General features: G+C 43.9%; 5 protein-coding genes across 18 annotated transcripts in view; 3 read left to right on the top strand and 2 right to left on the bottom strand.

Moving 5' to 3' along the window:
• PHC3 (polyhomeotic homolog 3) overlaps positions 1–34629 on the bottom strand; it is a 38714-nt gene extending 4085 nt beyond the window's left edge. For 3 of the 11 annotated variants that reach the window (XR_012763676.1, XR_012763677.1, XM_075418340.1), the window contains exons 1-14: positions 33899–34629; positions 28270–28417; positions 27333–27491; positions 25825–25902; positions 24078–24236; positions 21709–21807; positions 19410–19650; positions 15040–15917; positions 13431–13581; positions 12091–12344; positions 8694–8850; positions 5321–5435; positions 3081–3231; positions 2758–2989 (exon numbers count right to left, since the gene is read on the bottom strand). Coding sequence is in view for 9 of the 11 variants with exons in the window: in XM_075418340.1 (XP_075274455.1) it covers positions 2758–2989; positions 3081–3231; positions 5321–5435; positions 8694–8850; positions 12091–12344; positions 13431–13581; positions 15040–15917; positions 19410–19650; positions 21709–21807; positions 24078–24236; positions 25825–25902; positions 27333–27491; positions 28270–28417; positions 33899–33912 (2836 nt within the window). In the remaining 2 variants the exon portion in view is untranslated. Of the gene's footprint in view, positions 1–2757; positions 3013–3080; positions 3232–5320; positions 5436–8693; positions 8851–12090; positions 12345–13430; positions 13582–15039; positions 15918–19409; positions 19651–21708; positions 21808–24077; positions 24237–25824; positions 25903–27332; positions 27492–28269; positions 28418–31780; positions 32157–32271; positions 32544–33898 lie in introns of those variants that run through there. The other 8 variants (XM_075418342.1, XM_075418343.1, XM_075418341.1 and 5 more) reach the window with 8 other exon arrangements.
• A 183-nt stretch (positions 34630–34812) lies between these two features.
• PRKCI (protein kinase C iota) lies at positions 34813–64080 on the top strand. Of its 3 annotated transcripts, XM_075418338.1 has the most exons (18): positions 34813–35026; positions 42136–42257; positions 46794–46883; positions 48253–48303; positions 49482–49567; positions 50875–51015; positions 51859–51913; positions 52653–52711; positions 53159–53335; positions 54315–54412; positions 55407–55493; positions 56106–56241; positions 57259–57346; positions 58509–58634; positions 58737–58816; positions 59838–59927; positions 60226–60341; positions 61475–64080. In XM_075418338.1, exons 1-18 carry the CDS (start codon positions 34911–34913, stop codon positions 61560–61562), a joined length of 1806 nt encoding a protein of 601 aa, XP_075274453.1. In that variant the 5' UTR covers positions 34813–34910; the 3' UTR covers positions 61563–64080. The 3 variants fall into 3 exon arrangements, with proteins under 3 accessions (XP_075274453.1, XP_009938318.1, XP_075274454.1); XM_075418339.1 differs by lacking the exons at positions 34813–35026; positions 42136–42257 and adding an exon at positions 43568–43623; XM_009940016.2 differs by lacking the exons at positions 34813–35026; positions 42136–42257; positions 49482–49567 and adding an exon at positions 43562–43623.
• Positions 64081–70335: 6255 nt separating this feature from the next.
• On the top strand, positions 70336–89142 carry SKIL (SKI like proto-oncogene). The gene is made up of 7 exons (XM_075418337.1): positions 70336–70440; positions 70874–72804; positions 77602–77699; positions 79118–79356; positions 79564–79805; positions 80908–81132; positions 84014–89142. The coding sequence occupies exons 2-7, from the start codon at positions 71698–71700 to the stop codon at positions 84173–84175; spliced, it is 2073 nt and encodes a 690-aa protein (XP_075274452.1). The 5' UTR covers positions 70336–70440; positions 70874–71697; the 3' UTR covers positions 84176–89142.
• Positions 89143–92921: 3779 nt separating this feature from the next.
• CLDN11 (claudin 11) lies at positions 92922–103985 on the top strand. The gene is made up of 3 exons (XM_009940019.2): positions 92922–93487; positions 96274–96438; positions 102819–103985. Exons 1-3 carry the CDS (start codon positions 93262–93264, stop codon positions 103049–103051), a joined length of 624 nt encoding a protein of 207 aa, XP_009938321.1. The 5' UTR covers positions 92922–93261; the 3' UTR covers positions 103052–103985.
• A 2955-nt stretch (positions 103986–106940) lies between these two features.
• On the bottom strand, positions 106941–139643 carry SLC7A14 (solute carrier family 7 member 14). Of its 2 annotated transcripts, none has more exons than XM_075418334.1 (8): positions 139560–139643; positions 125151–125550; positions 118702–118938; positions 117718–117935; positions 115631–115777; positions 115038–115246; positions 113597–114474; positions 106941–111105 (listed from the first exon to the last, which is right to left on the bottom strand). In XM_075418334.1, the coding sequence occupies exons 2-8, from the start codon at positions 125452–125454 to the stop codon at positions 110783–110785; spliced, it is 2316 nt and encodes a 771-aa protein (XP_075274449.1). In that variant the 5' UTR covers positions 125455–125550; positions 139560–139643; the 3' UTR covers positions 106941–110782. The 2 variants fall into 2 exon arrangements, with proteins under 2 accessions (XP_075274449.1, XP_075274450.1); XM_075418335.1 differs by lacking the exon at positions 139560–139643 and adding an exon at positions 138841–138859.
• Between the last annotated feature and the right edge of the window lie 1766 nt (positions 139644–141409).

Below are 141409 nucleotides of genomic sequence, written 5' to 3'. Positions count from 1 at the left end.
ACAGTATTTCTATAGCCACTAAGGCCACTAAAATGTTTGAGTGCTTGCATGTATTCCGTAACATTTACATCTAATACTTCTGGTACAGTGATGCACTAGTGCAGCCCAGCTACAAACTGTACCACAATCAGTAAGAGAACGTTCTTCAGGAGCCCAGAGTTGTCAGAGAGCTCCTGGAACCGTGCTACCCATTCCAGCTACCAAGAGAAGATAATGGTGCCAGTAACGTGAAGAAAAATCCTAAGACAACTGACCATTCTCAGGACGATTTAACAGCTCTATCATCATCATTAAGGGTCTTATTTATGTGTTGACAGCAGACAAAAATGTCTGCAAGTCAAGTACTAAGTATGTATTTCTGTGAAAGGTATCACTGTATGTCTGACTTGAGACCTGAACACGGTGATTCAGACCACAGCATTTACAAAGAACCTGAGAGATCAAGAGAAGTTTTTACATTTAGGAACAAATATTGTCCTACTGAAATAGATAACTGGTTGTTGTTGCAGGCTTTCCTCTTTAAGCAGCACATGAAACATTTCCATGCGACTTCTCCTAAAATACCTTTTATCAAAGTCATTTTGGAAAAGTACAGGATGAAAGTTGAATGTACTTGAGTTCCCTCATCCAAGCACATCTGGGTTAAGTACTTTTGCAATTGGTGGCTGTGCAATAACTTCACTAAAAATAGGATGGGAAGTGGGTGAAAGACCATTAATCTTGCAATTGAAGAAAGAAAGAAGGAACAACTCTGCTGGGGCTTGAACTGTTCTGTTTCCTCCCCCAGAAGAAATAAGTAACAGTAGAAGTGTCCTACAATCTTCATTTCTCCAAAAGACTCCAGAGGAGTTCAGGAAAAGCCTGACAAGGACACTTCACTCTGCAGTTACATCTCAGCTACAGACTCTATGCAGAAAGCTGTAAATTAAAACAGATGTTCCTCATGTTTATGAAAAGCTGACACATCACCATCTCCTACAACATGGGAGATGGTCTGCATGGACTACACCAAGCATCTATTGCAAAATAGCATAATGAAAGTAAATTATATTACTTCTTGTATTATTCAACTCTGACAGTGTATGGAAAAATATTTTTGTAAGAGTGGCTTGAGAATACATTGCAAAATTGCCAAAAAATATGAATGTAGCTATGTAACAATAAAAATTCTGGCAGGTTGTAAATATAATTTTAAATACCTATTGAACTTTTTTTTTTTTTAATTTGAGAAACTAGGATTTAGTATGATGGGAATGAATAACTATAATAAATTTTCATTAAATGCATAAAAATACAAAGGTTTTTTTTTAAAATCAAATGTTACCTTGCTTGTAGAATACAAAAAACCCCAGATCTAGCAGCTGGTGAAATATTCCACAAGTCATGGTTTCAAAATAGAAACCACCTTTTAAAAAAAATATTTTTATTTTCATACTTGCAAATGAATTGCGTTCACATGGTACTTTAAGTTTTCTAGGACAGAAACTATCGTTTATTCCTTTGCAGAACATAGGATCAGGAAGTTTTTGAATTAACTACAGCCTCAAATCTATAAAAATATTAACTCAAAAGAACAGTGATATAGTCCTATTCCAGTAACACAGCTAAAGTGCAGAAACATGAATGACCATGTTTTAAATCTAAGGAGCTTTGCTTGCTTTTACAGACATCACTGCAGGTTCCCAGAAGCAGATAATGTAACTTAATTGGAATTTATAAACCGTCTGAAGAAAGGTACTTCCAGGATGACTTTTGCTGATCTAAGACATCCTTTTCTCAATTCTTTGCCTGACCTTCTTTATGAAAAAATAACTGTCAAAACCCATGGGTATGACTTAGCAACGAAGATATATTCCTTACAGGTTATCAGCCTAATGGGATACACAGAAAATTGGTTTAGCATTTCTAAAGTAGGAAACTAGGAACAAACTTAACCTGGATTTCAATGTTTTGACATGAGTTACATGGGCAAGCAACAAAAATTCTTTTACGATTCTTGTATGACTGCTGTTATGGAGACCTGCCTTGTTACCTGGAAGGATTACAGTATCTGCTGAGATAGAATAGCATCCTTGGGAAAGAGGGGGGAGTGAAACTTCAAAGCTTATGATAGTTAAGGAATGATAAATAAATCTCAAATAACTTGAAGACGATATAAAGATCACTGTGAATATTGAGCTAAAGAAAAGGTTTATAAACACAGAGAAACAAGATCATTGTTTGTGGGGAACAGACTTTGTGTCTACCAGTATGCAGAGTCTACATGCAGAAGTTGTCTCCATTCCAGTTACTGAGCAAAGCTATGCAAAACAAAGTTTAGCTTTATAGAAGAAACTCGCTTATTCTTTTTTAATGACTTACATCAGGACAGGTCTTTCAAATTGTTCAGTTGCGTAAAATCGCTTCTACTGTATAAGCAGCAAGTAAGGAGGGAAGAGAAGAAAAAAGTAAAAGGGAGGAAGTGGGTCTGATCTCTCTACTGACCTCTTGAGAGAAGTCAGACTGAAGGGAAGAACAGCTCTAATCTCCATCAGCTGGGATGCAAAAGCAGAAGTGGGACTAGTTCTATCAACGTGCGATTTGTGCTGAAGGAACAAGCAAGACGAAACAAATCACATTCCAGTTTCTACCACCAACCAACAAGTACACCAGTGCTGTAACCACACCACCTCCTCATCACACCAATGCTAAAAAGCAAGGAGCTTTACTGTTGTTAAAAAAAAAAAAAAAAAAAAAGGAAGAAGTTATTGCACATACCAGGCAAAGAATGTATGAAGGCCCAGACTTCATCAACAGTCCATACTGATGGGTCAGCTTGCACTACCGGCAACAAGTCAATGCTCTCTGGCATCTTCCTAATTCTTAGTTCCCTAAGTTCACGCTCTCTCTCTCTTTCACTCTGTCTTCGCAGTCGGGTGGTCATGGCAGCTGGAACAGCATCTTCATGAGAAGCCACATCTTCTTCTGCAGATGGATAAGTAATTGGAAGCTGGAAAATGTAGTACAAATACACTACAGTATTATATTTTATTTGCAATTCCCAAAACAATGCCATAGGTTTAAGCAAATATTCCACAGACCTGTCTAAGAAAATGATCTCGTGACGCCCCATCAGGGCCACTCGGTCGACGCCCGCGTCGCCCAAGACTTTGGCTATCTGATTTCCGATTCCAGCGACTGGTCTTGTCTGATGTAAACAGCCCAAATTTCTTAGTGCAACTAAGACTGTGCCTAAAGAAGTAAGATATATTCAATAATGCACTAGTAGATTTTAGGACTGCATTCACTCCAGTAACAATAAAATCACATTGTTGTCTACAGAAATGCTGCCCAATCAAAGACATTACCAGGTGTCACAAATCTAAGAGAAGGGTATCTCAAAGGCCATTTGCTCAAACCCCTTGTCTTGATGCAAGATCAAATACATCTCAATCACAGAATCACAGAATGTTCGGGGCTGGAAGGGACCTCTGTGGGTCACCCAGTCCAAACCCCTGCCGAAGCAGGGTCACCTACAGCAAGCTGCACAGGACCGCGTCCAGGCGGGTCTTGAATATCTCCAGAGAAGGAGACTCCACAGCCTCCCTGGGCAGCCTGGGCCAGGACTCCGTCACCCTCAGAGGGAAGAAGTTCTTCCTCATGTTCAGACAGAACTTCCTGTGCCTCAGTTTGTGCCCAATGCCCCTTGTCCTGTCACTGGGCACCACTGAAAAGAGTCTGGCCCCATCCTCCTGACACCCACCCTGCAGATATTTAGAAGCATTTATAAGGTCCCCTCGCAGCCTTCTCTTCTTCAGGCTGAACAAGCCCACCTCCCTCAGCCTCTCCTTGTAGGAGAGATGCTCCAGTCTCCTCCTCATCCTTGTAGCCCTCCGCTGGACTCTCTCCAGTAGCTCCTCATCTTTCTTGAACTGGGGAGCCCAGAACTGGACACAGCACTCCAGATGGGGCCTCACTAGGGCAGTGTAGAGGGGGAGGAGAACCTCCCTCGACCTACTGGCCACACTCTTCCTAATGCACCCCAGGATCCCACTGGCCTTCTTGGCAGCCAGGGCACACTGCTGGCTCATGGTCAACCTGTCACCCACCAGGACACCCAGGTCCCTCTCCGCAGAGCTGCTCTCCAGCAGGTCCGCCCCAAGCCTGACCCCTGGAAGATGTCAGTCTTTCCCATTCTTAAAAATTTGCCATGACAGAAATACTTTTGCATTTTATCACATAGTCCAATCCTGCTTCTCTACAATGTCCACTAAAAGACTGAAGTCACATTATATCTTTTGCTTCCATTTTCTCGATCTAGCTGACGCCCAGTCAAAGGAGGATGGAGGCAAAAGGGCCCAATCTCCTCTTAAGATTATTTTGCCAGTAATGTCCCAACAAGTACCATATCAAACATATACACTCCCACTACTTAAAATGGGAATGTCTCACACTGGGGATGAAAAAGGCAGCAGACATAAGAGAAAGGTGGCCTCCAGGCACACTGATGTAAAAAAAGAACTAAGTGGTGATTAGAAATGGGAAATCATTCCTCATTTCTAAAACAGCCAGGATTAAATATCAATGTTTCAGCTGTAATGATGGAAGATTTTACATTCAGATGTTGACCATAAATTCTTCCTTTCTTAACCAAAATAAAGGCAGCATACTAACCCCAAAGATAAACAGAAACCAGCCCTCTTCCTCTGCCAGCCACGTATAACCAAATGGCATGACTTACTATTTGTAAGAAAGGAGAAGCTTTAGATAAGAGTTTTTTATGTTTATGAATATTTCTATTTTACTCTATGCAAATAAAGAATTTTTACACTGTAACTAAAAACATTTAAGAATGTTTTTTGTCTAAGAAGAATTTCATTTATGCCAAGATAAATTCAGTGTGGTTTTTTTCCCTAGCATCACACAAGCTTGTAAAAAAAAACCCCATCTAGGCCAGCATTCTTTCTCTGACCATTGCCCAGCATCAAGTGGAAGACAATAGGAATATGAGAAATAAATAACCATTTGTGGCCCATAAACCTCTCTCTGCACCGGTTTCCAAACACTTAGCAACCCGTAATGGATTTCTCTTCCCATCACCTTCCCATAAGCCCAACAGCATTCACGGCACCCTCTGGAAAGCGGTCCACAATTTTACTGTAATTGCCTTTGTCTATCTTCTTGAAACATATTATAATCTACTGTAGTCCTTTGTACCCATACACTCTGCAAATTCAGGTAGAAGGCAGTCATGGTTTACTGTTTATTTTTCAACACTGGATACCATTTGCACGCTATTCCATTAACCAGATATTGATAAGCAATAAGTAAACATGAGTACCTTTTGGCACAGGATGTGGAGCAGAATCTTTTTGACCGTAGAAACTTATTAGGATATCCCATTTTCCCACAAAATTCACACTTCAGAAGATCACTTTCAATTTCATCCAGTCCCTCTAAAGAAAGGAGTAAGGCATAAATAAGTCAGTTTCAATGACACAAAATTATGTTCACATTTCTCATCTCAAGCAGGCAGGTAGAAGATTTTCAAATATCTAACAGATTTAATGAAATACTTTGATTAACAGAAAATTACGCAAAGCTAAGCAAGTCACAGATTTCACTCTGTACAGACAAGATATTGAGCAAACTGAACCTTACTGAACCTTCAGTTAAGTTATTCAACGAACTTAATCTTCTTTCTTGTTAAACTTCAAGTCATACATGAGCAAGTATGCCCTCAAACATAGCGAATAATTAAAAAAAAGTGTTACCGTCTTCATAAATTGCTTGAAGAGTTCATTAAGAGAATCATGCATTCCATGGCCTAAATTTAAGCTCTCTTGTAATGACATAATGCATTAACCTTTTGAAATACTTTCTTTGAATAACCAATTGCTGCAACTAAACGAGTTTGTGAAAGCAAGTAAAACATTGAGTCTTATCTATGAAAAAGATAAGCTGCATATAAGAAAGGGATTATAGCATCTACCAATTGTACAATCTACTGTTACAGAATATTTTCCTATTATTGGTGAGTTGAGGAGGCACTTTTCCTGCTTCTCGTGAAGAACGTGAACATCAGCTGAGAGAAGAATCAGCAAAAGTAGAAAAGCCCAAAAGAAGGCAGTACAAGGCAGCATACATGTCACATGCCAAATGTCTATGGTCTCTTCTGCTGCAACTGTATTTCATGGGTAGAGCATGGTTTGTACATAGTTATATGTACATATATGTACATTAAGAATAATGCCACCACATCCGCAAACCAACTTGACCACCTTATCCCCATGCACCATCTGTGAGATACATCATAAGGAGCGAAGGAGTGAAAGTGGCACAAACTGAAACGTAACATTTTGTGGCCATTCCGGTTAAGTAGAAGAACTGCATGCCACATGGCTGCAATCATGGACAAAATACATTGCTCAAAAACTCAAGAGGACTAAACAAATATACATTTCTCCCACATTTCTAATTCACCCGAGTCACTGAAATCTGAGAAACAACATACTGTTAATACTGAAAAGTTCTTAGGGAATGCTATTGAAAAGAAAACTGAATGAAGATCTACTGTAACAAATTCAGGGCAAAATAACTATTGCAAACAGAGCTTCGAATATTCTAGAAGATACATCAGACAAAGTTTTTGTTTGAAATATATTGGGTGAAACAAGGTATTAAAAAAAAAAGCTGTACTCTTCCATCAAGGAAGAAAGTTTCTTTTATAGCAATTTACTAAGCACAGTCATGAGCTAAGAGATTTACAAGTCTCATTTTGTGTTTAGAAAAGTAGTGTAACTCCACTGAGCTGTAAAATAACCAAAAAAATGTCAAACAAGTCACACAATTTACCAGATGACTTTTTTAAAGCATCTTGTGCTTGATGCTTTCATGTCAATGGACCTCCCTCTCAAAGAACTGGTTAAATAGAAGCCCTCACTTGCAGACGATACCAAAGATATAACAGCAATTTTAAATTAAATGAAACAAAAGTTTAGAAACTTCCAGTCACACTGCAATCCTCCATGAATATGCCAGATGCTCACCTTCTAAAATTTAGTCTGCCATGCCTATGTGAACGTTTGTGAAGAATAAGATATGGGCCTTAAATTATTTTGCAGTAGAATATGGCATAATATGTTTTGAAAAAAAGGACTCTGTAAAAATTGTGTCTTCATTTTTCTATGTAGATAACTTAATTACAACGTTATCAAAAGAAAGTTACAGTTGCAAAGCAAAGCACTTCAAATATCTGCCACTGCCTAAACTAGGCTATGACTGCAAAACAAAGAAGGGCTCTGGACTATACTGAGATACACTAGCAAATGCAATCAACCGTAATTCAGGAAATCCTGTTTTGTGTTTAATTTTCAGGCACTGTTTCCACAGTTTCTGACTTCTTTGCACAGATTTTATAGCATGTACGAGGACTGCAAATCAATATTTCCCTTCAGTGATGTGCTAAACCAGCTTCTACCAAAAATCAGTGCTACAACTAAAAATAAACCTCTTTTAAGCAGAGATACATATTGTCTGAGTGGTAAATTGGCCTTAAGCAAAAATTTCAACCATGTTTATTTGACTTTACTACCAACAACTTGAATTCAGAATGCTTTCTAAAGCAAGCTTTTTACCTTGTCTGCAATCCTTGACCTGGGTCTGATTCAATACTCTTGTAAGCAGTAATGGACGTAAATCATTGCTGTAAAAAATAATGCATCAGAATCTAACAATCTAAAAGATTGACTTTTGAGCTCATTTGTTTGCCGAGATACACAATGGATGCAGTCAACTTCCCTACTGCACTTCGGTATCATTCACCAAGGCAGAAGAAACCACAGTAGCTAACTGACCGCCATTGGTGTTGCTGTATCGAAAGTCCCTGTGAGAAAAGATCAGGAGGGTGGACGGTTTTAAGTAAGTGACATTTTACAATATCTGCAGCGCATAGTTGCAGCACAGCTATGGTGACACTTGCTACTGCTCAGGACATGTTGTCCTGACTTCTTCCAGCCACTTTCTCGATGCAGACCTGTGGCAGTAGCAGGCACTGTATTTGTCCCTTCTTACCCCATTCACTACAGTTTTGATATGACAGCAGGAAAAGAACTAGTTTAAAAGAATGAAACTAAGAGTTGCATTAAGACAAATTTAAACAGATAACCAAAACCAGCTCCTGTGCAACTGCTCAAGTTGTGGAAGAGAAAATCCAGAGGTGGCTGAAAAATTCTGGACTTTCAAATCTTGGATGAATTTATACAAAAATATGAGTTACAGAATAACTTGGCTTTTCTGGGCCATGTCATGGTTTAATTTCCATTTCATAACGCTCATGAGGCTGCCTACATTTGGGCTTGAACAGTAATGGTGGCGTAACACACCTAAAACAGTTGATTGCTGAGTTATAAAAAATCCGTGATGATGATTATGTCAGATACAGCATGGGGAACTCTACTGCTGTTTTTAGCTCATGAGTTGTGCTGGAGACCACTGCATTCTAAGCAGGACAAGTGCCTAGTTTCTTGACATTTCTGTGCACTTACAGCAACTGCTACTACAATGTGTAGCTAGTGAAAAACATTTGAAAATAGTTTCTGTTAGAGATAGTGTAAAGACTGGAGAAAGATTCCAGAAGAACAGACGGGATGGGATTCTGTAATACATACAGAACTGAAGGGAAAAAAATGGATATTGAAACAAGAACTACAAACCTTCTGCAATCATATCCTCTATCTCTGTGTCCGATGAGTTGTCTGCATGTTTTGTATTCTGCAAGTCTGATTCAACACACACAACACTCATGATCTGACCCTCCACTAGCAATCTTTTCTCTGCAGGCTGTTCTACCAGCAAAGATGAACGACTTACCTATTGCAATAAAAGCAAAGGAACAGTGATTAACCAAACAATGAATAACTGAAAACAGTATTTGTGACTTAGCAGTTGTAACAGACTAGAACGACAGTTTCTACTCCATATGAATGAGTTATTACTATATAATGCCAAACCTCTAAATACCATTTCTCAAACAAATACAAGGACTCACTCCTGCTCTGCAGAGTTTGCAATTACATTTAACAAAGGAAGAAACACATTATAACTAGAGAAATGAAGGAATGGGAAAACAAGAGACACATTAAATTAGTTAATAAGGCAGGCTCACAGGTTTTAAATTGTCTATTTGTGGACCTAAAATTTTCAACAGTAATTCTTACCAGACACAGTACTAAACACACCGAGCTCAGTAAAGTGCTTGCCAATGCTTTAAACAACAAAATTTTAACATTTTACAATTTCAACACAGACTCCTCTCAGAGGTTTACATTAAGGTATCACTTAAAATGAGGTATCTAGGTGACAGACAAATGTAAAACAAAGATATTACATATGGCCCCAGGAGGTTCCTACAGAGCATCGATGATAACTTTCTGATGCAAGTGGTGGAGGAACCAACAAGGAAAGGCGCGCTGCTGGACCTCGTGTTAACAAACAAGGAGGGACTGGTGGAGGATGTGAAGGTCGGAGGTAGACTCGGCTGCAGTGACCATGAAATGGTCGAGTTCAGGATCCTGCGTGGAGGAAGCAGGGCGATAAGCAGGATCAAAACCCTGGACCTCAGGAGGGCTGACTTTGCCCTCTTCAAGGACCTACTGGGAGGAATCCCGTGGGCCAGGGCTCTCGAAGGCAGGGGGGTCCATGAGTGCTGGTCGCTTTTTAAACAACACTTCTTCCATGCACAGGAGCAATGCATCCCCCTGAGAAAGAAATTTAGCAAAGGAGGCAGGAGACCTGCATGGTTAAACAAGGAGCTTCTAGCGGAGATCAGGCAGAAGAGAAAGGTCCATGGCATGTGGAAAGAGGGACAGGCCACTTGGGAAGAGTACAGAAACGTGGTGAGAGCATGCAGGGATGCGACGAGGAAGGCCAAGGCTCACCTGGAATTGAAGCTGGCAAGGGATGTCAAAAACAACAAGAAGGGCTTCTTCAACTACATCAGCAGCAAAAGGAAGGCTAGGGACAACGTGGGGCCGCTGCTGAATGAGGCGGGTGTCCTGGTGACGGAGGATGCGGAGAAGGCAGAGCTAACGAATGCCTTCTTTGCTTCAGTCTTCAGTGCTAAGACTGGCCCTCAGGAATCCCAGGCCCCGGAGGTAAGAGAAGAAGCCTACAAAGAGGACGACTTTCCCTTGGTCGAGGAGGACTGTGTGAGGGATCGCTTAAGCGATCTGGATGTCCACAAATCCATGGGCCCCGATGGAATGCACCCACGAGTGCTGAGGGAGCTGGCGGATGTCATTGCTGAGCCACTCTCCATCATCTTTGAGAGGTCCTGGAGGACAGGAGAGGTGCCCGAGGACTGGAGAAAGGCCAATGTCACTCCAATCTTCAAAAAGGGCAAGAAGGAGGACCCAGGGAACTACAGGCCGGTCAGCCTCACCTCCATCCCGGGAAAGGTGATGGAGCAGCTTATCCTGGAGGCCATCATCAAGCAAGTGGAAGAAAAGAAGGTTATCAGGAGTAGTCAGCATGGATTCACCAAGGGGAAATCATGCCTGACCAATCTGATAGCTTTCTACGATGACATGACTGGCTGGGTAGACGAAGGGAGAGCTGTGGATGTTGTCTACCTTGACTTCAGCAAGGCTTTCGACACAGTCTCCCATGATATCCTCCTGGGGAAGCTGAGGAAGTGTGGGCTGGATGAGTGGTCGGTGAAGTGGATAGAGAACTGGCTGAATGGCAGAACTCAGAGGGTTGTCATCAGCGGCGCTGAGTCTAGTTGGAGGCTGGTGACAAGTGGTGTCCCTCAGGGGTCAGTACTGGGCCCAGTCTTGTTTAACTTCTTCATCAACGACCTGGATGAAGAGTTAGAATGTACCCTCAGCAAGTTTGCTGACGACACCAAACTGGGAGGTGTGGTAGATACACCGGAAGGCTGTGCTGCCATTCAGCGTGACCTGGATAGGCTGGAAAGCTGGGCAGAGAGGAACCTGATGAGGTTCAACAAAGCCAAATGCAGGGTCCTGCACCTGGGGAGGAACAACCTCATGCACCAGTACAGGCTTGGGGTGGACCTGCTGGAGAGCAGCTCTGCGGAGAGGGACCTGGGTGTCCTGGTGGATGACAGGTTAACTATGAGCCAGCAGTGTGCCCTGGCTGCCAAGAAGGCCAATGGGATCCTGGGGTGCATCAAGAAGAGTGTGGCCAGCAGGACAAGGGAGGTTCTCCTGCCCCTCTACACTGCCCTGGTGAGGCCTCATCTGGAGTGCTGTGTCCAGTTCTGGTCTCCCCAGTTCAAGAAAGATGAAGAGCTACTGGAGAGAGTCCAGCGGAGGGCTACAAGGATGAGGAGGGGACTGGAGCATCTCCACTACGAGCAGAGGTTGAGGGAACTGGGCTTGTTCAGCCTGAAGAAGAGAAGGCTGCGAGGGGACCTTATAAATGCCTACAAATATCTGAAGGGTGGGTGTCAGGAGGATGGGGCCAAGCTCTTTTCAGTGGTGCCCAGTGACAGGACAAGGGGTAATGGGCACAAACTGAGGCACAGGAAGTTCCGTCTGAACATGAGGAGGAACTTCTTCCCTCTGAGGGTGACGGAGCACTGGAACAGGCTGCCCAGGGAGGTTGTGGAGTCTCCTTCTCTGGAGATATTCAAGACCCGCCTGGACAAGGTCCTGTGCAGCCTGCTGTAGGTGACCCTGCTTCGGCGGGGGGGTTGGACTAGATGACCCACAGAGGTCCCTTCCAACCCCTACTATTCTGTGATTCTGTGATTCTATGGTAGCCTAAAACCACTCTCCGTATTTATCTCCAGATATAGCCTATGTGCTCAGCTGTCTCTGTTTTCATTTAGTACCTTGTCATTCAGTGATACTGGCAGGCCAAACAGTAGCATAAATTCTGATTATATACGTAAGAATGCAAACAGTATGCAAGTATACTGAATGCTGTAAGAAACAGGTTACCAATCAGTGGAAAAAACATCAGAACCAACGTCTGAAAAATTATTCACATCTAAATAGCTTCTAGCCACAAATAACTTCATCCTTAAAAACAGTTTGTTTCAAAAATTAGTAGTAAAAAATTCATAGCAACTTTTACACTTACAGGGAACGGCTCTAACCCCTCCTGAATCACGAAGCCTTCAATAACATGGGTCAGGATCTGTGGTTTAACAATGGCCTGCGGAGGTTTATTTTCTAGGCTAGGAATGCTATGGGGCATTAATGTGCTGTTGCTCCTTGTTGTTGCTGCTGGAAGCAAAAGAGGGGGTGGTGGAATAGAGGCATGCGAAGGATCAGACGGCGATTTAATTACTGAGGCACTGACTGATGATGTCACTGAAGGTAGTCCCCCATGTTCTGAAAAAAATAACAAAGTATGTTATGTTTTTATCACTTATGTACAACCATTGGCTCAGAATTCTAGAAATAAGAGGGGATAAACACACCTAGCTCTGCACCCATCATCCTGAAACACAGGCTTTTCTCTGCGGCTGACAGACTTTACCTTCAAAATAAGATGTTTTTCCTTGACAAACTATTACACAAACAAACAGTTCTCATGTGAACATTTTCCTTTACTCAGTACCTACTAACTATAAGCATAGTTGGCCATTAATTACCTACACAGATCATAAATCCATAAGTGAAAAGCAGAAACCAGTACTTTCAAACGTTGGATTCTCAAGACTGAGCAGCTGACATATTTCTAAGGATTGAATTTATTTTCAGGGGTGCTTTCAGCCTCGGTAACCTGCAGGGTCACAAGTCCATTCAACATGAAGCCATTAAGCACCGCTCCGCACCTAGTTATATGTATAGCATATACATATATATGCACACACTATACTACAGAGAAAGAGAGCATGTATTTCTATATTTAGCACTTCAGAGAATTTACATTGGTTCGCAGGACAACAATTGGTACAGGCATGTATACCTTACAATTCACTGAAGAAGAAAAATTTTCTTGGTAACTTTTGCATTAGAACAGCTCCTCACTGTGGCACATAAAAAAAATGGTGCCAAAAAGAATCATACGGAGTAGTCAACCATTCCGACAGCAACTCCTGATTGCTGACCCTGGTTCTGCAAAATCAATCTTCACACCAGATCAGTCAGCATATTTTGCCCATATCACACAGCTGTCACTTAAAGATTAACACTTCTGTTAAGATTTCAGTATAGAAGTATATGCTAAAGAACTCAAATAAGCATTTTCTGTGCTATATGTTATCCAAATACATATACAAACTACACCTTTGGGACCGAATCATTCATTCTATCACATGGATTTCTAACATATTTCACAGTTTCTTTTACTTGAAAAATGATACCACTGAATTATCAAAAAAGACCAAAATCATGGATTTTTAATTTAAAGCTTCAATAACTGGTAGGAGTTTCTAATCAGAACAGCTACCTTAGCTTGACATTTGTTCTCACCTGACAAAGGATCTTCTGAATTAAGTGCCTCTCCATTCCCCAAGGTTATGGCTGGTGGAGACAAAGTGGGCGGCGTAGGTGTTCTAGCCATATGGACACAATCTGATTCCTCGGGCATCTCTTCTTCACATACATTCTCCACTTGGTAAATCTGCATTCAACAAACTATTGCTTTAGAGAGATTTCCATTCTAGCTTAATACCTTAAAAGAGTTGCATAAATACAGTTTTTAAAATTAATTACCAGTTAAAATACATTCATCTCCTAATAAAACACTAGTTTCCAAACTGCATACAAAACAATGAACTCTGGAGACACCACAATGTCTATGAGAGCAAAATGAAAGTATTTTGTTACAAATAGTAAAATATAGAGGCACAGTTCTATCAACCAGACCAGAGAATTTGATTCTTTCAACGTCTTACCTTTATAGTTCACTGTATTTTTATTTACACACACATTTGTAGCTATTCAAACATTTCTGTGAAGTGCAAGCTTTATAACATAATACAAGTCTGCAATTTGTTCTCTATCTTATAAATCAGTGTAATCAAACCGAGTATTTCAGAAGAGTACAACAAGACTATCAAGCATTAGTGGTTATAAGAGATTATAAAGTATTTTCCTCAAAACTATTAAATTTACGTGAGTTAACTGTCAGCCAGTTAAGCAGATTAGGAATTAAAACACCACTTCGTCAAAAGCAATACTCTTTTGCACAATTTCTACATGAAATATCAGGGTTGAGATTATCACTACTATTTTAATGTAAATTAAACAGCACGCCTTCTTCCTTAACCTGTTGGTAGCATGAAAAAAAGCTTACAAGACCTGTTGATTCTTTTGCTCCCGTCTATCTCATTAGTATGTTACCGCTAAAGCCTAGCAATTCCATCGTAAATGTCAGCATTATTCGCACATCATTTTATTTCACTGATATTTCACTGTACATTATTTTTGTGCAGTCTGAGTGAAGCCGAAACCTTCAATTACAAACTGCAGACATCTGAGTCTAATGTTGGACTAAATTAAATTTCAGTGATGAGGAAGACCAGGACAACATAAAAAAATCCCCTATTCTTTTATAAAGCAGATCTTTTCAATGTTAGTACAAAATTAATTATCCAGAACTCTATCTTAACAATCTGCTATACACCTTCACACCTAGCATAGAGATCATTCTCCTACGTAAAATTTTGATTGCCTGTATTATATTTGCATTAATTTAAAGAGGTAAAAGCTTACAGTCCATATGGTATATTCACCAGTATTTTGACATAAGCATTGACATATTTTCTAGCTTTTTTAGATATGCTGCAATTTCATTAGGAGATAAGGTTTTAGATCAAAAAGCTGCACTTTTATGATTCCTGTTTGATATTCTTGTCTGACGGTCCATTACAAAAAGCTCCCCCCCCCCCCCCAAAAAAAAAAAATCAGAGGAAAATGTCTATCGTTTTCTTCAAACTCACTTCTGTAATCAATAGGTTTCTTCTGGTCCTCTGTCTAGCACCTGGTTCAGCTCCCTCTGAAGTCAATGGGTCAGGTTTACAGCTCTTTGTAGAGAAGCCAAAGATGAAGAATAATGGACTGCAACATTACCACTTACCACTGGAGTTTCAATTGGTACCGATGGCTGCACTTGAAGATTTACTGCAACAGTCTGTGGTGGTGGAAGAGTTTGAAATGGCAGCTGGACCAAAGCTTCTGCAGCAGGAAGCTCTTCCTCAGAAACCAAAGTGTTTTGAACCAAAACCTGGCCCTGGGACAGAATTTCAGGCTGCACTTGTAAAGACTGCACAGACTGCAGCGGCAGTTGTTGAATCTGCGTTGAAGATGTTGACAGCTGAGGAGGAGCTGCAAGAGGGATAGCTGTGGACTGCAAGGCTGAATATTGCTGGTGTGGTGTCGAGGACACAATCTGTTGGCCTGGGGAAACTAAGCTGGGCTGATCTACTGACCCTATATGTACAGCGGGGGAAGATGGCAGTGGAAGATGCGACGGAAGATTAAGTGGCTGTGCAATTGGTCGAACTGGATTGGTAGGAGTTTGCTGAGGGGCATTCTGCTCTGGCTGAAGAGCTGTTGGCACAAGAGAGTTTGCCTGTGACTGAATAAGTGCTTGAGGGTGAATAATTATTGTGGGTGATTGACTAGGGGAGTGGGAAGGTGGAGGGGATACCACTACTGACTGCTGAGCTGACTGGGATGGAGTAGGAGATAGTGTTAGAGGTGGAGGATGGATGTGAATAGGTGAGCAATGAGACTGGACACTGCTAGGACCGGGAGGAAGACCATGGCTTGGGAGAGGCAGACAGTGCTGTGACGGAGGGGGTTCCTGACCCGGAGGAGTCTGAAGTGCAATCGGCTGGACTTGCTGCTGCTGTTGCAGTATCAGCTGATGATGGGAAATCTTTGCAGGTGGTGAATGAAGTGGGATCTGCTGATGTTTTACTAGAGAATGAGGTTGCAATGGAGAATATGAAGCTGGGAGGGAGGGAAAAAAGTGATAATTAGTATTTATTTCTTTAAGTCCAGAGAACATTATAAAAATATTAAAAGAAATGAAGTTTTTACTTTAAAGTAAGACCAGCACAACTTTTTCAGCCCTTCAGATCCGCATTTAGAAATATCTTCTTTGACAGCATATAGCACACAAGCACAATTTATTAGGGGAATATATTAAATTCCACAGCAAAATACAGCAATGAATAAAGGAACCCACCTATGCTTTTTACACATATACACACATATACATGTACTTTCTACATAAAAATATCTAAACTTATCTTTTTGGTGCTACTTCTAAGACTACTGTTGATCCAGCCTTCACATATCTAAGAATTTCATGCAACTTTAAATGAATTTAACCTTTGCTTCAAAACAGACTGGAATGGAAGATAATCTTGTCACAATCAACAGGATTTGTTGACAACTGCTAATTTAAAGTTTAGGTAATACAATTTTAAGACACTAAACACAATTTAAAGAGTGCAGTATGAATTAAAACCTTTCATAGTATTTGCCTGAACTTAAACACACAAACTGAAAGGTATGAATCTAAAAATAGCACAGCTCCCAGAGGTATCACCTGTAAGTGAACCAATGACTCACTAGTAATTCCTTACGGCACACACACGTATATATTTTCCTCCACATGCAAACTTCTTGCTTTGTCTCTTCCACATGAGAAAAAACTAATTTATGTTGTCTCTTCACAGAATCACAGAATCACAGAATAGTAGGGGTTGGAAGGGACCTCTGTGGGTCATCTAGTCCAACCCTCCTGCCGAAGCAGGGTCACCTACAGCAAGCTGCACAGGACCTTGTCCAGGCGGGTCTTGAATATCTCCAGAGAAGGAGACTCCACAGCCCCTCTGGGCAGCCTGTGCCAGGGCTCCATCACCCTCAGAGGGAAGAAGTTCTTCCTCATCTTCAGACGGAACTTCCTGTGCCTCAGTTTGTGCCCATTGCCCCTTGTCCTGTCACTGGGCACCACTGAAAAGAGCTTGGCCCCATCCTCCTGACACACACCCTGCAGATATTTGTAAGCATTTATAAGGTCCCCTCGCAGCCTTCTCTTCTTCAGGCTGAACAAGCCCAGTTCCCTCAGCCTCTCCTTGTAGGAGAGATGCTCCAGTCCCCTCATCATCCTCGTAGCCCTCCGCTGGACTCTCTCCAGTAGCTCTTCATCTTTCTTGAACTGGGGAGACCAGAACTGGACACAGTACTCCAGATGAGGCCTCACTAGGGCAGTGTAGAGGGGAAGGAGAACCTCCCTCGTCCTGCTGGCCACACTCTTCTTGATGCACCCCAGGATACCATTGGCTTTCTTGGCAGCCAGGGCACACTGCTGGCTCATAGTTAACCTGTCATCCACCAGGACGCCCAGGTCCCTCTCCACACAGCTTCTCTCCAGCAGGTCCACCCCAAGCCTGTACTGGTGCATGAGGTTGTTCCTCCCCAGGTGCAGGACCCTGCATTTGGCTTTGTTGAACCTCATCAGGTTCCTCTCTGCCCAGCTTTCCAGCCTATCCAGGTCACGCTGAATGGCAGCACAGCCTTCCGGTGTGTCTACCACACCTCCCAGTTTGGTGTCGTCAGCAAACTTGCTGAGGGTACATTCTAACTCTTCATCCAGGTCGTTGATGAAGAAGTTAAACAAGACTGGGCCCAGTACTGACCCCTGGGGGACACCACTTGTTACCAGCCTCCAGCTAGACTCAGCGCCGCTGATGACAACCCTCTGAGTTCTGCCATTCAGCCAGTTCTCTATCCACTTCACCGACCACTCATCCAGCCCACACTTCCTCAGCTTCCCCAGGAGGATATCATGGGAGACTGTGTCGAAAGCCTTGCTGAAGTCAAGGTAGACAACATCCACAGCTCTCCCTTCGTCTACCCAGCCAGTCATGTCATCGTAGAAAGCTATTAGATTGGTCAGGCATGATTTCCCCTTGGTGAATCCATGTTGACTACTCCTGATAACCTTCTTTTCTTCCACTTGCTTCATGATGGCCTCCAGGATAAGCTGCTCCATCACCTTTCCCGGGATGGAGGTGAGGCTGACCGGCCTGTAGTTCCCTGGGTCCTCCTTCTTGCCCTTTTTGAAGATTGGAGTGACATTGGCCTTTCTCCAGTCCTCGGGCACCTCTCCTGTCCTCCAGGACCTCTCAAAGATGATGGAGAGTGGCTCAGCAATGACATCCGCCAGCTCCCTCAGCACTCGTGGGTGCATTCCATCGGGGCCCATGGATTTGTGGACATCCAGATCGCTTAAGCGATCCCTCACACAGTCCTCCTCGACCAAGGGAAAGTCGTCCTCTTTGTAGGCTTCTTCTCTTACCTCCGGGGCCTGGGATTCCTGAGGGCCAGTCTTAGCACTGAAGACTGAAGCAAAGAAGGCATTCATTAGCTCTGCCTTCTCCGCATCCTCCGTCACCAGGACACCCGCCCCATTCAGCAGCGGCCCCACATTGTCCCTAGCCTTCCTTTTGCTGCTGATGTAGTTGAAGAAGCCCTTCTTGTTGTTTTTGACATCCCTTGCCAGCTTCAATTCCAGGTGAGCCTTGGCCTTCCTCGTCGCATCCCTGCATGCTCTGACCACATTCCTGTACTCTTCCCAAGTGGCCTGCCCCTCTTTCCACATTCCATGGACCTTTCTCCTCTGCCTGATCTCCGCTAGAAGCTCCTTGTTTAACCATGCAGGTCTCCTGCCTCCTTTGCTAGATTTATTATTTATTCTGCTAGTGAAGATGGATTTCTCCCTTACAGAAGTGAGTTCTAAGAGCATTAGGGCTCAGTACCTCAAGAATGTCTGCCTCACAACCTTACTCCTTCTCTAAAAGCTGCCATTAAGCCAAGCTAAATTCCACAGAATTCAGACCAATTGCCTAGACTACTCCTTCCTCTTTTGAAATAGGAAGCTAAAATGCAAATACAATACATGCAATGTAAATGCCAATCTAACCAACTGCATGCTTATTTTATCTCTTAATATAAAATACTAAGATTCTGGGGCGCTATTACCTATGATTTTATAGAAGTACTTGATATAACAACATTCTGATGACACAGACCAGACAGCTGAAAAAAAATAAAGAGATCTTGATGAGAGCAAGAGGCTTGAGGGGGTTTCAGCCCATGTATTGCTTCCCAGAGATTGGGGATGACACATCCTGACAATGAGCATACAGGCAGACCAGTACTGAAAATCATGTTTGTACTGTGATTCAGCTGTGTGTTGCAATTGCTGTATTGTGCTCGTACTGTGACTTAAAAACACTGCAGTACCACTCTGCCAAAAATCCTGTGTAACTTCCAATACCAACAAATAAGTAAAGTTACTATAAAACATTAAACTCTCTTCAGGTAGAACATCTCAAAGAACCCGGTCAGAGAGCATTGGACTGACAGAACTGCAACTTAAAAATTAACTTTAATAAAAATAGCTTTCCTATAGCTCCATTTTCATCCTACCTGGTGTTATTAAGTGATGTATGCTGGATGTCCGTGTGACTGGTGTACTCCGACACTCTGGAGTTGGGCTCTCTCCTTTTCTATTGCTTTCTGAGGGATCCGGTTGGCTGCCCTTGGAAGTGGTTACAGGTTTATTAGGGCACAGAGACAATGACTGAGTTTGACTGCTGCTCTTTGGTGGGCCATTCTGTGAACTTGACAATACACCCAACTTCTGACTGCGCAATGTCAAGTTCTGAACCTGGAAAATAAGCAAAATGTGAAAAAACCCAAAGCATATAAACATCAATGACAAAAATCCAGCCAAAAATAATGTTACATAATGCTTCTCATCCCACTTGATCAAAATATGTAAGAAGTTAAAAGTTTGCATACCAAAGTATCTTTTAAGCCACAAAATTTAGAGAAGAACAGGGATTTTGAATTACTTCACTGATAATGAAAATACAGGAAAGTCTTTTTTCTTATCGAACTTTTAAAAGAAACAAAAATTGTTCATTACATCAATTTAAATTCAAACTTGCATTTTCTCTCTTTTATTGTGCCTTCAAAGTAAATGACAAAGCATCTTGAGCAAATGCAAGGTTTTTTATACAGATGTTGCAGAAGCGCAGTGGTCTGTAAGTTTGTTAACATAAGCCAGAGCCTTGGGCAGTCAACAGGACCAGAATCTGCTATATGTTACCCATGTCTTAACATCCCTGCGCCCTTTATTTCTACAGCAATATTAATGCACCTTTTTATCATGGCACTTCCAATGTCACATGAAACAAAAGGATTGCCTTCTGAAATTCAAATCAGTCAGTGATTATTTGCACTAATGTCTGTTACACCATAGCCAGATTCTGTGCATAACGATCCTAGCTTTCCAACCCTACACGCTGAGCTAGAATTTTATTTTCAAGGATAGAAGCTACCATTGTAGCACTAATTTGCACCATACTTTACACAAAAAAGAGGACTAATTATTATCACCATCCACTACTGTGATTACACAATCCCTTCCTCATTGCACAGTTAGTACTTGTGTAATACACAGCTAGCTGACATTTTACTTCTCACTGTTCAGTGTTACCACAGGATGTGGTAACACTGAACTTCAACTCCTGTTCTGAAGACAACAGTATTGGCATGCATGAGGCATTTACTGCAGTCCTGTCTCTGTGAGTACAAACTAACCTTCAGCACACTTTAGCAGATACAGTAACTAACCCGAGATGTCCAGGTCATACGTGAGGGTGACACATATGAAAAGAAAAGAGTAGGAAAGCAGTTCACCTGACAGGCCATGTCAGGTGTGCCACTGAGACACTGCTAGTCACTGATGAACTTCCGAGTTTCCCTGCCATTTCTACATGGAAGACAATACTGTGAGATCACTACACTAACTGCACAAACATCTTGGCTAAGTTTAACATACACACCTACGTACATAATCAAATGCATTTTCTTCTTATTACCTGGCATTGCCCACTTGTTCAGGTTTGCTTATATTGTAAACAAACACATTTCTCTAAATCCTGAAACCCCAAGGACATATTTATCACAAGGTAAGAAAAATAAAGTGTACCAGTGTTCAAGCTTTTCTATTGCCTCACTGACTACAGGTGACAGCAGATCTTTGCAGTGTCACGGCTGCTATAGAAACTACAGGACAACCAAGGATAACAACATCTGGCAATAGGGCAGTACTGAACATTGAGAGGGAAGAGGAATGGCTTGAGTTTGAGAGGGTCACCACAGCAGCTTATCTGATTGAATAATGCTTTATGGTGTGGTACCAATATTTAATTGGCATAATTTACCTGGATTTTTAAAAGATTTCTAAACAAGGTCCACTTACCAAAGGCTTTTAAAGAAACTGCTAAGATAGAAGAGCAGATGTTTCATGAGAGTATAAACTCATTAGATAAATGTTCGCTTTTCACAGCAGAAGACTGCGACAAATACGTGCTGTAGATATTTGTGCTGTGCCGTATGTTTTTCCAGATGATATAAAAGTATGTTGAGCACTGAAAAGGTGATACAAGTTCAGCTGCTAACATTAAGTTATTCGAAGTAATAAAGACGAGAGCTAACTATGAAGACCTGAAATGTCATATCCAGGGTCCCAATTTTACATATAACATGATCACCTCTAAATGTGTGATGACAGTAAACAAAAGACACTGAAGTTGTACAGAATCAGTACCCATCAGTAGTTTTTATAAGCAAGTAAAACTTCAGCACCGTGTTTCCTTACTTCTTAGTTCTGGCCCATTCTACTGAACATATCTTTAATAAATTTACAGAAGCTCACCTGAGTAGCTGCAGACTGACAGGAAGATGAGGAAGATGATGAGACAACAGGAATGTCAGACTGGACAGCCGCCACAGTGGTTGCAGGAGTAAAAATAAGCTGTTAAGCAAGAAAAAAAAATCTTTTACAGACTAAAACTTTGAAAATACATTGAAAAAATGCAGTATTTTAAAAGAGCGATACAGAAGCTACATGTAGTGATGTACAGCTTTTTTTTTTACTTTCAGATGAACTTACTCAAAGAACAATTTGTCCTAATAGTTTAAGTAAATAAATTTAGAAGACAATAATGTAAAATAAATACAATAATGTAAAATATTTGTTCTACATATTCAGAAAAATCATATATACACACACATATCATCTTTCATACAAGCCTTTTAAAGAGGACTTTCCCTTCAGTATTAAAAACTTGTGAAACAAAGGCAAAAGAAGTCAAGAGAGCAGCCCAATATCTACAGTACTACAGAACAAGAACTTAAAAGATCTTCCAGTCTGTCAAAATGTTATGTAACCAGCAGAGTTGCTATATTAACTTTAACTATGCTAATTGTTTCATAGTGAGAACAGGTGTCACACAACCAACCTGAAATTACTAACTTCCAGCATACCTAACTGTCATTAATTTCTTTATAGGCAATACAGCAAAGACAAGCTTTACGGAAGGCTTTGAAGAGAGACCATTATTTAGCCTTCCATATTTTTAAAGATACCTCAACTGCAAGGAGCAGCTAAGAAGAAAACATGAAGGTATTTATCTGGAATTGAATCAAGCTGGTGATGAAGCTGTTATGAGCTAGCCAGAAGTAACAGTTGACCCTTTTACAGAAAATGAAAGGCCTGGTTATGAAGAAAAATACAAACACAGACAGGTATGACACCTTCAAACTGCTGAAGTTAGCAAAATGATCTTGCAATACCATTCTAAATGGAAACTAACAGGGTAAGTTTCTCTCTTGAAATGGGTGTAAAGCAGTTACTCATATAAGCATGGGATTTGACACTGAGAGCCTGGATGAAAAATTAGTGTAAATGAATAGGAAAACTGTATCAATAATCCATATCATTGACAAGAGATTGCTATTACAAAACCCAGCAACCTCATCCTCATACTGCTTCAGCTGCTATGTTGTTAACACATACTGAAAGGCACTGACACGAAATGAATTCGTAATCCCTGTTCTGTTAAATATTGCTAGGTGCATTCAGCATCCAGCTTTTCTTACAAACCAGAGACTCAAGAAATCCTCTCATCGCCAAATTGATAAACAGGTATTTGATCTTTAGATCCTTATCTTCAAGTTATACCACTTTTTTCAATAAACATATAAAATAAAAATAGCCAAAGAAAAAAAGCAACACAGCACAACAGCATTGCTATGCATGCCTAAGAAAAATCTCAGAAAAAGAACAAAGGAGCACTTTTCCCAAACATACTTCACAGGTGCAATTCCTGCTAGAACTCATGACTGCATCTAATTTTATATACATTGCAGTCACGGACCTCTGGCTCTGAATCTCAGTGTAGCTTAACAGTGACTCTTCCTGTTCCATATAGTTGAACATAACACTCTAGAAAGCTCTGCCCATTAACTCACACAAGTCATAACAGTGTCTTTGGCCTTTACCAGGTACTGACTGGTACCTGAGCACTCATGCACAACTCCAGTAATTTCTATAAAATCCCACACAGACTGTAAGGTTCAATATATATGAAACTCACTAGAGAAAGTATTAAATTAAATAAAAAAATTTAAAAAAATAAACCACTAAACAGATTTTTTTAGAGTTGCACATGAGGAAATGGAAATGCCATATTGACAGGAAACTGCAAGAATCTAATGAGTTTCATATGAATCCAAAGAGAATGAAAGCCATATCTCTAACTCGAATTCTAGAGACAATTATGCAAAGAACAAGCTTAGTTAAATACAAGAAAATTTTAACAAAAAGTTGCAACTCTGAGTATTACCAGTGCACTGGAAGACAGTCTACCTTGAATATAGACAGACTCCAGCATGCCCTTCTACATAGCCAGAAGAGACAGGTGCTCTTTCTCTATCTTTTCCACGTTTGATCAATTTAATAATTGTAGTACGACCAGGCTAAAAACATTTGAGCAAGCTTCACCAGAGAACTAAGCTACAGCAATCCTTTTACTTCTGATGTCTACAGTGTTTCAAAAGATACACATGCACAAATTGGTGACTAAGTTCTCAATGCTATCTGAAAGTAAAGAAAAATACTTGTAAATAATTTATAGCAACAAAATCAAAACTGAAACAGTTCAGATTTGGGGAGAAAGCACAAAGGGGTAGGACACAACGGAAGGACCAAAACCAAGCTTAAGAACTGCAATCAAAACTTACCATTTGAGCTCGTAGATACATTTGAGCCTGGCTTGCACTCAGGGATGGTGAGGTGCTCCCCAGCAACATAGTCTGTTGGGTAATACTGCTGCTGGTGGTGTTGGAGGTCTGTGAACGGCTTATTATCTGTGCAGGTGTAGGAGAGGTGGAGAGGTTAATCTAAGGAAACAAAAATATTGCTTCTGTCATGGAAATTCATTCATCCTAGGGTCTAAAGCCAGAAAGCCTTTGACAAAAATGGCAAGGGCAGATGAAATCTCTGAACTGTAAAGATATCAAAAATACGTTGAGCCAATCATCACAAAACTGGATTCTGGCAAGATTGTATATTTTCATTCTTAAACTGCAAGCAATCATCTAGCAGTAAATACTGATAAGCAGCTACAAGCATAAACAACGATATTACGAAGTCTGAAGAATATACCTCAGAAATACACACTTACAGAACACATAGCATAAGCTTGAAATATTTTAAGAAAAATACCTGAGTTTTAATATTTAAGCATATATAAATGTTTGTATTATCTGACTGGACTGATACCTTCTGTTATGCTTGTTATGCAACCTGATCAGGACACTTCTTTGTGCTGCCATATACGGCCTTTGATTCCTCATTCTACATATGGACATTTAAATATGACCAGAGACAAAAACTTTCTACAATTTCATATTAAATCCTCCTCAACAATTGCTCTTTAGCATCTTCTCAAACAAAAGCTGTTGTGGTTTTGGTCTGGTTTTCTTTTTTTTTTCCCTAACCAGTCTAACAGAGTTAAGTGCCCAGCTCTTTCTCATCACTTACTCAAAAAATTTCCTTGAAAAATCCCAGCCCAATTATTCTGTTTAACGTCAGACATCTTTAAGGACTTCCCCTCCTAAATTTAATGAATGAATGATTTTACTTCTAACAACTGTAAGCCAAAGCAATGCTAAGAGAGCTTAAAAAATATAGTTAAATCACTGAAGCTATGCACTGAAGTCATGAACAGCTTGAGGGCATGATTAATAAGCAGGACGTCTGTAGGACTAACAAAGTCCTACTCAAGACAACTGTAGAGCTGTACATTAAAGACTGTGCAAATTACATATCTGAAGATGCCGCTTAAAGAAATACAGCATGAACCGAACACAGAGCTGCTAACAACTGAAACCTGAGCACATGCCTAGAATATGGATAAAGTAATTGAAAGTGCATAAAAGATGCATGATAAAAGATGATAATCAATAAATGAATGAATGCTATAAACACTTATTCAGTTTCATATATATATATGTGACCACTGACTTGGATTCTTTCGATTCGGTGCTCTTTAATCGCTGATACACAAGAGTTATGACTTTTACCTACAACAGTGCCCTGAATAAAGAAACGAATGTGAAAAATCCCATCAGAAATCATGTGAGAGATGAAAGCTCAGGGAGTGACTCCTGCAGCGGTCGGAGCAGTCACTAGCGCTTGTGGAGTGAGGAGCTGCCCCTCAGAGCACCAAGAGCGGGCTGGGACCAGGGAAGCCTCCAACGCTGGTCAGCAACACCAGCGGCTGGTAGCATGCACCAAGATCACTGACAGATGCTGGAAGCGCAGCCGACGCTTACTACAGAGTGGTCGTACTTTTATTTGCTGTTTCTGTAATACTAATTTTAACCACACAAATTTAAATACTAAAATCTTTTCTGTTTTTCCAAGTAGTTATATAATAACCAAGAGGGGTTGAGAACGGATGGAGGGCTTTGTTCAGTTACGTACCGAGGTCTGCGACATGCTTGACTGCTGAGTGACACTCCCAGTGGGGGAAGTACATTGCCTCCCACCTGACAGGCTTGCCTAAATAGCAAGAATACGTGTCAAATATTGAAATCAAAAAGGGTTTAAGTGATGTTCATATTATTGCATACACCATCAGAAATATCCCTCTCTACCATTACCTTTTCTCTGAGTTAACGGTAGAAATGCTTTATTCGGTGGAATTAGTTTTCAGCAAAGTGCACTCTGCACTACAGAATGCAATCCACAAGGTGCCAAATGCCTTGAGTTCCTACCCAATTTCAGGCACTCAGATTCCTGCGGATCAAGACTTGAACAAAAACTACTGGAGACAAAGTCTATCAAACTGTTAATGATGGAGCTAACTGATCAGCTCACTACCTATGGTGCTCAGAAGTTAAAATGTGATATCATTAAAAACTGTCATTATTAAAACTCACATCCTAATTTTTATGATGATTAGAATGCTCCAAAACTAAAACAAACTTTATAAATGCTGTAAAGAACACCCTCACATTCTAGAACAATAATTTACGTATGCACATCTAGTGTCTGTAACAGTATGCTATTCCAGCCCTTCAGATGAACACAGCGATAGATTTCTGTACTAACAGACTCCATGCCAAAACTTCTTAGCCTTCCCCAATTTGACTTTCTTTGCTCTGTCTCGGTAACTATATGTACACACAAATCCATCACAAGAAAATGACAAATCAATGTATTACCACGATCTAACGGAAAAGGTACAGAAAAAAAAGCCAGGAGCACAGAAGAGTCAGTCCCAGTTCTGACAACAAACAGCTATATCCCTGAAGTCTTTAACTCTGTTTTAGCATTTCCATACATAAAATCATTAACAACCACCTACTTCTGCAAAACAGTGTTCTCAATCCAAGGTCAACTGAGGTCAAAGGAAATCTTTCCACTGCTTGAGTTTTCAAAACTGGTCACCTCCACTGTTCATTAATGTTAAAAGCTGTGCTTCAAAAATGAAACGTCATTTACTTCCTACATTTCCACACTCAGAGTTAAAATTGAATTTTGCCAATATTTCTAATGCAGCCAGAGGTGTGGCAAAACACACTAAGATACCAGATGTTCATCAGTTTTATTTGATTTCACTAAGATACATTGCTATTCATTGCTTTCCCCATCAACTTTTAGATAAAATCATGGGATGAAGATTGAAGGAGTCTATTTTTAACATTTATTTTATTACTGTTTAATGATTTACATGATGCATTATAATGTATGCAATAAAGCATGGAATGGTTGCCTACTGGAGCACCTATAACACTGGACAAAATCCTCCAAATACTTTGGAGGAAGATACAATTCAAAATAACAAAGTCATTAAAATATAACAGTGAAATATTTGGAGGCATTAAGCTCAGGCACTTAAGCTGTTATTATGTTTGACAATGCTCTAGAATTGTAGTCCTACCCTAGAAAGTAGTACACCATTCTTTGTCAGCAATCTTCGCTCTCACCTGTGGTACAGTTGCCAGACTCTGAAACTGGGTACTGCTTAAGTGCTGCTGCTGCAAAGCAGCAGTCTGCAGCATTAGATGCTGCTGTTGGGCTGCATACATCTGCTGGAGGTACTGAGCAGCTGAGCTAGGAGGACGATGCAAGGCCTGCTGAATAACCTGTGGTGAATCAGTAGGTAAATAATTACAATTACAAAGTACACGCCATGCTGACATGATGCTGAAGTTTACCTTTACAAGGAAATAAAACCAAATAAATTCCTTTCACACCAATTATGTAATACCGAACTTGCTCCATCACTGCTCCAAACCAAGTCACAGAATACAGTCAACATAAATACATCCACGTTTTCAAGGAAAGCCTGACAGTCGGCTGACAATACAGCATAATTCATAACACAACATCCAAGCCTCTTATGTTCTTGTCAACAAGTCCTACTTAACGTTCCGCTTTTTGAAAGATCAGCATAGCCATGTGAGAGACTCAGTTACCAAACCCAACAGAATGGACCATAAAGGGTTCAAGGAGATCTAATTTAAAGAACAGCAAGAGGGGGCTGGATCCAAAGCAGCAGTTACACACACAGATACCTCTGGATCCCTGAAGTCAATGTTGGTTAAATAAACAGCTTTATTTTGCATTATTTGTAAAGTCATGTGTTAATAATCCATATCACTAGGGAATGGCCCAAACCCAAACTTTCTAGAACAGCGTTTCCCCCTGTGTTATCCGGGACACAAGCCTGTACCCTGCGCTGTTCTTAAATGGTCTAATATCCTTTCATAAACAGTATCTTCTGAAAACCAGTAAGTCAGATATTGACAAAGATGACAGCTATTAGGAACGGCAAGTTAATCCTGTGTAAAGTACCGCACAATGCCTACATTTGAGAGCAGTGGTGTACAGGACAGGAAAGAATACCTCACAGCCCCATACCTGGACGGCATGCCTGTCAGAGCCGCTGTAGACAGATATCTGCGGCAGCTGTGTCCGGGAAGTGGAGGTGGTAGTGATAGTAGTTGTGGATGCAGAACATGTTGTTGTGTTTGGTTCATTCTCCATAGCTGTGCAGTGTTTGTCCAGCCTGGCAGAATTGAAATAAAAGTGGTTCACAAACAGAAGGCCAGTACACACTAATTTTAAAGGCAAAAAACTCTAAGCTTCACTGAGAGAGAATAACAGACAATTTTCAAATGGATAAATTGGCAGGATTTGCTATTACTTGGTGGGATTTGTTGAGAGATGTGGTTATAATCTTCTAACGTCTACCAAGAGTAGCAATAGGTGACCAGTTTCGGAACACATGCAAGACTTCCAGCAAGCTACACAGGAGTACCCCCACACGCCTCTTCCCCACAGCATAGCACTGAAACTGCTGGCTGACCATTCTGTACATTCAGCAAAGCACATTCTTGACAAAAATCACCGGTGGCGTGCTCTATTTGGAAAATGATGGAAAGGATGTAGACAAAAATGCTTTTACTTTTTACAGCAATACCTCCCAAAATACAGCAACAGTCAATGAAGAAACTACCTATTAAGCATCCCTGATGATTCCTCCTGAGGCTTTTGAGACTTCCCTCTGTTGCAGAGTACAATCTCTCTCCCAAAATATAATCTTTAAAATTGAAATGAAGCACGTATCTCAATATGTGAGGGGTGTTTGCTTTAGTTCCTTTTTCAATATTAGTATTACGATTAACAGGAAATGGCATAGTTGCTGTTTATTACTTTTAAAAGGTTGTTTAAAAAAAACAGGTGGGGAGAAGATGTGTTTCCTTCTTACAATAAGGCAGGGTCAGAAGAAGAGAGAGCTGCGATGTACTAGAAAAAAAACAAAACAGCATTGCCAAGTGCTTAACAAGCCACGCACTGGATGCCGCATCAAACAGGAACATAATTAGGAGTTTCAACTCACACAGCTGAAAGCAGAATGCAGTGCTGCCAGGCTGCTGCCGTCACCTCCCAAAACACAGCTACTTCGCGAGTAGAGGACTGCACGTGATGCCGTGGCTCCCGTGTACATAGAATAGCTAAACTCTTAATAGATCCCTCTCACCTAAGGACCTCAGGCCTATCATTGTATTGTGTACCTGCGTATGTTTTGCCATCAAAGGAAATCCACGGCAATAAAGCACGCTTTAAAAGCGGAGATCCCCACTATTAGAAATGAAGAAAAAAATATGGCTTTGTTGCTAAAAATTCGGATCTGTTGTGCATTATTGATGCCATTTGTATACCTATATTAGAGTACAAGTTAATATACATGGTTAACCGCTTCAAGCGCAGTAAAACCAGCATCACTCCTAAAACCACTTTACGTTAATTTCACATAATGCTAATGAAAAGTACCTTGAAAAGAAGTCCTGTCTCCTCCAGAGGACATTAAAAGCACATCAAAATATTTACACCTACAACCTGTCTAGCTGGTTTTAGCAAAGAGGTATGCAACCAGTTATATTAGCCTAAGAAAACAACACTGGATTTTTTATTTCCTTCATTCTCAGCCACGTTTTAGATGTATTATCAGCAAGATGTGCAACGCATCCCACTCTACTAGCTGTTCCATCAGAAATTCACCCCATGAGAGCTGTCAATCCTTTAGCTGAAAGTGTCTCATTTTCAAAAACAATTTTGCCATTGCTGAGCCATTCCCACAATGGATGTAAAATAAAACTGGGAAAGAGCTCCTAAACTTTCCTGATGCCGAGGAGCATCTCCAGCCCTCCTCTAACACCTCGCTTCGAGCAGGTAGGAGATGCTTCCCTGTTGCCCCTCAGACCTAGCGGCACACACCCACCGTGCAGCACAGCACCCATGCGCAGACACTGCGTGCCCGCCTTCGGCTGAAGGAACAGCAAAGTGTTTTAGCAGTTGACGCTTCTTAGAAACCTCTCCTCTCTTTAAGCAAAAAGTGGAATGTTTAAGGGAGAAGAGGAAATATGTGAAAAGTGGTTGTTTTCAGCAAGGAAACCAAGAATCCACTACAATTCAGCAGATGGATATTTTACGACAGAAAGCATAAAAACCATTACAGGCTTAAAACCAGGCTGCCTTTACAGTGTTGCTTTCATTTACTTTACAGTGCTGTATATGCAGAGAGCATTTCTAGTTATAAAAAAAAAAATCTAAGGTACAATTGAAAATAATCTGAAATTCCTCACTGAGTACTCAACAATATCAAAAAGGCAAAACTCCTAACTTTTATTAGTAAGATTATTTTTGTTAAATGTATGACAAAGACCTTAAAATGAAGTTGCCTCTGAGCAACTTTAACTCAAACAAACCTCTGGAAGACGAAGTAAGTTTTAGGAAATGCACTGAACGCTGACTTTAAACAACCACTACGTGTTTAAGTAACCCCAAAATACAAAGCACAACAGAAAACTACATTGAAACCAGTATTTATTCGAATAGTAACAGCATTAGACATCACATAATTTCAAATTACACTGTGCACACGGTAATAGAAGTTTTGTTCTCTTTATAATAATTGGTCAAAGCAAGTATTTAAAGAAAAGTAAAAAAAATACCTGCTACTCCATGCCACTAATGTTAAACTACCTTCAAAGGGCACATGCACATCGGTGCTGATGTTTTCGAAAGTCTGACTTTTGGTAAACATCGCGGTAATAGCAAACACTGTTGACGGTCTACAACTGTAACTGGTATTTGAAAACAGGTGGGGTTCTTTTTTAACATATAGGGTTTACTCTTAGTCCTTCTATTCATGACCTCCCTTTACAATTCCAAGGGTACAAATCGCAGAAAACAAATGAAAATTCCCTCCAAGTCTAATCCCGACTGGCATTTTTGACTGAGGGCTCTGAAATAAACCCTCCCTCTAGCTACAGCTCTCTACAACCCCTCTTTGCTCTAGCTACAGCACAGGCCAACCTTGCCCAAACCTTGGGGTTTTACGTTCTTGTTAGAAAAAATAAATAAATAAAATAAATTTAAAATTATGCTCTGTGGAGATACAGCCCCCGCCGCGCGGTGCAACCTGCTCTCCCGCCGGCACGGAGCGGCCCAGCCCGGGGGCTGCTGGGGCCCGGGGCCGCCGGCGCGCTGAGGGAGCCCCGGGGCTGCCCCGCAGGCAGCGGCAAGGACCCTAGGCGGCCGCCACTCCCCGCCGCAGGCCGAGCCCGCCGGGCTGACCGGCCCCCTCAGCCCCCGCTCCGGGCCGCGGCCTCGCCCAGTCCCGCCCGTCGCCACCGGCCCAGCGCCGCCGCCCTGCCCCGCTCCCCTCAGGCGCCCGCCGCCGCCGGGGAGGCAGAAGAGGCGGGCGGGATGGGAGACACCCGCTCCCCGCGCGGGGCCGGGCCGGGCCGCCGCCGGGGCGCTGTCAGGGCGCGGGTCCCCGCCTACGCGCCCCGCCCCGCCGCGGCCTGGCCGGGGCCTGCCGCTGCCGCTCCCCCTCCTCCGCGCGTCCCGCCGGGAGACTCGCCTCGGACGAGCCGCTCACTCCGCTTCCGCCATCTTCTCACCTCCCTCGCGGGGAGGTGCCGCGCAGGCGCGCTGGGCGCCGCCGGCGCCGGCCACGTGACGGCGCCCGCCGCCATCTTGTCGCCGGAGCGTGGCGTCGTCTGTGAGGCGTGGCGGGTCGGCGCGGGCTATCGGCGGCGCCAGCAGCTTCCCGCATTGCGGCGAGGTGCCCACTGGCTTCACATTAATGCGGGAAGGTTGTGGCCGGGAGCAGCTGGGGTGAAGGGCCTGGCCTCCCTCAGGGCTCGCAGTGGCGTGTGGTGCTGAGTGCGGCGGCAGGGACAGTCACAGTACTTTTCCTGTGAGAGTAGTAGAGTCGAGCTATATGTTTCTAGGACCTGTGACAAATAACCTTTACTTATTTTGTGCCGTAGCTACAGTAGGGGAACAAAGGAGGTGATACGTGCTGTTTTGAGAGTGCTTTGGGGAGGTTAAGATCAGGAAAATACCTACCTGTAGTGCTTTTCTACATGTCTGCTCAAGGACCTCAGCAGCTCTAGCCGGCGGGAACACAGGTGGTAAGCTTCTAACTTCTCTGAGGGACGTGAAGCAGAAGAGTTTTCTAGCCCAGTTGGTTTAGTTCTCAGTTTCTTCCTATGAAATGTTGGCTCTGAGGCTTTTCTTGCTACAGGGAACACCACCTCTCCCTCTGAATTGACCATAATTGATCAGGGTTGAATTAAGTCATTAATTCCTGGCTGAAATTAGCAGCTGCTGCATGTTACCTGGCACAGAGGAGCAAAGCCATGCTTAATAAAGACAGGTAGCCACTATACCACAGAGGCCTAATTCAAGTTTTATATGGGACATATTGCACCCTCTCCATGAAATGTCTTCCTGTGATGAAATACTTTCTGTGTCTTAGAATTACATAATGTTATTACAGAGCTTCCAGCTGTAATAGTATTTTCAAAGTTACTTGTATTCCCAATGGTACAGAAAGGAAGCATGTTGGTGCAGTGAGCGTTGGGAGGAAAAATGCTATTTAGACAGGAGTGCTGGCTCATGACAGTTTAAATATATGACAGAGAACCAGTTGTGTGAGTGAGAATGAAATTGGTTAAAAATTTGATAACTGAACAATAGGAACAAATAGTAAAATGTAGCTCAGCAATACTTACTGCAGTCAGGCTGCGCTTTCCTCAGACAGGTAATTGGACATGAAGGGGGGGGGGAATGCCAGTTGTGTAGCAGCTAGCTGGGATAGGCAAGTAATTTGTAAAGAAAAGAATCTCGGCAAGTGTGTTACGAAACACAAACACCTTCCAAGGCATTACAGATAAGCTGTTGAAGGGTGAAGCAGTCACACTGCCCATAGGTGGACTGCCTATGCTAAGTAGGGATAATTTACCAGGTCCAATGAGGATGCCTGGTTTCTATAAAAGATACATAATGATTAAGTAGAAGACAACAGGAATGTTCATAGCTTAAAAAAGAAGGAGGTGTAGGGAAAATGAAGACTTATGCTGGAGTATTCCTGGAGATCTGGTAGGAAATAGAGAAGAAAAAAAAAAGTCCAACATCCTGGTGCAAGGTATGGTTGAGTTCAGATACAGCAAGGGACTTCCTGGTGTATGAAAAGGATGTAAGACTGTGTGGAGCAAATAACTTTATGTTGGAAAAAAAAAGAAAAATCCAACCACTGCGGGAAGGTCAGGCAGTGTGAAAAAAGTTCTGTGCTTTGTAACTACGCTGAAGGTAAACAGCAGGTAGGGCATTAGGTTGTTTTATCACCAATACAAGAGAGCGCAAGGTGTGTGGAGTGGAAAGGGCCGATCTCCCGTAGCAGCCTGTAACTGAACGCAAAAAAGCTGAACTCCGCGCTGCTGTGATACGGACATCCAGCTGTGATGCTGATGGGAGCGTGGAGGGGGAACAGGAATTGTTCTTACTGTAACAAGAAAACCAAGGTTCCCTGTTGCTTAGGATTACCAGAAATAGCCATCTGTTCAGGAAGCGCTGGGCAATATAAATACGCGTTCTCAAAGAAGCTATTGATGTACTGGTAAATGGGCAAAGCTGGAAGCAAACACTGCTTGCAGTGATAAGGTGACTTATGATAACAGGTTTAATAAAATACCTTTTGTTAACCATCCCCCTTCTTAAAGAGCATTCCTCGGGTTTCTTTCTTGCAAATAGCCGTTTGGTATATGGTAATTACAGCTTCACCTGAACGGCACACGCTGTCTTGTGGGCAGTGAAAGGCCCTGCCTTTCCCGTGGCTCCCCTCAGGTCAGCTCGGCAGCGGCACAGCTATCGGAGGAGTCGCGATACGGAGCCGGGGGCCAGGGAGCAGGGTCGGACGCGCCCGGGGCGGCTTCTCCCCGACGCTCGGGGAGGGGAGGGGCGGCGGTGGGCGTCCGCCTGACAACCGGGGCAGTCCTCGTTGTACCTCAGCGAAATGGCGGGCTTTTCTCCTTCTCTCTGGCCGTGGTGCGGCCCCGCAGAACGAGCCGCTGCTAGGAGAACCGTCCCCTAGGAGGACCCGGCTCGGCCGCCGCGGCCGCCCCGTACGGGAGGGCCCGCCGGGCCGGCGCCAGGGCCGCCCAGCAGTCCCGGCATGCCTGGCGGCTGGGCCGTGCCAAGTGGCGGGGTGGGGGGGACCGCGGTGCGCGCCCCCGCTCCGGGCGCGGGGAGGAAGAGCTTGGCTGCGGGGATCCCGGCTGACTCTGCGCCGCCGCCTCCCCTCTCCCGCTGCGGCGTGGAGCGTTCCGCTCCGCAGGTGGGCGCCGGAGTCCCGCGGGGAAGAGCCCACGGAGCGCACGGGGGAGGGGGTGACGGCACGCGAGGCGCGGCGCCCGCCCTCCCCGGGCGGCGGAGCTGCAGGCCGCGCGCTCCCGAGCGGCTCCTCCCACCTGCGGGGGTAGGGCCCGTGCTCCCCTGCTGCGCCGTCCCGCACAGCTCGGCGCTCTCCGCCCCCCCCCCCCTTCCCGGCGCTCCCCCCCCGGCGCCCGTGGTCCCGCCCGCCCCGGGGCTGGCGCCGTGAGGAGGAGGCGGTGCCGCGGCTCGCTTGAGGCGGCGGGGGCGCGGTGGGGGTCGCGCAGCCGCCGCCGCCTCCCGCTGCCCCGGCCCTCCCGCCGCAGGGAGGGGGGATGCCGACGCAGCGGGACAGCAGCGGCAACAGCACCATGTCGGCTCCGGGCGGCGGAGGGGGCGGCCTCGGCGGGGACAGCGCCCACCAGGTCCGGGTGAAAGCCTACTACAAGGGGTGAGTGAGGGCGCGGAGCCCCGGGGACGGGAGGCGGGGCCCGGGAAGGCGGCGGCGGGAGGAGAAGCTGTCGGCTCCGCGGCGCGGCCGGGCCCAGTGCCTGGGGAGCGGCGGCTGCCCGGCCGCGGGGCTGGAGGAGGCTCCTCGCCCTGCTTCCCGCGCACCCCCGGGCCTGGCCCTTCGCCCGCTGTCGGCGGCGGGTGCACGTTCCTTCATCACACCTGAAAAAAGCCGTCCGGGCGCCAGCTTTGGCCCTGGTCTCTGCGTGCGAAGGGATACCGAGGTCTGAAGGAGGGAGGGTGTTTGGGTGAAAACCTATTTCAGCAGGTTTTGGGCTGTTTCCCAGGGACTGAGTGGCTTCCAGGGGAGCCTGTGAATGGAAGTTAAGATGCAGCTACGGTCAGTTATGCTTCCACTGGAAAAAAAGAAAATCTGCTAGACGTCTGCTCGATGAAAACCTGGATGTTGCTGGTCTGATTTAATGGCTCCCCAACAATAACATGTAAGGCAGAAGAAGAGTTCTGCTTTGGGTACACAACCCCCTATTAAATGGTAACAGTGACGGGAACTAACTTTAGAGGTTTGAGTGCAAGGGTTGACGCTGGTTCACTGGGCCATTAAGCTTGAGAGGAGGTGATCTAAGCAGAAAAAAATGTAGGTTGCATTTTTGGACTAGGAGTGAACACATGATACTCCTCACAGCTTCCTTCCAGTTATCTGTATTAAGTATGAGAAAAGATTTATTACATTTACAGTATTTACCGTCTAGTATTTCTAGCTTTATAATTTTAATGAGAGGTGTAGAAACTGTGCTGAGCATTTGGTATTTGCGACTGTGTTTGATTTCTGGCTTGGGGGCTTTCCTTGACAAAAGTCTGTAGTAGTGCTGTAGAGACTGGCACAGTCTGGCTTTAAAGGACATGTGAAACACTGTCAAAGTAATAGTGTATGAAATTCGAAGCTCTTTGTTTTACAGTCTCTTTAATGCACCATTTCTTAACGACGTGGAGATGCCCCTGGCTATCAGCTAGCAGAAGCGTTGATTTGGTCAGGCAGTGATCTAAAGTGGGAACTGTTCTGAGTTAAACCCTTTTATTTTTCATCTGCTGAGTCAGTTTTAGTCTTGATCATTTCCGAATGCAATCACACGAGTTCTTGCTTTAGCGCAGGGAGGCTATGGTGCAAGAACAGAGAGAAAGCAGCTCAGGGTTGTGGGAGTGAGGAATAAAACTGCTACATGGGACAGGAAGGCTGGCTCATGACCCTCTGAATATTAGATAATAATTTCACAGACACTGGAATGTTTCTTTTGAGTCACATCTATTGACCTTTTTATCTGTTAATGCAATTGTCAGTTTACTTTTAATAATGTTACTGAGTCATGTAGGGTGTTGGTTAACCATTATGAACACCAACAAACCAACAAGCTGAATGCCTTAGTCATGGTTTGTTTTGAGATCTAAACAAGTTATTCTCTCCACTTTCTTACAACAGAAGGTCTCATGCCCGCTTCTCAGACTAGCTCTATCAAGGAGTGGGTATCAACGCAAAACACTTCACCTGCACTTAGACTGGACTGACTGGCGAGTGGGGATCTAAATGCTGGTATCAAAGGCGGCATTTTCCCTTTTAGTCACATAAACTGTTTCAAGATTAGAGCTGGATAGAGGATTTAGTGGGAAATAGTGTTAATCAGGAAATGTTAATGTCTCTTAATTTAATTTTAATAGAAGCATTGAAGTGGGTTGTAGAAGTTGTTGTGAAAAGTCTTGCTAGGAAGGTCTTTTCAACTTCCAGAAGGAGTTTATGATTAAAGGAGAAAACCCCAGCAACTCAGAAGCACAGATTCATTCTTGAAACAGTTGGGAATCCCGTAGTCGGGATGCTCACCTGGGGCTTGAGGCACTGCGCTTACCGACTGGGAGCAAAGAGCCGAACCGGAGTCCCCAAAGCATCGCTTAGTCTGGCCAAGAGCCTAATTGCTTTTCTCAGCCAAGACAAAGACTTTCATGAAGAACTCTTTGAAGGGTCTTTGTTTCATTCAACTGTAATGGTAATTCTTTATCTTAGATTCATTAAATATGTAAAACCAGGAAGGAAAATTTTCCTAAAATGAGCAGAGATCATGAGAATAAGAGGATGGGAGTTCCTGGAGTCTTGGCAACTAGGGCATTAGGTTGAGTTTATCCAGGTATTTCCTTCTCCCAGGTAAGCCACCCTTATCTTTCTCGTAGGGCTGGTTGTTTAAAATGCTGAAAATAGTCTTATCTATTTTAAAGGGTTACAGTAACCTGTGCGGTGTATGTAATAGAGGCTCCTGGGTGAGTTCTTAGGAATATACTCTGTTACACCGAATGTTTACGTACTTTTTTTGTTGATACAGTAACAAAAGTGTAGCAGTTTAAAATGTGTGGCACTGAACAGCATCTGTAATTACAACCATTTCAGCTTTCTAGTATTATTCAAAGTTTACCTTATCTCATTTGTTGTAGACTCTTTTTGTCAGTTCAATACAAGAAGCTATTATATCATTAATACATACAGAGAGGATTGCCTTGTAGCAGTAGAGAACTGTTAGGAATAATGCACTGCTTGTGCACTAGCAATCCTGTAAAACTGATGTTGTTGATTTGAAAAAAGAAACAAAACCAAACAAACAACAAACTTGAAGAACTGTTTGTCTGTCGTGATTGGAACTGCCAGCTTGCATTCTTTCAGTGCCTGACATGGATTTTGCACTGTTCGGACTGTATAGGCTGTAATGTAGGTTAGACCTTTAATATAGTTGAAGTCATAGGTTACCCAGCTCCAGTTTGATATGGTTCAAATGAAGAATACTCCTGACGCTCATCTTACGATACATGTTCAGCTTGCATCTTTTCTTGATTTTAGTATATTTATGTAAGTGGGAAAAGTGTTTGGAGGGGAAAGGTCAATTTTAGTTGTAAAATCAAAAGGTACCTCCATAGATATTTCCAGGATATTAATTTCTTAAGAATTTTTGAGTTCTCACATTCTTTCTTTAGATTATTCTTCGTCTTCGGCACTTTCCGATCAAGTTTTCAGCTCAGTGTCTTTCATTGTCTGTTGACGATCAAGCTCTGTGTAGAAGACTGTTCAGCTTAAGAAAGCTTTGATTTAAGCTTATCAACACATTCTCACCCCTTCTTGCAGTTTCAGCATTGATTTAATTTTTTTTGTGATATATTTTTTCCAGAAAAATAGATTGTGGGAGCAGGCAATTTGAGACCTCAGTCTTCCACTGGGGAAAGAGAGGCTTCAAATTGTTCTGAATGCCAGTGCCTGCACTTTATGGTACTGAAACAGCAGAATTCCCCAGGAGTCTTGTATGGGTTAATTTCAGTGAGCTATAATTAGACATTATCAAAAGCTTTAATGACTGACCCAGGTGTGTGATAAATATGTGGATGTGTAGGTAATATGTAGTTAAGTGTCTGTATATTTGCGCATACATAATCTGTGGTGGCTATATTAGGCTGCAGGTGGAAACATCTAAAGCAGTAGTCTCTGCTTAGAGTGGGTTGTTCTCTCACAGAAGTTAAAGCTCAGAAGTGAAAAATCAGATACAGATATTGAATTGCATTTAACTGTTGGCACTGGGGTTTTGTTTGTTTATTTGGTTGGTTGTGGGTGGGTTTTTTTGTGTTAAAGGATGTTATGACTGTTGGATGATCTATAAAAGAAAGGGCTTGAGAAAAGCTGTTTGATCTCGGAGGAAAGGCGGGGAAGATAGCAATGAGGTTCATGGTCTTCTAGAGATTTAAAATCTGTTCTCTGGTGTTTGTGTTTAGATTTACCATTGGCCTTTTCTCAGTCTTCCTGCAGTTTGTCTTTTACTGATTCTTGCATTTGCAGGGTATTGATTTAGGCAGGCCTTTTGTTAGTATGAGTAATGATCCTTTATTAATATTTATGGAAGACATAAATGACAACATTTTCACTGAAAGTAATTCAAGACAAGTACTCTCTTGTTTATTTTCATGTTTTGTACTCACAGGTCCCTGATTGAGACCTATTCTAATCATACTAAAACAAATTCTAAAACTACATGGTGTTTCTATAGTAAGAGTTAATTGACACATGCAAATGTGGTGGTGCAAGGGGTGTGCTTGGATCAGATTTTCTTGTAATTCCCTGTGTGTGTCATGAGGAGACAAATAAGGATATTATGCCTTAGAATAGCTTTATAACAAATATGCTTGTTAAAAGCAGTGAGTAAGCTTATCTTCATTGGAAGGAGAGGGCTATTGTCAAGATATATTTTCCCATGTCTTAGTGAAAGAAAGCGGTTTGTATTTTTCATGCAAGGCAGCAGGCTGTGGTCCACATTAACTTTCCTTTGTTTTTTAACATAGCTTACTAATTTTTGTTTAAAATGCCACAGTTCTTGGTAGAGTTTATGTCTTAGCTTGAGTGAATACAGCTTTTTCCTAATGAAGATATTGTCAGTGTGGTGTTAGGAGCAAGAAGTGTGGAAAACGCCATATAATGCAAAGGTGTAAGAACAGAACCACTCTGAAAGCGAGACGTGTCTCAGTAGGAAATGAAATATCAGTGTCATCATTATAGTGAAAATGGCAAAATAAAGCTTGTAGGAAGACCTGTAGTCTTTCAGTTTGTGAAGCCAGCTTTGCATAACACATCTCTCCGAAAAGTGTGCTTGGTGTTGCTTGTGGAACCTTGTTCATACTTAAATAGATCTTTGGGGTTTTTTTATATGTTGCTCTTAGCTGGGGTTCTCTGAAAGACTGGTTAGCGTTTGTTGTAACAGAGGCACTAAGATCTTCCAAATGTATTTCACAGCTGTCTGATACATGTCCTGTTGGAGGTATTAGAGCAGTAATTTAGAGAACTTGCTTAAATTCTGGAATAATTAAATTCTTATTTTATTTGAAGGGCAACTATTTTGCTACTCAAAAGTAGCAACAAGTAGGAAGAGGGTTTTGGTTTGTTTTTTTTCAGTTGGTAGGAGATTTTACTTTATAGATACGAAGGGATTCCTGGGCTGTTCAGTGCATCTGTTAAGATGTACTTTTTCTGTTCACTGTAGTACAGATAAATATGTTTTAAGTGGATTTGCAGATTTGCATCATCAAATTTGAAAACCTGCTGAACAGATTTTGCTTTTTTTTTTAATCTTCAGTTTTTGCTAAAGCATCAGTGATTACAGTCTCTTGAGATTATGATCTGTCACCTAACTCTTTTTTTTTTGTCTGATAATAATAGTCACGTAGTCACCACTTCTTTTAACATACCCTCTCCCATTACTGACTAGTTCAACCACAAAATAAACTGTAATAGTTGAAATACTTGACTCTGACTTCTCAGTGCCCTTCAGAACCTAACTTCTTTGTTTAAGAAAATATTCCAGTGTGACTATATCTGCACTAAAATGTGAATGAAGGGATGATAAACTTTCGCAAAAAATCAGTGAAGTTGCTAGGTAAGCAGAGCCGTATTTCCATCCCTGAAAAACAGGAAATACAGGTTAAGGCTTTGCCTCCTAATACAGCCTCGTGGGCTTCTCTTTGATTGATGGCTGCGTGTCTGTAACCGTAAAGCACTGTTAAATCTGCCTTAGTTCGTAGAGACAAACACTGGCACTGGGTTCACAGTCTATGCGTTTTGAGGGAGGAAGCAAAGGGACACCGTTGTACTGGAGAGAGCACAGTTTGCCTGGTGGGATGGGCGCAGTCCGGTGTTTCAAACGAACCCCCATTTGCCTCCAGGTGCTGCACTGTGTCTAAATACGGAGGTCTGGATATTGTTTTGTCTTGCACTTTCTCTCATGTGGAAAGAAGAGGAGCAATTCCCCAACCAAGTAATGTAGCAGCTTTTTGACTGCTTTATTCAGATTATGGAAGAGGTGTCATTTCACTGTCCTAACCATTTACTGGAGTCTTTTCCTCAGCTAAACTAACTCTGATCATCCTCATAAATCCAGAAGTAGACTAGCTGTTCTTCTAGAGTGCTTAGAAATTGCTAGGTTATTTTATACATGTTGCTGAACTTAAAGGAGCCTCAGGCAAGCAGGTTTATCAAGTGTTCTCTGCTACTCCTGAAAGCGGTTCAGGTTCAGTGGCCACAGCATGTTATGTTAAGTCACCTTCTTGATACAACTCTGCCCGTGCACAGGATCGTTTAAAGACATTTAACTTGCTGCATACGCACACTTCAGTCTGGTAGGTATGAACAAATCCCAACTAGCTGAGGTTTTCATGGGAAGGTTGGTCTCATAGCTCAAAGGTTGGGCTTACAGGAGATAATTGAAGAGTAGTGTTGTAAATAGCCCCTCTCTTTTTCCTCCACCTTCCTCTGAGCTGTATCTCAAAACCCTTTGTTTAAAGGACTGCAACCCTGAGTCACCTGTTCCCCTTTAAGGTCCAGCAAATACCAAGACAATGGGTCAGCATTAACACCAGGTTAACTAACTCTGAATCTTAATTATAACAGAAATACCTGTTCTGCATAATGGTGAAGTAGTAAATTTTAATTTTAAGTATATGCACCGCTGTCCTTCCAGGTCATGCATCATGGGTCTCTTTGTAAAGCCACTTTGAATATTTGGAACATCCCCCCTAATCTGCTAGGAAACCTGTGTAATATTTTTCATTAATGTTTCAGAACATCTACACAATCAAAATCTAGCTGTAAGCGTTCTTACAACATCTTGATATTTCATAATAAAATAACTGTTAAAGAGCAAGCAAAACCAGCAATATGTTAATATAAAGTCGTTCAAAATTTTTGCAGCATATTGTTCTTTGCTTTCCACTGGTATGATATATTTCATTTCTGTGTGTGGTTAATATCTGCTGCAACTCACTGCATTGTTATTTGGGCATTTAAATCTTAATTTTTCTTAAGCAGATATCTGGAGAATTAAATGACAAGTAGTTGGTAATAAAAATTACTTGGAGCCTGACTTTGCTATGGGAAGGGAACTTATGTGCTTTGTTTTTGTTTTGTTTTTCTTTTAGGGGTCTGCAGCAGGGATGGGTTTTATGGTATGTGGAAGGTGTTAGAGGTGACAATCAAGTGCTACATATTGTGGTATAGTTTCTCAAATTTATTTTTCTCTTGCTTAGAGACATCATGATAACATATTTTGAACCTTCCATCTCCTTCGAGGGACTGTGCAGTGAAGTTCGAGACATGTGCTCCTTTGACAATGAACAGCTTTTCACCATGAAGTGGATTGATGAAGAAGGTAAATCAGTGCTTGGTGCTTGGCCCTTTTACAAATATGTGGTCAAAATGTTGCTCAGCTTTCTAGCTTTCCTCTCCCTGTCATCTTTCCCTTTCCCTCTGCCTTTGTAAGGTAAGCTTATAAAACATACTGTATATTTTTAGAAATAGTAAATCTGACTCTAAAAAGAGTGGTTATCCAATGCCTTTGTAAGTGTATCTTAATGAAAAGGTTGTTGTCTCAAACTGCTTAGTGTGTAGGCTCGCTCTTTTTTTTTAATTTCTAACCAAATAAAACCTCAGACTATCAAAATGTGAATTCAGTGTTTAGGATTTTTTACAAAGGGAACAGAAAGTATTCCCTTATACCGATGAAGAAGACTATGGTTTCCCTTAAGCCTTAAATCTTCAAAAAAGAGTTAAAATAACCTTAAATTATACAAATTACTATATTTATCTAAAATATTGATACAATGTAATAGATAGTTGAGTTGTACATGTAACCAAAAACATTGTTTTGAGTATTTGTATCAGCTATTACTTTAGCCACCCAAAGTCTATTAACACATAGGTACTAATAAAAATTTTTCTAATTATTAAAAGATGAATTACTTGTCTGGATGATGTATAGTAACTTTTCATCAAAGTGCAGTAACAACCTTGGCTGAGAACTCTTGTCATATTTAGTGCTTCTGTTATCCATGTTGAAGCTTACCTTGGATAAAAAAAGTTCAGAGTCTGTTGTTCCTTTTTATTAACAGATGTACTTTAGTTCTGAGCTGTAGGTATACAGTAGTAATTTTTTGTAAAGGTTATTAGTAGTTCTGTTTGGAGTAGGTTTTGAGCTACACCAAAGAGACCTGTGAATTATGAAACAGCTGTTGAGTTATTTTAGCATGCTAAGTACTTGATGCAATACATAAAAGGCCATAATGTGCAGTGATTTGTCGGCAGTGATTAGTATTTATATGCAGTGATTAGCATAAATGGTGCTTATAGAACTGCTTCCTCCTCTTCTCACACCTTTCCTATGCAGAACTGGGAGAGTGCCAGTTTATTCTGAGCTTAAAGCTAAACACGGACCAAAGGTGATTTTTGGAAGTGCTATATGGGCAGGTGTGTTGGAAGATTATGCCGTCTTAGGCATCTGAGCAGATTTTCTTTCTTTTCTTTTTTTTTTTTTTTCCTTCCCCTCATCATTCCAAAGTTAGTTATACCAGGCAGATGCAGTAAAGTAAAATGAGCAATGTGCATGACAGAACCGTGCAGCAGTGCTATCTGAGTTGGACATTTACTTCATAGTAAGCTTGCTGTTTTGTTTTATCTTGAGGAAGGTAATAGACCTCTCACTGAAGAGGAAGAGTCTGGAGAGTCAGTCATAGTAAGAAGTACGTATCTTTTTTAATAAAACATTTGTAGAAGATTTTGTGCAGATTCAATAATTTACTTGAAGGAAGTTTGTTTTGTCTCAATTTCTGCTGTTTAGTTAGATATAGGTTTAAAAACAAGGAATGCTGCAGTTTCACTAATTATTTTTGTGTATTCGCATAGGATTCTGTTTTCACAACCAATCCCTGTTTGCTTTAATCATTGACTTCCAGTTTAATGTCAGCAGAGAAAAAGTTAATTGTGGGATGAGGACTGTGTTTAAAAAAAATAAAATCCCGCTCTCTTTATGATGAGTAATGCTTGCATCTACAATGTGTGGCTTCTTGCCAAGACCTCTGTCTCCTCTCTTCCTCTCTCTCCACTACTCTTCAGTGTTCTCAGTTGGTATTCTTTCTAGAAACTCATAATTTGCTTTCTTGGAAATTGCCATATCACATCCCCTTCACTGAAACTGCACTTCACTCTTTAATAGTAGCATGAGGAAGTGTGTGTACTGGGCCTGTGACTTGTACTTCTACTACCCATGCTTCTTGTAGCATAAGGCAAGATACAGTGTCTAGGCCGTGTCGTCACTACTTCCTGACTAAACTGCTTGATCAGATGTGTGGCTAAACTGGATTTAGCTAGTCACTGAGATTTTTGTCATTTACTGAATGTCTTTTTAACCTTTGCAAGATGCAGAGCATCCTGTATAACTACTTCTATTTCATAGAAGTAATGGCAAACAGAGTCAGACCTAATTTAGTTGAGTGGAATCACTTTGAAAAATGCTCAGATTCAACTGGAAAATAGAATTAGCTTAATCTGATTTTAAGCAGATTTGTGTTTTATCTGCATGCGATCAGTTTGTCTTATCTCTGTCTTCTGAAATGTCATGTAGGATGGACACAAGCCTTGTGCTTGTGTTCAGTCTGTTGTTTCTTGATATAAAACTCAAAAGTCAGTATTTTCTTGTGACACTTACCCAGCTGTCTTTGGATGGCTGCAAAATTCATACTATTCCAAACTTGTTGAAAGAGTATGTCTATAAACCTTCTGTTTCTGGTTTGAAGCATGGTGTATGTTCTTGAGCCTCCTTTTCTTCTGCCAAAAAGAAACACAGAACTGTTTGCACAGGTGTCAGAAACAAATGAAGAAAAACTGGTTTGTTGATTCTCGTAGTGAGTCTGAATAAATCCAGTTGTTCCTTCTCCTCCTGCCCTGCTCTGCACTGTGTGAGGTTGTGTGGTGGGTAGGCAGTTCGCTGTCCAGATAGCCTAATAGTAAGGGGGAGGTGGTGTGGTGAAAAATGACTGCAGCTGGCTTCAAAGACTTGTTTTGAGGTTTATGACATGCAGAAAAGAGTAAAGACAGAATGCTGCCAATGGACAGTTACATTTATAACTAATATTTTACATGTAGAAAAGAATGGATACATTTGAAAAAAAAACCCCAAACTGGTAAAACTTCTGCAGGGTGAGTTTTAAATATCCGCTTGCCTGCTAGGTGTGTGGTGCTACTGAAAAGCCGTAGGAATGCCGGTGTTAGTTTTGATAACTTGTAGCACAGAACAAAAAAGAGAATAGTTAATAGACTGTTGCTAGTTAGCTTTCAGACCATGCTAGTAACTGAAGACTCAAAGCAGTAAAACTTTCAGATTGGATCTAGTTCAGCTGAGACAGAAATTGTTCTGCTTTCCTCCAGTTCAGTTACCCTCAACCAGTTTACCACTTCAGAGTGTGGAAAGTAGTATTTCTGTTAAAAGTTGGAAATGCTGTATGACCGTAGGCTTGCTGTATGGGATTTTGGCTAGAAAGAAGCTTGTTCGGCTCATGTGCTGCGGTACGAGCAGGCAGAGATAAATCCTGTGTTCTCGCACAGAACATCTTGTGTAGGCACGGAGGGGGTGAAGTTGAGCTAATAGCCAGAAGTGTTTTCTTTCTTTTGAGCAATGATGATTCAGATTCAACATTGCTTTAATAATGTTTCAGTTGTAGTGTTATTTTGAACAAGGTTTCTTCTTTTAGCAGGATTTTTTTTTTTGTGGTGTTGTTAATCTGCATCAGACACCGATGAAAAGAACAGCCATGCCACAAAACGTTTTCTATCTTTATAGCAGTTTCCAAACACTGAGAGACTCAAGAAATCAGTTAAAATATCAGATGAGCTTTTTTTCAGGCCTTTTTTAGCCCACTTCTTGCTCCTGATCACAGCAGATGTCTAACTTGATCTCCTGCATTCCCCACCCACCTGTGTCCCCAGATTTTAAATCTACCAATATGTCAAAATTGCCCTGATGTAATTAAATGTTGTTTGGTGAATGTGAAGTGGTTTTGTGGATAAATGTTATTTTTTTGAAATGTAAAGTAGATATCTGCAAAGAGATCTTAGTCAGTCCTAAACTGTTACTGCTGAAACACAGATTTAAGCAATCCAACGCAGTCTTTTCAGAGAAGCTTTAAAATGCATACCCAATGCTTGTATCATAGTCTGCTCCATCTCAAATGGTCAACAAAAACTGCAATTGTTTTCTTAAAAAAAACCAACCAAACAACAACAACAAAAATCAAAGCAAAATAACCAGCCCACAATTTTTTTTGTGCCTTGGTGGCCTTTCTTCAAGGGATTCTACTTCAAATAGTCCTCTGAATATGGAGGTGGTAGTTAAAAATCAGAAAAATGGGGTGTTTTCACTGAAGTTATATGATTTGTCTGATGTCTGGATTGAGGTTTGAGGAAAGACTAGAGGTCTAACTGCTTTTGCACCTTCTCGTTAAAGTCTTGGCAATGTTGAAGCAGCTGTGAAAATAGAAATGACTCAGTTCTAATTAAAAATCCATGAAATGAAATGGAGTCTTAGAAGGATCTTAGGTGCAGGAAGATAACCTGCACCTCCTGTACCGAACTGATGTGTAGCCATGCTCGTAGCAATAAATGATGTTTTGTAATTATGATCTGCTTGCTTCTTGGGAATATCTCCTGTTTTTATTTTCCCTGAAAGCATTCAATATGACTATATTTTCAGATGTGGTATCTGAACAGTGTTAAAAATAAATACTACCACACTTGAGAATATTGTTCTCTTTTGCTACAGTAATTAGCTTAGAACCAACTGCGAGGGAACTATTGAATGGCACAGAACTAATTGGATTGAGTTTTATATTGTTCCTTTTTTTTTTTTTTTCTACAGGAGATCCATGTACAGTTTCCTCTCAGCTGGAGTTAGAAGAGGCCTTTCGACTGTATGAACTAAACAAGGATTCAGAGCTTCTAATTCATGGTATGGTGGAATTCACTGTATTACTTCTCACATTTGTACCTGTGAAGAAGTGGAATTTTTACCTTACATTATCTCTGTCTTTTGCACTATTCCAGCCTCTTCAGTTCAAGCCTGTTGAGGCATTCTGTCAAGAGGATGCTGAAGACCACGCACCATGCTTTTTAGCTGTCAGCACTTTGTCAATGTTCTTTACTAAATTAAGGGAGGAAAAAATACTTCACTGTTAGCTTATTAATGAAAGACAGCCCCTGTGTCTTTCATTCATTCATCACAGGTCCCTTTGTATGCTTGCTGGCGATGAATGGTAGATAGACATATATATGTTTTATATATATATATATATATATATATAGTAGAATGTCCTACACTTTGTCATTAATAAGTGCTTTAGAGCAGCATCTGTATTGGAGAAAAAAGTTGATGAGCTCCGTTTGTGATGCCAGATTAGTCAAAAATTTGACTTTTCTAAAATTAAGTACTTATAACTAGGTTCAAAACTGGTCGTGCCCATGTTTGATGTGTAGTTGTTCAACTCTATTTTTCAGGGTTATATGCCTACCTTCTGCAGTATATTTTTCTTACTGTTTATAACTTTTTACAAGTAGAAGATAGATTTCAGTTTAACAGAGATTATAGCAGAAAAGCAGGGGATCATTGTAAGGTGTGTTAGTGGGTGTGTTACGCTACAGTGTCTTAACATGGTCCTTCTCTCAAAGGATGCAAAAAACCTAGTTCACAATCAGCTCATTTGGAAGGAAGAGAGAGCTTTTCAGCTTCCCACAAAGACTTTTAAAAAGTAGAAGAAGAATGTACTCTGTTTCTGTATATATTTCACTGTTTGTGTATATATTACTTCAGTATGCTTTTTGATCTGCCCTTTCTTCGTTTATTTTTGTGTTGATAAGCTTCTGATTAAATTAGCACCAGGGCTATCTCTCCCCAGTTGTACTTCTCCCTGACAGTTACTGAAGCTAAATAAACTGAAAAAAAGGGCTAATGTAGACAAGATCATATGTAGCTGTTAGGACACTGTAATATAATAAGTTTATAGTTCAGATTTCCAAATACTGACTGTGATGGTTGGTCACATGAAAACCAGAATCTACTATTTTCTGGTTACTTTCTTTAGGAAATAACTTGGTTTATTCTGCTTTTTGCTCTTATTTCTCAAGTATATCACTGTTATGTCCAGCAAAAGGGTTTTGTGGCAGCTTCTCAGCTCACCTGCTCTTGCACAAGGTTTTGTTAAAATGCAGTCTGTGCTGTCTTCGTAAATGGTTGAATGCCTTTCAGAAGTGTTGTATTTTACCCAAAGATTTATTTTCTGTGCGAAATAAAAATTAATCGGAAGTTAATTTCTTTCTTGCAGTATTTCCTTGTGTACCAGAACGGCCTGGCATGCCTTGTCCAGGAGAAGACAGTAAGTAAGCATTTTAGTTAAGAAGTATTAGAAAATCAGGAATTCAGATTTCCTGTTTTAGAATATTTTGATGTTTTGTGGTTTGGAATCCTACACGTATGAATATCAATAAAGCAAATCTCTACAAATTTAATATTTAAAAGGAATAGAAAGTCTTGCTAAACTTAAATGTTGTTTGTCATTTCTGAATCATTGTTAATAAGCATTTCACATTCCTGTTAACTATCGATGTCACTCTGCTTTCCTTGCTTTTGCCTCTCCTATCGTGACAGTTTTGTATCCTGTTCCTGTCTTTTTGGTAGTTGCCAGATTGCTGGCTGACTGATGTGAACAAAGGCTTGTAACCAATGATAATGACTTCTTGTATCATCATTTAGAGATCTCTGGTTAATTCACTTTAAATTGATATTTAGGTACTGTCAGGAGTATTCTTCGAAAACCTGTAAGTTATGTTAGCTAATGTACAAGACACTAGAGAGGTAATTTTTCCTCTGTCTTCAAGTTTTTTTTGAAAGAGCGTGTGTATGTTATGCACACACATGTGTCAGCTTGATATCCAAGTCTCTGACAAATGTAAATGTGCATGCTTTAAAGTTAACTTTGGCAGTATGGATAATACTGCTTTTCTGAAAAAAATGAGGTTGTAGACCAAATCAGAGATAGATTTGCAACTCAGTGTAGTTTTCTACTTTCTAGTTTTCAGTTTTGGTTCCTGACATGCCTCTAGTTGTAAAAAATAAAAATTAAAACCAAACAGTGGCAGCTGTGGATCTAAAACACTGGAGGATTTGTGCAAGCAGTCTTATAAATCGGGGCATGCTCCTGAAGTTCATCTCCTTTCCTCCTTCCCTTTCCCCACAGCTCCTCCCCAAGTTTAGGTAAGGTGCACACTTTGCACACAAGTGTTTATATTGTTGGGCAGTTTTCCTTCTCTTGATTCACTGTTCCTTTTGACTTTGGAAAAGCAGAGTTAACTTTGAGTCGATCAGGATATTCTACTTCAAATTTTCTCCAAAATTTGAAAAATGAAAAAGATACTTGGAACATTACTCTGTGTTTCTGTAAGGTGCAGGAGTGAAACTTTACTCTGCTAATCACCCTACACAGAAATGTCTGTGAGAAGATGATGTAGTTCTGTTTATATTTTTATGGATATAATCGTATGTTTTTCCTCTTAGAATCCATTTATCGCCGAGGCGCCCGCCGGTGGCGAAAGCTCTATTGTGCAAATGGTCACACTTTCCAAGCCAAACGATTTAACAGGGTGAGACTCTTGTTGGGTACTTAAAACCGTGATACAGGGATGTCTTACTTTTGCAGTTACGATGTCACTGCCTTGAAAAATTACAAGGTAGTTTTACTCTCATTTTTGTTGTTTGTCTATAGTGTGTGGCTTTTTGGTAGCCCTGTTGTTTCCTGAAACTTAATCATTGTTAAATTTTCAGGAACTTAAAATAGAAAAAAAAAATGTTTGTGGTTCACTTTACATGCACTTTGAAACCATGATATCGATTGTATAAATGCTCCTGTGTTCCCTTAAAATCTTCCCAGAGGGCAAACTTTAATACTGGTATTGGTTGACTCTGAGCTGAAAGCACGTTTTCAGTTGTGTTCTGGGAGTGAAAAGGTCTGAACTTGCTTATGATGCACAGACTTGCTTTCTTGGCTTTTAGATGAAAAACTGAGATGTTTCTTCAAAGAGCCTGCTTATGATGGCATGTAGTCAACTGAAAATAACAAACTATTTGTAATATTTTCAAGAAGCAATGGTCAGATATAATAAGCAAAGGACCAAGAATCTGCTGTATTTAGAAAAAGTAACAGCAAAAAACCAAACCCAAAATATTTGAACAAGTCAGGTTCTCTGACAGCTTCAATAATTTTTCCTTCTTTTCTAAGCTTTAGCGTATTGTGTGCTTAATGCTTGAGATTGTCTCCACTAACCTTCATCTTGAGCATCCTTCATATCTAACTTCTGCCTTTTTTTTTAACACCTATTTCTGGTCAAAGGCTGTCAAGGCACCATAGTTTAATCACTTTCCACTCTTGCTTTTCACGGTTCTTTTGAGTTGTTTTGTGAATGTCCTCCAGTGAGTGGTGATCTTTCCATTTCCTGTTATCTGGTGGTTTAATGTGTTGACGCTTTTGCTCTCCAGCCTTCCTCTGTGCCAACGTCAGGACTCATCTACACAGAGACATGATGAGGCACGTAGCACGTCAGCATGGTCACAGCAGCCTGCTGGTTCAGCTGCAGTGCTTTGGACCTGGAGTTGGCTCGTGTCTCTCTGGGTCTGTGTGCAGCGTAAGATGCTGACTGTGCCTGCACGTTTCCGTGTAGATGCAGACTTTCTGTACAGCAGTTGCTGCTTATTCAGTTTTAATTTTTTTATATCCTCTGTATTGTATCTGCCTGTTCGTTCTTAAAATTTTCAGATAGAGACTCTTGGTATAGTGGCAAGTTCAGCAGAAATCTCTCTGATGTCCTGTGTTCTTTGATAATGAAAATGTGACTGAATAGTTTCTGTTGTTTAAGTTTACTCTTTAATTGGTCTTGTTCATTTGTCATTCTAGAGAGCTCATTGTGCCATTTGCACTGACCGAATATGGGGCCTGGGTCGCCAGGGATATAAATGTATCAATTGCAAACTACTCGTTCACAAGAAGTGTCACAAACTTGTCAGTATTGAATGTGGCCGTCATACACTACAACCAGTAAGTAAAACGTACCTGAGAAGTTGTCTTTAAAAAACAACTGACCATTCAAACAAAAAAGCCCATTTAACCCTAGTGATTTTTCAAACTGTAGTCTGCAAATAGTCACAGTAGATGAAACATCATTCTTTATGGTTACTGTGACACTTTGCAAGAAAGTTTTGGAGTCACTTAGCAGCATGGCGGTTTAGTGGCAAGGTGGGAGTCTTTCACATCTGACATTTTTTCCTGTGTCAGATACAAGCATACAAGTGATGTTTATCTTATCCTTCACTGTGTTGTTACGTAGCACATACACACACACTATTTTGCATCTTTGAAGTGAGGTACAGGTAAAATAAATTCTTTAAACATCTGTGAGATTATTAGACTATTTTCCATTTTGTAGAAAATGAAGATAAAGTGCAGAGGTTTTGACTTTTCTCCCAAGAAATTCAGTAATTTTTAGTTCCAGAAAAATTTAGATGATTACTGCCCTTGGTTTAATTTTTAAAGAAGACAGCTACAAGCGTACATTTTGTGAATTCATTTTACTAATATATGTGCTGCTGAAGTACTTCAGCTTTTCTGTCTCATTTCTCATCTGTTATAGTTATTTTCTCTGTTGTACTAAGTTATCACTTCAACAGCTTCTGGAAATGTGTCATAACTTCTGGAAAATAGGTAGAATAAGGACTGCAGTGGTTTCTTTTGTGTGTGGATCAGAGCAGTAACTATGTTGACTAATGAAGTTAAAAAGCAGCTAGATTATTTTCTTCAGGGATCATTTATTTCATTTATTGTCTCTGTAATAACGTGTCTCACACTTAGACAGTATTGCAAAAATCATGTGCTTATTTGCAGGAACCAATAATGCCTATGGATCCATCGTCAGCGCATCCAGATAATGTGGAATCGGGTAAGATCAATAATTCTTCTTTAAATTGCTGAGAGTTGCTGAAACATGAACTTTGTGTTTTAAAAGGAAGCAGAATAGCTTCAAGTAAATTATGGTAAAAACCCTTTTTCTTTCATTTATGGAACAAGAAAAGCAAGATGGCTTCTTAATGCTAAAGGGGATAGAAATATAGAAATTCCTCAGTTTTCCATATCTTATGAGTTTAAGAAATTTGGCTAAAAAGGAATAATTTAGGCTGTCAGTTACATTTTTCCATCAGTAAGCTGTGTACTTTAAACGCCCTGATCAATCAAACAAAAAAAAACCCTTAAGAGAATTAGCAGGGTTTCTACTGGATCGGTAGCCGAACAAGTTCATTCACGTAGCAATCAGAGTGATGGTCCTAACATTTGAATTTGGGTATAGACAATGATCAGTTTAAAAAACCAAACAAACCACTATTCTGCACAAGATTCTCAGTGTGTGGAGTCAAGATTAATCTGAAGAGATCTCCAAATGTCATTACAGGGGTTTTTATTAGCTGTAACTGATTATTAATGCAGTATTGCACAAGAATGACTCTGATGATTTAAGGAAAAAAAAAAAAAACCAAAAACAAACAAAAAACCCAGCAGTTTTGAATACTTACAATAGATACATTTAAATTGTGTATCTCTCTGAGCTTTTCAGTGGGAAATTTTAAGGCAAAAGGAAATACTGTTGTGTCACATTGGTCTAATTATTTTTCTTGCATCTCTAGTGATTCCGTACAATCCCTCAAGTCATGAGAGCTTGGACCATGTTGGTGAAGAAAAAGAGGTAAAGTATCTTAACCATGCTAACTGTATTCAGAGATCTTAAAGCCTTTGTCTCTCTCAAATATTAAGATTTTAGTAATTTAAGTTGTCACAAACTGAAAACTAGTGCATAAAGCACATTCGGGTTGCTCACTCGGGTGCATGCATGTATAGCTTGCAAGCTGTTTTATTTTGAACCTTGAGTTGAGGTGCACTTGGATTTAGAAAGTATGGATGTGTTTTGACTTAAAAAGTATTCCAAACTCCTCCAGTTTCCTTTGTTTCTTATCTGCCAAGTCTCCTCTGTCTCCTTTCTTCCCCCTCGCATTCCAGGACAGTGCAGTTCTAAGAACAGCAAGTGTTCATTATTTGTTTATATTAATTATGCTGTTCTATTTGAAATGCTAACATTTGCAGTTGTTAAAATTGGCAAGCCTGCTTACTGATTTCAAAGTATCTTTATCAATAGGCAATGAGCATTAGAGAAAGTGGGAAAGCATCCTCCAGTCTGGGTCTTCAGGATTTTGATCTGCTCCGAGTTATAGGAAGAGGCAGTTACGCCAAAGTACTGCTTGTTCGACTGAAGAAAACTGAACGCATTTATGCCATGAAAGTGGTGAAGAAAGAGCTCGTCAATGATGATGAGGTAGGCAAGCTTTTTATCGATGAATTGGGCAACTCTTCCAAAGAGCTTCAGTGTCTACCACAAGGTGGGAGCCAGGCTTGTGGGTCTGCAACAGTAATTGAAAATTACACATGCGGTTTCTTATACGTACTAAATTCACAGGAAGGTTCACAAGACAGATAACCAGTTTTGAGGTCTTCATTGACAGACTGGTAGCTCAGAGCCACCCTCCTGTGCCAGTGGCTTCTGTCATGAACCTCTTTGCCACTGTTATCAGTGTTTCTTTTGTGATCAGCACTCTCTGCAGCAGTGCTGCTGCAGAATTCAAGTTAATAAGCCTGGTTTATTTCATTGTTTTGGAGCCGTATGCCATCTCTCTCCTATTATGTTGGCTTGCTGGGCTGAAAAAGAAATGGGTGGAGTCTGGTTTTCGTATGTTCAAGTCTTTTTTTGTCACAGAGGAGAACTCACAATGTTACTTTAATTGCTCTTGTAATTGGACCTTTGTCTTAGCAATTTGTTTGTAGCTTATACAGTGATTAGTGGAAACTAATTGGAATTGCAGTATTTAACTACTAAACATCTCTTGTTGCTGAAGATTTCCCTTGTGTTTCTTTAGGCTACTCTGAAAAAATTCGAGTGACTGTGGTTTGCTGTCCAAGAGCTTTTGCATGTATTTCTTGGTCTACTGTTGATTTCTTCTGCATTTCTTGATGCTACTTTATGTTTGTCTGCACCATTTTATCTTTTACAGATGAGTGTTTTTTCATTCTGAAGTGTAGTTACACAATGAGGCTAAAATTATGGGACACTCGAGACAGGAAAAAAATGAGTGTGCTAAATTGTATTACTTCGCATTGGAGAACTATATACATCTAATTTTTTGCAAGTAAAACGAGGACGGCAAAACACTTGAATATCTTTCTGCTAATTGTCATTAATACTTGACGTAACAAGTGCAATAATTCTTTTCTGAATGTCGCTTTTCTTAAATAAATAGGATATTGATTGGGTTCAGACAGAGAAACACGTCTTTGAACAGGCTTCAAATCATCCCTTTCTTGTTGGACTACACTCTTGCTTCCAGACAGAAAGCAGGTAAAGGTCGTATCATAATAAGAAGATGGTCTTATGCAAAAAATATTTCATTCTTCTAGGCATCTCAAAGGCCTATTGAAAGCATTAAGTGTTAGGTAGGTAGCACAAGTCAGTGTGCTGTAAATCATTGTAGCATTTTATGAGCAAAAGGCCACGTCCACCATCTAAGCTTATCAGATTGGGAAGATGCAAAAAAGTGTAAAGTAGTGGTAGGTATGATGGGAAGGATTCTGGACAGGAAGAGAGGTGCAGCTAGCAGAGAAAAAAGGCATAAGAATATGAGGTAGAAGACAGACCCTAGAATAGGAGAGAGATAGAAGTACAAAAAATGAGGACATTTATCTTAAGCTTGCATGGGCTCTCTGAAGATGAGTCTCTGAGCAAGACTTGGAAAATACTATCTGAATTTTAAAAAGGAAAACGGAGTAATAGCGATGAAAATGTTTTCCTGTGTGTTTATATGTAGAAGAGATTGCAGTAGATTAATAATTTACTATTCTATACAGTAATAATTTTCAGTATATATAAGATACAGTTGTTGTGTATTTAAATAAGATCCTTCCTATGTGAAAAGGTGACAAGCTAGTGGGGGGAAGTGAGAAAGAGTATTAGTAATACACTAATAGTATTAACTACAAACAAAGGAGATTAAAGGGATCAGGAAGGAAAATGAGATTTTTTTTTTTTTCCTGGTTTGTGTATAGAAACTGATGTGAGTCTATTTATATATTCACATACGTAATCATGACAAGCAGCAGCATTAGGAATGTGGGAAGGATTACTTCCCTTCCTTTAGCGGTAAAGGAATTATTGAGAGAAACTTCGTATACTTGATTTTTAACTTTGGGAATTTGTTCAAAGGGAAGGAAAATAGTGAACCCAGCCATAATACCAGAGAGATAGGAGGACTTGAATTGACATTGTTCAATAACAGACCTGTAACATCTCAAAACCTCTTTCAGCCTTGTTTGTAACAAGCTCCTGTGTGTTTCAGGTTATTTTTTGTTATAGAGTATGTAAATGGAGGAGATCTAATGTTTCATATGCAGAGACAGCGAAAGCTGCCAGAGGAGCATGCCAGGTATGCCTAATTCCAGATTTCTTGCATCAAAACAGTTGGTTTTCTGACACAGTGCAGCAGTGCAGAGATTATGATGATGAGCTAGCAAAGCCTCTGCAGATGTTAAGGATTTAAGGAATGTGAAACTGCATCCTCATTGTAATGCTGCAAGCTACCGTATTTTTCTTTCAAGAAGGAACTGTAATGGGAAGCACTTAGGTATTGTTTGTATTAGCATTACCCTAGATGACTTCAGTCTGATTCTGATTTTTTTTTTATCTAGAAAAAACACTTTTGTGATATTTTTTTAACTGTTTAATGATATCAGTGTGTTTTTCTCACAACAACCGCTACCAGCTGTCCAGGCAAATGCTGAGTTCTTGGTGCATATGCTTTCTCTCAGATGGTGAGATGAAAAGGATGATTTCGGTAGACATTAATAGTAATTAAAAATAGCTTTTGAAGTGACTGTGGCTAGGAATGCATGTATGATTATAAACAACTTACCCACTTCTCTGATGAAAAATGATAGAATACAGGGGATTATGTCTGGAAAAGTATCATGCTACCAAGACTGTTATTGTGGTTTGGGTTTTTGATTACTGGAGTAATCAATATCTCTTTCTACACTAGGTTTTATTCTGCTGAAATAAGTCTAGCATTGAACTATTTACATGAACGAGGGATAATCTACAGAGATTTAAAACTGGATAATGTGCTACTAGATTCTGAAGGGCATATTAAACTCACAGACTATGGCATGTGCAAGGTAAGATCTAGTTCCTTGCTAACCACTAAAATCAATAATTAAGAAGTTGTCATAAATTAAAAAATGCAGTGACTTAAAAATGTGAAATTTCAAGGTATTCATTTATACACAGTGCAGACAGGCTGTATGCTCATTTCACTTCTACAAATGGAAATAAGAAAAAGACATGCCAAAGTGCACGGACTATGTATATATTACTGTTTATGCTTTTATAAAGCTGCTGTATCAACTTAACTGAGAGGTAGGCTGAAATAGTCAAGATAGCTTGATTTCAAAAAGAGCAAGAGGTTGAGATATATCGATCACCCTTGCTCCCGTTTGGATTCTATGACGCTTCCCATTTTCTCTAGAGAAAATTTGTCGCTACAGAGACACTGGAGCACAGGTTTGCCTTTGCCATGGAATTGCCATTGTGTTGATCTATTAGAATTATTTTAAATGCTAGAATTTTGGGTAGGCAACTGAAAAGCATAAAATTACACAGGTCAGGAGGGGCCTCAGGAGGTCTAATCCACCCTCCTGCTCAGATCAGGGTAAACTGTAAGATCAGGCCAGGTTACTGAGGGCTTTATTCAGTTTGGTCTTGAAAACGTCCAAGGATGAAGACTCCACAACTCCTTTGGGTAACCCCCCTACGTTCTGCATCCCGTGCTCTTTTCTGAAAAGCTCGTGTGTCTGTCAATCGCAACACTCTGGTCATGTAAGCTATTGCACCATGCCTCGGTTATTCCCACTTGCCTATCTTGGGAGATGTGGTGGAGCTTACTAGCTAAAAACCTTAAAAGACGGCGTTGTCAGTAGGGGTGTGCCTTCCTTGTGAGACTGGATGTGACCTGCTTCTGTTTCTTCTGAAACAAGTAGTGTTTTGTACTAATTTACATACAGATTTAAGTATTGTTTTATTAAAACGAAAGCAGCTTATTCAGGACACTTAATTCAAAATTAAGTTCTTACCAGAGGGGGAGTGTGGAATCTTTGGCTAACTGTAAAGTATTTTTTTCCCACCTTTTCTTGAAGGAGGGTCTGAGGCCTGGTGACACAACCAGCACATTCTGTGGGACTCCAAACTACATTGCACCTGAAATTCTCCGGGGAGAGGATTATGGTAAATTGAATTTTTCACTGCTACTGTGTAACTTTCACTTGTCTCTTTACTCGTGTTGTTTAGCAGTAGGAAGTATAAATCTGTTAGATACGTGATCAGTCTCAATTTAGCATCCTGTCTGAAAAAGCAAATAAACCCTTCAAAGGAAGGGCAGAAAAGATTGCACCAAGCAAATGAGATACCCTGCATCCACATTTTAAATTATTTTTATCAGTCTTGAGGAATAACTTAAGTCATCCAAATTAATTATTGTTCATAACTATTTTAGCTACTAATAATGATATACTTGCAGTCTTGAATTATGTTCAGTTTTGGAGCTTTATGTTTGGCAGCAATGATGACATTAGATATAAATGCATTGCAAAGGGCCTAGATAATAGACATCTCTTTCACAAATCTCTGTGTTAAAAATGAAATTGCCTATGCAATTGCTTGTCCAGGAAGTCCACAAGATTCCTGAAGCAAGAGACCTGAGAGTATAGAAGGCTTGCTGTGTACCCTTTCTTCCTAAGCTTCCAATAGTGTGCCAAGCAGATCTTTGATCTGTGTTCTTACCTAAAGATTTTAGCAAGTTCTACAATTGGTTCCTATTTTTAAGAAAGTATGTATTTTTTTTTTTAAATCTACCATCTTATTTCAATCAAATGTCTCTTTTAGACTGGCTTCACATCTTCCTTCCTTATCACAAATTTTCTAGGCCAACCAGACTAAATCAGTCCCAGCCTAGCAACTGGAATTTTTTTTCTTCAGCAGTGAATAGTAGAATAGATATGCTCAACTCCATAAATAACTTGTCTTGCTACTATTAAGAATCACATACTTCCTCCTTGTCTGTATCCCCCGCCCTGGATAACCAACCCCCTGTTGGTTAGTAATGACTAGGCTTAAATATTATCTAAACCTTTGTTAAGGTCCTGACACCAACCTTGAAACTTTTTGCGTTTCCTTTCCTTTGTACAGCATTCCCTCTTGTTGCACACGTAAGGAACCAAGTAACGTCTCGTGCAATTGTTACCTTTGTTCAGTTAATCAGAAAGACTGGCAATACTTAAATTTTTTGAACAAATTCTTTCTTCTCAAAACACGTCTGTCTTTAGCCCCAAAAATGTTAGTATTTTTGCTCCAAAATATCTTCAGTGGTGTTTTCTCCTTTGAATTCTAGGCTTCAGTGTAGACTGGTGGGCACTTGGTGTACTTATGTTTGAGATGATGGCAGGCCGGTCACCGTTTGATATTGTTGGGAGCTCTGACAATCCTGATCAGAACACAGAAGATTATCTTTTCCAAGGTAAGGACCATGAGCGTTCCTACACTTCAGTGCTTTGTTTCTACTTACCTTTAATCTAGCTTTAAAGATGCAAAAGGTGATATGAACCTTGTTCTCTTGCAGTAATTTTGGAAAAACAGATTCGAATTCCGCGATCCCTTTCTGTTAAAGCAGCAGGTGTTCTAAAGAGTTTCCTCAATAAGGTAAGAGCTAGAGGGGACTATTTCAGACTTCTCAAGAGCAGCTATTTTTTTTAAACCTGTTGACTAATCGATGCATAGCAGGCATACTTTATCTGCCATATACAGAAACAGGGTAGAAAAGGTGTGAGCCTAAAAAGCAGAATTTCACTGGGGCTGGGGGACCTATTCTAGCTACTTGTCTTAAAATCTGAAGCAATGGATTCTCAGTTTGGAATCATGAGTATATTTCAAACTGAAAGGCTTAGAATTGCTTGGAGTGATTTCTTCAATCTGGGGGATTGGAGAAACTTACCAGATTTACTTTGGCTCTTAAAGAGAAGCAGTTTAGCAAATCACTCTGACAACTTCCGCTGACTTCTTCGAGGGAAACGCAGAGGCAGTGTACGCTCACTGTTTGCTGATAGCTAACTAGCCTGAGAGTCAAAAAGTGCTTCTGTGGTACTAGACTAGTCAGAGCACGTGCTGGCCTTTAGCAAGTGTTAGATGAGTGGGGAGAAAGAGGTACCGGAGAACACAGATGTAGTTAAATTACTCGAAGAAAATAATACTGTTCACGAACACTGCTGCTGTTACAGCTCCTTGGTAGTGTGTGCATACACATACATGGAGATGGACTTGTCTTGTTAAAATAAACTTCTTCCCACTGTATTTATCAGTAACCTGCAGTTACTACCCCACTGTGACTGCCTGGCATAGTCAGCCTGCTCGGTGAGAGGCAGGTGGGAGGAAGAATCAAATTCCCTTGTAATCTAACCAAGTTTGCTCTGAAACACACGGTGTTTTTGAACAGGTCTAAATAAAAATGAAGGCTGTTTACATAAAATTCCGTTAAAGGCTTTCATATATTCATGCCTATTTTAGACAGTAAAATGCTAGAGTTTCCAAAATAAATAATGCTGACTTGGTCCTTCAGTGTCCCTTGTAACTCTGGTGTTTAGTTTCTCACAGAATTTATAACATTTGTATTTTACTCATGCGTAGGCCATGGCACCCATTTAGAAATGTTTTTTTCCTTGCACAGGATCCAAAGGAACGCTTGGGCTGCCATCCTCAAACAGGATTTGCAGATATCCAGGGACATCCGTTCTTTCGCAATGTTGATTGGGATCTGGTATGTCAATGCCCACTGGCTTGCCTGATTTTCTTCATATACAGTGATGGCTTGACAACTTGTTTTGAGCATGGGAGATGACATAAAAACTTCAAAAACCTTAAGCTCTTAACTTATTATGTACAATAATGACCATCCAGAATCTTTTAACCCTTTTAGACACAGCAAGTATAGTAGATTAATAGAATGATTGTTGAAAGTATACAAAAGAAACCTAATGGTAACTTCCAGCCTTGTTTAAAAATAATACAATAGGTTGTAACTCATTCTTGGTGTCACTAAGTGCATTTATTCTTAGATGGAGCAAAAGCAAGTGGTACCTCCATTTAAACCAAATATATCTGGAGAATTTGGTCTGGATAACTTTGATTCCCAGTTCACCAATGAACCTGTGCAGCTCACTCCAGATGATGAGTAAGTAATGTAGAATTTAAGAAGTTCTGATAAGTCAGTGAAGGAGTTATAGAACTTCATTTAATAGCTGTAGTTGTAGTACATAGAGTATACGTAAAGCAGTAAATAACATTTTTCTTGTGTTAGTTTGGAGAAAATGTCCATATATACAAATGTTATATGTCCTCACGGTAGACTTCGTATGGCTGGATTAAGTATTGTACTCTGGCATGACGTAAAAATCAACTAACAGTGGGAAAGTTGCTATAAAGAATCTTAGTTCAGGGAAAGATGAGTAAGTGCTATTTTACAAGTTTTAGTGGTATCATCTGCAAGAAATGAACGTGTGAAGGAAAAGACCTGTTTTGTCAAGTGGTTTATTTCTGCATTATTTTAAACTGTGATATTTCTGGAATGTTGGGGTTAGTTTGAATTTTTCTTGGGTGTTCTGAACAAGAGAAGATGCTTTGTTTGGCTTGTTTGGGTATTTCAAATTGTAGTAGTCACGTGATACTATTCTGGCTGAAAAGCCTTGATAAAATGCATGATAATGCGTTTGATTTTGTTAGTGGATTTGTGGTTCCTTGGCTCCTGAGGGACCCTGATTTGGGATGAGGAGGGAAGGGCCCTTCTAGTTTGACAGAGCCACTGCTGTTCACATTTTAGGAATTTTTCTAGGGTTTTGTATAATGTTCATGTAGTATGCAAACAGAAACAGAGAATATTAAATGTTACCTATGCACCTGAATTAGGTCTGAGATCCAACGTCCTTCTTCATCCCTTTGTAAATGCATAATGTAAAAATAAAGTTGCTGATGCAGGTGCAGTATCTTATCACATCTCCTGTTTTCACTTTTTACAAAACTGTTTGGGGAAAGCTTTCAAACTGCAAACCTTACAGATTGCTTTGTGGGGAGAATATGTGCATGGGAGCAGCCCAAACACTACTCCTGTATGGTTTTGTGTTTTGTTATCGTTATAGGGGCTAAAAAACCCCCAGTGTTAACTGTAAGGATAGAGAGGGACGAAAGAGAGATGGGAAATTGTACTCAGCTGCAATCTGCTGTACAGGTCTCAATTTTAAGATAAGCTATCAGTTAATATTGTTACCTTTTTAATTTTTCTAACTAATGACTGTTTTTTAATCTCAATAGTGATATTGTGAAGAAGATCGACCAGTCTGAATTTGAAGGCTTTGAATATATAAATCCTCTTCTGATGTCAGCTGAGGAATGTGTCTGAATTCTCCATTTCTGGACTGTGCCAGTTGTTACTCTGTTTGTTTCTGCATGGATAAACATCTCTTCATTTGGATGCACTTGCATAAAATGAGTAACTGAACATCTTACTCTTGCCACCTAGTGTGAATTACTCACTAATTTTCTTTTTGCATTAATTGTCGTCCAGGACAGTTGCTATGCTGAACCTTCGGCTGCCAGATTTAAAATGTTAAACTTTCCAACAGTCTTGCCAAACTTGAATTTTAATATATGCATTGGTCTCTGGGGCTCCTGACTGAACCATGGAGTCTGGCTGTATAATCTGCCAATAGACGATTCTAATAAAGGAAAGTTTTTCTTACTGCTTTAAGAATAGAAATTGCATTATGGGATGTAATAAAACATCGTTAAAGGAATTCCATTTTTCCAGCAAGACAAGTAAGACCTTATGACTTCTGTAGTTTTAAATCTCTTCTCTCTAAACATCTGATTTCCCTGTCCTCCTTACTTAGAAGTTAAAGCTGTGTTATTGCCTTTCCAATTGAAATGACAGCAAGGAGAGCACATTTTGAAACTGAAAAGGTCAAGAATGGCTGCTTTCACAAGGGATATTGATCCTGCCCAAAAGGAGATGATTAACTCAATATTAGAATCAATAGATTTTGCTGTGAAATGATACACTAGGAATTGCACATTGATAGACAGAGAGTGCCTTTCCGAGTCTGTTCCTCTGTGAGGGCTGTACATGGTACAAAGCGTCAGTTTAAGTAAATGGAATTCAATTAATCCTTTAAAATGTTACAATCTATAGAGTGTAATTTAGCAGTAATGGGCAGCTAATATTGACAGATGTAGAACCTCATACTATTATTTATTGCTTTTATACTTGCTATCTTAACTGTATCAGAAGTGCATACATTACAGTTATGGCCTAGATAAGGGCATTCTTTCTTTTTTTCTTTCTTTTTTTTTTTAAATCTTATTGCCGTACTGTTGGAAATGCATTCGACTGCCAGTGGAAAAAGCACAGCTAAGAAAAAATAGGTGCTGTCCACAATGACTCCCTTAACTTCTCCACTTACAGGTGGTGATTTGTAATCACAGTCAAACCTTAAATGTTGGTAGTAGACTCAAAGTTAATTGTAAAGCAGTTGGAATAAATTGAAAGAACGGTTCAAACTAGGACTTTTGGGAGGTGCGATTCTTACATTTCACATTAGTAAACTGTAGTATACAGCACAGATAATTCTTATTTTTACTGTTTAAGGAACAGTTTTGAATGTCTTGGACTGAAGAAATGCCAAATGTACCACTTTTATTATTTTGGGGAAAAGGGATTAAGAGACACTGAAGAAAATAATCTGTGTCATAAGTAAGAGCTATAAGGCAAGCTAAGTGTTACTGAAAGCAGATCTAAGTATCTGTAAGCACAAGTTAGCAAACCTTATCTGAAGCTTTTAATAAGAATTCTGCTTGGTCAGTGTCTCTCTTTGAAAATCCTTGTATGAGAACACTATGAATTCATAGCACAAATCTTCCAGTGTATATTTTTTCACTTGCATGTTAGCTTCAAGGAGGGAGACTGCACAAATGCACAGTAGTGTCATGGTATGGTATTTAGTTCATTTTCTTCTTTGCGACGTGAATAGGAAACTCTGAAGTATTGGGCTGAGTTTTCAGAACTGGGAAGTGGTTGAGGGGCCTCGATTTCAGGGAAGCCTTGAACCTTTGCACTGTTAAAAATCAGGTTCCCTTAAATTCAAGTTGTGTATTTTCAGATGTAAAATGTCAGAGTAAACCTACTGTCAAAGACCAGCTAATTTCAGCACGTTTAGTTCATGTGAACTGCTTACATGCCATTGTAAAATTGTGATTGTTTAGCCTCTGACTTCTACACCTGCATGACTAGTTTAGACACCAGGACTTAACTGACATTAAACTTTGAAGTTATTTAAAGCAAACAAGAGAAGCCTTGTCTCTACAGTGGCTTAATTTCATACGGGGTATTAAGTAAAATGGCTTTTGGTAAGGAAGGGCATTTCTGCTGCTCATCACAGGAGAGTAATGGAGTAAAACACTGTCTTTTGTGCTTAAAGGAACAGTTAATTTTTTTATAGATAATGTTACAGAAAAGATACTTTTTCTATTGATGTATCTAACCATTAAGAATGTCGCTAAGTGACAAACATCTTAACTGTAAATCCATTTTAATTTTCTCCAAAGTGCCATGATATTAACGGTTATTTTTCATTGTTAAGCATATAGCAACTGTCATAAATATTCAGAAGGGACACTGGGTGTAAGCAGTCCAGTGCAGTAGGCTTTGTCTTATGGAGAAAGTGTCTGCATCAGAAGCACGATGTATTTATGTGGAGTAACCTCCGTTTTGTACACGAGTCGGATTCTTATGGGTGCTCTGCTAGTTAATATTGTCACTACTGTTTTCGTGTTTCATATGGAATATGGTCTTGAACATTGTTGTGTAATCATTCCCTTTATTTGTGCACACTTTTTACTTTAAATAAAACATTTATATTGGGCCTCTGTGTGTTAACCTCTAAAACAAATACTGCGAAATGCTGGGCTTTGCTTGGGATTGCCGTCTGACCCTTAACGAGTCTCACAGGAGCATTGTTCTAATCTTACAATTTCTTCTAGAAAAGATAGCACTGGGATAGACGACAGCAACCTGAGAAATACTTCCCTCAGCCCGTGTTCCCCAAGCCTGTCGTAGGACGGAGGTCTCTCTCCAACGCGGTTCACATGTTCATCATGCCCTGTGGAGAAAAAGCATCCTCGTAGGTTCTGTCTTTCGTTCCAACACCAGTGATGAAACAAAAGCAAGCAGTGAGGCATCAGTCAGCTGCGCAGATACAGAAAGCTTCAAGTACAATGTAAAAGGCAATTCTAGCCTGCTTGACCAAGGGCCTTTTTCAGCTGGAACTTCTAAGGCGTCATCTCGGCTGCCAGAGCTGGGGATTTGGAGTTTAGAGCAACGCTCTCGTCTGCTGCGCTTACTTCTGCATGATTTCTTTCTTTGTTTCTTCAGCTCCTCCCCTGCGTTCTCTTAGATTTCTGACACAGAGGGCAAGGGCACTTACCTCATACCCTGCTACAGACGCAGTATTTGAATACATCTGTATTTCAATATCTGTGTATCTATATTTTAAAGGAGACTTCCTCTTGCAATCTGGCTTGTTATTAAAAGTACGTATCGGGAGTCCTAGGCGAATGCTGCAGATGGTTGCATATCTTAAATGCTTAACCTCCCCCCACGCACGCTTCTTGTTTCTCTTCAGTTTGGTGGCCAGCTGCTCTCGGCTCAGTCTGAGCAACTGTTTATGTTAAGACACTCTATAAAAGAAATTAATAGCTCATATAATCTATATATACTTCATAGCTTCACTGCTAAGCATGCATCCTTGCTTCAAGTTGGACAGCATAAGCAGGTTAAGTGAGAAAGGTGTCTGAAATTGCCTGCAGATTAAAGATGTTTGCCTGGGAAGCGGGAGCTGGGCATTGGAGCCCCTTTCAGAAAAAGGAGATTTTGCCGTATCGTGCATTTTCTTGAGAAAAGTTCAGTTAGGGTTTATTTTAAGACTTTTTTTTTTTTCCCTGCTTACAAAAAAGGGATCTGAACTGCGTACTTGAACTGTGTGATCTTATCATCGTGTATTTAATCACCAACGATTAAAGGCAGAGAAGCATCTGCCTCCTGGATCCTTTTGGCTTTGGCAGGAGGTGGGCTTTTTCAGGCATAAACAGAACCAGAAATCTGTTGCGTCTGCATTTGACTTATAAGCTTGAACAAAGTGCCTGGGCCTATATCCCTCTTGCGCTGGGTGGTGAAGCACCTAGCTCAACAGCTGAGTTTTGACGATGATTGCAGATGTAGAAATGAAGTCACAGCTCAAGTTCCTTGTTAGCTGTAGTGTCGTGTACAGAACTTGCCAAAGTAAGCTCTCCTGTAAGATGTGGAGCGTGCTAAAGCTCATCAGCTTCTTGTGCTTTGCACGATCACAGACCCTACGGTATCTCTGACACAGCATCTTGTCTGTGTTACTTTATCTGTCGTAGCAGGTTTCAGGAGCGTAGTCTTAAGTATTACAACTTACCATTAAAAATCACCTCTAAAATGATTTTTTTCTTTAAAATGCTCAAGCTAATACCTTCAGACAAGAAAACGCACCATTTTTGTTCTTTGTTCAGTGTTAAATTATGCTCTTTAGCATCTTCAGAAACACATTTTTAAAAAATACTTCATTCTCTTTGTGTAGAAAAGCCCCTTAGTTCATAAATATGCAACTTGAATCTCACAAAAACTGTGACAAAGTTCTTTACACACTTAGCACTTTGACAAACAACTTTGTATCTATATTAACCAGCTCAGCTGAAAGATGATTTTATTTTGATTTAGTATGGTATTTGGTACTTCAATTTATATGCAGTAGTTTAAAGGATTTATTTTTATTTGCACTTAGAAATGCAAAATAGTTTGTCTCACCCCTCTTCCTAGCTTGCGAGAGGAAGAGGAATCGACCCCAGCGACGTCAAAGGTGGCCTGCGAGGAATTCAAAGGGACGAGCGTGTAGGGAGGATGAGACTTACTCTTTTTTTAAACACCCTTTTCTTGCTTCACGATATTTTGGAGGTCTGTGGTTTGGAGTGTGTCCTGCTTGGTATTATCTTAGAAATATATGAAAGAAAAATTGCATAATTCATAAGGAGCCTCTTGGTTTCACGTATATTATTATATAGCCCTCATCTTTTTACCTTATCTGAAAAGGAAACTTCTGCAGTCGCTCTTTAATTGTAAAGTAAGAAAATATTTTTTAACTAACAACCTCTCTTTCTTAGACCTGACTTAGAAGAGTAAAGACAAAATTTCTGTGCAGGCTGCCTGTGTTAAACCTCAGGTGTTGAAACCCAGCAGTGAAGGTGCTATTTGTGAGCTGCATTTTAAGACAACCTTAAATATCAATTCTGTAAGCTTCCAAAGAGCTTCAGCGCTTCTTGAAAATTCAGAGGAGTTAATGAGAAAAGAAAGATTCCTCCTATGCTCTGCTAGTGCAATTTATTTTATCTTGCAGAGGTCTGTAACTCGGGTTTTAGTTGCACAGTATCTTTGGACCTGCTTTTCACAGTCCACATTCGAAGCTGTAGGCAGAGTTAACATCTTTTTTTAGACAATCCTCTACCTACAAACTTTTGTCTTACATTGCCTGATCACTGTAGCTCTATAGCAACGCTATCATTACAGCACAATAGTTACCAGAATTTTCAACCTGAAATGGAAAATGTGCAGAAGAACTTTTGAGAATCCAAATTAAACAATGAAGTGAATGCCTAAGCTTCCATGACATCAGTAGGTCTAATAAAAGATGTAATATCTGCCTACGTATGTTGCTTTCTTTCCATCCGTAGATCATTCCAGCGCTGATACTATAAATCTTGCATTTTCTTGAGTGAAATTTAACATGGAAGTATGACATAGTGCATTTCACTGATTAGTATGTGAAGAGGACTTTTTTATCAGATACTAAACTCCTAGAGGGTGGAGAAGACAGGAATGTCCAGAATGTCTGGGCAGTGGTAACACAGGCCTGCGTCTTTCAGGGTCAGTTCCAAAAGCTGGTAGATTCTGAAATTTTGTTTTATTCTGCTATGTTGTGGCTTTCAAGCAAACCTCCTATCAGCTTAATAAATAACTAGAGAGTGTTAGTATTCTTCGTAAATATGTTTACTTTTTCATAAAGGTAGTTGTTGTCCTACTCAAACATTTTATTGCAGAAGAATAAAGACTTCAAACAGCATTTAAACAGACAACTGACACCTAATGCAAACGCACTTTTGCATCTTCCCCATCACTTTCCCCAGGCTCCCTGCCCTGCACAAATGCATTTCATGTTTCTGTGTAAGGCTTGCGATTGTACTGCAGCAACTGCTTTGCCTCACATGATGTTTGCTGAACTGTAAATGGAGAAAAGATACCAATAAGATCGTCCTGCAGAATGATTACATGAAGCAATCCTCTTTTCTGTCTAAGGCTGGAAATGCTGCAGAAGCGTTTGATGTAGCAGCCACGGTGAGAGGATGTTGGCACAGTCCCGTGTAATGGTGTTGCTGCAGGCTGAAGGACAGCATTTGTGACAAGCACCAGGCTACTCCCCATTGCTGCGCAGTGCTGGAACTCATTTAAGCACATCGGTAGCACTTCCCTACTTTGAGAAGGGCAGGCAACAAGCCTGGGTATAAAACTGCATAACTGAGCTGGAATGACTGGTGTTGATTAATGACCCTGTGTTGCTAAATTAGATCAAATGCTGTTGGGTGTGAAGATGAGCCGGGAGTAGGTTTAGGGTCCAACATCTGTGAAAATGTCCTTAAATACACAAATCCAGTTTGTGGTGAATCTCAAGTGGCTGGGAAGTACAGAGGTGTCAGTCCTGAGCATCCGTCGGTTCATGAAACTCAAGTAATGCATAGAGCCTGGCGGTTTTGTACCGGTACGTTTCAGCTGGGATTCTGCTGCTGTGGAGGAGTTACACAGATGACGCCTGGCAAAAGGAGCTAGAAAGTAGCAGGGCAAATGTAAGCAAGGAAAAATGCCCTCCCCGTAACGGTAGTAGTTACTATGATAAATGCTTCCTGAGGAAAGGCTGAATCATCTTTAGTGATTTACAGTAAAAACAGAGAAACAAAATGAGGATGGAAAAGGACAGAGTATTAAAAGGAGGGAAAAAAATTAATTTCTCCAATACCTGTGTTCTTCCCCAATATTAAATCTTAGTTCCAATTTTTGGGACGCTTTTATCTCTGCTTTGGCCTACATGGAACGGAAGGAATTTATGCCTTCCCTTCCTTCCCTGTTTTCTCTAGCCTGTGAAAACAGAAATTGCGATTTTCTATAGGCACTCTGTGAAATGTCTATTTCAAGCAGCTGCAAGAAAGGGCAGACTTAATTTCAAGTAATTTGGAGGTTTACATCCCTGAACAAAATGAAGGCTTCTTTTTGGTATCCCCTTGTTAGTAGGAAAGCTGCCTGCCTGCGGGCGCTGCAATATGGCACCAGTGAACCAAGGATCCTTGTTGCTACGACACCTTCTGCTGAATATAAAAATTGAGGTCGTGCTCTATTTCAGTTTTATGATCCCTTTATCTGTACCTGAATTCTTTAATAATAGAAAGGTCAAGTGGTTTTCTTTAGGTTTTAAAAAATAAATACAACCGCTATTGTCTTTCTCATCACAGAGTTATCATTAAAAGGCCAGACACTGCTATTTATACAGTTATTCAAAACCCTATTCTGCTACTTAAGCTGTCAGCAATTTATTATTTTTGCAATATAAAGCACCACGAGTCTCAAAGATTGCACTAACTGCTGTGCAGAGAGAGAGTAGGATAGCTCCTACCTAGAGATGTGACCACCTAATGTTAGCAACAAAGGCAAAACCTGCACGCAAAATAACACCAATCACCCCAGATCCCTCTTTGCCCAGCCATCGCCAGAAGGGAACGTTGTAGACATTGCTGTAGGTATTGCAACGGATGCGGTTGTTGCAGCAGTGAGCTGAGAGGTGACTCGCAGAGCAGTGATTCTCGAGGGCCCCTCCATCGGTCAGCCCCGCCAGCCCAGAGGAAACCTAAGCGTATCGGAGGTGCGAAGCCAAGGACTGAAGCGTACCCAGGCCGTGCCGATCATCAGTGAGGCAGGCTTTGTTTGCTCTGTGGTAATCCTTCTGGCGTGGCATTAGGTGACGACATGGAAGGGAGCCTGCTGGCCAGCGCTGCCTGGTGTTAAGCGGTGCCTGGTTGCCCCATTTTCATGTGCTACGCTTTTACACTCACATTGCATCAAAACAGGTGACTGTACGGGATGACAGGCAGCGGCAGACTGGATTGTGCCTTAGTCTCAGCTGAAGCGCTGTCTTTATGAAGAAGATGTAAACCAAAAAGCTTTAGGCTCCTTGTAGACAGAAGGAACTTGTAACACACAAACCAGCTGTACAAAGGCTAAGCGGCCACTGAAGAGCATCTTCCCCCTCCTCCGGGGAGAAGCCCGTCGCGTAACCCTCCCTTCACAGAAGCGATCGCACCGCTTCCCAGCCGGGCTCCGTGCCCGCCATGGACCCCTCGTCCTGCCCCTCAGCACGTCCTCGCTCCCGCCGCCTCACGGCGTGCCCGCCGCGGCGACAGACACCGGGGAGGCAGAGCGGAGCGCTCCTCGCCTGGGGCCCCTCGCTGAGGGAGGGTCCCGGAGGGAGGGAGGGAACCCGCCTCGCGTGGGGCCCCTCGCCGAGGGCCGGTCCCTGAGGGAGGGAGGGAACCCGCCTCGCGTGGGGCCCGTCGCCGAGGGACGGTCCCTGAGGGAGGGTCGCTGAGGGCCGGCTGCCGAGGCCCGCCGCGCCTCAGGGGAGCGGCTCGCCCCACAGCTCCCTGTCAGCGCCCGGGCCTCCTCCCGCCCCGGGGCCTGCGCTCCCGCTCGGCTCCATCTCCCTTTCCACCCTGGCCGCCCCCCGCGGGCTCTAAGGGCGGAGAACCGGCGGCAAGGCGGCCCGGGGCTGGCGGGCGAGCAGAAATTGCGCTTTTTCGGTTTTTTTTTCCTGCGTTTTTTTATTATCCCCCCCCGCCCGCTCTTCCTGCCGGCGGGGGGGGAGGGGTTTCCCTGCGCTGAGGCGGCGGCGGGCGGGGGAGGGGCGGCCGCTGCCCCAGACAGTGGGCGGGGCTGCGGCGGCGGCGGGAGGGGGTGGCGCGCGCCGCCGGCGGGTTCGTGCCCGCGCGCCGCCGTCTCTGCCGTCGTCTCGGCCGCCGCCGCCGCCGTCTCCGCAGTGAGGTCACGGGTGGGCGGCGCGTCCGCCGCGCCGGGTCCGCTCCCACGGGGCTGCCGGAGCCCCCACGGGGTGAGCAACGGGGAGGGGGGCGCCTGAGGGGGCTGGGGCCGAGGCGGGGGCTGGGAGCGGCGGCGGGGAGGGAGCGCGGTGACGGGTACGGCGGCGTGGGGCGGGCGGGCGGGGGGGGGGGGGGTGTGAGCCGTGCCCGGCGGGGCTGAGGTGAGTCACGGCGCGGGAGGGAGGAGGGCGCGATGCGGAGTCCCGGGCCCTTCCGGGAAGGGGCTGCGGGGCGAGGGGCCGGCTCCCGGGCGGAGGGGCCCTCCTGCCCGCCGAGACCCCGTCCTTCAGGCGGCCGCGGCCCGGCGGGCGGGGAAGGCAGCGCTCCGGGGGGCTGGCCGCCGGCTGCGCCCGGTCCCGGTGAACCGGGAGCCGTAGCCCTGCTCTGACCCCGCTGACTGGCGTTCTGGCGTTGCTGGTGACCGGCCTCCGTCTCTCTCCGCAGGCCGGCTGGCGGGACGGGCAGAGCTCCGCTGGCACAAGCCGTGGCGTCAGCCCATGGCCTGGTTCTCACCGCTGTCACCGGTATCGCGGGGTGGGAGAGCCCTGACACACACCGGTGACATCTGTGCCAAAGGTGACTCCACAGGGACGTTCGGTTTTTGGCCGGCGATCTGGGCCAGCCTTTAATTTGGGGGTTTATTTGTGAACCGCCGTAGTCACTCCTGCGGTGGTGGTGAAGTCGTGAAGTTGGCAGCGCGGTAAAGCCAATCCTTCGGGTCATGTTTGATCTCCGGCAGCTGAAAGTGCCGAATAAAATTTTCATGCGACTTTAACTACGTTTTGGGATTGATGGCATTAAGATCAGCATTCTTCAAACTGAGACCATTTTTCTATTTTAGTATTGAAATAGAGACTTATTTGAAAAGACAGTATATTTTTTAAAGGAAAAAATGATCGAGGCTGGACACTTTTGCATCAACGCTTCGTTTTTTACTAATTTGCTGTACAAGATTACTGTGTAAAATAGGGTATGAAGAGAAGCCTTTTGTATACACATTGCGGTGGGGTTTTTATACGAGAAAATTGAACAAATAACTATAAAAGAAAAATTTGTGTAACCTCTCTGTTATTAATTTTATGATATTACATGCAAAATGGGTTACAGTTTTTATTATTGGAGGCTGAAGAAGTAACGTTTTACTGAAAGGAGTGTAAAACTTGGTGTGCCTGAGGTGATCAAGGTCACTTGAAATTGGTTTTTTTTGTATGAACAAGCAGGAAAATGCGTATTCAAGACTGACTTAATTAAAGTTCTGGTGTTTAGCTATGGAAAGCCCACAGATAAACTTCCCTCTAGGTCTAGTTTCAGACCAAAAAAGGAGTGGGATCCAAGAGGATGGGAGTCCTCCATTAAAAAAAGCGATGACAGATACACATGTAAGTAGCAAAGTACGAGTTGCGATAAATAAATTGCCAACAATAAAGAAGGAAAACTTGGACGAATATGACGAAACTCCTGTGGAGGCTGATGCGGAAGCCGCCAAGCCAAACAGTACTTCGCTATGTGAGCCTTTGAATTTAAATCCAGGTTTGAAACACACGTTGGCACAGTTCCACTTAAGCAGCCAGAGTTCACTGGGTGGACCGGCAGCTTTTTCAGCTCGTTATTCCCAGGAAAGTATGTCGCCCACTGTCTTCTTGCCTCTTCCGTCGCCGCAAATACTTTCTGGCCCACTGCTCATTCCTCCGGACAGCTCCACGGAACTCACCCAGACTATGCTGGAGGGGGAATCTATCTCTTGTTTTAAAGTCGGAGGAGAAAAAAGACTTTGCCTGCCTCAAGTGTTGAATTCAGTTCTCCGAGACTTTTCGTTGCAACAGATCAATACAGTGTGTGACGAACTGTACATCTACTGCTCAAGGTGCACTTCCGACCAGCTTCATATTCTGAAGGTTTTGGGAATTCTTCCATTTAATGCTCCATCCTGTGGGCTAATTACGCTGACTGATGCTCAGAGACTATGCAATGCTTTACTACGTCCTCGCACTTTTCCGCAAAACGGCAGTTTTCTCCCTGGTAAGAACAGCTTGGCCCAACTGAAAGAGACTGGCAGTGCCTTTGAAGTCGAGCATGAATGCCTGGGCAAGTGCCAGGGGTTGTTTGCACCTCAGTTCTACCTTGCGCCGGATGACCCGTGTATCCAGTGTTTGGAGTGCTACGGGATGTTCTCCCCCCAGACGTTTGTGATGCACTCGCACAGATCCCCAGACAAGAGGACCTGCCACTGGGGGTTTGAATCGGCCAAGTGGCACTACTACCTGCATATTAACCAAAAATACCTGGGAACTTCGGAGGAGCGGGAACTGAAGCATCTCTTGGAGGAAATGAAGGAGAAATTTAGCGAGAAAAGTCAGAAAAGAACTCGGTCCAAAGTAAGTTCACCTGCTCTTGTAAAACTCCCAAATCTCTCTGCGCTCACACGTAAATACTTGTTTCAGAAGTGCATTGCTTGCCTTTTGTAAATTGGAATGCGTGTCGCATCAAGCCTAAGTTAAATTTGTGAGAGAGCTTCACCGTTTCTCATTAAAAGATGCGGTAATTTCTTTCTTCTTTGGGCTGCAGGTAACTTCATTCCAGCTGGTTTGGCTTTGTTGGTTCTTGTTCTGTTTTAAAGTATGCAGTCTCTGGAAAATTCAGAGCTATTGTGGAAATTTTTGTTCTCCCATTTGACCTCTGAGTATGTGTTACGCGGTGTGTGTTGCAGCAGCTGAGCAAAGCAGAAAGGAGCTTGAAAATCAAGTATTATGAATTAATTCTTCATTTGTTATTTTTACTTCAGCACACACACGTGCGGTGTATGGAAACCTGGCTTGCTAACCACCCATCTCATGACTTTGCATGCAGGGTGATGGTGCATTGATAAGTTGCTATTTAGAAGCCCAAAGTCTGCTTGTTCAGCAGTAGCTTTCTGTTTAAGCCACTTGTGTAGAGAAACGTGCCAAAAAGAGGGGGTTTTAAACAGCTCAAGTAATGAGCTGTAGGCCGGTATCTTTGACAATGGTTAATAATAGATGTTGTATTTTTTCCTAAAATATTGCTGTAAGTCTGTGCTGTGGTTCAAAAATACAGAGATTATTTTTCCCCTAAAGAGCTTCTGCTTCAAATAATAAGGCAAGCACTAGATAAGTATTGGACATCATAGATGTTTCCATTCATAGAAAGTACAATTTTGGGGGTATAATGTAAACTTAAGAGGTTTTTAAATGGTTTCTGCCCTGTGACAATGTTCCTTTTCAGCGCTTTTGGCATTTATATGTCTGTTTGATGGCTGCTGTTTTGATAATATATCCAGTTTGCATGTTGAATGTTTTGTGGTTGATTTCAAAATAGCAGCAAGAGCAGTCCAGATGGTTGAGCCCGTAAAGGTGTGCGAGAAGTGGACACCTTTCAGCATAAACTTCTGAAAACTTGCTATTGCAGAAAGGCCTACTGTAATAACAGGTATTTTTGTGGTTGTACCAGTCTACAGTAAGGGATTTTAGAACAAAATTTGCATGAAAGTCTGCAGTGTGGCATGCTTCCATGTGATGAATTAGTTGAAGATACAGACAAGTTCATTGCAAGGAGACTTTGCTTTTCCTCTGATAAAGACCTGGCAGTCTTCATCCTTGCAATGCCAGTGTAGGTAATAAACTATAATGTGGTGGATGGATGAGTGGAAGTAGTCTTCCACGTTCGTACCTATAGTGCTCCTTCCTTTTTCATAGTAGCAGATTTCAGACCACGCAATCTTTCATGTGTACAGATCAAAAAACCAGCTGAAATTAGCAGTAACAGTAATTTGGACTGGACCAGTGCAAATGAGATACAAAAACTTTCTGGAGTCTTCTGTTGCAGACCCATGTAATTCTTTCTTACAAAGCAGCATATGAAATATGAGAAACCGTGGAAACTGTGAGTTTGCTTTTTTTGTCCCATGGATGTTTGTCTGGAAAGCACAAAAGATTAGAAGAGTTTAGTAGGGGAGTGTTGGAGCACAGCCCCTGTTTTCTTGTCCTGGGGAACCGTGGTCTGCTTTCTTTCCCTCATTTCTGTGGCGTACAACGTGTAGACATTCCCTTTTCTTACACTCCTAGGGAGATTTATTTGCAGGATGTTCCATTTGCCGTTCTGTCACCTTCTTACCACCTTTGCTGAGTCAGTCCTCAGAAGTGCCAGCTCATCTTTGAGGTTTCTTTGGAGGGCCAAGGAAGAGCAGTTGATGTTGGCTAGGTCTTTGTCCATCCAGTAATAATAAATTGTTAATTACATCCTGTAGTCTTTGGTGCATCCTAGATGCTGTGCACTGCCTTTCTCCTTAGCATTTCCCGCTGAGTTTACTCACCTCAAAAAGCAAGTACGCGTTTGCTTTCATTATTTTAAAAGCAGACAATGGAGGCCCTCACCTGCTGTACTCACAAGGTTAATTCCTTCTGTTCTTTGTGCTAATGAGAAAGCTGTAAGCTGTATATTTGATTGTCACAGATTTTCTCCTTTTCCGTTGAGTTTTAGACTGCAGTGTGACATCCACTTGCTCTGCAACGGAGCAGCTGTCGCTGAGCCGCATTCGCTTTGACTTTGTGACAGCTTCTGATAATTGCTCTGCACTAGAACTTTGTCTTCCTTCTCAGACGAAGTCCTTGAGTTGGTCACCGTGCATGGGGAGAAGCTCGCCATGTGGAGAGTTACCGTTTCTTCTGAGCATTTTTATAAATCCCATCTCCACTAAAACTGCAGGCTTAATGATTAGGCTGAAACTACTACTTATCTGTATTTTTTTTTTTCTTAAAAAACAGCTTTGTACAACTAGCTTTAGAAGAAAAATAAGGCGTACTTTCATGTAGCCCTTTCAAACAATTTAGGTAGAAGTCATTCAATGAATTTCAAGTTTACTTGGATATATTGCATTTACATAATTCTTTAAGAGCATCTAAACTAAACAGATTGTTAGGTAAAGAAATATACCTGTACATGTTGAAGTAGATGCTTTATCTCTGTTCTATTAACCTGTATGATGAGGGAGGAATAGGGTTAGAAAAAGATTTAATGTTTATTTACAATTATCTTTCGTTTTCTTTCCTAAGTAAAAATTTGATTGCATGTTATGTAATTCATTTGCAAAATGCACGCTGATGGGTAGACACTACAGCTGGTTTCCATTTGAAATAGGTGGGAATGTAAATATCTGACCTGGTAGCTTGAAAATACAGGTTATGTGATACATAATTCCATAAATATACAAACATGTTAAAATGTGAGTCCTAAAAGATGGACAAGATGTGATTCAGAAGTTAAAATTGGATTACTGTGGACTAGCTATAATATAAGTAGAAGAATATATGTACATTATTTAAATTATTAGAATGATCTGCACAAGCAGAAAAAACTTGAGAAGTGTCAGGATGAGGTCATTTTTCATTTGCTGTGTTTCAAATCTTTATTATTTAAAGGCTTGATTATGAATTTACTATTCTGGAGCTGAGCTTTCTTGTGCCCCGTCCTTTCTATCGGCATTGGAAGTGATTTGAGGCACTGCAGGGGTCGAGTTAAATTTCAGTTTCATTGCTAGAGCTGAATTTAGTGGGCTGGAAGTTTTGAGCAGGACATTGTAGGTGGGATTTGGTCTTTCTCATTCTCAAGTGGCATTGGATTCTGCAGACCTTGATATTAGCCACACCTGTGTAATTGGGTACTCTCTTGACTGCCAGAGACTAAATTCTGTGACAGTGTATTTCAGGGTGTGTAAATATAAACTTTTCTGATGTATGTTAGCATGCTAGATGAAGCTTTCCATACAGTAGGATATTTTATTTTAGCTTTATGGGCTTTTCATTTTTTTTTTTTTTCAATTGAGCACCTTTCCAGAGGTACTGGGTCTGGCTGCCGTGGTGTTAACTTTCTCCATAGCAGCTGGTATGGTGTGGTGCTTTGGATTTGCGGCTAAAACAGTGTTGGTAACACCCCGGTGTTCTGACTGCCACTGAGCAGTGCTTGGGCAGTGTCAATGCTTTCTGTTTCGTACTCAGACCCTGCAGCAAGTAGGCTGGGGGTGGGCAAGAGACCAGCAGGGGCCAGAGAGAGACTCTGTACTTTAGAATGTCATGCTCAGCAATAAAAACTGGGATATAAGGAGAAGAAAGAAGGTCTTGGCATCCGAGGTGGATGCTGTTTGGAGACTGGCTGGGCATCAGTCTGCCTGTGGGAGGTGGTGAGCAACAACCTTTGCTTCACTTGGTTGGCTTTTTTTTTTTCTTTTTTTTTAAATCTTTCCTTCACCTATTAAATTGTCTTTATCTGGAGCCGTGAGCTTTATTGCTTTTGTCCCCATCCCCTGGGGGTGGTGGTGCTTGGCTGTGTGGGTGCTTGGCTGCTGGTTGGAGTCAACCAACCACACCTTACCCGAAAACCCACTTCCCAGGGCTATTTTAATACAATGAAATTAAGAATCAATTTCTTAGCTATGAGTCTTGTTAAATATATGAGGAGACACCTTTCACTTGAAGTTAGTAGTAACTTTGCAGCGGAGCACGAAGTATCACCAGTAACTTTGACAAAGAGCAATTCCAAAACAGTTTATTGGGACAAACAGAACAAGAATTGGTATCCAAATACAAAATGCACAGAAGTTTTCCAAGATTATGTATGCTGATGCATCTGGATTAATTTTGTTTGTTACTACAAAGGAAATAGAGCTGCCGTGTTGCTGCAGCAGCTTTGCCAGCTTCTGTAATAAGAATTTGTGACAACAAAAGAAAGTTCTGTCTCTCAAACACTCGTAATTGTTCCATTTTATTCATAGGTTTTATGCTTTTATTTTGTAATAAAGTATCTGGCAAGTGCTTACTGTGATGTGGAGACTTCATTGCAAAAGGCTCCTACAGCCTTTTGAGAATCCTAGTTTCAGCTTTCTGCAGCACACCTCTGGCAGAGTGCTGGAAACTCGACAGAGCTTTCGTGTAGGTTTGTAAAGAGATTTTCTTTTAATTTCATTGCTACTTCACCCTTAATGGGAAATTGGAGATCAAAGAAACTTCTGTGGCTTGCGTCACCCTGCATCTCTGCCAAAGACTCTGCATTTTCCAGTACTCCAGCTTTTCTGGTGTGTATGTATTAATGGTGCAAATGCCATTCCACTGAGGAGCGTGGAATGTACGCATCTTCCAGTTACCAGTTTATTACCTTTACTTTAGGCAGATTCACAGCAGAGCCTGGACTTGTCGCAGTGGTATCCAGTTATCAAGCAAGAAGCAGAAACTGATCCTCAGCCACCCTCCTTTCTCCATCCCAGGTAACTGAATTTCCTGTGCAGAACTATGAGCACCATATGTACGAGTTAAATACTTTTGGCTATTTAAACATAATTTCAACTGAAAAAAAAGTACTTGCAACCTGAACTGTTAGGAAAACTCCAAGGGATTGCACAAGAATAACTGAACCCTAATTTTTTATGCGTTTCTTGGTGTAAATATTAATGAACTGCTTATGAGTGATTTTTGGTATGAGACTCAAGCTGTGATCTACGAGTGTTCTTCAGTAGCAATACAATTGAAATGTAATTACATTTTCCTTTTACAGAGTAGAAATGACAGAAGGTATTTTTTGATCTTTCCTATTATAACGTAATGCATGCATGTGGAAGGCTGCCTAGGGCCTATTTACCATGAGTGCAACTTGATTTCCTTTCAAAAAAGACTTGTAAAAGGAGTTTGAAGACTTCACACTGGAACATAGCTACCACTGAACTGTCTGTTTGTTAGTTTCCTGGTTTTAGAAACCAGGTGCATTTCCTTAACTTAGTACAAAGTTTATCATCTGCATCAATGAGGGAATTGTTTTTTCTTGACATACATCTTACCCTCATCCCTGTGTGGTTATGCATTTACCGTATACGGGCGAGATCAGCCTCTTTTGCGAGCAGCATGCAGTAAAGCAACACGTGCATCAAACTGGTTCCCATGCAGACAAGTGAATGGTGGAACTGCTGTGATTGTCCCTTGGTTTGCTGTTTCTGTTGGTGCCTTCCTTCAGAACTAGGAGAAAGGAAGGCGCTGAAGACAACAATGTTGACTCCAGCATCGTGACATGGGTTATCTTGGCACTGACCTTAACACATCTGGCACTCTTCCCTCTGTACTAGACAAAAGCTGAGTGGCTGGCTTAGGGTGGTACAGGAGGATGCTCCTAGGAGTCCGGGAGCTGTGAAAGTCCAGACAGACTGTTCAATATTTGTGAGAAGGAAGGTCCAGCATTGATCTCAGACATGCCCCAGCACTGTCAGTACACAGCTTTGCTATTGAAAGAGTGATATGCTCGTCGCCGCTACACTGATCGCTTCCCTCGTCCTCTGTTGCTAATATAAGGATTGTGAAAGTGCTGGAGAGTCTGGATTCAGTGGCATTCGAATTTCACTCTTTGTATGTAATTGAACACTTCATATGATTTTCTATAGGTTTTTTTTATCAGCCATGTTTGAAAAATCCTCGTGTTTGATAGCCTCAAAACCTTGTCTAGATAATCTACTTAGTAAAGATTAAGTGGATCATCAGGATTTCCTTTTGCATAGGAAAAATTTAAAGAGGACGTGCTTATTTTTCATTGAAACCTTTACAGTTTAAAATGACGTTAAATTAAACGTACTGCCCTCTACCAGTTATTGTTTATTATGCCTTACCTTTCATTCTTTATTTTATTATTCTACTGTTTCAGTTACTACCTTTATATGTGTGATAAAGTGGTTGCCCCAAATGTATCTCTTGCATCACAATATAAAGATGTTTCAAAAACAACAGTCAAAGCTTCAGAAGTAATTAAATACTCACCTGGACAGTCAGAGAAGAAGCTCAGTAGTGGAAAGCACAAAAAAGCTGCCTCCTATCCAGAGCTTTCTCTTGAAGAACAGGAAAAAATTGACTTGAAAACTGGTGTGGAGCAGCATAAACGTTTAGGTAAGTAGTGGAAAATCACATTGTAGTCTTTTCAATGTTTATACCATATAATTTTGGAAAGCTCAACACCAAGCTAGTATTTTGTGGTGTCACTTCAGTTTTCTAAAAATTCTTTTGATGGTTTTGTAATCTTCCATGTTCTTCGCATTTTTTCACTCCGGAAGCTTAATTTTCTGTGATTATTGTGCTATGTTCTTTTCTGTGCAGATCCAGCTGTCTCAACTCGTTCTGCAAGAGGTGGAAAATCTGAACGTATTTCTTCCAAAATCGCTAGAGATGCTAGCCGAGTTGAAGTGGGAAATGACGCGCGAACCTTGTCCCCCACTCTCATGAAAGACATCAGCTGCGAAGATGACAAGGGGAGGATCATGGAAGAAGTGATGAAAACCTACATGAAACAGCAAGAAAAACTAAATACTATTTTGCGGAGGAAACAGCAGCTTCAAATGGTACAGTGCCAATCTGAGTGCATTTCACTTTTGTCCTCAGAAAACTGGTTGGTTCTAGAATCAATAGCACAGATTACATTTATTTATAAACACCAAAACACACAGATAATTCACCCCCCGGCTTGAATCCAGACACCAAATTTTTAATATCCCTTAGGCTCAGTAGGTTCAAGTCCACTATTAATTGGTGCCTTTTCAGTTTGCAACTACTCTGTTCAAGCAGCTCCTGCTTTTATTTTATCCATATGAAAACTACTTCTTTCACTTTAAAATGTTCACCAAACATTTAACTATTTTGGCAAATATAGTTTAAGTCCTCTAAAATTTCTCAGTTTTCAGGATTTTAAAGATGCAGACATCAATATTCTAGAAATGATTTAATCGCTGCCCTGTATAAAGAAGGCTACCACCTTCCTATTTCTATTTGATAAGCCCTTGTTTTTAGGGGGGGTTTACTGTTTTGTTTTGTTGGTTTTTTTTAATAATGGATGGCCTTAGAAGCTAGTGTCCACTTGTGATTTTGCCTCATTTCTGTTTTCTGCAATAACATCCTGTCTTTGCTTCTTACATTCATATGCCAGACCTGGTGGTTTGTTTTATTTTATTTAACGTTAAGCTCGGAATCTGTGAGCTCAGATAGGACCCTAGAGCTGCTACTTTGAAGTTGTTCTGCTGTTGGAAGTAAAGCCTGTAGATAAGTTAAAAAAAAACAATACACAAAGAGTTAAAAAAAATATCAAAATGCTAGTGGAAAACGAAATCAAACACAGTTATTCTGTTTTCTGATAATCCATTTCTTTCATCTTCAAAGTATATTTTAGTAAATCAGTGCTGCTGCTTCTTGAGGTTCACTGCTGGAAGTTGTGAATCTGATTCTGGAAGCTCCATGTACTTGGAAGTATAAATAATTTCTTTATATTGAAATGTCTGCTACAGAGTTCAAGGCAACCATTGATAAGTAAATAATATTATCAGGCTATTGTTATCGGTAGATAAATGTGCTCTCTTTGGCCTCGTTGTTTCCAGATAAACATTTAAATTCATTTTTTTACTTTTCCGGTCTTAGAACCAAGGTGTATGTGATCTTGATTTTTCTTGACAGGAAGTGGAAATGTTAAGCAACTCTAAAGCTATGAAGGAATTAACTGAAGAACAGCAGAATTTACAAAAAGAACTCGAATGTTTGCAAACAGAGCATGCTCAAAGAATGGAAGAATTTTATTTTGAGCAGAGAGACTTGGAGAAAAAACTGGACCAAGTGATGAAGCAAAAGTGTAGCTGTGACTCCAATTTAGAAAAAGACAAAGAAGCTGAATATGCAGCACAGGTGAGAAAGAAAAGTTTGTTTCAAACCAAACCGTATTTAGTGTATCAGGAAAGTGTGAAGCTGTTGCTCAGCCACTTTAAGGTTTCGTCTTTTCTGTGTGTACTGATATCATAGACTCATACCTAAATAGGTCACAGTGACAGCAATATTTATTTCCCTGTCTCTTGATTGAAACTGAGGTAGAATGCAACTTACAGAAACATTTCACCTGTCAAGTGTTAGTTGTAAGAATAAGCTATTTGTCTTTTTCTTCCTTTTATGGTAAAAAAAAATCCATACCTATTAACCACTTTTTTGTCACGTTAGTAGCATACCATGCTGCTTTTTCTGTTCCTTGGTAGAATATGCTGCACTATCTGATGACCCCCCCCTTCTGTGCTCTGTCAAAGCATTTGGAAATGAAAATCATGCTTTTGTCTTCCGTTTCTGCCTCTTGAGTTCATATGTCAAAACCTACGGAGACATTTTTTCTTTCTTTTCAACTTTTACTATTGCTTTCTTCATGTTGGAGGTTATTGATGTCATTCAAATGGGAAATATCTAGTTAATGCCAAAGGGAGCCTTGGAATGCGCCTCTTCAGAATCGGTTGCAGTTATGATTAAGTGTATACGGATGTGTTTTGTACTGTGTCACAGAAAACTAGTCTTCACAGGTCTGTTTTTTTTTAAAGTAAACAAAATCTGAAACTGAAGCTCAGAAAAGCTTTGTGGTTATTTGATCATAGCTGTGTGTATTTCCTGTTCTTAGTGTCTCAAACTAAGAAGCAGGAAGTACTTGAGAGACAGGTTTTGGTATTTTTCGGGAGTAGGGCAGAAACTAGTGTAGTAAATCCTTCTCATTAATTTAATTTCATGGCATCTCACTCCACAGATTCCTAGCCTTTGCTGCCAGAAATAATCCTCTCTAAGGCCTGGTTTACTAAACATCTGGTACAAGCCCTGTTACTGCAAGTAGCAACATGTTCTAATTTATGAAGATAATCATGTATAGCGTGTTTATATGATGTAGCTTACTTTCCTTAGAGGGTAAAAACCATAGGTTGTTCCCCAAGGAGAAAATGGTTGATTGTTTCTTTTGAAGTTAGACTTTGAAAACTTAAATCCATTCCTTGCATCAAAGTTTACTCTGTTATTACTTGTGTGGTAGAGCTATTCGCAACATAACAATTTGAACATTTTTCTCCATTTATCACATCTTACTATAGATTTTGGACACTAGGTTCCAAGCAGTTGTCAGAAGTACCCGAGTTAAACAGAGGTCCTGGCAACAGGTAACTTCCTCAAGCTGTGTATACAGCATTGAAAAAAAGCCTTAATCCGATGTCCTCTTGAAGGGGTTGCCTAGGCTGCTCTTTCTCTCTGAGAACTGTGGACTGGGAGGAACCTGCTTTGTACATTAAACAAAATTAATAATTTGGGATCTGGAACTCGTTTAAATGTCTGTCCTTACTTCTAGGCCTGCCTGAAGATGCACTAAGTGTCTTCCCCCCCCTTTTTGACTTCTCTGTTTAATTGTTGCTTTACCCTGTCAATCACGATAGAGGAGTATAACCAGTGCTGGAACCTTCCCTTAGAGCTGGAAATCAAAACTCAGCCAGAGATGCACTTACGTAGTACATGCTGTAACATGCAGGCAGTGGGCATTATCGTACTGCACCAGTTCACTTCATCAAAGCAGTGGAGTCGGAAGACTTACATTAATTTGCAAGCAAAATATTGCTAAGAACCTCTTAAATATTTCTGATTATGCTAAGAAGTGTTTAAATATTTCCAAGTATGCAAGTGGACATGAAGAGCCATGGAATGTGGTGTTTCTCTGAAATCAGCACAGCAGTTCTTTTGCCCAGTACGTTTTACAGCCATTGGTGAGCACTGGTGATCCTATATGCTCCTGTGTCTTTCATTCTCATGAGCAGTCTTCCTCCTTTTCAGTGAGATGTATGCTTAGTGATGATTTAGATCTGATAGATACCCATCATTAAAAAGGCAGATGGATTTTTTTAGGTTGTGAGGTCTTTTTGTAAGAAATAACCCTTTAAATCAATGGTAGAAAAGATAACTGATTTCCAGTCTCCTCCCTGTTTTGACTGCTGGTAATATACATATGAGCAATGTCACAGTATCTTTCCTACACTTAAAAAATTCATCAGACGTTTCCAGATCTCACAGTAAATAAGTTTTAATGACACTCCAGCAAGTCTGAGTTTTACTGCACTCCAAAGATGAAAACTTTATTTAAGTTCTGTGTTTAAACACAAGATACTTCACAAAAAATTCTGGGTGGACTCCTGTTTATAGTTGAACACATGCATAAATGCACAGGCAGTTAGGTTCAAGATTTTGTGAATCTCATTTCTGTTAATTCTGTTTCATTTATACTAAAGGATATCAGAAGACAGTGTTGGTGGTTTTGTTTGTTCTAGAAATGCATTCATGCTTTAAAATAAAGATGTAATATTTTGTCAGGTAAGAGAAATGAACCTGGGAAATGAAAAAGTGCTATTTATTCTGGGATTTGTGAAACATCTGATGCAGACATCATCGCAATCTTCCTAACAACTTATATGTATTATTGAAATGGTCTAGTGTGACAGTTCATATAGCTACAATTTATATGTAATTAAAAATTAGACTTTCCTGGTTTTTAGTTATAGTAGGATGTTCATGCAACTGTGCATATTGATGTCATGTGCTGAAGGTGTAGTAGGTAACTGCATAACTCTTGATAACTGTAGAAGATGAGCTGATCAATACTGGTGAACTGAAATATTTATCTGATGCATAGGGTGGTCATCACTGGCACCTTGAAATGAATAGCTGATGTTCACAGATAAGTTTGCTAAACTTTGCTCTGCCTCTCTGTCTCTCCTCTATTTTACAGCTAGCGGAATTGAGACAGAGATTGGATCATGCAGAGGCAGACAGACAAGAGCTTCAAGATGAACTGAGACAAGAACGAGAGGCAAGGGAAAAGTTGGAGATGATGATAAAGGAATTGAAGCTACAGATCTTGAAGTCTTCAAAAAATGGGAAAGGAAAATAGAAATTGGACGAGGAAGCATGACTGCGTCCTTCAAACAGGGTGTTTTGGTTTTTAATGAATTGTGAGCGGTTCTGTGCGATGAGAAAAAGTATTCTCTCCAGATTTCTATTTCCCAGACAAGACCAGATGAAGATATACATATATATAAATAAATAGAGATAGATAGGTATACATTTTTAGATTTTCCTAACCAATGAAAATCTGCATTTATTTGTACTGGTGTTTTTCTCAACCAATGAAAAATACGAAACTCTTGATTTAGAGTGACCAGTTTCTGTCTATTTCTAATGCACTCTTGAGGACTCTATCCCTTTTAACATTGTCTATTAAAATATATGTGATGATCTTTACTTTGCTATCAATTGCACATCCAGTTATAAAAGTACATTAAAAACATTATGAATTCTTCAAGGTCAAAAATAGTTCGGATTTCAGTGAGAATTATATGTTCTCGACCTGGGGAAAGTAAAGGCAGCTTTTCATCTGTAAGGTAATACTCCAAATCACCACAATGATAGATCATTGATCATCGGAAAGTGATTTACCAGCGTGAGTTTTTCCCATAATTTCATTGTGTGAAGTCAAGCTGATCCTATCAGTATTTTGTATTTAACATCTCGTTATCAATCTAGAGAGTTTCAGAGCCAGCATTTGCTTGCCGTGCTGGAAGAAGGAAACGTTACAGGTTTTTTGTAAATTAAAAAATTTACAATTACAATGGAAACTTCGCAAATTAAAAATTCACATATTTTCCTTTGTTTTCTACTATATAGTAGGTATGAAAAAAACGTTAATAAAAGGCTTAAAGGTGGGGCTATTCCTTCTAGAAACCGAGAAAGCTTGACTTAACAGGTTTTCAGATACTAACGCTTTCAAGAAAAATGGTATTTATTAAAAAATATATATTAGTTTCTTTAGTACCCTAAGCCTCCACACTTTGAGCTTCTTGCCAACTTGTGGATTTTTCTTTCATTATATAGAACAGGCCTTAACTGACATTGCGATAATAGCTTAAAAAATAAAGTTCTGAGATACGGCACTTTGAAAATCATTTTGATAGTCTCTGTATTTGAATGGCATGGTAATGTTACCATGAATTAAGAAATACAGCATGTTTGTTAAGCTATAATGTTTGAAAATGTGTAATTGTACAGAATTACTGCTTTATGTATATATAATGTTTGAGTACTTCAGAAGTCTGGTTCCTAGTGGGTTAAATGCATGACTAGAAAGTTGGATGAAGAAATAATTTTTTGCACTTCTCTCCAAAAGGTTTTATACAGCTGACAGATGTCAGCTGATGATGTCAGTGACTAGGAATATTGTAGTAGTTCTAGTATTTCACTACGTAATTTTAAACTGTGCTTTAGCTTCTGTTTTTGAGGTACTTAGGTTTATTATTTTCTTAGTAATTTAGTTAATTTTGGATGAAACCACTAGTAAAATCCTACATTGTTTATTTTTTTTGCTGAACTAGTAAAACTGAGAACTTTTGAGTTCTTTTTTGTTTCTCTTTTAGTGGTATTACAGGACTGAATACCACAGAGAAAGATAAAATTGCACATATCTTTGAATGAGAAATGAGGTGGTAAATTAAATGTCATGGAGTCATAGGATGGTTCTTTTATAGCTGTGTACATTTTTGTTTATGAACCCTGTGTCATATTTACACTGACAATTAAAGCAGGTCAGATGAAAGAAATATCAAACAATTTTCTTTGTCAGTGTTGTTCAGAAAAAAGGACCCAGATTATGTTTTTTCCCTTCTTAAACTCCACCTCCAAATTTTTGCTTGAAGGAAAAAAAAAAAAAAAAAAAAGGCAAAAGCCAGTCTTTGCAGCATGGTTTGGAAGGAAAGGTGCTGACTGTAAATGATTCTGGTTGTGTATGCACCATGTGCTTTAAAAACACAATGTTTTATTGTAACCGCCACCAAAACCATGGCTATAGGTTGAGTAGGCGAGAGTGGCGATAAAAGTGTGGTTATTAGGGAACGGAGCTTGAAGTAGTCCAACTTGGTGGGCAGAACCTACGTTGGATTGGCAAGGCGGGCAAGTGAGGAAACACCGTCCTGGGAAACAGAAACGCTTCGTCCGGGCGTTGTTGCAGGCTCAAAAGAGACCGTTTCTAGTTGCTTTTCAGCATCAGTGTTTTGAACCAGACTTGTTCAATTGTCAGTGTAGGTAAGGCCATACAGACTCTTAATACAGCCGCAGTGACTAATTTACCACAGTATTTATAGCTTAGCTGTTGAATGTATGGAATCCTCATGGGATTATTATATTAGGATACTCTATATTCCGTTTCCATTCAGGTCTTTTCTATGTTACGTGAATTCCGCTCAAATTTCCCCTTTTGCCAGCGGTTGAACTTCAGCGGTGACAGTTGCAGAGGAGTACTGGTATAGCTCGGGTGCCTCAGCCAGTGCTTCAGCCAGCTGTTTACTGGTTTAGGCTGTAGGCTATTAAAATGCTGGGGGCCATAGTTTGTACAAATATTTTCATTGTTGCAAGAACTCGAGCATCTATATGAAGTTTTAGCAATTCCAGCTGCAGATAAGGCCTCCTAATTGTTTTAAAACATCTGTCTGAAAAAGCTAATGGAACGTTTATTAAAATGACTTTAACTTTGTAAATATTCCATTTAGTTAATCTGAAGTTAGAATACCTTTGAAAATATTGTAATCCTCTTCAAATTCTTAAATATTACTTTCAGGCTCTTTACAAAACATAAATAATTTTCATATGTGTAGACTTAATTTTATACTGATTTTAAGTAATAATGTATACATAAATGTGCCATAGATTTTGTGTGTTCACAGTCTTTGAAAGATAGTTTTTTAGTAAATTGTAAATAATACTGTATAAGTTCTAGAAGAAATACATGTTGACTTTTTTCCACTACCTTAAACTAGTTATATTGAATGGTTTTTTTACAGCCTAACACAGGAACTTGGAATGCACACTTAAGGGCCCTCACATAAGTGCACACTTAATGGTAGAAACGAATTCTGTCGTTAGGTCCTTGCTTTTAGTCATAGCATGCTCATTTTATGTATTACTGTTTGTTTTGCTCTCAGTTATTGCTTGCTGATTTTTCAGGCAGGACATTGTTTTGCCAGATAGTTGTGACATGAAGCCTTTAGGAAAAAATCCTAAAATTGTCCGTGATCTTGACAGTTGCATTATTAAACACCTAGACCAAGATCAAAGTTGCCTAGTGCGCCTTTCGGAACAAGTAAGTAGGATTTGAGGTGAATATCTAGTTTGCTCCTGTACTTTTTTAGAAGAGAACTTTCACATGCTTTGTCTACTCTAATGAACAAAAAAATAGACGAGCTTAGAGAGTAAAACTCTTGCAATTTTGGCAGTCTGGAAGCACCCGCATAGCTGTGTATCCCTAGACGAAAGAGATTTTTATCTAAATCTCCAAACTTAACTAAGTCTGCGTTTTAGTTTTTGTAAAGCATATTGTTTAGCTTGAGTATTTAGATAAATGTAGTTATGTTTCACATTCTTGAACTAATTTTATTCTATATTTAATATATTAATAGCTTAGGTGTAAAATCATTTGTATATAGTAAAGGCATAATTCAATTAGTGAAGTAGGAAGTGTTGAATGGGAGCATAAAGCTACTGGTGGCCTGAAAAAAGAAGGCTTGGCCCATATTTTAGAAGTCACAACATTTTATTCATGCATTCTTGTTTTATATCAGGGGAGGGGATAGCTAGAATGTGTTATGAAATTTTCTGGAGAACTTTCCTAGCGTTAGTCGTGAAGTTGGCCTTGAAATGCTGTCATGGTCAGCTTCCTAGAATTCACTTGTTTGTAGAGTATATATTTTGACTGTCAGTAAAGATAACAACTTTGTATTTTTTCTGCACTTAATTCGTGTAATTAATCCACACAACAGACTTTTCTATAACATGGAAGTTGACAAAAGACATAATTACACCTACCTGTTAATCTGTGCTTGCAACATTTCAGTACTTTTATTTAAGCTGTCAATAGTCAGCAGCAGAAAGCCACAAATTTGTTTTCTTTTTGCTCGTTACCTTTGCAGTGTGAGTATTCATCAGTTTTCATTACAGAAAGCCTGTAGAATTTTCTGTTTGTTGCATATCTCTGTTTCAAAAGGACATGCGTTTTTTAGCTGTTGTGAACGTCAGCAGTTACAAATTACATGACAATTTTGTAGTTTGTCTCCATTACTTGTAAATTTTTTTTTTTCAGGGTTAGTGGTTCAGTTGGGAAATGCTTGAAAAATGAGTTTTAAGCACTTCATCAAGCACAGCAAACAAATGGTATAAAATTTTGCTATTTGAAAATCAATTAAATGTAACAATAGAAATTGATTTTTTTTTCTTCAAATATAGATACCTCACTTAAAGGAAGCACAGCTGTACTGTATTTAATTCTAGGAAATAATAAAAAGGTCTAAAATATTTTGTTGCCATTATGTTGCTTTCTGTGATTGACAAAATCTGTTTTTATGTTTTCATACTCACTCTCCAAAGTATTTATTGATGTTGACATGCCAGTATAACTATGTTAGTAAATTACAGAAAGTAGCTGCAAAACAACAGAGTCTGTGTTAGTTCAAGGCAACAGGTTGAATGACTATTCTGAAACCATAGTAAAAACCTGCGAAAAACGGTCAGTGCATTCAACAATTTTTAATACTTTGCCAATGATGTACAGTCTTACTGTTAGAGTTGCTGTGGTTGCATTACATGACACACAAAACTGTCCTCTACCTCACGTGAGATTTAACAAATATTTTATATGGTTTTAGTAAGCAAGATGCATCTATCTGGTCACTTAGTTTACAAATTTTGAATTATATTTATTGAAACATGACATACTGTGCTCTTAGCTTATACCTCAATTGTATTTTGTGCTGTTATCCATTTTCATGCCTTGTAAATACCTGTATAGATTGTGGATTCAAAAACAAATAAAGAACTGTAATGTCAGAACACTTGCCTTCGTAATATTTTTGAACACTGACTTCTAAACTTGACTTTTTGGAAGGCATTTAACAGCGGTGCTTTTCTGAGGAGGACGCAGAGTCTTCCTTGCTTGGAGTACAGTGAATTAAAGCCTGATTACACTGTACTTTGTTAGCAGAACTCCCACTGCCTGCAGCAGGTCCCTGGTTTTCTAAAGGGCATTTTTAGCAAAATCTAAAGCTCTTACAGCTCTGTGAAGGTACTATTGACACCAAGATTTCTATGTATCTTGACATGTCGTTGGTGTTTATATGTGTAAATATAACCACTTGTGTATTCGGCATGTTCTGTAGTGCACAGCTTTTGTTGCTAGTTGTTTATTCGAGAGGTGTGCGAGTTGTTCATACCCCTCCTTAACAGCTTAGTAATGAACAGGGTAGAAATTCCACATCGCCATATAAAATGCTGAAATTTATATAAAGTTAAAATCAGAAATGAGAATTAGGCTTTATTTGCTGATGGAGATTATGCCCTACAGTGACTCTCAGAAGTTCTTAGTTTCTGTAAATCGCATGATTACATTGCTTAACGTTTTTGCCTACGATCGGGGAGCTGAAACAGCAGAAAATCCAGAAAAGAGAGAGGAAGGAGGCAAGAGGAAAAGAGGGAGCTGTTCGGTAAGGTGAACATGGATGAGCCTTCCATTTCAGGTTGAGCTTCCCCTGTGTATAACAATGGGCTACGTTCCATTGGTCACTTTAAAATTAAACTTCACATTGTAGTAAAAGAAATACAACTTTTGCAATGAATAGTACTTGGGAGATTTTCTAGGTGATTTTTTTGACAGATAAGCAAGTGCGGTCACCTACATGTATCAGATCTTTTTCCTTGTCCTTAAACCACAGCAAAAATGCTTTGTCCTTGTTCTGAGGTACTGGTCTTGCATATAGTAAATCCTGATGATGTTTCAGGTTATTGCAAACTTTTAATGCTGCCGTGTACTTGCCTGTATTTTACAGCTGAAGAGAGAAATGAGCGGTATTAACCAGGATGAAGATGAAATTGGTAATATTTTGATGAGCTCAGCCTTTGGTATGGAAGAAAATGAGCATCTAGCTGTACCACTTGAAGAGTTAACCCTGTTGATCTCTGCATCCCATGTTATATGTTTATACTGCTGTATTTCCAAGCAAGGGAGAAGCTATCAGGCTGAAAAACCCTGCAAAGAAAAAGCTCCAGGTGAGTCACTTATGTAAGAAAAAGTCATAGGGTGTTGATAGCTTGTGTAAGTATGACTAACTGCAACGCACGTCATTTGTCAGACAGCAATGCTGAAATGAAAGGAGAAACTGCTTGAGTAACAGGGTGAAAGGATTGATTTTTAAGGTGTTCGCGCTGTTGCTGAAGTAAATGCATGTGTAGCATTTGCTTTAAAAATGGCAAATTTTGAGAATATTGCCTGAAGTGTATCAGTTTGTTTAGCATATAGCTGGTAAGTCATTCTTTCTTATTTTATTGATCTTGTGAATCATTGTTCACTTACAGCACACAAACTTATATTCACTATACTAACGTATATTCACTTACACTAGCTTATATTTACTTAAATATTGGTAGTGTTAACAGTGACAAAACAGTAAATGTTTCTTGTTCCAACCCACATTAATGAAATAATTCAGCTGTGCTCTGTGGGCACCAGAGCGAGGACCGTTGAATAGTACTTGTTACTGAAGTGTAAAATTTACTTCTTGCCTGTTGAGCTGCTGCACGCTCTTTTGATGAATGCATCTGGGAAGGAAGACGTGGCAGTGTAAGAAGCTTCTGCGGTGAAGGAAACCGTAACTGCAGGAGGCTGAATTACGGTAGGATGCGTCCACAGCCTGCAAATTCGTATCTCGCAGCATTTTAAAAAGTCTTATTTTGTGTATTAGGATGTGCTTGCACTATCACTGTGTAAAATGCTGCTAATCTCAGCTTTGGGATGAAATGGCATATCAAGATGTCGCAAAATTTTCTGGTATTTTGAAGAAAAATGAAAAGTTTGAAGTATGTTGGAAATCTGAATATTAGCGTGATTTACAGAATACACATGGTTTTTAATCTGCAGAGGACTGTGTGGTGACAGCACCGTTAGACAACAGAGGTTGGGAGCAGTCATCCCAAAGTGCTGAAGTATCCTTGTGCCTGCTGTTAATCAAAAAGCAGTATTCAGCTGTGTGCGTTTATGCTTGGTACAAACGGATCAGATGTTTAATTTACAGAATGGTTTGAAGTTAGGTGGGTGAAATGCTAGACTGAAAACCTGCAGACTGAGTCAGCGAAGGGGAGAGGCAGGAACGTGTTCGTTTGTCAGGTCGTCTCCTTCCAAATTCAGGAGGTGACGCGTGATCTGCCCGATGCAATTGCGCAGTCCAAGAAGTGGAACAACACCAGTTTCGCTCGAGAGGTGGCAGGTTTATCTCCTGAATCATAAATAAGCATGAATATTGTTTGGGGAGAGATTAAATCCATTTAGAATCGAACCCAAGACTACATGCAAATTGTGGGATGTAAGTAGCAGCATGCTCCACTTGAAGTGGGTGCAGTAGAAGAATAAGCTACGTCTACATAGAAAGATGGAATCACATTGGGAAGGTCAGTGGAAGGCCAGCTGGCAGTGTGGCTTCACAAAAATACCATAAAACAGGTACAGAAAAAAACCCAAGGAGTAACCAATAATACAAAGCGAACGTGAAAACAACTATTAAATTTCTATTTTATATAAGAGGTCCTTTTCAAAAATAATTTTCAACTATTTATGTAACAACTCCAGTGCTCAGATGAAGTGTTGGCTGAACAAAACTGTGGCCTTGTGTCCTTTAATTTTGAATCTACGGAATGTGACAGATGAAGTTTAGGATGGTCTTGTTCATGTTTTTCACTTTATTTGTGAAAAATGGGAAAAAATACAATGGAGGAAGAGCGGGATATATTTCATCCCTAGCACCTTAGTCTTGGAGTGCAGCTTCCAAGTTTTCTTTTTCGCCAGCAGCCCTAGGAATGAAATAATTTCCTTGTTCTGTGGTTTTCTTGCCCAGGCTCTCCCTTCCCGGGTGCAGTGGGGACAGTTCTCCACTAGTGGTCCCTCCAGGCATGTCTCATCCGCCTCCACCCACCCCTTCCCTCCGCAGGACTGGGAGCACTGGAGGACGCCCGACGATCAAACTTCAGTAGGGATGTGTTGGCACCCGGTAACATATAGGTGTTTGTGAAAATGCAAAGTAAAGTTAGGAAAACATCTTGTTTCTCCTGATACAGAAGGTGAAGTTTCTCTTCTTTTGACATTTTGAAGCAGGCTGTTCCTTGGTCTATAAAGTAGACAAAAATTTACACCCGAAATGAGTCTAAGTAAAAGCTGCTCATTCTAAATATTAGCGTTCAAAAGTGGAAATAAGGTGCTGTTAAAATCGTATTTTAGACTCTGTGAGTGTTAGTTAATACTTCTGAAAACCCAGGCAAAAGCAGAGAGTGCAGTGATGGGTCTCTTATGTTTTTGCAGTTACTGAAAACATCAGGAAAGATCTGAGGCTGATTTTTATCCTTTCACTGCAGCCGTGCTGACGGCTTTGACGAGACCAATTCCACCTCTGGAGTAACTCTGCCCACCACGTGTCCTGCCCTGTCTTTCCACGAAGAGGTGCCGGTGTGGTCGTTTGCCTTCAGCATCAAAACACTGCCTTAACTCTTCTCCCCTGATGCTGCGTTTTCAATAGTCAGGCTGTTTGATTTGAACAAAGCCGCCTGGTTTGTTTTCCCAGCACGGGTGGGTGCAATTCTGCGTCTCCTCCCCTCCACGCCCTCCTTCCCCTCTGACTCTCCTAACGAACTGGCAGAAGTTGGGGCTCCCCGCTTGCCCCTCCCATGGGTTGTGGGGCTGGAGGCAGCTTTGACCCCTCCCAGGGAGGGAGCTGGGCAGGGGCCGTGAGTGCCTGCAGCAACGCCTGCTCCGGGACCTCTTCCCACCAGACGCCCATCCCTCCTCGCAGCTTGCAGGAGGTCCCATCAGCCGGGATCTGCAGCCCGGAGCTCGCCGGCCAGCTCTGCTGAAACCTTGCGGGCGCTCTCCTGTCCACCTTGCCCCACCGAGGGACCGACATGGTGGCCACCTGCCTGCACCTGGCCGGATTTGTCTGCAGTTTTATAGGGTGGATCGGGGTGGTTGTGGCGACGGCCACCAACGACTGGGTGGTGACCTGCGGCTACACCATTACCACCTGCAGGAAAATGGATGAGCTGGGATCCAAGGGGCTGTGGGCAGACTGTGTGATGGCGACGGGTCTCTATCACTGCAAGCCGCTTGTGGACATCCTCATACTGCCAGGTACGTGTGCCCCGACCTCCCCTTCCCACCCGGAGGTGAGGAGCGAAGCCCTGCTCTGAGCGGGGCAGGTCCTGCTGCCAGGGGAGTTGATGGCGAAGCTCCTTCAGCTCCATCAGCGCAGGAGATGGTCCGTTAAATACACTAAAGAATGTGAATGATAGCTCTTAGCATTATTCTTGTTAAATTATACCTGGTTTTAGTCATACCCAGGTATAATTTGTTATCTGTGGCTATTAAAGTCCAGTTAAAGTTTAATCATTACTCCTAGTAAAAGCTCGCTGTTCCTTTCACATCTCTAATCTAGATTGCATTGCAAAACATATATAGTCTGTTGAGGTATAACAGAGTACTTTCAGATGTAATAGAGTGTTCTGAGCTTTGCTTTGAGATGATGATGAGCTATTACAGATGTTAAGGTTCTATTCCTCAAAATGATTTTGTGTATAATGAATCTTTCAACATCTATTATTAATGCTGCTACAGCTTTTAATCTTCTGGAAGATTGTCATTAGTCTTAATGGTCTTGTGCTCCCCACATGTTCCAGGGCAAGACAGAACTCTTACACGGCAAACAGATGTAACTGCATTTAACTTGTCCTGATATTTTCTAGTTATATACTAATTTTCATCTAGTTTACTGCAAAGCAAAAATTAAACAAGGGGTTTCATCAGTATTAATACATCTTTTCAGCTAATTAAACCCGCCAAAGTCTTGCATGGTCTCGTCCCTGCAAGTTTAGTTAATGATCTTACCTGTCCCAATCCCTGCTAACCCTGTAGCCCTTCTTCGTTCTGCTGTGTTTCAGACTGCACCTCCTCTGGCGTGTCAGAGATGCCTCTGCCAAAGCCAACAGGGTAGAATGAACCATTCCTTGTAGTTTTCTGTCATGTTGCCTTATTTATTTGTTTTGTAAAATTGTTTTCACAACAGCTTAGAGATTAGAAAGATTATTCCTGAATTTCTGTTACAGAGCCTAGTCTGTGTCACACAGCGCTTCGCAGTATTGAATCTCTCAGGCTAGCTCCCATTCTCACTTTCTCGGTGTACCTGTACCTTTATTTCAGTAGGTTTACCTTCCTTACTGCTACTCTTGTTCAATATGATCCGGCACAGAAGCCAGAGAAAAGGCTTTCCCCCAAAAAATGTTAGTGAATGAAATTTAATCAGTAGGTAAATAGGTCTTTCAGCAGCAGAAAGCAGTGCTTCCCTCCAGCAGAAACAAATCACAAAACAAGGTGCTTCTGCTTGTAACCCTTGGTACCCACAGCTTTCCATGGGAGAGAAATCTATCCTGGTGTGCCTGATAGCTGAAAAGTATTTAGAGTCCTTTGTTGCCCGAGTCAAGTCCTCAAACGAATGTGTTTGTGTGCTTGTTCCACTGGGATCGATTGCACAGAAACCACGCTGGGCATTGCCGCCTCCTTTGTTTAGGGTCTCGGTTTCTGCTCTGAACTCCTCAGGTAACTCATTTTGTTAAGTTTCTTCTTGAAAAAAGCAAGCAAATATTCAATATGCACAGTCTGCATTTCCAGGAACAGCAAAATCTCGTTCCTGGTATGTCAGTGGGACTTGCTTGAGGACCCTGTTTGCCTGATATTGTCTGAGGCATCATGAAACTCCACGTCTGCGTGTGGCAGCTTCATTTTGTTGATAAGAGGGGAAAGAGAGCCAGCATATTCTCTCTGTTGAGACTGTCCTGAGAGCTGGTGGGGACTCACCAGGCACTGGAGCAAATCTGACACTGATTCTTCTTCCTTTGCATGCAAGTAATGATCTGTTTTCATTTACTTAGATATAATTTTTGTATTTTATATATAATTTGTATATATAAAATTGTATTAAAAACAAACTATATATACACAAAATGTATATAAATACAAAAAGATTGATACATTATTATTCAAAGTCCCTCACAGACTGGAAAAATAGCACGTCCCTGCCTGGTATGCCCTCAGTCCCCGTCCCCTGTTGTTGCTCGCCGCCTCCTCTTAGGCTGCTGCAGCACAGGGGCGGGCAGGAGAGGGTGGTAACTGATGAAATGCCAGGGGATCCCATGATGTCCATAGCGACCCAGGAGCATAACGTGGCCCTTGATTACGACAACTCAAGCAGCTCTGCAAGGTGGAGTCATTTCTTCTCCGTAAGGAAGAGCTGTGCCAGCGGCCAGCCTGAGCCGAGGGGCTCCTCCGAAACCCCCCGGCACTCTGGAGGGGCAGCACGGGGAAGTGGCCATGGTTGGCAAGCATCCCTCCTCCGCCCGGGTCAGCAGCACTCAGCTCCGCAGGGTGCTGGGGTAGCATCTCATGGACCTGTGCGTTGCAGTAGCGGGCCTTCGACTGTTCCGCTCTCCTCTGGGTGACTGTGGAGCTCCTCTGCTCACAGCAAGCTGCTCTTTAAGGCTTTAAATTCATGTTATTAAACCAAAGCTCTCTTGATGAAAAGATACAGGAAAACTTCCTCCTAGCTGTTTCTCCTACTTTTCATTCCTGTATTTCCCAGCTCCATGATTTCTCGGTGTCTTGCTGGGAAGAGCTCGTGTTTTCCAGGCAGTGCTATTCATTCGCTGGCAAATTCTGAGCTTGCACATCCCATGTTCGTGCTCTACCCCCTGTACTGCAGTCTCACTGTCTTATGCCTGGTGAAGATTTAATGTTTACGCAAAGGGTCGAACCTGTCTCCCATACTCCATGCAAGCACTGGGAGCTATCAAACGGGAGCCTTTGCCCAAAGGTCTCCTCCTCTTGTGCCGAATAATCAAAATCCTCTTTCCTTGCCTTACCAACAGGGTATGTCCAAGCATGTCGAGCACTGATGATCGCCGCCTCCGTCCTGGGTCTTCCCGCTATCTTCTTGCTGATAACGGTCTTGCCCTGCATCCGGATGGGCCACGAGCCTGGAGCTGCCAAGTACCGGCGGTCCCAGCTGGGAGGGATCCTCATCATCCTCCTGGGTAAGGTGCCTGCTGGCCCCGCGTGTGTGCAGGGCTGGAGGTCTTTTGCTCCAGGACAGCCTGGTGCAAGCTGGTTGAGCAGGTTCACCTGCAAGCACGGCTGTCCAGGCTGGTCTGACCCTGAAGCTCTCCAGCATCGCTGCAGTCTGTGGGGTGAACGAAAGGCATGGACAGGAGTGGGAGGACAAACGCAGGAGGCAGGGAGCGAAGCAGGGAGAGGAGAGGAGGGCTGTGAAACCCCGCTGTGCGTTGTCTGGCAGAGTCCTCGGGCACGGCCACCGCCTGTGTCTGCGGGAGGGCTACAGCAGCTGCCTGCGCGCACTGGTTTTGCTGGTTCGCTGTGGAAGCCATGCTATTTTTGGAAAAGCATCTTAATTTTCAAGCTGCTTGCAGGGGAAGAATAGCCTCTGAATTTCCCTGGGCGTAGCAGATGCAGCCTGGTCAAAGTAAGGTGTGCGAGGGGGGAAGCCCACGGCTGAGGGGATGTTGGTGCTGTGGAGGGAGCAAGGAGGTGGCATGGACCTGGGAAGAGGGGTGGCATGTGCCCTGTGCCTCCCAGCCCCCCTAGCCAGCCTTGCCCTTGGCCTCTGAGTTCCCCTGGGAATTTCTTCCCATCCTCAGTGCCCGTGGAGGAGATTGTTTTGAGCAGTGCAGACTGTGGAGCTCATTGTCCCCAGCGCAACACCTGCATGTTCTTGAAGCCTCGTCATCTCAGCAACAGGCTGGAGTGCCTTGTTTTCACCCGTCTGTGTGGCAGAGGAGGAGGGGTGAGGGAAAGTGGCCTCTTTGTGTGGCTCTGCTGGGCGCTGGCAGCCTGCACTGACATCATGCCCGTCTTCTTGCTGCTTCTTCTCCTTATTTATTTTTTTTTTTCAAGTAGGCACTGGATATAGCTGCACGCTTGGAGGGGCTGTCCTTTGGACGCTCCTTCCTTGCAAGAGGTCCCTCCTCCTGTGTCTTGGTGAGAAGCGGTTACTATGTGTCAATACATCCGAAATCTAAGGGACTGAGACCAAGGGGCCCTTTCAGCCTCTGTGGGGTTTAAGGGCAAGTTGCCACAGCTGGAAATCCTAAAATCAGCTTTGTAGGGCCTGTTTAGGACGTCCCGATCATGAACAACCAGTTTAGAGAGCTGTTGGAATGTGACCTTCATCCCTGTCCTGAAACCTTGAGTTACCTCTAGGGGCTTGGCAAAGTAAAAGTGTTGTTTTCTGCCTGCGCATGAAATTTTAGTGCCAGCGGAGTCTGCTCCACCAGGCTTCCGCTGCCCAGGCCCAGCAGAGCTGCACTTTGTCAAAGACAAATGTGAGTTTTCGGTTCCAGTCGAGAACCGTGCTGTAGATTGGCCCTGTCTATGCAGCTGCAGACGTGGAGGAAAGAGTATTGCCCTTAAATCAGGTTTGCCGAAGGACAAGAGGATTACAGGACCGGCACAGGCGGCAAACAAAAGGCAGCGGCAGCGTTGGGTAGCGCTGCGTTAGAACCAGTGAAATCCCGTATCTCGCAGTGTTGCACCAGGGGGTTGGGGTGCCGTGTGCCCCTCTCCCATCCTGGTCTTGCTGTGGTGGAACACCAGGGAGGAGAGCAGGCGCAGGAGGATGGAGGAGGGGGGTTGCGGTGCTCCACGAGCCAGGCTCCTCTCTGCCTCAGAGCACGGTGTTCCCACTGAGTAGATCCTGTGAGAAAAGGAAATGTGTATTTACATGGACATTGGCAGATAAATGCTCTCTGGGTTGAATTTGGACTTCTTACTGATTTTTTACCCCTGCGAGCTTTGAAACCTCTGCAGGTGAAGTGGTTTGCTCATGCCGCTGATGTCCTGAGTGATCTGGGCTGGGAACAGCAGCCTGGTCACAATGTTTAGTCACAATTACAGTAACGCTCCTTTTGTCAGATCACAGACGAAGAATAAATAAGCTCCTTTTGCTCATTAAGTTTTTTTTTTTTTTACAAAAAAAACAAACCAACTCTCATTTATTTTCACAAACCCGCAGTTTTTCCAGGCTGATCAGCAAGATGGTCCCTTTAGAAGGAGAATAATGTACAGAGCTTGGGACTTTGATGCTATTTAATCTGATTAATGATCTGTTATTTGCAAAATGAGGTGTTACCATGCCAGAGCATTTAATGAGCATGAACCAGGCCTCAAAAGTCATAATACTGACTTAAAATTAATTATAATCTAGAAGTAATATGCCCTGGGCTGCTGTTCTTTACCCTCTGGCCACTGAATGCTTGTTTGTGGTTTTCCCCAACCGTATAGGTTTCAGCCTTTTCCCTTAAGTGGATACCAACTCCCAGAGCTCTGATTAACAGAAAACAAACCCCCGAACTCTCACTAACAGAGCAGAAATCGAGAGCGGAGATGTGGTCAGGGGAGCTGGCCCCATGGCAAACTTCACTTGGTGCTCGGGGAAGGGGTGGCAATTTGTCACTGAAATTTATTGAAAAGGCAAAGAGGGGTTGAAACAGTGTGGGGGAAAAGAAAAAAAAAAACCCTAAAAAAAGTTGAAAACTTGCCAGGAAAACGATGGGCTCAGATATTCCACTGATTTTTCTGTCCGCTGATAACAGCAGGTTGCAGAGTGCAACCTGTGCGCACACCCTCCCGTCCCGCCTGCTGATGTATTTATGTCTCTGCTTGATCCTGTCTGTCCGAGAGAATTGATTTATTGCTGAAAACAACTGCCAGCAGAGGTTTGCTCTGAGCCAGTATGAAAACATTTCATACGTTGACGTCGATGGAAAAAGCCAGGCCCGTCCTGTGTTGTTGACACTAATTCAGGGGACCCCCTGCTGGCAGCCAAGCGGGCACTTTCCTAGTGGAGGTGGGGACTCGAGAGGCTGGAAAACGCAGGTGAAATGTGTTAGTTATTGGGAATTGCTACTGCAAAATGACAGGATTAGTTATTGCATGCTAAATAAAGGATCTTAATATGTTTTTCTGGACACTTAGTGAGATTTAGTTGTACAATAGATATCAAGACAAAAAAATTGTGTTGAACAGAGAAAAAAAAAAACATGGATATCTGTAATTTCAACCAAATGCTTTGAAAGAGAAATGTGTGTGACTTTGAGTCAGCAACTCAGAATAATTAAATTTAGTTGTGAAAGAGAAGCATTCTTTTTTCTGCAGAAAGCTTTTAACTTACTGTTAAGGAATTTGGCAGGGACTCGCTGTCCCTTCACTTGGAGTAACCCTGCTCTATCTCCCCCACCTCCCCAAGACCTTCTGTGCTCCTGCTCTCTGTGTACTTCCACTGGATTAAATTATGCCTGTAACGTAGAATATGTAGAATGACGCAGAATTAAATTACGCCTGTAACGAGTTTCAGCTCAATGGGTTGAGCTACTGCAAGTCCGTAGTCAGAAAAGGCTTCGTAGTGCTGGGAGCCTGGGATGCATCCCTGAGGGTTTGCAGCAATGGGACGGAGCAAGGACAACCACGCCGAGGGGCAATGGGCACAAACTGAAGCAGAGAAAGTTCCGTCTGAACAGGAGGAAGAACTTCTTCCCTCTGAGGGTGATGGAGCCCTGGAACAGGCTGCCCAGGGAGGTTGTGGAGTCTCCTTCTCTGGAGATATTCAAGACCCGCCTGGACGTGGTCCTGTGCAGCCTGCTCTGGGTGACCCTGCTTCGGCAGGGGGGTTGGACCAGATGACCCACAGAGGTCCCTGCCAAACCCTAACGTTCTGTGATTCTGTGATACCGACACGACTTCAGCAGGACTGCCTACTCTAGCTGCAAAAAGCAGGCCAGCTCCTCAGCACGCGTGTGCCCCAAAACATGCCTGTTTTTTTCCAGCTAACGTAGATGGTCTGATAGAAAATATGTCTTCATTTTGCACGCTTTCTTTCGCTGTTCTGCTAGGCTATACTGAGTGCGGCAGCTCTGCCGTCTGAAGACACGGATGTGTGGGGGGAGGCAAACAGTCTCTCGGCATCAGCGCAAAAGAGAAGGGGTAATGATTTCTGTTCAAAGAATTCGTTCTTGTAGGCAGTTATTTTAGTGCTTGAAATTCGCCCTAAAATGCCTTTTCCAATCCCTTTGGGTTTCTTGGCAAATCTGTTTATTTCCAGCCTTTTTCTGTGATACAGCTAGACCAAAATTCAAGCTCACCAAGAAACCTTGCAGTTGCAGACTGTCCTTTTTCACATTTTATTGGAGGATTTACAGCCCAATCTAATCTGTGCGGAGTGATGAGATCCAGCGCGTTTCAGGGCGTTCCTCTTGCTGAGCAATGGGGTCGCTGGTGGCTGACGGCAGCTGGTAGCCTCCAAAGACAGAGAGGTCACACTAACCCAGCAAAGTCCTTGGCTCGTGTTTCGCAGCTTTCTAGTATTGTCAGCATTAAAATAAGGTGGTTTTACATGTAGCTGAGCCACATGCACAAGAGATGCCATTGTCTGAGGGTCCCTGAGGGCTCTTCTCAACCCAGTGCAAGTGTTTGCTTCGATGCTGTGTTGTGGGGGAGGGCCTGGAGAGATAATGCTCTTATAGTCTATGTACATAGATACGTGTATATATATATATATATTTACTGCTGACAGAAAAAGAAAAGATGATTGTGTTTTTTTCGGACAACAAAGAAGCTTTTTTCCCTGCAGCCCATTAGAAAGCTTTGTGGGTTCCCAACTGATACATTTTTGTTTTTAAGCCTTAGAGGCTCACGAGCGGTTTGCAGGACTGATCCACACGCAGCAGAAACACTGTTCTCCCCTCCCTGCCTTCTCCAAGAATTCCTTCCAAAGCCGTAGGGTCCTTGCTTTGAGGAGGCCCAAAATTATTACTGGCTTTATTAGCATCCTTCAAATGTTCTTCTCTTTTTCCATAAGAAAATATTTTCTCTCACAATAACTGCAGCTATTGGGGATAGGTTTTCTGCTGTACCGGCCAGGAGCTACGGTTTGTTCTCCACTTTAACTAAACAACTTTATTTTTAATCTCACCCTCTTTTTTTCCTCTTGCAACCTTAACTTTTTGACTCTGCCTCCAGACACCTTTTAACGCAGTCGGTGGAAATCTGTAATGCTGCCACGGTCCTGTTATTGTTTTGCTCTGATTCTCTGATAGCCACAAGGATGGAGTCCTGCACAGCTTGTCCCGGAGGCAAGTCAATATTGACAGATCAATTCTTCTCAGATGTACAGGCCATAAAGGAGTATTGTTTTAGGACCTGCTCCTGTGAGGTGATGATCACCATCCACTCCTGTTGCCCTCGGTGCATGCGGGGACTTTGCAGGATGGAGGTAGGGCCCTGGGTGAGGGTAGTGAGTGTGACCCAGTGTAGCACAAGCAGAATGCAGGGCACATTTTTTCTCCCTGCTTGGAGCAAAGCATGTGTGTCTGCTGCACACTGAAAACACTGCGATCTCTAGCCTGGCTGTCTGCAAAGTGCTGAATTTGAACACACTTCAGTGTCCTGTCCTGAAGGTATCTATGCCACATCACCTGCCTAGCAGTCCTACCAGCACCACCATGGCAGCCTTCCTGTTTTTTGTGGAAAAAAAAGTATGGAATTTCAAGCATAATTAGGAGTCCTCAGTCATTTTTTGACCCACTGTAGACTCTAGGTAAGCTACTCTTTTTCCCTTGTGATAAAGTCCCATTTCTACTCAGTTCAATGGGTTTCTGGAGAGCCTTGCTCGGTTTGTCCCCATCACTTGATGCAGAGAAATTTTCCACGGGGAAGTAGAATCTGTTTTCAAGAGTTGTGAGACATTTCCTTCTACATAAAGAAAACCCCAACAATGCTGTACTGCTGCTTATTTTGTCCCTGTCCATTTTCTGCTTGTATTTTACAAACCCTGAGTGCTGGGATATTTTGTTGATGTTTATGTGACCATTCAGTAGAGCAACTGCAGTGATGCTGATTGACCTGGGCTGAGAACGTAGCACTGGAGTTCATGGAGAAATAGTGATTTGAACCAGTTGACTCCGGGCCACCGATTCTGCTGTCTCACTGATGCATGTGGCTTTCGTTGTCTTGCTTTGTATCTAATCTATTCCTAATTCTGCAGCTCTCCAGAGCATCAGTTTCAGGGATGACTTTCGTTCTTTCCCCTTAAAGATCTTTCTAGGGAACAAGTCTGTTTCCCTTGTAATAAATATATCAGATTGTGTCAAGCAGCAGTTGTTTTTCAATTCTTGTTTGTTGGTGCCTGAGAGGGAAGGCTCCCACGCTGCCTCCTGCTCAGAGATCTCTTGGACTGAGCCGCAGTGCTGATGCTCCTGGGTCCCACCGTGGGACTGTGAGGGAGGAGGGATGGGCACCCTCTCCATCCACTGTCCTGCAGAGCCTTCTCTCCCCTTCGGCCTGCTTTGTGTCCCCGTGGTGGGGTTATGTGCTGGAATTACCTTTCCTTTCCATCTCTCCCCAGCCATGTGCGGTGTCGTTGCCACGATCTGGTTTCCCGTCTGCGCCCACCGCGAGACCACCATTATGAGTTTTGGCTACTCCCTGTACACGGGCTGGATCGGCTCTGCCCTCTGCCTCTTCGGTGGCTGCGTCATCGTCTGCTGCTCGGGAGATGCCCAGACGTTCGGTGAAAACCGTTTCTACTACGCCTCGGGATCCAGCTCCCCTACCCACGCCAAGAGTGCTCACGTGTGAGCGTCCTGGGGACATCCCACGGCTGCCGTCGGATGCTTTGGCTGGTGGTCTGAGTGCCCTGGGTTTGCTCCTACTGACACACACTGCTGTCGGGCTCCCAGGGGGAAGATTTAGAAAAGCAGCACAAATGCCTGGTAGTTTGAAGCGATGTTCTCCCTGTCTGTTCGCCCCTTGTCTAGAAAGGAAGCTCCAGCCAGCCCTACCTCTAGGTCCTCCCTGTTTTGTCCTGACCACCCGCCCCAGCTTCTTGCAGCCAGGATGACTCAGATGGTTTGGGGTTGTCATGTGGGCTTTAGGGTCTTCATTTTATTTTTCGGCTCCCTTGACTGTAGGAGAGTTTAAAGCAATAAAACAGAAATGAGAGAGATGCTTCCCCATTGTTAGAAGGACTCTGTCAGCTTCTCCCACCGCATCACTCTTCGCTTGCCCCGGTCAAGGTCACTGCTTTGGCACGAAAGGGTAGGGAGGAAGGCTGCGCTCTCCAACCAGGCAAATGTTTCTCTTTTGGAACAAGAGTAGGGGGATTTTTTCTGCCTTTCTCTGTAAATACTTTTGTATGAGTTTGGCCAGTTTAGTAACAGTATTTCCCCCACGCCCACAGTCATCAGTATGAAGGAAACAGAACCCAAAGGTCCTAATTACACGGTAGATAACAGTGCCTTTTTATATAGTTTGAAATGACTTTGGGGGCTCTAATCCCCGCACTCTGATTTGGTTTCTTTTTTTTCTTTTGTACAGATCAGTTACTAAAAATGTATTTTTATGGGTTTTTTTAAACTTCTTGCTTTCTTCCTCTAAATTTGTGGTCTGTCTTGCATCATTAAAGTAGCACATTTTAACACGTAGTATAATGTACCCATTACAATGCAATTCTGGTGAATACTGATGATGCCTTTGTACTTTCAGTGAAATACTGTACAATAAATAACAGAGTACCCGCAACCATTTCCCCCCCCCTTCCTTCCTGTGTGTTTCCATAGCTAGCTTTTCCATGACAGGGGTTTCCCAATGATTTTGAAGATTTTTTTTTTTTTTTTTGTAGCAGTTCAGGATGAGAGGATCTGCTCTGCTGTGAAATTAAGTAGGAATTTTGTTTTTTTGGGGAATATTTAAAATATGAGTCATCTTCCTGCATAGTAGTGACTGCTGTCTTACCCATTTGCTCTTTCAGTGTTCCTGGCAGCAGCCTGCACGCGAGGTACTGACTCGTGGTACCCTTCACAGCGGGAAGCCTTAGAAACCCACTGAGGCAGTGGAGGTGTACCCCCAGCACTGCTTGGGCATGCTGAAGTTGATAAGACTTATTGCTGGAAGTGCTCTCAACTGAAATAAGAGTCTGATCTGGGGTCATCGCTAGCTTTGATTAAAAGCATGTAAGATCAAGAGCTAAGTCTGCCCTTACCACAGGCTGTAGCAATTTAATTACGTTGATACAAAATCCCATCTGTTTCTGGAGATGTTAACTCAGTTCAAATAATTCGTGTAGGCCACACTTCAGGAGCAGGAAAAGAAGAACAGCCACTGTTTGAGCATGGACAAGGGGGAGAGCCCAGGTGGTGGTGTGTGTGGGAGGACAGGGGATTGAGCAAGCAGAGGAGAGGACCAGCCAGATTGTTTGGGATGATGGGGAAGAATTGAAAAACGAGGCTGCTAGTCAAGCCTCGGTGGATTAGGGACTGTCCTTTCATCTTGCTCTGCTTCAACTGGAGAATCCAAACTGGACAACACAGCCATGGGTAAGGAGGCCCCATCTAGACTACTGTGTCCAGTTCTGGGCTCCCCAGTACTAGAAAGATGAGGAGCTACTGGAGAGAGTCCAGCGGAGGGCTACGAGGATAATGAGGGGACTGGAGCATCTCTCCTATGAGGAAAGGCTGAGGGAGCTGGGCTTGTTCAGCCTAGAGAAGAGAAGACTGAGAGAGCATCTTATAAATGCCTATAAATATCTTCAGGGTGGGTGTCAGGAGGATGGGGCCAGACTCTTTCCAGTGGTGCCCAGCAACAGGACAAGGGGCAACGGGCATGAACTGAAGCCTAGGAAGTTCTGTCTGAACATGAGGAAGAACATCTTCCCTCTGAAGGTGACGGAGCACTGGAACAGGTTGCCCAGGGAGGTTGTGGAGTCTCCTTCTCTGGAGATATTCAAGACCCGCCTGGACGCGGTCCTGTGCAGCCTGCTGTAGGTGACCCTGCTTCGGCAGGGGTTTGGACTGGATGACCCACAGAGGTCCCCTCCAACCCCTACCGTGCTGTGATGCTGCAGCTCCCACCCCTCGCCTCCTCTGTGTGGGAAGCCGAGGTGGGAACGTTTAAAAGAAGAGAATAAGGTGGCTCCAGGAGGGGCTTGTCATGTTGCAGGCTGCCTGAGCATCACCCTCCAGCCCCGACACACCACCCCAGCATCTGCCTTTAAGACCGAGTGGTCTTGAAGGCATCTCTGTTGTGCAGGCTTTGCATGGCTGCCACCCCACACAATGCTCCCGGGGCGGGCAGCGGCGCAGGCCGGCGGCAGGACACTTGTGCCCATTACATCACAGGCAGGGCACAGGCAGTTGTTGTACGCGCCGGGGAGACGCTACAAGTGCTGCCATTGATGTGCGGGTGCCACGGGCGAAGCGGTGCCGCACAGACGTGCCAGCTTGTGCAGGCTGCCCGGGGGATTGTGGATTGTGCACCGCTGCCCGTTAACCCCGGGGCCGACGGCGGCGTGGGAGACCTCAGAGCAGAAAGCTGCTGGAACGCTGCCCCGCAAACAGCCCCAGAGCAAGCCACGAGCACGGGGAAACCTGTCTGAGAGGCTCGAGCGGTGGTGTTGGTGCTACTGGAGTGGCCTGGGCACCGGTGTGTGACCCAACAAGGAATGAGCACTGTCAGGCAGCGCTTATGGGTCTTTTTGCTGCCCAACCCACTGGGCTGCATCTTGATGTCTGCAGGCACGCGGGGCTGGGGACCCTCGGCAGGGGCTGGTGCTGCGGCTCTGCTCGCCCTGCCCACGGTCACAGGTTACCGGCAGCTGATCCCAAATCCAACCCTCAAAAGGCTCTGGGCAAGGTGCTCGGAGGAAGGAAGAAGCTTTATTTCAGGGAAGAGAAGAAAAATCCAAACAAAGCAAAACACTCCCAGAGCAGCTGCAGGGGAAACGGACATCTGCAACCGTGGGGCGCGAGGAGCTGGGGCCAAGTGTGGGACAGGATATTAGTGCTGGCACCACAGAGGGGACGTGTTTGGAGGAAGCACAAAAAACATTAAACTTCTCTAGTTTTTAAAGGATCAAAGCTGAAATACCTGCTTTGCACCCTCTCATAACGCCCCGCTCCCCGTGGGGTTCTCCCAGGCTAGGTTGGCCACGGTGCTGTTGTCTCTCGAAGGCTTTTGATTCTCCTTTGCTGACCCAAAGCCTCAGAATAGTCAAATATAATTCTCCTGAATGGAAAAAACCTCTCCGTGCTGTGCCTGGTATCAGCTGTGGAGCGGTGGGTGTGAGGTCTGGTGGTCACCCCGGCGTGGAGGCTGTGGTCCCTGATGCCCCAGAGTAGCGTCACAAGCCCCACCAGGACCAGCTATAGCTCCCCATCACGGGGACCGCGCCTGGCAGCCGCCCCACTCCCCCAGTAACAGGAATAACAGGAGGGAGGGGACACTGGTAGCCCTGAGGACCCCGAAGAGGAGAGGTGGCCATGACCCCGCGAGCGCTGCCTACCTCCCCACAGCCGCGGTGCCCATGCAGGGGGTGATGATGCCGTGACACCCCAGTTACCCCGGGGAAAGGTGGGTGCCTGCAGCACACCGAGCAGACGGGAAGACGTCGGCGCTCCCCAGGGCTTCGCACTGCAATAGTCAACCTGTGGTCATTGGCTTTAGGGTTTTTTTCTTTTTCTTTTTTTTTTATTGTGTAAATCGATAACCATTTTTTTTTCACAACAGTGCAAGTAAATTCCAAAGTCAGCCCATTGAAATGGATCTTCTACAAAGGAAGTTTTGAAGTACTTAAGGCAAGATTTGTTCATCTCTAGCTTCAATTTAGCATTGAAAAAATACCAGGCCTTCAGGTACTGATTGGCTTAACAAAATTTATATGGGAAATTTTTTAAAATTTATTTTTTGGTATAGTCTTTCATTTAAAAGATTTACATTACTATGGAAACTGATACTAAGACACACTTGTCTCTGGCTTTCTTTAAAAATCCGTTAGTTCCTGTTTGATTTTTAGATGTAAAGGCACACAATAAAGCTTTATGCATTTATTAAAATATACAGATTTTGGTAAATTTAGATTTTTTATCTTAGTATCTTGATAATATATATATTATATATATAGTTGTCAACAACACAATCATTTGAAAATAAATTCACTCCATAACATATCTGCACTTTTTTTTTCTTCCTCATGACACACCACAAGATCCCATTGTACAGTGCACCAATGGGCTTTTGGAAACCACACACAAAAAAAATTAACAGAACAAACTTTTTTAAACAAATACACTGATTTCATACCAGAACTGCAGAGAACTGTTACACCAGAAAGTACCATTTGAAAAAAAGCAAGATATACATCAGAAAGACCAAACAAAATGAAGTGAAGATCATTTACAAGCTGGATTTACATCATCCCATGTCGTTCGGAGCGTGGAGGACGCCGGCGTGCTGGGCCTCACAACCAAGCGGTTGTAACCGTGCGGAGTGAATTTGTGGAAGGATTGAGATCTTCTAGAGTCGGTCTGGAAGGTCTGAGGTATTTATGCTCCGTCCGTATCATGCGCTGGGCCTCCCGGGGTGCGTGTCCCACTGAGGGTGGTCAGGCGTGGAGGGGCTCTGTGCCTCTCACCGGTGGTGGGAGCAGGGTGGTACCACTCTGCCTGGGCTCTCCCGATGGGTTGGGGGCGCAAGAACCTCCCTGAGGGCACCCAGGGGGAAAGGCTGGATTTTGGGGTTACAGCAAATTAAGCACTTGTACCTCCTTCCAGCATCCGAAACTGCCCCCAGGGCCAGCGGTGCCCAGAAGTGATGGACACACCTCAACATTTTGGCCTTTGCAGCTTTTGCTTGCGCCCACTGAAGACCCCAACGCCCGCTACAAGGGAAAGCACCCGAGCTCCCAAATAGGGGCTGACCCCGCGTGTCCCCCTGGCACTGCCGCTCGGAGCAGGGTGGGGGGACCCAGGCCAGACCCAGCCTCCGTCTCGGCTGCCTTCTCCTTACCCTCCAACATCAGGTGGGATGTGGTGGGCTTGGAGGAGGGCACGGCTCCTACCCACTGGCATGGTGAGGGCTGACGGCAGCCCATCCGCACCAGGCAGCGCTGCGCCATCACATGCTTTTTCCCGGCAGTCCCGGGGACATGGTGCAGCCGTCCTGCCCCGGTGCTTCCTCGGGAAGGGGAAGGAGGGTGGGCGAGGGGGAACAAGAGCAGCCAAAGGGCTTCACTCAACGCATGGGTCCAATGGAGAGGTTCCTACAGACGCCAAAGAGCAAGGGAGCAAGCCCTTGTCAAATTACACAGCGCAACTAGAGCGGACATGACAACAGACACTGGTACTGGTAACTGCTTTGTAGCAACAGATTAAGGCTGCAAAAGGAAAAACAGGCTTTGATTTGACAGGGTACTTGGGCATGAGTCTGTGGTTCGGCAGATGCCCAAATACCGTGCGGAAGCAGGACGAACACGACTATCTCGGATATGGTATAGTACAAGAGCTGGTAGGAAAATAGCATCAATCTTTCTCCCTGAAAATGTAAAGCCAGACCTGCGAGGTGCCATCTCTCTTGGGTACTTCTAAGGCATCGAGGACAAGCGCAAGTGAGAGGTGACCTTTGCGAGAGGCTCTCGGCACCGCCGGAAAGGTTTCCCAAGCTTGCCTGTGAGCAACACGCACATTGCAAACAGCCTTTCGGTGGGACACACTCTGGATTTTTGCTGGCAGAAGCATGGTAGGGGTGGGCGGCCGGAGGGGATGCCAGAGCGTAGCTTACAGGTCCTTTTACCAAATCCTCGCTCTCATCCTGAAGCCCTCGCAGAGGCCAAACTTGCCCGGGGCGCTCCGGGTTAGGATCTGCAGAATCATATGCTCTTCTCCACCGGGAAAAGGACTGTAGTTTGTCACCATTTGGGACAGCAGCTGCATGTGGGAAACTTTTGCAGCCACGGACAGAGCCTCTCCCTTGAGTCTTCGAGCCCTCAAGCCTTCAGGAGCCGAGAGGAGGATGAGTGTCGCTATCTGATGGGGTGCTTCCTTGGTTATTATTTATTCGAAAAGATGTTCCTCCATTACAATGTTTCAAGCTAAGCACATTGGTGATGGACTCCGGAACCGGACCTGCTGCTAATCGCTGACTCAGCAACGCAGCTACTGTCTGTGCTGGGGGAGGTGGTGGCTGCGACCAAACCCCATCACCGCTGACTGTGCTGCGGGGACGCTGGTGGCGGGGAACCTGATGGCACTGCTGGGGGTCACGGCCGCGCTCTGGCCATGCCGGAGGGATTAACTGTAAGAAACGTCCACCTGCTGACCACCTCTGCCCTTCGAGCCACCAGCTCTGCTTGGTTTCAAACTGAAATACGGACACTTACAAAACGAGCGGTGTTTCAGTGTTTTTTTGTACAGTATCCACCAAGCCAGGGTCGGAAACAGAGAAAATGGTGGAGACGGCAGCAGGGAGGGAGATGTCAGCAGCTGAGTCCTCCCCACTTGCCAGGCGTGGCCCAGCCCTGCCAACACGTGGCTGACCCACGGGCGTTGCTATTTCACGAGGGCATGGATGCATCCCTGAAGCACCGAGACCAGAGCGAGCAGTGGAATGTGCTCACCACAGCAAGGGAACTACGGCGCAGTCATTTTTGTAAAAGACACAATGCGGTGAACACAGCGCCCAGCCTCAGACCGGTGATGCTCAGAGGAACAGCGTGTGGTCCTTGTTGACTATTCACGCAAGGTGGGTTGAGCCAAGAGGGGGTCGCAGCCCTCGCTGTGACCAGAAATGAGACCAGAAATGGGACCAGGCTCCCAACTGCAGATTTGAGATGTTTGGCCATGCTGGGACTTCAAGATTTGATTGAGGCACGGACTAATTTCAAATCCCAGTATTTGGGATGCTTGGATTTGGGGTCTGGGGATGGACACGGGGTAGCACTACTGTGTGCATCAAGTGCCTTTGCACCGGAATGGGCCATGGAAACCCTGTGTGATGACACCAGCATCCCTGGATCCACCTCTGAGCTATTCCCTTGAAAAGGGTTTGTCCGTCTCCATTTTGTAGCTACCTATGCATCTGTCCCTCTGGCTCAGCTGTTACTTCTAAGGTGGTTCAAAGAAAAAAACACACATGCTAAGAAAGTGCCAAAAATGTAAGAGTGGCATCTCACCGCTGCAACTGTTGGGTGGACATTCCCCAGGGACAACTTGTCCCCTCACACGGCTCCTTCCACTTCTCAACACCCTCCCAGTTTGGCACATCTCCCACTCCACCACCTCCGCTGGCATGGCTGGTGCCAGGAGATCAGCTGGTGCCGGGGGATCAGCCGGCATTCACCAGAGCAGGACCAGACTGGTGGAGCTGGGACGGGCCACGGGTGTGTTTGGTTCATGGTCAACGGCAATCACAGAGCGTGTCCCGAGGACCGGAAGTGAGCGGGGTAGTGGTGGAGGACCCGGGGAGGTTGGGACAGGATGGGGGAGCCGCGGGGACCCTTCCTCATTGGCTGGGCAGCCCGGCGCCCCACTGCCTGCCCCGCTACTCGGGCGAGTAGTCCAACTCGTCATTGGCGATGAGAGCCTCTGACGGCGGTTTGTGCCTGCCTTTGCTTTTCGACCTGCTACTCGTCCGATGGCTTTCCTTTGCTCCTGCCATTTGCTGGTATGAGAAGCCCTTGTCCTCGGAGGGACCCCAGCCTGGGTAGCCCTCACCCTCGGTGGTGCAGGAGAAGCCATCATCCACGGAGAAGGGGTCAACGTCCACATCGTAGCGCTGGTAGGTGCTCTGGTGGAGGGCCTCCTCCCGGGCGCTGATCTCCAGCGTGCTGTTCCACATCCCGTAGCCAAAGTAGATGAGCAGACCTGTGGCGGGTGAAAGGGAAAGGGTTGGACCCAGGCCATGCACACTGGCCCCACAACCCCCGCTAAAGCACTGCTATAAACACGCCATGCCCCAAAATGGCACCTGCCCACCAAAACCCACATCAGGATGGGTTGGTGATCCAGCCCGGCTCACCGCCAGCGTCCTCCCACCCAGCGCTGGGCTGGTGCCAGCTGGTGAGGGTTAAGTGTGTCTAAATATGCCTATATTTTTTAAGCCAGTGTATGTTGTAGTTGATGTCTGCTCTTCAGACACGTTGAGTTCATGTTTTTGGGCTGCCAGCTGTGACCCAAGGGCTGTGTGTTTTAAACATCAGCTGGGATCGCTGCTGGGCACAATGGATCGCTGCTGGCCACGTGATCGTGCCATCTGCAGCTTTGGTGGGACAGCAGCTCCCAGAAGACGTGCGGAGGCTCCCAAGCACCGACGAGCTGCGTTGCCATCCTGTTACCCTCCTGGCTACCCTTTTCTCTCTGGAGTTTCCTTATCATCTCAGGCTCTCTCCTGGTGCTCACAGCCATGTGTGCCTCAGGGTTGTCAGGATGAGTGTATTCAGTATTAAAACAGCTCTGAAATTCTGTTCTCCTCTCCTCAGGAGTTTCATTTCATCTTCTCCCTCTGCCCCTACCTGATCTCATCTTCCTGCACCAATGCTTTCGCCAGAAGCAAATGTATCTGGAGACTGAATTTCCAGTGGATCCTGGGATTAACCTACCCCAGTCGTGTGCGTAGAGAAACCCAGACTTCTCCACATGCCGTGGACTGGCCACAGGGACTGTTTGTGAGGTTAAACCCCGAGTCTGTGTGGCAGGACTGCACAGCTCTGCTGGAAAAATAAACGGGATGTGTCTGCCCCAACAGGTGAGCAGCCATAGATGGGGCTGGTGGAGTCCATCACACCTTAATGGAATGGCTTAATTGAATCCTTGCCACTGCTGGCAGCTGGAGAGGTATTAGATGTACCCACAGGGGAAAGTATTTAATTACAGTGGATTAAACTGGTGTTTTGGAGTCTTCTTTGCTTCCAGGTGAAAGGGCTTTCCCTGGATCTGCAGCTTCACCTATTGCCTTTGAGGGCCAAAAAAAGGACTGAGCATGTCTTTTCCATGCTGAAGGGTGCACATGGCAGCTACTGCCCAACGGCTTGGCTTGGAGTTAGGAGACTCTCAGAGATGGAGCTTCACTACGGAACCTCAGTTTTGCAGGACTGACTCAGGATAACTGCCGTCCTCAACCTGAAGCAAAAGAGGGAATGGCAAAATGGAGAATAAAAAGTAGCAACCTCCCCCTGAAGGATGGAAACCATGAGACTAGTCTAAACTCTCTAAGATGCCAAAGGGAGATCCAAGGTCTGTTCATGTCATCTCCCGGTTCTCAGGTCAAACATTTGCAAACATCAGGAGGCACCGGAGAAAAGCACAAAGGCTGGTGAGCCCGGTGTGGTGGCCTGAGCTTGCCTACCCCCCCTCCAGGAGAGGCAATTTCTGCTTTTACAGGAGGTGGCAGCTGACTATGACCTTTGCATAAATCCTCATTCTCTTTCCCCGCCACTTTCTCCCTCTCAACCCAGGACACTGAACCCTGGTCCCAAAGCGGAGGGCTGCTGGTGGGATACATGGCCAGGGATGGTCCTTTTGGGTGCTGGCACCATGCTCACGGTCTGTTGTCTGCAACTGGGGCTCCTGCAGGCTGCTGCAATACATGTGTTTACCCACAGGGTTACTATTGCTCTGTAAAAAGTCCTTGGCTTTGATATTGTCTTGTTGATTCAGTTCTCTATAATCCAGACTTGCAAGCCTTCAGGAGGAGCTATGACAGCTGCTCTTTTTCTCTTGGGTTTGTGAAGTAAGTGGATTGCAATATAAAGCAAGGGAAACTATAGACATGCCAGGCTCCTGGCTATGTGCCAGGAAGCCTAGATGTGGCAAAAAAGGACCACAACAGAGCCTGTGAGTCCCAAGATCTCCCTGTCACAAAGTTGAGGACTTAGACCAAGAAAAGGAGATAAGGTCGACAGATCCTTTGGCTCTGCCTCTCCCAGGGCTTTTGGTGCTTTTTGGGAAGCTGTAAATGCAGTGCAAAGATTTTGGTGTGGGCTGCTGAAGAGCTCAAGTGGGTGAAATAGCAAGAAATTAGGCAGATTTCTGTAGAAAACCTGCCTGCAAGGCAATTTCCAGAACCCACCTACTTTACATCAAAAGACTCATCAAAACAGTCACCTTTGCATGGAGCAGTTTACTTCCATCAAACTGACATTTTCTGGAGGTGTAATTTTCCATTTAGCTGTGGTTTGGGGGCTTGATTAACCGAGGTTTCTAAGAACTTCAGGATGACAAGGGGCAAATGCGAAGGACTGGGTATATCCCAGCTGAAGAAGCATCAGCCTAAGCAGTTTAATTAGGGAAGTTATTATTAACATCCTTTCAAAAGAATGTCAGTTAAAAAATTAAAATAAATGAATCTGGGACTCACCCACAAAACACCAGACGGCGAATCGGATCCATGTGATTGTGGAGAGCTTCAGCATGAGATAGATATTCACCAGCATAGCAAAAGCAGGGACGAAGGGCAGACAAGGTGCCATGTAGGGCAGCTTCTTGGGGTTTTCTGGCTGCTGCAAGATGACAAACACCAGCACGACAATGAGCAGGACCATCAGCACGACGAGGAGGATAGCCCACCAGCTCTGCTCGTAGATGTAGTCTGCCCCGAAAATGATGAAGGAGCAGAAGATGAACATCAGGACAAAGAGCAGGAGCACGCAGGTGGTGACCGTGTGGCCGGTGGCTGCCGTGGGGCGGTCCATTTTCCCTGGCAGTCCGAGGTGGATCCTCATCGTGTAGTAGCGAGGGCCAATCAACTTCTTCAGCTTGATGAGGTAGATATTCTCAGACTCATCTGCCTCTATCCCTGAGGTCATGTCAACCGTGCCATAGTTGGGGTGATTCACGTTGTAGGTGGATTTATCAGATTTCCCAATTAGCATCTCGTTATCCCCCAGCGACGGCAGATTTTTTGCCCCACATGTGTTGGTCGGTGGGCCAGCAAACTCTTCTCCTTCACTCCCTGGGGAGCAAACCTCCTTCTCGCAGTCGGCCAGGATTCCCTCCTTCTTCTTGGTGTGCTCCTCGGAGAGGAATTTGACGAAGCCATCAATGTCACTCTCGGGCTGGTATCGGAGGAGCAGGACACAGACGGAGACCAGCGTGTAGGCGAGCAGCGTGCCGATGGACATCATTTCTATCAGGTCCCGCAGGCTGACCAGCAAGGAAAGCAGAGCTGCAAGGAATCCGGAGACGATACAAGCCACTACAGGAGTTTCTGTGTAAGAACTGATGTGGGACAAAAATCTGGAGTGCAAAACAGATGCAGAAAGTTAAAATTGCAGATCGCAGCGATTCCCTGTTGCAATAACGCTTACCCGGCTGGAGGAACCAGGCTCAGAGCTGTGAACCCTTCAGCTCTGCTTGCTTTCTGGACCTTCGACTCCAGACAGCCAGAGACTGGAAATACTGCTGAGGCCGCAGCTGGAGTTAGAGCTAGGTCTAAGCAGCTCTGTGCCATCTGAAACGGGCACTGGGATGTGTGCAAATACATGCCAAAATTTTACGCATAGAAGCTGCTCTCCTTTGCAAGCAACTCTTGAATGCAACGCTCATCCTCCCATAGGTTGAATCTCTAGGTATCGGCACCAAATGAGCAGCTTTTGCGTAGATCTCCTGATTTTTTTTTGCCCAGGCTTTTGGTTTGGTGTGTGCCCCATTCTGCAAGCGCTGAGTCTGTGTGTGCCTGCTGTTCCCCGTGGTGACGGCACTGGGCTGTCTGGGTGCAGGACAGCCCCTGTCACCTCCGGCACATTTCCCCTGCGGGTCCCAAGGGGGCAAAAACAAATGCCATCATGGGCATGACTGACCTGAAGAGCAGCCCGTCACCAGCCATGGCGTAAATGACTCTTGGCATTGGGAAGAGAGATCCCAGTAAGCTGACAGTCAGGCCGGCCACGGACCCGATGGCAACGATAAACTTGGCTGCGTAGAAGCCGTGGGCCACAAACATTTCCATCAGCGGGGACTCGGTGTCGATGGCGTCGTAGGGCACCATCAGCGTGAGGATGATGCTCACCTGGGGAAGGCGAGAGGAGCAGGACACGGGTGTCAGAAGCAGCTCTGGGGGCCGCTGAGGACTCGCAGGGTGCAGGGGCTGCTTCTGAAAGGTGCAATGCCAAAATATTTCACGTCTGATTTGGATTACACCTCTATGTGCAAATGAGTCCGAGGGGAGCGTCGGCAGCACACTGCAGTCACACGGAAACACAGCTGATGTCCCAGCTCCCACCAAAGAAAGAGCCCTTGTCCAAGGGTCGGACTGGCAGCCCGGCTCATGGGGAGGGGAGCCATGCAGATCCCCAGAAGGGACACACTGTATAAATATTTTTTTGTGTATATGTGTATATCTATGCATACATATATATTTACATATGTTGACATATGTATAGCTAGTACTTACGGACACATATGCCGTCAAGCATGTGACGAGCGAGGCCGTGATGGCATAGGGGATGGAGGTGTTGGGACTTTTTGCTTCTTCTCCCGTGGTAGCGATGATGTCAAAGCCGATGAAGGCGTAGAAACACGTCGCGGCCCCTTTGAGCACCTGCGTGGAGGACCAAGTGTCTCAGCACCAGGAAGGCCACAGGCACCCAACAAGGGAGAGGGAACTGAGCAAAAAGGAAGGAGCCCAGTTCTGCTTTGTCTGAGCCAAAGGGTGAGTGGAGCAGATCAGATCAGTTGGGTGTTCCCATCTGGGAACCGACCCCGGGGACACCCATAACCCAGTGATCTGGTCTAGGGAAAAGATTTCAACATGCAGCCCGAGTCACTGGAGGCTTCTGCAGCTCACTCGTGGTGCACTACCCACTCGTGCCCACACAGTGCCCGAATCTGTGGGGAGATCCGGGCCGCGACAGAGGAGACAATTCACCAATTTCAGGTTTGCTTTCGCAATACTCCACCCCAAATCTGTTTGTATTAGTAGGGATCTGGAGCATGTTTATGCATTCCTTCTTAGCAAGATGTCTCATGTGGCAGCAAGATCCACTCGCAGAGGAAGCAGAAGAGAGCAGCACCAGTCAGATGTGTGCCGCTTTCCAAACAACCTCTGTTTTGCTTGGAAGCTGCAGACAGGTTAGGAGCACACGTTGGAGCACTTGGATGAGGAATTATTTTCACTGCTATTTTTTTTTAATGTGATTTATTAAAATAGACAATAGTAGCAAGGACATTTATAGGGAAGAAAAGCTGAAGCAGGCTAAAGACTATGTGGCTGTAAGGAGCGAGCTGATTTGCAGTCGTAAAACCCTCACATACATCTAGCTAGCTAGCTGGGTACCAGGTGTCCATCGCACCTCTGTCATCTCAGCTGTCTAGGGATGGAGCACACAGTAAAACTTGTCTCCTTCAGGGGATTACATGTAACTACCTTGTTAAAGTATCCCCTATGCTCCTGGGGATCTCATGCTTCTGCTGTGGTGGATTTACTTACACAAACAGTTTGGGAGACAACCAACCAGCTGAAAATGAGAGGAAGACCCTATCAGTTTTGATGTGTTTTGGATATGTATCTTTTCAAACAATGGGGTTTTGCCAGGAGATATTTGGTAAGCATAATACATATATTGATATAATTGGAGCAAAACAGCTATTTTCTATTTTCTCTTTTTCATTCCTATTATATGGCATAAAAAGCCATGCACAATCCAAAGATAAATATAACCTCTGCTCTCAAACGGGCCTCAGTGCTCTTCTGTTGTTCTCTGGCAGAGAGGTATTGATTTACCGAAGGGAGGTACAGGGACTGTATGGCAGCTTGGGACCCTTTCAATAATCAAGACTCTTGTTTTACTTTACTTTCTTGCTTATTTTTCTGCACAACACCCTGATGGAGTCGAGCAGTGTAAATCTGAGAAATTATCTTGGGTTTAGGCCAGCTGAGATATTTTCAGTCTCTGTTCATCCTTGGATAAAAACCAGTGCAAGCAAGCTAGAAAAGCCAAATATGTCCAAATTCTCAGTAAGCTTTGAGGGAACATCTATAAAATAAGTACTGGCAGGTGGCATTATGAAGTGCTCAAAACAAATGCCTGAGAACATTGTTGTTGAAAACCAGCCAACACAAGTATCTCTCCCTCCGCGGAGGCTGAGCCACCTCCTCCCGAGCGCCCTGTCTCGGATGGCCACTGCATTTTGCTCCGTTGCCTGGCAATTAGTGGCATTTTCTGATGTCTACTTACACAAGGAGTTTGGCTCTCCAGGAGGACATTTTGGAAAAGTTCTGGGTTTATTCTAAGCGGTAGCAGAAGATACGGGCCAAGCATTGCTGTACACTTTGGATTTGGCAGAGCAAGGAGGTCTGGATCCAAGCCTGCAGTGGTGGAGGCTGGAGGTCCCTGGCCAAAGTGCAGGTGGGTTTGGCAGGGTTGAGGGTTGGGGATTGCAGTGGAAGTAGGATGCCCATACCACGAGCAAAGCTGAGCGTGCGGCAGGTGGGTGGCACCGCTTAGGTGCTGGGTGTCCCTCCGTGCACCCATGACTTACCCCTGGCCATCCAAACGGCAGGAATTGCCCTTCAGACCAGTTGTCACCTTTGACATAGAAGAGACCAGCAATCATGATGAAGATCCAGACTACCAGATTAATGACATTGAGCACGTTGTTCAGCCCCACCGAGTTCTTCACCCCCATGGCCACGATGATCGTGACAATGACAGCAATGACCAGAGCAAGAAGGTCAGGGTACGACTCCTCTCCTTTCCCTGGGTAAGAGAAAAGAGGTGTGTAACTCTCCCTCCATGGTTGTGGGTAGCATCTCCAGAAACTCTGTGGGGGCTTTTAAAAGTGCTTTTCAGACCCGGAGGCTTTGCAGAACTCCTTGATCTCATTGCAAAGGTGGTCTCCAGATGCCCCTGCCTCCGCTAGCTACAGCTGTTTTATTGAGGTGATAAATCTTGCTGAGACAAGTGTTAGGAGTTTTGGGAGGGCAGCAAACAAATGATCAGGTCCCAGTTTGCATAACATGTATCTGCCAAGTACTAACTAAAAGTCAATCAAACATTAAGTTTTCCTGACACAGCTACAGGATAGCTAGCTGCTTCACTTACTGGTAGGAACACGGACTGTTGCTGGAACTGGCGGTCATAAAGGACCACCACAGCCCTGAGTTTCTACGTGGCGGTACTGCAGACACCAGCTCGTACTCTCTAACATAGCTCTGCGTGTGCCTTAACGAGCCTGAGGAGAGGGCTTGCACTGGGTGAAGTGCTCCTGCGCTGTCTTTAGCCTCTGACACTTGGCTGATTTTTCTGTGTGCTTGTTCTGCTAAATGCCAGCTCACCTGAAGGGGCTCAAAGCATCCCATCCCCCTAAATCCCATCTCTGAACCAGACTGCAAAGGCAAAGAACCAGAGGCAGACAGGTGGTAAATAATGAATGAAGCCTAATATCCACGTCTGACTTCTGACGAGCTTCCAATTACTTTTCAGGCCCTAATTACTGCAGGTAGCTATGCGTGGTGTGACGCACCTAGTCCGTTCAAGGTCCCGACGCTGTTGATCATCCAGCGGCTGATGGTGTGGTTGGCCAGCGAGTCGAACATGCTGCTGAGGGCACTGGCGCCTGCGGCCGTGCCGATCAGGTACTCCAGGATGAGGTTCCAGCCAATGAAGAACGCCACGAACTCCCCCACCGTCACGTAGCTGTAGGTGTAGGCAGAGCCCGTGGTCTTGGGGACCCGCACGCCAAACTCAGCATAGCAAACGCCTGTTTAGAAAAATACAAAGCAACATAAGGAAAAAGTGCTTAGAAAAGGAAAAAGTAAAACTGCCTTGGTCCCACCTGTCTGAGGTGCTAGGAGGTGCCCAGGGCTGTAGGCAGCATCAGGAGGAGCCCAGAGACATGACAGCAGCCCATGGTAATCTTCTCTCCCCAACTGCTTGGCTTAAAAAGCAACCCATTTCCCCATTAATATCAGCTGTGATGGAATTTCTTTGAGGATACACAGTTCAAGCCACCCAAATCTTTATGGTCTGTTGTAGAAGAGCCCTCTCGCTGGTGTGTGCCCCTGATGTGGGACCCTCCGGCATGGGCAGCTGCAGCCCCCATGGGCACATAACCGAAGCTGGGGGAGATCCAGGCACAGGGAGCAGAACTGGGCAGTGCTGGTGGTGTGGTCCTTGGAGCGCTGTTTCCCTGCAGTAGCTTTGACGGTGATAGATACCTCTTCTTCCCCATCAAACAGTGACACCACAATATTATTTTTTCCAAGAATGTTTCTCTCAAATGTTTTATTTGTGGTATCAACATACTGACAAGCTCCCAGTCCTTTTGGCTGCAGAAAACATCCCTGGGATGGGTGGTGGCAGTGAGACCTACCAGAGGACAGTATTTGGGCACAAGGAGGTCAGGGATGGTTATAGCCCTTGCACGGGATCCTGGACCAGTGCTTCCCAGAGCAACCAGCGTTGCTCACCCTAGAGCAAAACGCCACAGGAGGGCTCACACAAGGTTACACCTCTCCCTGCCTGACTGGAATCTCCAAACGCTGATCTTGGGTTATTGCTATGCAGATCCAGGCAGGAGCACTGTTCTGATCACCCCTGCTCTCATTTGTACCCATGCAAGAGGAGTTTGAAGCCATCTTACACAGAGAACGTAAGTTATTTTAACACTTAAAAATGTTACATGTACGTCTCATTCTGAAGAATAATAGCAGAACTAACTTTGCAGAAGAAGAAAAGCAAAGCACAAAGAAATATTAACTGGAACTGTTTGGGAGGGCATTTCAGTGGACTTCAATACTTTCCAAACTCTTTGTCTACTTACTATGTCAGGATACTTTTCAATAAAATCCTGACCCCGACACATTGCTGTCTTAACAATTAGCTTTCGTTTAGAAGGAATGGATGGACTTAGTCATAAATTCCCAAACTACTGGTCAGAACGAGTGCTGGAAGGCCACCCTGCATCCTGCATGTCTAACAGCGACTAAGCCCCTGCCCCAAAGACCCCGGTTCAGCTCGTATGGGTTAATGGGTTAGGGCTGTCCTTATCGTTGTGTAAACATGTAGTAATTCTTGAGTTCTTTATCAACTACTTTTCTTTATTTAGAAGATAATAATTGCTTCAAAATTGCAATCAGTTCAGTATAGAGAGAGGAATGAATAATTTATAAAAATGTTATGAGGTTGCTGCTCTTACCGTAAGTGCAATTTTTACACAGTACAAACACAGAATTATTGAATCCCTAAGATGACTTTGGTGGTACTGCTTTCTTGATTTTGGAGGATCTTTACAATCCATTCACTGCTTAACTTGCATGCATGATGCTGGCTGTGACTCTTCAAAACTTGATCTCTATAAAGCAGGCCCAACTGCAGGAGCCGCAAGACATCCCCATCACCCAGCTCTACAGACACTCATTATTCAAAGCTGATGAAAAATGCATGCACTTGGCAAAGGTAAGCCATTCACAGACAACTACAGGCTGAATGATTTATGAAATAGGTGCTCTGATGGGGACAAGTATCTAGTTTCTCTCTTCAATGGCCTTAAAAATCATATAATCTTTCTTAGAGGCAGCTCTACTTTTAGCCAATGACAAGATAAGGCTTAAAGAGGATTGTTATAGATACAGAATGATAACGGCAAAGAAAAGATATTAATATGTATAAAATGTTTGAGTTTTCAACTACTCTACCAGGATCCCAAAATAGAAGAGTAATCTTTCACTATGCGTTGCACACAGCAACACATTGTGGATATCTGCATTAGGTATCAGCACATATTAAGAAAATAAACAGTGTTTTTATCACAGCATGCAGTATCCAGTCTGGCGGACATGAGATGCAAGATCTGCCATCCATCCCTGATTGCCACTGGCCGTATTGGATGGCATCAATGAAATCACTTTGCTTTGCCGTGCTGCAGGTCCTCCATCAGAAATGGGGTTCCCAGCACTTCCCTCCATGCTTAAAAAGGAAGATAATATAATAACTTATTAGGATGCAGATTGTATCTCACTAATCTCTGCTGCATCAGTAGTGCATTATTATTATTATTATTATTATTATTATTATTATGGCAATACAACTGCATAATAAAACTGTGTTACTCAGTTACCCCTTGACAGCCCCGGCTATTTGGCTCCTCATCCCTCAGTCCCCAGGGAGATGCAGCTCCCCCAGTGCCCCCACGCAGCCAGCCCAGCTCCAGGAGTGCAGGCGGAGCCTGGCCATCCTCTCCCCGCCACGACTCCTTGAATTTGGAGACAGATTCCTTGTTTTTCCCTCCAGTCAAGAGTGATTGCAAGTTTCTGCGGAAAACAAACCAACACGGTGGTTGTTTGGAAGAGCAGTCTTCTTACAGAAGACACCAGCTACGCTGTGTAATTGGTGTGACAGTCATTATGCTGGTGTAATTATACAGTTATTGACATTATTCAGAAGGACACAAACACAGCTGAGCAGTTTGGTTCGTGACATTGTCTCTTCCAAGATCACATCTATAAGCCCCTATTTTTCAGATTTAATTGTCCTCTCCATTCTCTGGTTTGTCTCGTTCGGGGGTAGGAGGCGAGGCAGCCAGCAGCTTTCCATATAGCACATGCATACGGGTTAGATGTTTTCATATTAGTGGTGGCTTGGGGTCATACTGGGCATCCTGACCTGCCTGGTGGGGACTTTTGCTGGTGTGTGGTGCCTTGGCTGGCTTCAGCCTCAAACTCTGCCTTGCAACAGCCGCTGGGCAGCAGAACTGGTGGTACAAGGGGCTGGAGCAAGCACCGCAGCTCAGTGCATCCTCTTGGCTGCTGCCTTGCTTTCAGTGTGCTGGGGCAGTGGTGGCTGCGGTGTGGAAGCTGACTCTCCTGCTGCTGCCTGGCACGAGAACACAAGGGGACCAAGAGGCATCCCACAGGGCACTGGCACCGATGGGAGTGATGTTCAGGTGAAACAATCCTTTGGGGAGGGGCCTTTCCGCAGTGCTGGAGGTAACACCAATTAATTCACGCTACCACGCAAGAAATCCAGAGGGACCATCCTTCATGAAACAAGAACAGCCAATTTGTCAAGGCAGCTATGTGGCAAAATCCTATTTTTTGGGATAGCAAGCCACCAAGCCTGTTCGTTGTGTTTCACGATCACTGTGTGTAGATATACAAAAGGCAGCTCCATAAAGAAAGCTTCCTGAGAAAGAAGACTCCTATTTCTCCAGCACCGCCCAAGCAGCTCATGATCAGCTGCAGCTGAAGCCCCTCACCCCGGCCCTGGTCCTGCAGCCAGGCAGCACCTGAGGCACATGCTCAGCTCTCCTCTGCTCCGTCGGGCACCCCGGCTGTCGCTGAGCCTGCTCCTGTATGGGTACCAGGTAAGAGCATGGCAGTGTGTTCCAAAGCTGTGTGGCTTGGTGCTTGAAACTCTCATCCAGGGCTGCTGGGGTTGCAGAGCAGTTCCCGTGGGAGAGAGTCTCTTCTTTCCTTGCACAGCCTGGTACCAAAGCTTGTGGGGTTGTGTGGCAGAGAAAACTGTCCCACACTAGTAACCATCATGGGGGAGGACCTGACCCTTGCCTGAGCTCACAGTAAGGAGGTTGCAAAACGCGATCAACAAGGTTGTACTATTTCAGGAAAGGAGACCCCTACAAGGACAAGCAACGGCTGGTGGAAAAGGCTCTGCAGAGGGTCAGGGGGTTGGGCAAGAGGCAAACTGCTGATTTCTACCAACAAGTGCTTTTGGTTAGACACCAGGGTGAGGAATCCTGCGGGTCGCGGCTGGTGGAGGCAGCCTGGGGTGTCCCTTCTGCTGGGAAGCTGGGCAAAGGTTGCTGTCTGAGAGCTGAATAAAAGGCCTTCCAGTGAGAGACTGAAAGAGGTTGATTTCATTTAATTTATCAGTTTAATCAGTTGTACCATGTCTGCAAGTACCCTGACAGGGCACATGTTGCTTAAACCTAGGGGAAAGCATAACTGGAATTTGTTGGGTAGATGAAATTGGAAAAATTTGTATCTGAAGCCAGGCTGGGAGGGGGGTTTCCCCACGGCAGGACCTGCCGAGTGGGACTTCCCTGTGGGTGTCTCCTGGGGGAGCTGAATGGCTTTCTGGAAGGGGCTTTTTTTTTAGCCAAAACCCTCCTGGGCTCGCTTTGCAGGCAGTGGGATCTGACTTGGTGATCTGTGATGCACCAAGGGGAAGTAGGTGATCTGGTGGTCCCACCTGGCTCTGTGAGAAACTCCTTCAGATCTCCCCCTGTACACTTGCCCGAGGGAATGACTGTGATGCAAGAGCTGAAATCGCGTCCCCGACAGCCTGTCCGGCTCCTGAACCCTTGTTCAGTTTTACTTGCCAAAAACGTGTTGCTGTTATAAACAACAGCAGCTTCAACACTGCAGTGAGGAAGCGGCCAAGGAGACTATCAAAACACTGCATCCTTTGCAAAACACTTTCCCAGGGCTACAAAAGCAAGGGGAGATGAAAGCTGAGCGGGAAGCGGCACGGGCTCCCGTGGGCGAAGGTGGGGGGAGCTCCCTGCTGAGGGGCAGGGCTCACGTCTGGGGTGAAAAAGCCCCTTTTGGAGGACAGCGTGTTTTTGTTAGATGAGACCCACCCAAGCTCCGTTAGCTCTTGGTTTGCATCACAGCCAGAAAACCCTCGCAGAGGAGAGAAAGTGGGCAGTGGGAAAGGATAAAGACACTGATGCTATCTACTGCCTCAGTCAAAAAACCAAGCATTTTGTTGCATTTGTTCTGCTGGGATCTCAAACAAGCGTCAGATCTCATTGCGTGTTCTCAGCTCTTGTTCTGGGCTGAACCAGCTCTAAATGTGTCCGCGGTGCCTGGTCACTGGGGCCCAGCTGGGGAGCTGGGACCCCAGCCAGCACCACGGGGCTCCTTCCCCGGCGTGGCTTTGGGGAGAGTGTGACGCTCGTCCCCGTGCTGTGCCCAGCGTTGTGCCTCTGGGCTGCAGGGCTGCAGGGGGTTCAAACGCACACACGCTTTGGTGGCATCTCCACGGAGCAGCACTGCAGCCTCCAGGGAAAGAGCATGATGTGCTTCCACCACCCCCTGCAAAAATCCAGAGACTTGAAAAGCTGAGCCAGGTCATTTTGCTGTATTTGCTGTTCCTGTCTTCCACCAAAGCCCTTTGCCATTTACTCAAGTTTCCTCACCCAACCTGCAGATAAAAGCTGGATACCAGACTGACACAGCATGCAAGGTCCTCTGAGCAGGGAGAGCAGGAACATCACATCATCGTGTTAGCACTGATCTGGAAAGGACAAATGCCAGCAGTACTGGCTTCATGTGGAAACCGCAGCTCGAGCCATATGCTCAGCTGGGTTCCTACGGAGGAGATGGAATTCACCAGCTTTTCAGTAAAATATGTAATTTTTCTCTCTCCGCACATTTGTTTGTTGAGTTTTTTGTTTGGAAATAAAAAGAGTGGTCCTGTGTGAATAGAAGCCAACAAAATCAACTCCAAAACTAAGTGAGGAACTGTTTTACTGTTAGCAGTGTCCACAGCAAAAGCCTTGGTGGTTGGCCTTGGTGCTACTCAAGCCACCGATATCCCTCGTGTTGAAACAGGGGGTCCCACAAGCCATGCTGAGCTCTTGCTCCAGTGCTGCGACTTGGCTGTACTCTCTGCCTGGGACATGTGCTGCAAAACTCTTACTGGTGTTTTAAAATGTGTTGACCACAGGGTCCATCCTTGGGGAAGCCATCAGCAGCTCATCAGGAGTAGTTACGCTCTGGCTGCCGCCTCCCAGTACAGGGTTTGGTGCAACATTTGGGCAATCAGAGATGGTTCACCCCATGAGATGGGTAAGCCCAGTATGAAATGGTGTTTCAGGCTATGGGGAAGTTATTGTCCCCTCGTAGCTTGTGCTGCTGAGTGTGGGTCCTGCCAGGTGTCCACCCATGAATGGAGCCAGAGGATGGACGAAATAGTGTGTTCCTCAAAAATCCCACCCGCATGACTCACCTGACAAGATGGAGGCAACAGCAGCAATGATGAAGGAAACGATGACCCCAGGTCCTGCCATCTCCTTGGCCACCAGGCCGGACACCACATACATGCCAGTGCCCACGCAGCTCCCAACGCCAAGGGAGATGAGGTCGAGGGTCGTGAGGACCTTGGCCAGCCTGGCACCCTGGGCAGCAGCGGTCCCCGTACCCTCCAGCATTGACTCCACGGGCTTGGTGCGCAGGACGCGGGCACGCAGGGCATGGCCTGCTGCTCCCCACGGCACCCGCCGCGGGTCCAGGCGTGAGAAGAAGCGGCTCATGGCTGGTGCTGGGCTCCACGGAGGTGGGTCACGGACGGTTTCGGCAGCACCCACTCAGGGCTGTGGCTGCATCTCCCTCCTACGCTGGCAGTCTGGCTGCAAGAGAGAGGAACATGGTTTTTAAGTGCAATAGCAAAGAAAGAGGGATGTGCTCTGCATGGAGGAACTGAAAGGGGCCCCTGAGCTGGTTTCTGGCCAGGCTCCAGCGCTGGGAGAGCCCTGCGGGCCAAGGGGATCTTTGTTTACGCCACCGCTGCTGCTGTGTAGAAATCTCCTTTTTCCTTTTTCCATCGCAGTTGTTTTGTCCAACAGAGATGTTCTGCCCCCCCTTTATGTTTGTCTGCATTATTTTAGTCCCAGTTATTAATACAGCCCCATAAGCAGCAGGAACCTGATACCCTCTGTGTACCCATTACGCAGCTTAACTGCTACCAAAAACGATGACGGCTATGTGTAACTGCGAGGTGCTGGTGGCTGCTGTGGCACCTTGGGTCGCGGTGGAGACCAAGCTCGGCCCCATGCTCGGCAGCACCACAGCATGTCCTGGGAGTGGGGATGCTCCTGTGGGCACCACGTGTCAGCCCACCATCACCGTGCCCATCTACATGGGACCTGCTGCGGGACATGGCTGTGCTCCATCTGCACTGCAAAAAGAAAGAGCGGGACTGTATCTTTGCTCCTGTGCCCAGTGTGCTGAGACTGCTGCCTCCCTGTGCTGGGCTGTGGCTGGCTACGGGGCTTGGTCACCACGAGTTAGCCATCACAGGGATGACTGATTTTCTCTTTTTTGGTGCTACAGAAGTTGACTCTTGCAGCTCTCTGGATCTACTGGTTCTTTTTTCTTTTTGCGTGCTGCGATCGTCCTGGCAAACCCTAAAGGACGTGGTTTAGCAGGCATGGTGGTGTTGGGCTGATGGTTGGACTTGATAATCTTAGAGGTCTTTTCCAACCTTAATGATTCTGTGATTCTGTGCTTCTAAAGGGAAAGTTTTAAAGGATGCTGCTTGTTCAGGTCCCATGAATTGTGTGGTTATAAAAAGTCCTTAGTATGGTTTCTTCATTCAATTTATCACTTCCTTTTCTAGTTCTTTAAATATTGGTTTAGGAATACTTATTTCTTTTAAACTAAGAAATATGATTTTTCTGGTGTAACTGCAACACGCTTTGGGGTCCGGTTTCTGTGTAGTTAAGGCAAGCTGGGGGAGAAGCTCGGCAGAAGCAGTGCTGGCTCTGCTGCCCACCAGAGAGTGAGTGGCCGACAGCACGACCGGCTGCAGCCATTTTCAAATACTTCTAAATTATCCTGCCTGAACCCATTTGCTCTACGATTGTCTTAAAAATCATGAAATTATCTTGGGTTTCTCTTTCTCTGTGGTTTTTCATGTTAAGCCATATTTTTGAGAGCTATTCACTAACTGCCATGTCCCCCCCCCCCCCCTTTCTGCTATTCTTTAGCAAACTGCGTAGTTCTCAGGCAAGCTCCTAACACCAGCAGCAATGGCTTCCTAGTGACATGTGATGACTTCTTGGCTTTGAGCAAATTAACAAGAATTGACAATTTCTGCATGCTAACATAAGGGAACATAAAAAACGGTTTATTAAATATGAATTTTAGCCTGGCAGCTTCTTTCCTGTTAATACAGAAATCTATTTTTTTTTAATTGCCTTGAAGACAAAACAATTATTTTTCCATCTTTACATCCAAAACAAATTACACTGTGTCTACCAGGCAGTCTTGTGTTGCTGGAGTTTATTAAATCTAACACAGCATTCATTTCATGTTTTGGTTGATCACAGTTCAAATTGTGGTGATTTTTTACCTCGAGCAATTGCAAGCTGAAAGGCTGGATGTTCTAGCTAAGAATAATAAGAAGGAAAACTTGTTACCAGTCTTGAGCAAATGTGCATCTTTGGGTTGAGAATAAAAACAGAATTTGGCCTTTGGGTTGCTCGGGGAGTCAGCTGGTTTGCAGCACGGGCTGGATCTCTGGGTCGGTTTTACTTTCTGGTTTAAATGAAGGTTTGTGATGGAAGGGGGAAGCTGAGCCAGAGCACAGTGGGTCTGCGCCAGCCGGCATGCAGCAGAGCAGCCCTCGGGGCAGCGTGCCCGTGTGCTGGCGCTTCCAGGGTGGCTCTGCTCTGCCAGGGCTGTGCATCAGCCACCGGGAAAACAACTCCTCTAAGCAAAGTGATCACCACCCAAAATTCATCCTCCTCTTATCCAGAGCACAGCATCTCTGAACCACAGGCTGGCAAAGAGGTCTTGCTGCATTTCATCCAACCATTTCCCATCCTTTATTTAACTGTTTTCCTTACTGGGACTTTACGGGTGCTCCTAGTTGAGTTTGAAAGACTGAGGTTGCTATGCTTAGGCTTGCAGCAATTTCACTTGAACTAGCCCAGAAGCTGGGCAGAAGTATCTGACTGGTGTTACAATCTAGACACCTTTATCTCTGCATAATATTCTCATGTGGTTTGTACCGTAAGAAGATCTCTTTCCAAAGTGAGCCCATCCTTGGTCTACTCATGCCAACACCCACTGCAAGGTGAAAACAATAGACACTGAAGAGCCAGCTCCTAACTCTTGTAAGGAAAAGCATAATGAGAGTCAACGGCTGGAAGTTGAGGCGGGACAAATAATGGGTGATTAACTACGGGAAGAGATGAACACCGGGGAAGAGACAATTTGTGTCTCTCAATGTCTTTACACCATTTCTGGATGCTTTTGTGAAGGCTGTGCTTGTCACAGGGGAGCCACTGGGCCACCAGAAGAGGTAGCATGGTGTGGGATGGGGGTGCAAAGGCTGTGGGGCTGGTCCTTTGTCCCACCACCAGCTCTGTGCTTTGGCACGGGAAGACCTGCCCTGTGTTTTAAGGGGGCTGGGACTGATGAGGTTTGAGATTAGCAATTTTTTTAGCATCTTGTCTGCAGTGTGTAGGCTGATAAAAGGTTTGGGAAGGGTGGCATGTGCTCAGGTCTCGCTGGATGGATCCACATCCATATGGGAAAAATCAGTGCGTCCCCCAAACTGAAGTGAGTTGAGCGTGACTGATTCAGAGAGCCCAGTTCACTCTCAAGGCACGTCAGGGCACAGAAACGACTTTCTCACTTTTTGCAAAGAACCTCAAGCGAAGGTGTGGCAGTCTCGTCCAGGAATAATTTTTAACTGCTGAAATAATGAAAAACTTGAATATTTTAAATGGTTTAAATCTAAAGCAGGAACTGTCTGGTGGATCTGTCATGTGCCCAGATTTAGGCTGCTGAGCTGTTCCAGCTGCCCGGGGCTGGGCTGGGACTGGGTCCTCCTGTGTGGCTGCTCATTGCCATGGGGCAGCCCAATGTAGCCCTGCAGTTCATATGGCCCCTCCCGAGTCACCAAGGAAATAAAAAAGCCTCCAAAACATCTGAAATGAAGTAACTCTATAATTGCTTCTGTGTGCAATTAAAGCGATCATTCGAAACTATTCCAGATGTTTAAGTGAGATCAGCATATTGCTGCTTTGTAGCTTGGAAAAACATCCTTTTGCTCCACTTAAAGCCATAAAAAATGTCTCATGGATGGCAACCAGTTACACGGGGCTCGTTTCTGCTCTGCTCCACTAAACGTGGCTAGTTAGAAGAACACAGCGAGAGGGAAGGAGAGTTTTTATTTGTGTTTTTTTATCTGCTCTCTTCATTATAAACCCGGGAAGCTCAAGGGAGCTGTGGCTCGGAAGGAGCAAGCCCGACGCGGGGAGCTGCAGGAGGGTTTTGGAGCTGCGCAGCTCCCCGCTATCAGACAGCCTGGGCCGGTTTCCCCCGGCTGCCACCTCGCCGGCTGGTGCTTGCTGCTGCTGCCGCACGCTTGTTAGCAACCGCTGTTTGTACCGAAACACTCTTCTTCATTAGGGTAAATTAACTAAAACAGCAATCAAGGCGGAAGGAGAGGCCTAGGTATTTGCAGGCGTGGCTCCTCCTCAGTGCCTGGGTCGGTGCCGAACGATTCCTGACGCCCAGCTGCTTTCTGCCGACTGCCCCGTGCCAGTGCGATGCAGTGGGGTCCCCCCCGGCATCACCTGTCCTCATCACCCCCGGCAGCTCCCGCTGCAGGAGCTTCCCAAAACCTCATCTGTGCTTTGGGATGGCTTCTTTGATTTTTCTGTTAGTGACTCCCCTCCGTCCAGGAGTCCATAGTGGTATCCTTAAGAAAAGCCCTCTTAGAAAACGCTGGGAACGCAAGGAGAAACGGAGCTCCTGTTGGTGTACTGATGGGAAGCCAGGCAGGGACACTCATTAAGGGGAAAAGGTTGGATTTCCTCTGGTTTTTGTGGCTCACAGAAGTAGTTATTATAGAGAAAAATTTGCTGATGCCCTGGTAGCAGCTGGGTCAGCATGGCCCCGGCGCCAGGGACAGCAGCGCCGGGTTTGCAGCAGGGGTTTTTATGGAGAAAGCCCCTTCCCCCTTGCCTAGGGGAGATGTGCCCCAGAAATACGGCATCAAAGCAGGTTCCTGTCAAAACCCTAGGTGGTCCCCGCTGTGGACCTCAGAAATAGTAAGGCAGATGTTTACAGAGCAGGAGCAACAGCCCTCAGACCGCGTGCCTGCCCCACACAGGGGCTGTGTGTGGACCTGGGCTGCAGCATCGCCCCTAGGGAAAGGGAGCCCCAAAGGCTCCAGGGGATGCAAGAGGTGGCTCAAGGGGATGTGAGAGGTGGCTTAAAACGATGCAAGAGGCAGCTCCTGGCAGCAAACCTGCTGCAATCCCAGATGAAGGACAAGAGAAAGAGAAAGAAACGTGCTAGCCTGACTTCCCTGCTCCCTTTCCCCTCTTTCTTTTAATTACTAGCTTGGTGGCGGTGAGGCGGATTTGTCTGAAGAGACACAAGATGCTGAAATTCATTACAGCTCCTATGGCAGGCAGAGAAATGATGTCAGCGGTGCGATGCGGCGCGGCGGGAGCCAGGCAGCAGCTCCGGCGGCCGCCGAGCAGAGGGATGCCTTCTGCTGGGGCTGCTCCTCACGTCAATGTTTTCGTTGCGAATGCGATTTGATTTGGAGTTTGATGTGCTTGTTTTTACTGTGCTGATCCCCAGCTGGGCTGCCACTGTAAAAGCTGGCTGTGCCTCCATCGTCAGCCCTCCTTAAAGGGATTTAAAAGCCAGGCACAGAGCCGAGAGCGAGAGCTGGTCCCTGCTGGTCCCGGTGCCGCTCACGTGGGTCCGGCTTCAGCAATCTGGCCTTGTGCCTTTGCTGTTAATTTTGGGCTCTTTTATTTTTAATCTTTCCATTTTTACCTCTGCTCGAGCAATTCAAGTGGAGCTATGGTTAATTTAAACTAAAATTCTTGCTATATTAAACTAGTGATGAATTTCAGGCTGAAGACCAGCTTTCTATGTTGCATCAACTAAAAAAAATAGGTTTAGGGATTCTTTTTTTTTTTCTTCATAGCAAAATGGAAGTGCAGGTGTTAAACAACACTTGTGTGTGTTACTTCCATCTCTGTTACTTTAAGTGCTTTACCAATGTTAGCACTGCTGTGAAATGGCTAAACATCATTATCTTCTTTTGACAAATAAGCAAATTAAAAGAGGAAATATGTAACTTGACCAAAGACGTAAGGCAAGGGTACCGCACGCTCGGAGCCAGCCTCCAGGAGTCCTTAAACTCTGCATTCTAGTCTCCAATGCAAGAAAGAGTCAAAAGAGCATAGACATGTAATCCAGTCAAATAATTAACGTGTAATTAGAGGTGACCCCTACTGCCCCTCTCCAGCCTTCAGACGGCTGATACGGTGTGCTGGTTTACCCGCTGTCATCTCTTGCAAGAGCCTGGGCTGCCTGAATAAGCAGGGAAAAGGCAGAGGGGAGGATGGGAGAGATGTCAAATCTCCTTTTTGATTGCAGCTGGTGGGTCCCAATTCCTAACTGGAACAGCTAATTCGGTATTTGAGCAGCGACCTTTGGGCAGTGTGTCCATGAAGGTGAGCAACGAGGAGGTTTAGGTGGCTGAGTGCTCATCTTCTTACCTGGATGAGGAATAGGTGGGAGCTGAAGTAAGACGTTCAGAGGTGAAACTGGAGCCAGTTGCGGCGAAGACCAGCAGATCCCTTCATATTGGGTTGTTCTAAACTTCGCCAAGGTTAATTACATGCCAGCCTCACAAGCAGTTGGTCCAGGCTCTCAGAGTCCCTTGGGACCTTCTGGAGCATCAGACTAGTGAGAAGCAGCTCTGCGACTGGAGGGATCAGTGTTTCCTTCCTTCCTAGAGGCCAGTTGCATTTGGAGGTAGCACCTGTAGCTTTTACAGCCTGCAGGGGATGGAAACCCAGACGAACCTTTCACCCTTTCCAAGATGCCCATGGGCATCCCTGCGGGTGCATCCCCTCCTCCTAGACAGTAAATCCACCTCCCCAAGACATCAAGTTTTCTGCTGCCCTTCTCCCTTTTGCCTGTAGAAGGCAGTCCTACGTCTGGTGTTTTGGTTTTCCACTTGTTTTCTGCCCTTTTTGTATGGGTATCAATGATTCCTCACGGTGCAGAGTGGCGCAGGTCTGAGTGCAGGGTACTTCTGACAGATACAACAGTCTGTGAGTGCCGAGCTGCAAGTAATGCAATATGCATGAAGTGCTCCATTTGTGTTTGCAAAAAAGCTATTTAATCATCAGAAGAAAAAAAAAAAAGAGAGAGAATTACGGAGAAAGAGATATAATCCGTTTGCACATTTTCAAAAAGGTCTAGTTTGTCATTGTTGTCTTGAGATGGCAAAGTAAAAGCCTTAAAAACCACAATGATACTGCTAATGCAGGGAAATGACAAATCGATCGATGGGTGAGCTGAGTGGGAGATGGGGGACCAGGAACTTCTTGGAACTGCTCTGACAGGCTGTCTCTATGAGAGTGATGAAAGCACATGAAATTGGTAAATTTGTTCCTCCATCAGTAAATTGGAGAAAGCAGCTACCTTACAGAAGTGCATGAGCAGTTAATTCAGCTGGGTTTTCTAAGGCAGTGGAAGAGAAACCGTGCTAAAAACTATTAATGCTCCCCTAGCCATTCCTTGTTGAAAACAATACTGCTTGTGTAGCTGCCCATGGTCACCTGCAGAAGGACCCTCGTGGCTCCACGCACCTTCAAACGTTTGTTTGTGGCGGTTGCGTGGTTTTGCATTTGAAATGCAGATGCTGATAGCAACGCTCGTGGCTATCAGATGCAGCCTCCCCCATCCTTCTGCAGTCACGAGCAGCAGCACGGTTGAACAGATGAAATCCCTAAAGGCAGTCTGGGCTCCAGGTCTGGGTGTTCAGACTGTCTCAAGGACTAATGTGCTGACCTCTGAATTCCAGGCATTCAAAACTCTGTGAGCCAGGTGCCCAGGAACTGAGATTTGCCTCATATGCTGGCACGCAGTTCTGCAACCTTCCCTCTGGTTTTGGTAGCAGCAGCTCCAGACCCTGACCTGTCTCGAGAGGAAAAACCACCTTCCGGATAGTATGGTATCTTCTCCGGATCGTAGCGAGTTGCCTGTTTGCGATGCTGGGTGTATGCTGTTCTAGCAGCACGACTGCTGTTGGCATCCGCAGGGTGGTTGCAGCCTTGTGTTTGCAGCTCTGGGCTTTCTCTTGTTTTTGGGTAGTGGATTATATTTTCAGTAATTACTGCTTTGATGAGATACACGTTTTCTGCAACGCGTCTCACTGCCGGAGTGGATAAGGGCTGCCTTTGTATCACTGAAATGTTTAGACCCGGGCTACCAGACAGTCTTTTCTAGAATTCTACTCATTTAAAAACTGTCTTTGCTTTAACACCATGCAGAAGGCAATCTCCGTAATTACTGGGCTGTGTTTTCTTTTTCTTTCCTCTGCGGATCCATACTTTTACACTGCAGAATGAAAGTCGTTATGGTTTGCTCCAAGCCAGCCATGAGATCTTTTTTCACTTGACGTAATTCACAGAACGGGTTATTTATTAACCTGTGAGGGTCTCTAAACAAAATGGATTTTTACTGTTGTGAGAGTCTGGCTGATGCATCATTATGACAACTTATTTTATTTCTGGGTAGCATTTTGAATTTCAGTGGCAAAAATACAAATCTTTCAGTAAAGTACCGATTTAACACTTTGGCTTTGTTGTCCATACCAGAAAAAAAAAAAAAAAAATTACCCGTGTATCAAGTACAGGATCTGAAAATTCTCTATTTTCAAGCCTCTACTTTTCTTTTGAAGATTGGTGTTTATAGAGATTCCTTTATTCCCCCCTAAGAAACCGGGTTCTTTTCGTCTCAGCACGGACTCTGACTTACAAGCAGTCTTTCTGGCTGTCTGTAATAATTTAGTAGGAGTCTGAACTGGTCTTTTACACTGTAAACACATCAGGCTTACAAACACGGTTCAGCTCTTGCCTGGTTTCAAATGCATTTCTCTTTTGTATGTGCACAGGGCCTCATTAATTAGTTATCGTGTTCCATCAGTGGTTATACAAATGTAATTGATTATGCCTCACTGCCCCGTTTCCATGATTTTGGCTAATTAATGCAGGAGAGATTCTCAAAGAACTGCTTTCCTCAGAAGAAGCTGGAAAGACACGTTCTTCAGTCCCCAGCCTGCCAAAGGCTCCAGAAGGAGCAATAGTAGTATATGCAAATCGATGGGGGTATTTTGCATATGAAGAAGGGAGCCTTGAGCTGCGGGGTGATTTGGCTGGTTGTAGCCTGTGTCACAAAATTCCTTAACAGAAGTGTGAGGTAGATTCAACACGCTTCCAAGGAAGCGAATAGCAGCTCCTGCTGCTTTTATTACAAGTTTGGCTGCTTATTATTATTATTCACTAGGACAAAAAATCCTCGCCTTACATGAGTAATCCTCCTGCGTTTCAACACAACCCATTGTATGAGTAATGTGAGCACAACCTGATCAAAGAAGATGACTTCGAATAGATTTTCCATGTTTAGTCATTTATCCTCATCAGTCAGGCAAATGCACCGCAACACGTAAGCAGTGTGTAGTGTGAGTAACACCCAGCGCCGTAGCATGAGGGCTTTTTGACATTTCCCAGCAAGTGAGTTACGAATGCACATCTAAGACTAAATAAACATCTGGGGTGGCACTAGTGAAGCAGAAAAAACGAAGAATGATTTGTTCTTAAAAATGCTAATAGCATAAATATTAGGGTATTAAAGTATACCTGAGCGATGCACACACACTGCCTGGAGATGTCCTTGTGTAGCAAGGGAATCAGCAGGAGCAAACATGATTAGCTTAAAATTGGCTTGCCATTGAAACCCTGGTAGCTAACTGCTGATTTGCTCTTGGCATCCCTTTCTGGCGAGACCCCCAAACCCAACATCTTTCACTAAGGCCACACATTTTGTCTCCCAGCTACCATAAGCAGAGTCTCCCCATGGTGAGCTGCCCTGCCTGGCAAGCAGAACTCAACCCGCATGCAACTAAGAGCAGAGAATATAGGCACTGAGATATTCTTGCTGTAGTTGTTGTGTCGGAGCTCTCAGCCAAAGGAACTTGACACATTCCTTCTTTCTGTCTTAATTTACTTTGTGCAGAGCTGGCGACCCTCGTTATTAATTGCACATCTCCTGGTCCCTGTTGCTTCCACAGCCGGTTAATGAGCAGAACACACCTGCTGCCACCCAGGTACCGCAGACAAGGCACTCACAGACCCAGATGCTTCCCGAGCATCTCGCTGCGGGGCTGGAGCAGCGTCTGACCTGCCACCAATGCTTTCTGCCTGTTCCCAGCTGAGCATGAAGGACAGGCAGCAGAAGCACACATTTCCTTCAACACCAGACTAGGGTGTCCAAATCCTACCTGGAGGCCACCCTGACAGGCATTGCAGAGCACCACGGAGCAGCTGCTCGTTTAGTACGACTCAACATGTCCATCATTAAGACCTGATTCAATGACGTTGTCAAGCACAAGTTTAAAGCTAAGCTTTAATCCTGCTGCTGCAGGTGGAACGAGCCCAGATGTGCAAGGCAGGTCTCGGCACAAAGGGCTGTCTGCATCCTCAAGTTTAAAAAACTTTGCTGAGTAAGACCCAGCCCACCCTTGGGGAGCTGAGGACCTGTGGGAGGAGTGGACCAAGCCACCAATTTAGGTCATCGTCACCAGCAAGCAAGAGTCAGTGGCCGCTGAGAGGGACTGTCCTCAAACACACACATTTGGTTTTATAGATGTTTACCTAAAGTTTCGACATGGATGCTTGCAGTATGGCAGCAGTAACCTATTTCCCTATAGACAGCAAATCACTTAATTCTGTAACCCTGTCCTCTCAGAATTAGGATGTGGTGCTTGAAAAACCTGCACTGCAAAAGCTCTTCTTCTGTTCACCTGTCAGGTAGATTAAATTTATGGTATCACGTCCTTCAGTAAATTATTGATACAATCGCTGTGCAGAGGAAGGGAAACTATGGAGTCACATGCTGCGTGGCTCCACCTCGCTGGCTTTATTTCGTAAGTGAAAATAAAGCGGCTTTGCTCTGACAGTTTTATTGCAGGGAAAAATAGTTTTCTCCTAGGGGTGTTCAAGCCTGGTGACAGAAAGGGATGGGCCGTGGTGCCGGCATCAACGCTAGCTGGAGCACCCAGCCCCGTGCCTGTGACCGCATAGTCCAGAGGCAGGGCTGCTATGCGATGAGCCGAGAAAACATACACAAGAGAAAAATCGCTCAGTACCAGAAGGCAGTTTCCAGCTGACAACCACAGCTTGGCTACATCTCATCACTTGTAAATGAAAAACGTTTTAGAAATCTCTGTGGGATGGGGATCTGAGTTAGAATCTGCTCCCATTTACACCGTGGGTGGTTCAGTGAGTTCAACAGACTCACCCTGGACCGAGGTGAGACTCTGGCCAGGTTTTTATATCCATAGGAAGTAGCTTAAAAATGCCTACCGTATTTCTTGACTCTGGATCTTTTTGCATCCCTAGATCTACTGTCTCTCATGAGAATGATAAGTTTGGGTCCAACTATGGTTTTACATTTTATGGAGTGTGCCAAACTGCAGTGATTTTTTTTTTTTTTTTAAATCAATGTGAAAGACACATATGCTACCCTCCTGCTAATGTTTTTTGTCTGATATAGGGATCCTGCCACCACACATGGGTGAAGAAGTATTTGATCCTTTTTTACACTCTTATTTTTTTAAATGTCTTAATAACCCAAAGGACAACATGTTGGTTAAACATATGTATTATGATGATCTTCATAGCTCAGGTGCTCTGAAGAAAAACTTTTGATTATTTGGGGGCTAAGAAGCCTGAGGGCCTAAGTATATTCTGTTACAGACTACTCCGTTATCCTTTTTCTTCTTTCATGAAGATCCTAGGATTATGTTTATGTTTGTGTAAGTTCTTGGCATCCTATTTGCTTGAGTATTGCAGGGCTTCACAGGAAAAACATTAATTTAGCCATTGAGAGGTTATCCTGTTCGCATTCAATTTTCTAGAAAAACTCCTGTTGCCTGCAAGGGAAGATGGATGAAATCTTATCATACGTGTGTGATTTCAGAACTGAGAAAACAGACTGTCTTGTGCTTCAAGAAAGAAGTAGTGTCAAGTCGGCCTATAAATATATCCGTTAAAATATTTTGGGCTGGAATCCTTACTGATACGATCCCATCTGAGACTCTGAAGTTCCATAAAGAATGAATTTCATTGTTTTCATGATGAAAATTAGAGAAGGGTAAGATATATCTTGACTTAGGAGTCAAGACTGACTCCCTAAGGAAAACAACTTATGTTTTAAATTGCTTCGCTTTACTGCAATATGCACAAAGAACGAGATTCTTTTTAGGGAGTTAATTAATCAAACAATTTGGAACACTGGGGGATTCAAAATGTAAGTTCATCAGTCATTTGTTCTGCTTTTGGTATGTGGTCAAAAATCCCACCTGCTGGGACTGTTGTACTTGTCTAGGGGGGAGGCTGGGGCACCTGGGAGCAAAATCGTACACCTCTGTGCCTAACTTGAGGAATTTAGGATCAAAGGTACCATTAAGTCCATCGAGTTCATTTTGTCTGAATCACAGGCCATTAGCTTCCAAGCAATTACTCCTGCAGGGAGCCCAATGACTTGCTTTGGCTAAGTTGCATCTTTTGGGAGGACACCAAGTCTTGACACAAACAGATGGAGAATCCAGCAGGTTTTCTGATAGCTCCTTCATCAGGTCATCAGCTCTCCACTATTCAAAAATGTGATCCCTCACTTAAAATAGAATGCTTTGGCTTTAGCCTCACGGCGCTAGTTCATGTCGTGCCTCTCTTTGGCAGATGGAGGAGTAATTCAGCGCCTAGTAATTTCTTTCTGTAAAGACTCTTGGGTTCAAAAGTCAAATCACCTCCCACCCTTCTTTTTAATGAAGTGAGCTGCTCAGGTGCTGTCGTTCCTCTTTTGTAAGGGCCTTTCTCCAGTCTGTGACAGGCTTTGGCTTTTCTTTCTTGTCTTTTTTTTCAATTTACTTCCAATGTTAATGTAATTTTTCTTGATGTCTACAGTATTCTATCAGTCTCTGATTCCAAGAGCTGAGGTAATCCTTCCTACATCTCACCTTACTGAGCAGGAATGGAATTGTATGAGGCCTTTTTGTCCTTGGTCTGGTTCAACTGCTTGTCCTATTGTAGGTATTGCCTCCATTCTATCTTCTCAGATATATACTGTACATTTGACTTGACTATAAGAGGACCCAAGCTACTTCGTCCGCACCATTTACCACTCATCAGTCTCTTTTATCAGCAAAGTCCAGCACCTTTGACAGACGAAAATGGGAAATAGCACTTGGGCCTTGGATCTCTGCAAGAACCCCTTACTTCTCTGTTCTCATGCAACAAGGATTCCCCATGGAGTAGTACGTTTTAAGAACGGAGCATTAGTCAGTTTAATCTAGGTAACTTTTCACTCTAGTATTGTTTTTGGCTTGCTTGAGGTTTTTGGTTTGTTTACAGTATGCTGTTCAAGTACAGTAAGTCATATGCCTAGGCAATGTGTACCAATAAAATGAACACATGTAAATATCTTTAGCAATCAGACTTTCAGTCTCATGACAGTTTTTGGGCAATTAAACAAATGCTTTGGCATGCTAAAATGTACTTGCCTGCTACTTAGGGACACTGGGAGGATTAATTAGTTAATATGCTAGATTAAATCAGACATGGCCTTTTTGAGCCGAAAGTCTTCTCTGGGGTCAATCAGAGCAATACGGCTTCCCGCTCTTCCCCAGAGCCTGTGCTGAGTTAGGAAGCCCTATATTAGAGCTCGCTCGGTACAGCCTGTGACAGGAAGGCTGTAAGTCGATCTGCATAAACTAGCATTTAATAGGCCACAAAACCAGAGCTGGAAAGCAATTCTAAGAAAAGAGATTAGGATTTTTCGATAGGGTGATGCTGAAGCACACCTACCCAGGGCTGAGGCGGGCGGGCGGTTGCTATCCGATCATTTGCAAACACCCGTGGGGAATCGATAAACAGCACCGAGTCGGGGGTGACGTAAAAAGGAAGCGAACTCCATCACCAGGAGCCAAGTCAGAGGGAGTTTGGCAGAGGGACGGGGCGGTCAGCCGGGGCCGTGTGCGTGTGCCGGCCGCCTCCGTGGGGAGCGGCCTCGCCGGGGGCCGCCCCGTCGGGGCTTCAGCACCGCGGACAGCGCCCGCCCGCCGCCCGGCCCCACGCGTGACCCGGCTGCGGCCCCCCCCCCCCCCCCCCCCCCCCGCGCAGCCCCCGGCCGCCGAACCTGCCCCGTGGCTGCTCTCCTCCCCGGGTTTATCTTCTGCCTCTTTCCCCCCCACTGCCCGCAGCGTCACGACCTCCCCCCCCCCAACCCGCGTGTTTTGTGCTCCGGTCAGCCCACCCGGTATTTCTCCCCTCGCTCTGTTTCGCCCCTGTTTCCTCTCAACCCGCCGGCCCCTACCTCCTCCCCGACACTTTGTAAACACGGGGCCGCAGCTCGGCCGGGGCAGGGGGATGCCCAAGCGGGCTGGGATCCCCCCCGGGGTCCGTCCCCCCCTCCCCGGGCCAGACCTCTCCGGTCCCCCCGCATCCCGAGAGGCTCCGAGCCGCTTTCCCCCGTCCTCCCCGCCCCCTGCAGCTCGGTCCCCTCCCCGGAGCCGCGGGGCACTCACCGCCGGGCGCGGAGGGCAGCGGGCGGGCCGCGCTGCGGGGGCGGCTGCGGTGCTGCAGCCGGCGGGGGGGCTGCGCGGGGCTCCGCCGGCCCCGGCTCCGGCAGGGCGGAGGGAGGAGGGATGGAGGGATGGAGGGAGGGAGGGAGGGAGGGAGGGAGGGAGGGAGGGAGGGAGGGAGGGAGGAGGAGGGCGCTGCAGCTCCTCAATTATTCAGCGCTTCCCCCTCTCCGCGCTCTCCCCGCCCGCCGCATGTGACCGCCCGTCAATACCCACGGGCCCGGGAGAGCTCCCTGCACGGTGCCGCCACCCCTACGGCCACGTCCCCCCCCACGGCCACGTCCCCCCACGCCTCGAGTCCCCTCTGCCTGCTAGTCTAGTTTCTAGACTGAGGGCTGCGGGCCGCCCCCCCCCCCCCCCCCCCCCCCGAAAAATAACTGCTGGCTGCCTCCTCCGGAGCGGGGTTTTCCCCACGCCACAGGCAGAGGGTTGGGGGCACACCCCGCGTGGGGGCACCCACTCACCCCCCCCCTCCCCCCTTCCCCCTTTGTTTTCTCCTTGAGCCACGCTGCGAGATTTGGGTGCTAATGCTGTAATCCCGGAACAGGCAGAATTAGGACTAAAATAACGCCGCATGTGTTGCAGCGTGCCGTGTTGTCCAGCCCTCTGCACGGCCTGGCTGGGAGGAGTTAGACACCAGGTGCGGGGTATATTTTATATTTTATATTTTGTATCCATAGCTGCTTTTGAGGATAGCCGGAATTTGTGTTCAAGATTATTCCTTTTTTTTTTCCTTATTGCGTTTTTAGTTCTTGGTGTTTGGTTCGCTCTAGAAGCACTCCCGCTCTGTATCCGTATTCGTACTGTTTTGGCATCAAACCCAAAATGGTTTCATCTCCAGTGACGCCTGGCAAGGCTCGGATTTCAGTCTCTGTTACAGCTTCACGCTGTAACTTCTAACAGGACCCTTGCCCGGATGCAGGGTGTAGCTATTCATTCTCTAAACACTGAAACAAACGTCTGCTGGTGAAAATGGAAGGTGTGACCGCTTCAGCTCCAGCTCAGTTCGGGAAGCCGGTGTTTGCCTCGTGAGTGACCCTGACAGGAACCGCACCAATGGCGGTGACCTTCTGGGGAACCTACAGACAGCCCTGCTGCACAGATAAACCTAGCCAGGATGTCCATGATCCTGATTTTGGGCAGGATTGTGGACCGCACGTCATCTCTGATTTCCTTTCCAGCCTTGATTTCTGCAGGATTTTTAGTGGCTTTCCAGATGAATGCCATCATTTTCCCCGTTTCTTACTAGGCTTTTTCCCCTCTTCAGTTTTACCTCCGTCTCTTCCCTCCTTCGCAGCAGTCTGCGTGTAGCCCCTCTTTTCCCAAACAAGAATACAAAAGACCTCTCCCAGATTACTGCTGGTCAGCAGAAGGTGTCATCACAGGATGACACCATGTTCCGTTCCCTTCCTGCCTCTTGGGCCAGCACACAGCCCACCGCGCAGCAGAAAAAGCCTCGCTGGAGCCAACGTGCAGCCAGTCGGTTACCCTCCTCACAACCAACAGTTTTGAAACCCTGTTTTTATTCTTTCCCTTCTTCTTTGATTGAAGCAACACTCAGGGCTGCAGCTGCTCTCCTGTCCCTGCCTGTAGCTCCCATGCTTCCTGTTTGGTTGTTGTTTCTCTCCCCAGTCACTGACTTCCCCCGGCTGTGTTTGCTCAATCCGTGGACGCTAGATGCAGCTGTGGGTGGCTGATCTCCGGAGCTTCCCTTTGACTAGACCTAAGCAAAAGAGAAAAGCTTCTCCATTCGCTACTGCATCTTGTTTTGCAGCGCTTTTAAGATCGTGATG

This window comes from Opisthocomus hoazin, chromosome 4, assembly GCF_030867145.1.
Source record: "Opisthocomus hoazin isolate bOpiHoa1 chromosome 4, bOpiHoa1.hap1, whole genome shotgun sequence".
NCBI lineage: Eukaryota > Metazoa > Chordata > Aves > Opisthocomiformes > Opisthocomidae > Opisthocomus > Opisthocomus hoazin.
This window is presented reverse-complemented; position numbering and strand designations above follow the sequence as displayed.

What these genes read in the sequence shown, in the direction of transcription:
- PRKCI (XM_075418338.1), top strand. Translation starts at nt 34,911, where the DNA reads ATGCCGACGCAGCGGGACAGCAGCGGCAACAGCACCATGTCGGCTCCG. An exon ending in AAGCCAAACGATTTAACAGG is followed by an intron (nt 49,568 to 50,874) that starts GTGAGACTCTTG and finishes TTGTCATTCTAG; the next exon opens with AGAGCTCATTGTGCCATTTG. An exon ending in AGCTCGTCAATGATGATGAG is followed by an intron (nt 53,336 to 54,314) that starts GTAGGCAAGCTT and finishes TTAAATAAATAG; the next exon opens with GATATTGATTGGGTTCAGAC.
- SKIL (XM_075418337.1), top strand. Translation starts at nt 71,698, where the DNA reads ATGGAAAGCCCACAGATAAACTTCCCTCTAGGTCTAGTTTCAGACCAA. An exon ending in CCCTCCTTTCTCCATCCCAG is followed by an intron (nt 77,700 to 79,117) that starts GTAACTGAATTT and finishes CTACTGTTTCAG; the next exon opens with TTACTACCTTTATATGTGTG. An exon ending in AAGCTGAATATGCAGCACAG is followed by an intron (nt 81,133 to 84,013) that starts GTGAGAAAGAAA and finishes TCTATTTTACAG; the next exon opens with CTAGCGGAATTGAGACAGAG.
- CLDN11 (XM_009940019.2), top strand. Translation starts at nt 93,262, where the DNA reads ATGGTGGCCACCTGCCTGCACCTGGCCGGATTTGTCTGCAGTTTTATA. An exon ending in GGACATCCTCATACTGCCAG is followed by an intron (nt 93,488 to 96,273) that starts GTACGTGTGCCC and finishes CCTTACCAACAG; the next exon opens with GGTATGTCCAAGCATGTCGA. An exon ending in GATCCTCATCATCCTCCTGG is followed by an intron (nt 96,439 to 102,818) that starts GTAAGGTGCCTG and finishes ATCTCTCCCCAG; the next exon opens with CCATGTGCGGTGTCGTTGCC.
- SLC7A14 (XM_075418334.1), bottom strand. Translation starts at nt 125,454, where the DNA reads ATGAGCCGCTTCTTCTCACGCCTGGACCCGCGGCGGGTGCCGTGGGGA. An exon ending in TGCCGTTTGGATGGCCAGGG is followed by an intron (nt 115,778 to 117,717) that starts GTAAGTCATGGG and finishes TCCTCCACGCAG; the next exon opens with GTGCTCAAAGGGGCCGCGAC. An exon ending in CGCCGTCTGGTGTTTTGTGG is followed by an intron (nt 111,106 to 113,596) that starts GTGAGTCCCAGA and finishes CACCCGCCACAG; the next exon opens with GTCTGCTCATCTACTTTGGC.